The 133,948-nt window shown below is 64.0% G+C and overlaps 9 protein-coding genes and 1 non-coding gene across 15 annotated transcripts in view; 6 read left to right on the top strand and 4 right to left on the bottom strand.

Moving 5' to 3' along the window:
- Nucleotides 1-4,193, top strand: part of LOC114808161 (chromatin target of PRMT1) — a 7,520-nt gene extending 3,327 nt beyond the window's left edge. Inside the window, 5 exon segments of the mRNA XM_029055967.1 lie at nt 455-617; nt 737-889; nt 891-930; nt 1,676-1,813; nt 3,531-4,193. Coding sequence (XP_028911800.1) covers nt 455-617; nt 737-889; nt 891-930; nt 1,676-1,813; nt 3,531-3,733 — 697 coding nt within the window. The 3' untranslated portion in view covers nt 3,734-4,193.
- A 950-nt stretch (nt 4,194-5,143) lies between these two features.
- On the top strand, nt 5,144-7,901 carry SNAPIN (SNAP associated protein). The gene is made up of 4 exons (XM_029055844.1): nt 5,144-5,286; nt 5,412-5,458; nt 7,335-7,453; nt 7,525-7,901. Exons 1-4 carry the CDS (start codon nt 5,144-5,146, stop codon nt 7,624-7,626), a joined length of 411 nt encoding a protein of 136 aa, XP_028911677.1. The 3' UTR covers nt 7,627-7,901.
- On the bottom strand, nt 7,844-14,401 carry ILF2 (interleukin enhancer binding factor 2). Of its 2 annotated transcripts, none has more exons than XM_029055842.2 (14): nt 14,302-14,401; nt 10,886-10,945; nt 10,437-10,485; nt 10,203-10,307; nt 10,032-10,109; nt 9,791-9,893; nt 9,421-9,486; nt 9,178-9,294; nt 8,986-9,064; nt 8,815-8,902; nt 8,660-8,721; nt 8,453-8,567; nt 8,265-8,355; nt 7,844-8,170 (listed from the first exon to the last, which is right to left on the bottom strand). In XM_029055842.2, the coding sequence occupies exons 1-14, from the start codon at nt 14,304-14,306 to the stop codon at nt 8,010-8,012; spliced, it is 1,179 nt and encodes a 392-aa protein (XP_028911675.1). In that variant the 5' UTR covers nt 14,307-14,401; the 3' UTR covers nt 7,844-8,009. The 2 variants fall into 2 exon arrangements, with proteins under 2 accessions (XP_028911675.1, XP_028911676.1); XM_029055843.1 differs by having other exon boundaries at nt 10,437-10,479; nt 14,302-14,400.
- A 284-nt stretch (nt 14,402-14,685) lies between these two features.
- On the top strand, nt 14,686-14,757 carry TRNAM-CAU. The gene has a single exon. It is a non-coding gene; the product is annotated as a tRNA-Met (tRNA).
- Nucleotides 14,758-22,942: 8,185 nt separating this feature from the next.
- Nucleotides 22,943-42,016, top strand: NPR1 (natriuretic peptide receptor 1; the record flags this gene model as incomplete). Its single annotated transcript, XM_029055839.1, has 22 exons — nt 22,943-23,597; nt 25,235-25,443; nt 25,804-25,917; nt 26,410-26,545; nt 26,708-26,799; nt 28,172-28,307; nt 29,014-29,098; nt 30,116-30,236; nt 30,984-31,058; nt 31,464-31,541; nt 31,741-31,845; nt 32,081-32,152; nt 32,816-32,975; nt 33,278-33,433; nt 33,905-34,073; nt 36,376-36,522; nt 37,388-37,511; nt 38,039-38,107; nt 38,882-39,056; nt 40,317-40,415; nt 40,617-40,708; nt 41,315-42,016. Coding segments are annotated over 22 exons (3,132 nt in total), but the record flags the coding sequence as incomplete, so codon positions are not given.
- A 10,556-nt stretch (nt 42,017-52,572) lies between these two features.
- INTS3 (integrator complex subunit 3) lies at nt 52,573-71,160 on the top strand. Of its 2 annotated transcripts, none has more exons than XM_029055270.2 (30): nt 52,573-52,864; nt 58,499-58,582; nt 58,674-58,757; nt 59,614-59,727; nt 59,825-59,909; nt 60,614-60,680; nt 62,015-62,159; nt 62,259-62,388; nt 62,782-62,879; nt 63,000-63,191; nt 63,296-63,383; nt 63,724-63,803; nt 64,128-64,219; nt 64,340-64,446; nt 64,934-65,053; nt 65,176-65,305; nt 66,680-66,734; nt 67,165-67,220; nt 67,481-67,525; nt 67,636-67,755; nt 67,840-67,993; nt 68,191-68,259; nt 68,571-68,646; nt 68,911-69,024; nt 69,111-69,159; nt 69,626-69,793; nt 70,024-70,124; nt 70,283-70,355; nt 70,620-70,776; nt 70,877-71,160. In XM_029055270.2, the coding sequence occupies exons 1-30, from the start codon at nt 52,730-52,732 to the stop codon at nt 70,952-70,954; spliced, it is 3,066 nt and encodes a 1,021-aa protein (XP_028911103.1). In that variant the 5' UTR covers nt 52,573-52,729; the 3' UTR covers nt 70,955-71,160. The 2 variants fall into 2 exon arrangements, with proteins under 2 accessions (XP_028911103.1, XP_028911102.1); XM_029055269.1 differs by having other exon boundaries at nt 52,730-52,864; nt 67,117-67,220.
- A 499-nt stretch (nt 71,161-71,659) lies between these two features.
- On the top strand, nt 71,660-77,693 carry SLC27A3 (solute carrier family 27 member 3). The gene is made up of 10 exons (XM_029055271.2): nt 71,660-72,323; nt 74,224-74,445; nt 74,571-74,729; nt 74,841-74,965; nt 75,637-75,831; nt 75,934-76,024; nt 76,546-76,744; nt 76,834-76,931; nt 77,156-77,286; nt 77,408-77,693. The coding sequence occupies exons 1-10, from the start codon at nt 71,783-71,785 to the stop codon at nt 77,582-77,584; spliced, it is 1,938 nt and encodes a 645-aa protein (XP_028911104.1). The 5' UTR covers nt 71,660-71,782; the 3' UTR covers nt 77,585-77,693.
- An 8,648-nt stretch (nt 77,694-86,341) lies between these two features.
- On the bottom strand, nt 86,342-102,243 carry GATAD2B (GATA zinc finger domain containing 2B). 4 transcript variants are annotated; one of them, XM_029054805.2, is made up of 11 exons: nt 102,142-102,243; nt 92,048-92,380; nt 91,665-91,794; nt 91,433-91,564; nt 91,167-91,298; nt 90,878-91,048; nt 90,223-90,550; nt 89,227-89,429; nt 88,565-88,675; nt 86,708-86,825; nt 86,342-86,593 (listed from the first exon to the last, which is right to left on the bottom strand). In XM_029054805.2, exons 2-11 carry the CDS (start codon nt 92,377-92,379, stop codon nt 86,460-86,462), a joined length of 1,791 nt encoding a protein of 596 aa, XP_028910638.1. In that variant the 5' UTR covers nt 92,380; nt 102,142-102,243; the 3' UTR covers nt 86,342-86,459. The 4 variants fall into 4 exon arrangements, with proteins under 4 accessions (XP_028910638.1, XP_028910637.1, XP_028910640.1 ...); XM_029054804.2 differs by having other exon boundaries at nt 90,223-90,547; XM_029054807.1 differs by lacking the exon at nt 102,142-102,243 and adding an exon at nt 96,494-96,552.
- A 2,556-nt stretch (nt 102,244-104,799) lies between these two features.
- DENND4B (DENN domain containing 4B) lies at nt 104,800-121,452 on the bottom strand. The gene is given in 30 exon segments (XM_039910861.1): nt 104,800-104,955; nt 105,044-105,108; nt 109,223-109,391; nt 109,557-109,668; nt 109,826-109,840; nt 109,937-110,191; nt 110,305-110,437; nt 110,555-110,724; nt 110,976-111,098; nt 111,196-111,355; nt 111,357-111,486; nt 112,769-112,946; nt 113,013-113,198; nt 113,649-113,777; nt 113,877-114,083; nt 114,197-114,320; nt 114,740-114,879; nt 114,977-115,140; nt 115,547-115,762; nt 116,182-116,282; nt 116,435-116,610; nt 116,901-117,045; nt 117,147-117,205; nt 117,306-117,372; nt 118,410-118,654; nt 119,275-119,444; nt 119,534-119,603; nt 120,241-120,493; nt 120,703-121,036; nt 121,375-121,452. Coding segments are annotated over 30 exon segments (4,455 nt in total). The 5' UTR covers nt 121,385-121,452; the 3' UTR covers nt 104,800-104,806.
- A 3,584-nt stretch (nt 121,453-125,036) lies between these two features.
- Nucleotides 125,037-132,550, bottom strand: CRTC2 (CREB regulated transcription coactivator 2). Its single transcript, XM_029055467.2, has 15 exons — nt 132,361-132,550; nt 131,293-131,394; nt 131,004-131,123; nt 130,471-130,535; nt 130,160-130,228; nt 129,881-129,987; nt 129,762-129,791; nt 129,363-129,445; nt 128,981-129,045; nt 128,416-128,669; nt 128,036-128,171; nt 127,702-127,978; nt 127,129-127,302; nt 125,600-125,822; nt 125,037-125,506 (listed from the first exon to the last, which is right to left on the bottom strand). The coding sequence occupies exons 1-15, from the start codon at nt 132,544-132,546 to the stop codon at nt 125,277-125,279; spliced, it is 2,121 nt and encodes a 706-aa protein (XP_028911300.1). The 5' UTR covers nt 132,547-132,550; the 3' UTR covers nt 125,037-125,276.
- Nucleotides 132,551-133,948: the final 1,398 nt, after the last annotated feature.

Raw genomic sequence — 133,948 nt, 5'->3', positions numbered from 1 at the left:
CCGCTAGGCCCCCGGCGACACCCCACTGGCTTTCCTGGGTTTGGGTCGGGGCAGGAAACTCCCTCGAGCTCTTGCCCCTTAGACTGGTCGCTCGGGTCTGGGGGTGGTGGGGGGGGGGGGGGCGGACCCTGTGTTGGGAGACCAGCGAGGTGACCGGACCTTCGCCCCTCTGTGCGCCCCGGGTCGGGCTTTCGGTTTGTCCTCCCGCTCCTCCGGCCCCGTCACCGCTCGCTTGCTCTCCTGCCCCTTGCCTGTCTCTGTCACCTCCCCCCCTTCCCCAGTCTCTGTGTCTCTGTGTCTCGTCCCTGCAGCCTCCCCCCACCCCCATTCCTCCCACCCTGCCGGTAGCGGTCCCCGAAACTCCCGTCGTGGCTCCCGAGTGACCGCTCGGGGCCCCGCCCCGCCGGCGCCTCCGGCTCCGATCTAAACCCCATTTTGTTCGGCCTTGTTGAAGCTTCACTCACATGCTGAAGAACAAGCAGCCGCTGCCCGCGAATGCCCGAGCCTCCGTGCAGCAGCAGCAGCAGCAGCAGCAGCTGGCCAGCGCCCGCAACCGCAGGCTGGCCCAGCAGATGGAACACCGCCCCTCCGTCCAGGCCGCCCTCAAGCTCAAGCAGGTGAGGGTCCTGGGGGAGACACCCCTCCCGCCGGCTGTCGGGTTCCGGGGGCCCGCAGGCCCTCTTTTCCCGCCCCTCTGGCCTTTCCGGTCTTAACCGCCCACCCCCTTTCCTTCCAGAAGAGCCTGAAGCAACGCCTGGGGAAGAGCAACATCCAGGCCCGGCTCGGCCGGCCCGCCTTGGGCGTCCTGGCCCGCGGCGCCTTGGGGGGGCGGGGGCTGCCCCTGGGCCGCGGGGGCCTGCCCCGGGGGGCTCTGGCGCGAGGGGGCCGCCCCCCCCCGGGCCCTGCTGCGAGGAGGAGTGGTCCTGCGAGGTCAGTGCAATGATAATTGGGGCCCTCGTTCGTCCAGTCGTATTTTGAAGCGCTTACTGTGTGCCGAGCGCTGTACTGAGCCCAGGGGAGAGTACAATACGGCAGTAGAGAGCGACACTCCCCGCCCACCACGAGTTCACGGTCTAGAGGCGGGGGAGACGGGCGACAATACAAATAGACATCTACGGGGAGGGGAGGCAAGAGCAAAGGGAGCGAGTCGGGGCGACGCAGAAGGGAGCGGGAGATGAAGAAAGACGATGCTTCGTCTGGGAAGGCCTCGTGGAGGAGCTGGGCCTTCAGTATGGCTTTGGAAGGGGGGAGAGTCATTGGCGGATTTGAGGAGGGAGGGCGTTCCAGGCCAGAGGCAGGACGTGGGCCAGGAGTCCTCGTTAAGTGCTTACTGTATACCAGGCACTTTCCTAAGCGCTGGGGTGGACACAAGCAAATGGAGTTGGACACGATCCCTGTCCCACGTGAGGCTCACAGTCTCAATCCCCATTTACGGCTGAGGGAACGGAGGCCCGGAGAAGTGAAGGAACTCGCCCGGGGTCACACAGCGAACAAATGGCAGAGCTGGGATTAGGACCCACGGCCTTCTGATTCTCAGGCCCGGGCTGTAGCTGCTGCACCCCTGGTGTGTGCCCAGTTCACGTGGGGAGGGTCGCCCTGGTGGTGGGAGGGGGTGCATTTGGGAACATTTGGGACTTGTGCCCGGGTGCTCATCTCTTCTTTCCATCTCTACCAGGTCAGAGCCTGCTGCGAGGCGGGCGCGGCGTGGCCCCCCGCATGGGGCTGAGGAGGGGGGCCATGCGAGGCCGCGGAGGCCCCGGGAGGGGCGGCCTGGGCCGCGGGGCCATGGCCCGGGGCGCCCTGAGCAGCAGAGGTAGGTTCACCGAGCGGGCTCACCGCGGGTCCCCACGGCGGCCAGAGACAGTCTGTTGACGTTTATTGAGCGCTTACAGTGGGCCGAACGCTGCACTGAGCGCTTGGGAGAGGACAGTTCATCAGTCAGCAGACGCTGTCAGAAGCAGCGTGGCGGAGCGGCTAGAACCGAGGCCTGGGACTCCGAAGGTCGCGGCTTCTAATCCCGGCTCCTCCGCATGTCTGCCGAGTGACCTTGGGCGAGTCACTTCACTTCTCTGGACCTCAGTTTCCTCATCTGTAAATTCGTTCCTTCAATAGTATTTATTGAGCGCTTACTGTGTGCAGAGCACTGTACCAAGCGTTTGGAATGGACAAATCGGCAACAGATAGATACAGTCCCTGCCCATTGATGGGCTTAGAGTGTGACCCCCATGGGGGACAGGGACCGTGTCCAACCTCTTTAACCTGTATTTGCCCCAGTGCTCAGAACAGTGCTTGGAACATAGTAAGTGTTTAGCAAGTACCGTAATTATTATTATTATTCCCTGCCTAAAGGGAGCCAGGAGGGACATAGGTTAGCGCTTCGGCAGGAATAGGGTGGTCCTCTGAGTCAGGCGGCTCAGATGTGGACAGAGAGGCCATCGGTGACCACAGGACTGACTCCCCGCCCACTGGCATTTGGAGTCCGTAGTCAGTTGTCCCGGGTGGGTGGGCGGCCGGGGTCAGGAAGAGGCAGGGTGGGCCGTCAGCCATCCGCCACCTCTGTTCTGGGCGTCATCCACGTCGATGCCTTGAATGTCCCCTCCTGGTCTCAGGTCTTCCTCCTTCACACCTTGTTTATGTGTGTTAAGGTATTCGTTAAGCGCTTACTATGTGTCCAACACTGACTTGAGCACTGGGGTGGATACAGGTTAGTTTGGTTGGACACAGTCCCCGTCCCACGTGGGGGTTCGGCTAAGGAGGAGTGGGAACAGGAGAACTGGGGCACAGACAAGTGAAGCGACTCGCCCATGGTCACCCAACAAGGAATTGGGAGCGCCAGGATTAGAACCCAGGCCTTCTGACTCCCAGGCCTGTGTTTTTTCCACTAGGCCACGCTCCTTCTCCTCTTGGCCCCTTGTTGACTCCTCGTAAAGGCTCTCCACCTTAGTCTTTCGCACCCTGCGTCCCTGTATTGATCGATCTCTCTGTGCGCAGAACACTAGACTAAGCACTTGGGAAAGTGCCACATAATAGCATTGGTAGGTGCCATCCCTGCCCCCAGGAAGCTTACATTGTACAGGGGCCTCTTGGGCCATCTCTCCAGCCAGACAGTTGGCCCGGGGAGGGGCTTCCCCAAGGGCTAAGAGGGGCTTCCGCGGGCGGCTGTGTCCGGTCCGCACGGCCCCCTCCTTCCATGGCGACGGGCGGTGCCCCCTTTACCCAGTCCACCCTCTGTGAGCGGCCGGGCTCAGTCGCCGGGGAGCCGGCCGACTGCAGGGAGGGGAGGGGGCAGAAGCCCAGGGTCACGGGTCCGGGGGAGTCGGACGAGAGGAGACGGCAGGGTAGCCAAACCCGGGGAGGGGACGTCGCTTGAGCGGGGGCCGGCGGGGTCGAGGAGGGGGCCGTGGGCGTGAGAGGTCGAGGCCGGCGGTCGCGGAGGGAAAGAGGACGGGAGCGGGGACGACGGACCTTCACGTTAACAGTCTGTCCATCTCTCTCTCTCTGTCCACCCGCGTCCGTCCCGGCCACCACAGGGCGGGGAGTGGCCAGCCGAGGCCGCGGGGGCTTCGGGGGCCGGGGCAGGGGCCGGGGCCGGGGCCGGGGTTCGGCCCGGCCGGCGCTGACCAAGGAGCAGCTGGACAACCAGTTGGACGCTTACATGTCGAAGACGAAGGGTCACCTGGATGCCGAGCTGGACGCGTACATGGCCCAGACAGACCCCGAGACCAATGACTGACCTCCTCCTCTTCCCCCAGCGGCCCACCTCCAGACTGTCACCTGCGGCGGCACTGCCCGCGCCCCTCCCCGAGGAGGGGGGGGACCCCTGGGGACCCCCCCGGCCACGGCGGCGGCGTTCGGTGTGTTCTGTTTTACCTCCGGCTTTTTTCTTTTTTTTTTTCTTTTTTTTTTTTTTTTTTGATACTGTGTTGTTGCGAGAGCTCTGACTTGGTTTTATATTCTATATTATTGCACCACCAGCACTGAGTCTGGGTCCTCAGTGAGGACTAGAACCCTCCCTCTCCCCCCTCCCCCCCTTCATGCCGACCTTAAGGCCAAGGGCGAGGGGTGGGGGCGGGGGGGCCGTCGGCCGGCCGCCCGCCCCTCGTTCGAGCCGTGTGGCGTGAGGCGGGCAGGGCATGATGTATCACTGACTGGTTCGCCGTGACAAAACAAAGCAGACAAGCTGAGCCGCCTTCCCTGCTGACTCTTATTTTGTGGTTGGGTGGAAGGGAGGGGGCGGGTGGGCGCGGGGGTGGGAGAGGTTATCGTGAAATCACCATGAGACCCCCTAAAAGCAATGGTAGGGCGAGCGCTTACCCTGTGTGGAGCACTGTGCTGAGCCTTTATCCCAAGCCCTGACAGAGCATAGTGATAATTACGGACTGGGCCTAGGTACAAGATAAAGGGGTCAGCCACAACCCCTGTCCCATGCGGGGCTTGCGGTCTACATCCCCATCTTCCAGATGAGGGAACTGAGGACCCGCCAAGTGAAGACCCCCCCCCCCCCCAAGGTCCCTCAGCTGAGAAGGGGCAGAGCTGGGATTAGAACCCAGGCCCGGGTCTTTCCTTCAGTATTGATAATGATGGTATCTAAGTGCCTACGATGTGCCAAGCGCTGGGGTAGCATAAGGTAGGTTGTCCCTCGTGGAGTTCACGGCTTTCATCCCCATTTTCCAGATGAGGCGCAGAGAAATAAAGCTAGGGAAGCCTCTCGAGGGAGGAGGATGGAATTGGGGGTCGGGGGAAGGGGCGACAAACTCCCGCCCTTGGGCCACTCCAGGGGGCAGTGAACTGAACCCGTCTGTCCGCTGGGGGGCGGGGTGGGTGCGTCACGTGGCCGCTCGGCGGCGGGTGGCGTCTGGGAACTACATTTCCCAGCATGCCCCAGGGCCGCGGGGGAACTACATTTCCCAGCATGCCCCGGGGGAGGGCAACCTGAGAACTCCAGTCCCCAGCATGCCTCGGGGCACGCGCGGCTCCAATGGGCTGAAGGTTGGGGGCGCCGCCTTCCGGACTACAATTCCCAGCCTGCCGCGCGGCGGAGGCTCTGCGGCCGCGGCAGGAGCGGCTTCCGGCGGCGGCGGCGGCGGCGGCGGCGGCGGGAGGGAAGGAGAGAGAGAGGGAGGAAGGGAGGGGGGCGGTGGGGATGGCCGGGGCGGGTTCGGCGGCGGTGTCGGGGGCCGGCACGCCCGTGGCGGGGCCCGCCGGCCGGGACCTGTTCGCCGAGGGGCTGCTGGAGTTCCTGCGGCCGGCGGTGCAGCAGCTCGACTCGCATGTGCACGCCGTCAGGTGCCGGGGGGCGGGGAGGGGAGGGGAGGGGAGACCCGGCGGGGGGAGGGGAAGGGGGGAGGGGGCCGCACGACCCGCCTAAGGCAACCTCCCTCCCCCTCCCCCCATCCCGCACAAACCCGCAGAGAGAGCCAGGTGGAGCTGCGGGAGCAGATCGACAACCTGGCCACAGGTGAGGCTCTGCTGCGCCTGCGCCGGCCCTGGCCACGCCCCCTCCCCTCCAAAGCAAGAATGTTGGTATTAAGCGCTTATTATGTGCAGAGCACTGTTCTAAGCGCTGGGGGAGATACAAGGTCATCGGGTTGTCCCCCGTGAGGCTCCCAATCTTCATCTCCATTTGACAGATAAGTGAGGCCCAGAGAAGTGAAGTGATTTGCCCACAGTCACACAGCTGACAAGGGGCAGAGCGGGATTCGAACCCAAGACCTCTGACTCCCCAACCCGTCCTCTTTCCACTGAGCCACGCTGTTTCCCCGGCCCCGGCCCCCAACCTTGTCCGCTCTGGGACCTTGGACCGATCACTTGATGATGACAGCATCTGTTAAGAGCTTACTCTGTGCCAAGCACTGTTCTAAGCGCTGGGGTGGATGCCAGGTCATCAGGTTGGTCCCCCGTGGGGCTCACCGTCTTCATCCCCGTTTTGCAGATGAGGTCACTGAGGCCCAGAGAAGTGAAGTGACTGGCCCCAAGTCACACAGCTGACAGGTGGCAGAGGGGGGATTGGAACCCACAACCTCTGTCTCCCAAGCCCGGGCTCTACCCCCGGGGCCCCGCTAATCTCATCCGTTCAAATGGGCGTTGATCCAACCCGATTTGTTTGGATCCACCCCAGCACTTAGTACAGCGCCCTGGCGCATAGTAAGCGCCTAACAAATGCCGTCATAATAATCGTTCCTCTCCCGGCTTCCCTGCGACCACGCTGATCCACGCACTTCTATCCCCTTCGACTGCTTCCTCACCGGCCCGGTCACTTCTGCTCAGTCTTCAGACCCAATCTTGAGGCCGGCTCTCTTGCTGCCAACCGCCTGAAACTCTCCCTCCCCTTCAAACCCCACCTTAAAATTCCCTCTCCTCCAAGAGGCCTTCCCTGAATAATCCCTCATTTCCTTCCCCCACTCCCCCTCCCTTCCGTGGCTCCTATGCACTTGGATCTGGCCCCTTTCAGCGCTTGATAATTGAGGTACTTCTTAAGCATTTACTATGCGCCAAGCACTGTGGAGGGTACAGTTTAATCGGGTTGGACACGGTCCCCGTCCTCCAGGAGGCTCAGTCTTAATCCTCATTTTACCGATACTCAATCCACCCTCGGCCCCACATCGCTTCTGCGGAGCGATCATTTAAGTGCTTAGCCAAGTGCTCCGCACCTAGTGCTCAAATACCGTCTCTGTAGCATAGGGTGTAAGATCCTTGCGGGCAGAGGTAATGTCGAGGGTGAGGCGGTGTGGTCTAGTGGGTAGAGCACAGGCCTAGGGGTCAGAAGGACCCGGGTTCTAATTCCAGCCCCGCCGCTGGTCTGCTGTGTGATTTTCAGCAGAGCACTTCACTTATCTGGGCCTCGGCGACTTTGTCGGTAAAATGGGGAACTGAGATCGGGAGGCTGTGGGACTGAGTCCACCCTGATCATCAAGTATAGTAATAATAATAATGGTGTTTGTTAAGCGCTTACTATGTGCAAAGCACTGTTCTAAGCGCTGGGGGTGGGGGGTAATAATGTTGGTATTTGCTAAGTGCCTACTCTGTGCAGAGCACTCTTCTAAGCGCTGGGGTAGATACAGGGTGATCAGGTTGACCCACGTGGGGCTCCCAGTCTTCACCCCCATTTTACAGATGAGGGAGCTGAGGCGCAGAGAAGTGACTTGCCCCCAGTCAAACAGCTGACAAGTGGCTGAACCCATGACCTCCGACTCCCAAGCCCGGGCTCTTGCCACTGAGCCACGCTGCTTCTCTCAGATAGCTGGTATCTGCCCCGGTGTACAGAGCTGTTAGGATTGCTGGGGGGGGGGGGCGGGACGGTCTCCCCATCCCCCCTCCAAGCGGCCCTTCCCCAGAGCTGTGCCGCATCAACGAGGACCAGAAGGTGGCATTGGATCTGGATCCCTACGTGAAGAAGCTGCTGAACGCGCGGCGGAGGGTGGTCCTGGTCAACAACATTCTGCAGAACGCTCAGGTAGGCCCCGCCCGGCCCCGCTCCCCGCCCGCCCTCCTTCCCTCCCACCCACCCCCGTCTCCCGCCCCCAGGAGCGGCTGCGGCGGCTGAACCACAGCGTGGCCAAGGAGACGGCGCGACGCCGGGCCATGCTGGACGGGGGTTCCTATCCCCCCGGCTCCCCCAGCAAGTGATGCGTCCTTGGACCCGCCCGCGCCCAGGGGACCCAGGAGAAGAACCGGGGCCGGGAGGGCGGCACCCCTTCCCCGCGACGACCGGGGTGGCGGTCTGCGGGCCGCCCGCCCACCCCGGGACGACCCCGGTGACCCCCCCTTCCCAGGTGGGGGAAGAGGGACAGAATGGAGAGATGGTGGAGGGGCCCTACAGGCCACGGGGTCGGGGAGGGAACCGTTTTCAAGGGGTAGAACGTTTAATTGTTTTCTAAAAAATAAACCACAAATACCACAAACACACAGTTCAATACAGCGGCCGGCCCGGTCCCCGGAGCCGGCCGCCTGCCCTTCCTTTCCCTTTTCCCTTCCCCCCCTCCTCCTCGGGACGGAGCGGGTCCGGGCGGTCACTCTTGCGTCTCCATGCTCTCCTCCTCCTCGCCCTGGGGCGGCTCCTCCGTGGTCTCCTCCTCCTCCTCCCCCTCCTTCTTCTCGGGGGGCTTCTCGTACGCCTTCTCGGACGGGGTGACGATCACGCCGTCCCAGGTGGACATCTCGGAGGCCAGGTCTGCCGTGGGGGGAAGGGGGAGGGTCAGTCCGGCGGCCGGTGGGGTCCCCCCTCTCTCCCCGCACCCCCCCAGCCCCGTCCCCCCGCAACTCACAGCTGGCATCGCCTTCCTGGCCCAGAATCTTCCGGAAGCCGCCGTGCGACAGGATGCGGACGAGGGTCTGGGCCGTGTAACACACCATGTCCTGCGGCGAGGGAGGGGTGAGGTTGGAGGCAGCGCCAGGGTGGAAGGGGGGAGAGGCTGCCCCCCCAAATCACCCCCCAGCTCCCCCGTTTCCACACCTGCTGCTCCAGCGTCATGACCGTGTGGACTCTGAAGTTGCCGCTCTCGCAGGGGTCTGTGATGCCCACGGAGCCGGGCAGGAAGAGGCCGGCGGCCAGGATCTGCAGGCAGCGCCTGGGGTGGGACGGAGGGGGACGGGGGTTGGGTTGGGGAGTTGTGAGGGGAGGGGCTCTGGCCCCCGGGGGGAGAGGAGACGCGGTCCATACCTGTAAGCCACATTGAGCGCCAGGGGCTGTCGGGTGGGGTTGTTCATAACGGCATAGTGGCCCTGCGGAAAAGAGGGGCGGGGGGTGTAAGGGTAGGCCGTGGGGGGGGTGGGAGCGGCGGGGTGGGGGCCGCAGGGGAGACCGCAAGCAGTTACCAGCAGGTCCAGGATCCACGGGGTGAGGGGCTCGAAGCCGGGGAACCGGACCCTCAGATCCTTCAGCAGCCGGATGAGGACCTTGACCCTGAGGGGGACAGACCGCTCCAGTCAGGGGGGGCTGCCCCAGATGACCTCCGCCCCCCGCCCCCACCAGCCGCCCCAACTCACGTGGATTGGGAGGCGTTCTCTTCGAACCAGCGGGCGTGCCGGATGGCGGCCAGGGCGCTCTGCAGCACTTTGATGTCCACTGCGGGCCGAGACGGCGGGGCTGGGACGGACGGACACCCCCCGCCCGGGGAGCCCGCCGTCTCTCCCCGCCCGCCCCCGCGCCCCCGCCCCCGTCCCCGCGGCCGCCCTCACGGTGGAGCTCGGGGTCCAGCTTGCGCAGGTTGGGGGGGACGGTCGTGATGAGGATCTTGACGGTGGCGTCGGCGGAGCTGATCTCGAAGCCGGTCTCGTTGGTCAGCATGGTCAGGACTGGGGGAGGACGACAGCAGGGTGTCCGCGGGGGAGGGCGTCCCCTGGGAGCGGGCCGGGGGGCGGGGGAGATGCCGCGTGCGAAAGGAGGGGGACAGACGGGGGACGCGGGGTGCGGGCTCAAACCTTCGGCAGGATCCTGGGCGCGCAGACTCTCCACCACTTTGTTCCCCAGAGCGGCGACGGCTTCCACTGGGGGAGGGCAGATGGAATGTGGATTAGCGCCCCAGAAACCGGGATGTGGCGGGTGGGGGTGGCGGCGGATTCATCTCGTACGCCAGGGCCCCTGGGTGCTCATGTGTCCTGTCTCCCCCCCCATCACCCTGACAGCCCCCTGAAGGTGGGACCCCACCCCCCCAAGGGACCAGCACAGAGAAAGAATGTGTGCGTGAATGTGTTTGGGTCCCTCCCCTTCCCAGCTCTCCCAAGGCAGCCCCTCGCCAGTCGCCGGACACCCGCAGAGGCCCCGGCTGGCCGGCCGGACGGACGGACTCACGGGTTGGCAGAATCTTCAAGATGACCACCAGGTCGGCCACATTGTGCCCCGTGGTCATGGTCCCCTTCTTGTACGAGCCCACCTGGCGCACCTCCTCGATTTGCTACGTTGCAAGGGGGCGGGGAGGGAGAGTGAGTCCGTCGACCCCCCAGACTGGGCCACGGTGGGGGTCGGGGGAAGGGGGGGTGGTTCTGCAAGGGCGAGTATAAGGGGGTGGGGGGAAGGGGGGTAGCTCGCTCACCACTTCAAAGGTGCCGGGAGCCACGATCAGGTTGTCGATGACGTTGTTGATCTTGGTCACCAGCGACAGGATGGAGGCCTGGAAGACGAGGCCGGCCGAGGCTGTGACTCTAGCCGCGCCGGTCCGCCCTCCCGCCTGCCGCCTCCCCGCTGTCCCCGGGTGGATGCCCACCTGCTCGGCCGAGTTGGGGGCGAGATCCTGGTTGCGTTTGAGCAGCGCCTCGCTGAACGGCGTCTCGTCCTGAGCCGGCTTCACCCGTGGGAAGGCCATCTCGCACTGGAACGGGCACGGGCGGCCGCACGGTCACCCGAGTCAGTCCCCTGCCTCTGGCCGGGCCCCCGCCCCCATTTTCTCCCCCACCGCCCGCGGTCTGCCCCGAGAACCCCGGCCGGGAAGGAAACTCACCACATAGAAATCAAACGGGATGTGGGGCACGAAGGGGCGGAACCTAGAGCTCGGGGCAAAGAAGAGGGGGGTCATAGGCTCAGCCGGATCCGTGTGCGAGGGTTCCTTTCCACCTGAGCCAAGCCCCCCCGGGCCGACATCTCCCACGGAGGCCCCCCTTCCCCTCCCCGATATTCCCTGCCTCGCCCCCTCCTCTCCGACCCCTTGGCCCCAGTCCACTTTGGGCTGCGGGGTGGAACAACGATGGACTCTAGGGAACGAGCCCCGTTCTGGGGGACGAGATCTGAGTTCGAGATCCGCTTCTGCTCGCTGGGTCAACTGGGGCTTGATCAACCGATGGCACGGGACCTCCTTCCGCACGCCTCCCCCAACCCACAATCACCGATCCGTCGATGCTGTTAAGCACCGGCCCTCCACCTGCCCCATCCCCATCCAGGGCCATCGCTCACCCTCCTCCAGGGCCCCCTCTGGACCCAAAGCGCCCGCCACGGCCACGTCCTCTGTCTCCCCTGAAAATAAAACCGAAATTCAGTCATTCGATGGTCTTTACTGAGTATCTGCTGTGTGTACATCGCTGTGCTATGCACCTGGAAAAATCCAACACAAATGGGTTGGTAGGCCCGACCCCTGCCCACGGGGAGTTGACATTTTAGTAGAGGCGACACACAATAAAATATTACAGATGGGACAAACAGCATATATGGACGTGTACGTAAGTGCTGTGAAGCTGGGATAAAAATCAAAGTGCTTAGTAGGAACAAATCTAATGCAGAGGTAATCCTGAAGGGAGAGCAAATAAGAGAAATAAGGACTTTGTTACGGAACGTCTTTGAGGGGATATGACAATAATAAAGTGTGTGATATTATTTTAGCGCTATGTGCCAAGCCCTTTACTAAGAGCTGGGGTAAACACAAGGTAAGTGGGTCGGTCACAATTCCTGTCCCACACAGCTCTCGGTCTTAATCCCCATTGTTTGGATGAGGTAACTGAGGCACAGAAAAGTTACGTGGCTTGCCTAAGGTCACACAACAGAGCCGGAATTAGAACCCAGGTCCTCTGACTCTCGGGCTTATGGTCTTTCCACTCGGCCACGCCGCTAAATTTAGAAGGCCTCTTCGCATCTCACAGACCACCACTATTCCCAGTTTCCGAGGCCTTGGGAGGGAGGACTTGGGTGGGGGGTCGGTGGTAATCAAGACGGAGGCAGCGAGTAAGACAGAATTGGGGGAGGACAGTGTGATGACTGGATTGCGATAGGAAATCACAAAGGTAGAAGGGCTGATAAAGTGCCTTAAAGCCAGTCTTGAGGAGTTTCTTTCTGATGTTTCCCCCCTTCTGGACTGTGAGCCCATTGTGGGCAGGGATTGTCTCTATTTGTTGCTGAATTGTACTTCCCAAGCACTTAGTACAGTGCTCTGCACACAATAAGCGCTCAACAAATAGGACTGAATGAATGCGGAGGTGTGTGGGCAACGACTTGAGGTTTTTGGAGGAGCTGTGGTCTCCAACATTTTAGAGAAAAATGACCCGGGCGGCGGAGTGAAACGTGGACTGATGTGGGGAGAGGCCGGGAGGTCGGCGAGGAGGCTGCGGCAGTAACCGAGGCGGGAGAAAAGCGCTGGGACCCTCGTGGGACCCTCGTGGGGGCCGTCTGGATGGAGAGAGGGGGCGAATCCTAGAAACACTCAAAAGGCAGAACCGACGGGATGGGGAGACTGGAAATCCGGGTTGAATGAGATGAGTGGAGGATGGTGCCAAGGTGATGGGCCAGGGAGGCTGGGGGTGGTGTCTACAGAGATGGGATAATCTCGTGGGGGGCAGAGAGGGAGGAATAGACTTTGGGGCGAGGGGAGATGAGGAATTCGCTTTTGGACAGCTTCCTCAATATTCATTCAATCCTATTTATTGAGCACTTTAAGAGAAGCAGCGTGGCTCAGTGGAAAGAGCCCGGACTTGGCAGTCAGAGGTCATGGGTTCTAATCCCACCTCCGCCGCTTGCCAGCTGTGTGACTTGGGGCAAGTCACTTTACTTCTCTGTGCCTCAGTTCCCTCATCTGTAAAAGGGAGATGAAGACTATGAGCCCCATGTGGGACAACCTGATCCCCTTGCATCCTCCCCCAGCACTTACAATAGTGCTTTGCACATAGTAAGCATTTAACAAATACCACTATCATTATTATTCTCTGTGCCTCAGTCCCCTCATCTGTAAAAAGGGGGGGATGAAGACTGTGAGCCCCACATGGGACAACCTGATCCCCTTGCATCCCCCGCAGCACTCAGAACAGTGCTTTGCACACAGTAAGCGCTTAGCAAATACCACTATCATTATTCTCTGCGCCTCAGTCCCCTCATCTGTAAAAAGGGGGATGAAGACTGTAAGCCCCACGTGGGGCAACCTGATCCCCTTGCATCCCCTCCCAGCGCTTAGAATAGTGCTTTGCACATAGTAAGCGCTTAACAAATACCACTATCATTGTTTTCTCTGCGCCTCAGTCACCTCATCTGTAAAAAGGGGGGGATGAAGACTGTGAGCCCCACGTGGGACAACCTGATCCCTTTGCATCCCCTCCCAGCGTTCAGAACAGTGCTTTGCACATAGTAAGCGCTTAACAAATACCACTATCATTGTTATTCTCTGCGCCTCAGTCACCTCATCTGTAAAAGGGGGGGGGATGAAGACTGTGAGCCTCACATGGGACAACCTCATCCCCTCCCAGCGCTTAGAACAGTGCTTTGCAGATGGTAAGCGCTTAAGGACTACCACCATTTATTTTCTGGACGCAGAGCACTGTATTAAGCACTTGGGAGGTAGAATTCAGCAATAATTCCGTGGCTCAGTGGAAAGAGCACGGGCTTTGGAGTCAGAGGTCATGGGTTCAAATCCCGGCTCTGCCACTTGTCAGCTGTGTGACTGTGGGCAAGTCGCTTCACTTCTCTGTGCCTCAGTTTCCTCATCTGTAAAATGGGGATTAAGACTGTGAGCCCCACGTGGGACAACCTGATTCCCCTGTGTCTCCCCCAGCGCTTAGAACAGTGCTCTGCACATGGTAAGCGCTTAACAAATACCAACATTATTATAATCCCTGCGCACAAGGGGCTCCCAATCTTGGCCCCCCATTAGACGGTTTCCCCTTCGGCCCCCCCGATTCTCCCCCCCCAATAGACCCCTGCCCCCCCCAATATTAGGGTGCAAGCTGGTCCCTCCAGTGTCTCTTTCTAGTTGCACGTTCCTCCCCGCAGCGCTTAGCACAACCCGCCTCCTCCCCTGCTCTGCTGTGCGGCCTTGGGCGGGTCCCTCGGCCTCTCTGGGCCTCAGTGACCCCCCTCCGGAAAACGGGGCGTCCCCCCAGGCACCGCAGCGCTTAGCGCATGGTCAGCCCTTCGAGAAAGCCCGTGGTTATCATCACTGCTCACAGGGTGAGCGCTCCACAAGGCGCTCGCTGGGGCCCAAAAGTCCATGTAAGGGGTCGGCACAGCGCTCTGCACAGGGTAGGCGCGGCGGGGGGATGAATGCTATTGAATGAATGAATGCAATCGATTGAATGAATGCAACTGATTGAATGATTGCAACTGAATGAATGCAATCGATTGAATGAATGCAACGGATTGAATGATTGCAACTGAATGAATGCAATTGAATGAATGCAACTGAGTGAATGAATGCAACTGATTGAATGATTGCAGTTGAATGAATGAATGCAATTGAGTGAATGAATGAATGAAGAGGGTCGCCCTGCCCCCTCCCTCCGAAATAAAGAGCGATGTCCGGGCCCTGGTTTGGTGCCAAGCCCTGCTGTAGACGCTGCGGTGAGGAGGAGCGATCGGGCCCTGTCCCCTCCCCCCTCCTCTCCCCCGGGCCTCACCTCATGGCGCCCTCGGAGCCGCACAATGGAAGCCGCCTCAGCCTTCGCCCCGCGAGGCCACGAGCAACGGCCGCCGCCGCCTGACCCACCTCCCAACAAGCCGCGCCGCGATTGGCTGCCTCCCCCGGGGGCGGGGCTTCTCCTCCCGCCACTCGGGCCCCCGCCCCGAGGCCGGGCAGCCAATAGGAAGGCCCGCCCCGCGGGGCTCGGCCAATGAGATCGCGTTCTGGGACGGGGCCGGGGAGGGAGGGAGCGGCGGCTGGGAAGCTGGCTTTTGCCGCCTTCCGGAAGGGGGCGCTGCGGAGATGCGCATGCGTAAAGGGAGACCGAGATCACGTGGCGCGTCGACCTCATAAAGAATCTAAGCGGGAGGAATGTGAGCGGAGCAGAGTGGCGCAGCGGAAGCGTGCTGGGCCCATAACCCAGAGGTCGATGGATCGAAACCATCCTCTGCTACTCGTCATTTTTTCTCAGGCCCCGTTGGATTCTTTTTTATTTTTATTTCTTTTTAGCATCGTTCTTTATTATTCGATTCCTGCCGCCTAGCCAGTTTAGACTGCCAGCCCGTCACTGGGCAGGGATTGTCTCTATCTGCGGCCGAATTGTCCATTCCAAGCGCTTAGTACCGTGCTCTGCGCATAGTGAGCGCTCAATAAATGCTATTGAATGAATCAGCGTGGCTCAGTGGAAAGGGCTTGGGAGTGGGAGGTCATAGGTTCGAATCCCGACTCTGGCCCTTGGCAGCTGTGTGGCGGTGGGCAAGTCACTTCACTTCTCTGGGCCTCAATTCCTTCATCTGGAAAATGGGGATTAAGACTGTGAGCCTCACGTGGGACAACCTCATTACCCTGTATCTACCCCAGCGCTTAGAACAGTGTTCTGCACCTAGCGATCTGTAAAATGGGGATTAAAACTGTGAGCCCCACGTGGGACAACCTGATCACCTGGTATCCTCCAGCGCTTAGAACAGTGCCCTTTGCACAAAGTAAGCGCTTAACAGATACCACCATCATTAACGAATACCAACATTATTATTGTTATTATTAATGAATGCATGATCCCCACACCCCGTACATTATCTCTTGGGTGTCCCTCGACCCAAAACCTCCTCCCCCTCCCTCCACTCCCACAATACTTTAATGTGCAAAAGCTCCTCAAAGAGACATTCAAACGCCCCTAGTTCACTCATTCAGTCGTATTTATTGAGCGCCCACAGTGTGCGAGCACTGTACTAAGCGCTTCTTAACAATATCGCTGTCAGCAGGGGCGCCTTCGATCGGAGAAACAGTATCTACGACCAGAACACCGTACTGAGCGCCCGAGATCTTCTAAGTCGATGAGCTCTTTGTGGGCAGGGGACGTGTCTAATAACAATAATGTTGATATTTGTTAAGCGCTTACAATGTGCCGAGCACTGTTCTAAGCGCTGGGGTAGACACAGGGGAATCAAGTTGTTCCACGTGGGGCTCCCAGTCTTCATCCCCATTTTACAGATGAGGTCACTGAGGCACAGAGAACTGAAGTGACTTGCCCACAGTCCCACAGCTGACAAGGGGCAGAGTCGGGATTCGAACCCATGGCCTCAGACTCCAAAGCCCGGGCTCTTGCCACTGAGCCTCAACTCCATTGCATTATTCATTTAATTCATTCATTCAGTAACATTTATTGAGCCCTCTCTATGTGCAGAGCACTGTACTAAGCGCTTGACAGGGACAATCCCTGCCCAGCGACGGGCTCACGGTCTAAACGGGGGAGACAGGCGGCAAAGCAAAACAGAAGAAAACCAGACAACATCATCAAGATAAATATAATCAAGGAGATATACACCTCATTAACTAAATAAATAGGGTAATAAATAATATATACAAATGAGCACAGTGCTGAGGGGAGGGGGAGCAGAGGGAAAGGGGGGGCTTAGTCTGGGAAAGCCTCCTGGAGGAGGTGAGTTCTCAGGCGGGCTTTGAAGAGGGAAAGAGAGTTAGTTACTCTCTCCCTAGCGCTTAGAACAGTGCTTAGCACACAGTAAGCACTCAATAAACACCCTTGATTTTTTAAAACAATTATTATTTTAAATAATAATATTTGTTAACCGCTTACTATTCAGCTCTCAGTACAGTGCCTGGCACATAGTTAGCACCCAGTTAGCGCTCAATAAATAGCCTTGAGTGATTGATTAGTTGGATGCCTTCCCTGCAACCCAAGTCTCACCGATTGAGACTGTGAGCCCCACACGGGACAGGGACTGTATCCAACCTGATTTACTTGGATCTACCCCAGCGTTTAGTACAGTGCCTGGAACATAGTAAGCACTTCACAAGTACCGCCGTTACGATTATTATCACCTTCATCATTCTTTCATTCAATCGTATTTATTGAGCGCTTACTGTGTGCCGAGCACTCTATTAACCCAGCGCTTAGAACAGTGCTCGGCACATAGTAAGCGCTTAACAAATACCAACATTATTATTATTATTATTAACCGTTTGGGAAGTACAATGCCTCGATAAAGATAGGCAATCCCTGCCCACAACGGGTTTGACATGTACTGAGCATTTATTGTCTGCCAAGTACTGTGCTAAGCGCTTGGGAGAGTGCAATGCAACAGAACTGGTAGACACATTCCCTGCTCACAACGAATTTACAGTCTAGAGATAAACCTATTACCATCCCAGGCGCTCACACTCACCTTCAGTATTTACACGCTTATTAATAATAATAATTATGGTATTTGTTAAGCGCTTACTATGTGCCAAGCACTGGGGTAGATACAAGATAATCAGGTGGTCCCACGTGGGGTCTTAATCCCCATTTTACAGATGAGGTCCCTGAGGCACAGAGAAGTGAAGTGACTTGCCTAAAGTCACACAGCTGATAAGTGGTGGAGATGGGATTAGAACCCATGCCCTCGGCCTCCCAAGCCCGCACTCTTTCCACTAAGCCACGTTACTTTCGTCTCCCGTTAGAATGGAAGCTCCTGGGGAGTAGGGAATGCAACACTTGCTTGTTTCATGTTTCCCAAACACTAAGCACAGTGCATCACCCCTCAGGGAGAGCGCAATAAACACCACCACAGAAGCCAAGGAGATGGTTCCTGACCTCAGAAGGTTCAATAAATATCGCTTGAGTGATCGACCCTCTACACTTGAAGCTCCATGTGGGCAAGGAACGTGTCTACCAATTCTGTCGTGCTGTACTCTCCTAAGCGTTCAGTACAGTGCTCTGTAGACAGTACAATGCTCTGCACATAGTAAACGCTCAATAAATGCTATTGAATGAATGAATGAATGAATGAATGTGATCGATAAATACCACTGATTGATTCCAGTCTAATAAAGGAGACAGATGGACTCACGTGGGACAACCTGATGACCCTGTATCTACCCCAGCTCTTAGAACAGTGCTCTGCACACAGTAAGCGCTGAACAAATACCAATATTATTACTATAGTGGGAGCGGGAGAGTCTAAGGTGCAATCATTGGTAGCAAAAACATGGTAGAGTGAAATAGATGAATAAACAAGTTATAAACCCAGTAATGCAATAACAGTATTGCTATCTATTGCACCCACAGGTTGCAGTTGCACTGTGCTAAGCACTTGGGAAAGGAAAGGGCAGCAGAAGCATAAGAAACGTTCCCTCACCACAGGGAACTTCCATTCTCACTGGGAAGACCGCATACAGATATTTATGAGGAGAGCAAACGGAATAAATAATTGAATGTCCAATTGAATGCTCACGTAATAATTACGGTATTTGTTAAGGGCTTACTATGTGCCAAGCGCTGTTCTAAGCGCTAGCTGGGGATGGGTGTATGTCTGCAACTGCTAATGGTGGGGGGTGGGGGGGCGAGATGTGACTGGGGTGTTGAGAATTAATCATTCATTCATTCAATCATATTTATTGAGCGCTTACTGGGTACACAGCACTGTACTAAGTGCTTAGGAAGTACAATTCAACAATAAAGAGAGACAATCCCTGCCCACAACGGGTTTACAGTCTTGGGGCGGCGGGGGCGGGGGGGGAGAGATAGGCATCAAAACAAGTAAACGGGCATCAATATAAATAAAAAATATTATAGATATATACATATATATAAGCGCTGTGGGGCGGTGGGGGGAAGCAAAGGGAGCGAATCAAGGTGAGGCTGAAGGGAGGGGAGCTGAGGAAAAGGGAACTTAGTCTGGGAATCAGGGAAGGCTTCCTGGAGACGTGATTTGGGGAACGCTTTGAAGGTGGGGAGGGCTGTGGCCTGGAGGATTATGTGAGGGAGAGTTCCAGGCTGGGAGAAGGGTGAGAGCAAGGGTGGGTTGGCCAGTGAGAAGGTGATCTGGGGAGCAACGGAGGAAGAGACTTCTAGACTTCCCCCCTTCTAGACTGTAAGCCCGTTGTGGGAAGGGATTGTCTCTCTTTCTGAGCTGTACTTTCCAAAGGCTTAGTACAATGCTCTGCACACAGTAAGCGCTCAATAAGTACGACTGAATGAAAGAGAACTGCAGGATTTTTCCACACACATGCTCACCTGTGTTCCAAATACAACCTCAGGGAGAACATCGCTGGGCCGAAACCAGAGTATTTTTTTCTGTTCATTCATCCATTCAGTCAGTCATCATTCGATCGCATTTATTGAGCGCTTAGTGTGTACAGAGTACTAAGCGCTTGAGAGAGTACAATACAATAATAAACAGGTAACATTCCCTGCCCACAACAAACTTCTAGTCTAGAGTGGGGGGGGAAGATATTAATATAAATAAATCAATTACAGATATGGACACAGAGTGCGGTGGTGTTGGGAGGGGGGATGAACAAAGGGAGTGAGTCAGGGTGACATAGAAGGGAGTGGGAGAAGAGGAAAGGAGGGTGCAGGCAGGGAAGGCTTCTTGGAGGAGTTGTGCTCTCAGTAAGGGTTTGCGGGGGTGAGGGGGAATAATTACCTGTCGGATTTGAGGAGGGAGTGGGCGAGGGGTCATCGGCAAGATAGAAGAGATCGAGGCACAGTGAGAAGGTTGGCATTAGAGGAGCAAAGTGTGCGGGCTGGGTTGTAGTAGGAGAGTAGAGAGGTGCAGTAGGAGGGGGGCAAGGGGATTGAGGAGGTCCTTGAGGTGTAAAGAATCACATCCTGAGCACTTCTGTAGAAAAATGATCCGAACGGCAGAGTGAAGTATGGACCGGAGCGGGGAGACACAGGAGGCTGGGAGGTTGGCAGAGGAGGCTGAAGTAGTCATCCAGACAGGATGGCAGGAATAACATGGCAGCAGTTTGGATGGAGAGGAAAAGACGGGTTTTAGCAACGTGGTGATGGGGAGACGGATGGGATTCAGTGATGGATTGAATTTGTGGGTTGAATGAGAGAGAGGAGTCAAGAATAATGCCGAGGTTACGGGCTTGTGAGACAGGAAAGGATGGTGGTGCCGTCTACCCTGCCGGGAAAGTCAGGGGGAGGGTGGGAAGGTGGGAAGATAAGGAGCTCTGTTTTGGATACGTTGAGCTTGAAGCGACAGGAGGACATCCAAGTGGAGCTGTCTTGAAGGCGGGAGGAAATGCGGGACGGCAGAGAGGGAGAGATCAGGGTTGGGGTTGAAGAAGTGGGGATCATCTGCACAGAGGTGGGAGCTGAAGCCGGAGGAGTGAATGCGGGCGTCCAAGGGAGTGGGTGTAGATGGAGAAGAGAAGGGGATCCAGAACTGAACCTTGAGGGATCCCCCCTTCACACACACACAGTTAGGGGGTGGGAGGCAGAGGAGACCCCGCGAAGGACACTGAGAATGAGCTGCCAGAGAGATAAGAGAGGAACCAGGAGAGGACAGAGTCAGCGAAGGCAAGGTTGGATAACGTTTCCAGGAACAGGGGTGGTCCACAGTGTCGAAGGCAGCTGAGAGGTCGAGGAGGATCAGGACGGAGTAGAGGCCGTTGGATTTGGCGAGGAGGAGGTCATCGGTGGCCTTTGAGAAGGCGCTTTCTGTGGAGTGAAGGGGACGGAAGCCAGATTGGAGGGGGGTCAAGGAGAGGAATTCGAGGCCGCTCAAGGAGTTTAGAGAGGGGGTGTGCGAAGGGCATAATAAACCATGTCCACTGAGGCGTGCTCCTGTTCTCCTTCCACATACATATGCCCCGAGGCTGTAGTCTAACCCCAATCCTTCCTTTTTCAGGACCTGGCCCAGGTGGGAGAGATTGGAAGGAAACGGGGCATGGGGGGAAAAAGCGAAGAGGAGTGAGGAGTGGGGGGGAGAGGGCTGAAGAAAAAGAGTCGAGTCGTAATTAAGTCTTCCTTTTTTCTACCTCTACAGCCCCTCTTTCCTTCCCCTCCTAACTCCGCGCCCCTTTCCACCCCTCCCACTCCCCTTCCCCGTTCATTCAATCGTATTTACTGAGCGCTTACTGTGTACAGAGCACTTTAATAAAGCCATTAAAAAAGCAGCGTGGAAGCAGCGTGGCTTACTGAAAAAAGTGGAAAGAGCCTGGACTTGGGAGTCAGAAGTCGTGGGTTCTAATGCCGACTCTGCCACTGGTCTTTGGACAAGTCACTTCTCTGTGCCTTAGTTACCTCACCTGTAAAATGGGGATTAGGACTGTGAGCCCCACGTGGGACATTTTGATGACCGTCGTAAGCGCTTAACAAACACCATTATAATTAGTATCATCATTAAACAATACAGCCCCTCTCTCTCCCTCTGCGTGTCCCACCGCGGGTCTACTGCACCCTCAGGCGTTTAGTACAGCGTCTTGTACAGAGTAAGTGCTTGATAAATACCACTGATGGCTGGATGGCGTGGCTTAGTGGAAAAAGCCCGGGCTTGGGAGTCAGATAATAATGTTGGTATTTAAGCGCTTACTATGTGCAGAGCACTGTTCTAAGCGCTGGGGTAGATACAGGGTAATCAGGTTGTCCCACATGAGGCTCACAGTAAATCCCCATTTTCCAGATGAGGGAACTGAGGCCCAGAGAAGTGAAGTGACTCGCCCACAGTCACACAGCTGACAAGTGGTGGAGCCGGGATTAGAACCCATGGCCTCTGACTCCTAAACCCGGGCTCTTTCCACTGAGCCACGCTGCATCTCCAGTCAGTTGGGGATGGGTTGTAGTCCCGGCTGCGCCACTTATCTGCTGTGTGACCTCGGGCGAGTCACTTAATTTCTCTGGGCCTCAGTGGTCTCATCTGTCAAATGGGGATGAGGACCGTGAGCCTCACGTGGGGTAGCTTAATCACCTGGTATGTCCCCCAGCGCTTAGAACAACAAATACCAACGTTATTATTACGGATGAATGGAGCTCACCTCCTCCAAGAGGCCTTCCCGGACCGAGCTTCCCCTTTTCCCTCTGCCCCCTCTCTGCCCCCCCTTCACCTCCCCTCAGCTAAGCCCCCTTCCCCCCCCTTCCCCTCTGCTCCTCCCCCTCTCCCTTCCCCTCCCCTCAGCACCGTGCTCGTCCGCTCATTTGTACATATTTTTATGACCCTATTTATTTTGTTAATGAGACGTACATCCCCTCGATTCTATCTATAGCTATTGTTTGGGTCCGTCTGTCTCCCCCGATTAGACTATAAGCCCGTCAGTGGGCAGGGATTGTCTCTCCCTGTTGCCGAATTGTCCATTCCAAGCGCTCAGTCCGGTGCTCCGCACATAGTAAGCGCTCAATAAATACTATTGAACAGATGGATGGATGGATGGATGGATGGATGGATGGCCGGGTCCACCCCCGGGCAGAAGCCCTTCAACCGCCAGAGGGCGGAGCGTCTCCACCCAAGCCGCTTTAAGGGAACGGGGGGCTTTTGGGGGGGCTTGGGGAGACAGGGTCGGGAGGATGCCCCCCCCCCCCCCCTTCCAGGCGGACGGCTCCCGCCAGGGCTGGGAGGGAGGTCGCGACCCCGGCACGACCCCCCCCCCCCGCCCTGTCTCCGGGGACAACGCGAGGGGGAGCGTGGCGGATGACACCCCCCCCCCCAATTTCGGGAGCCCCCCCCCCCCGCCCCGCCCTGGAGTCGTAGAGCGCTCTTCGCGGTGCGTTCCGTCTTCGCGGCTATTGCGGGGGAGGCGGGGATCCAGCCCCCCTTTTCTGGGGCTGAGCCCCCCTCCCCAACCCACCCAGAGCTCCGTCCACCTCTCGTTGTGGGGGGGAGGGAGGGGGCGGGCTGGGGGGCGGGGAGGAGCTCGCCAGAGGGGTCGGGCGGGAAGGGGTTAAGGAGCCGGTCCTCCCCCCCACCCCCCACCCCCCACCCCCCACCCCTCCCCGGGCTCCTCCCGTTAGGAAAGAGCAGCGGGCCAGTCACCTTCGGTCCGAGCCACGGCCCACGCAGAAACACACTCAGTGGGGCCCACATCCCCTCGGGCCCCCTTCCCACTCCCTCCCTCCCGCGCGCGCCCCGGTCCCCGTCTCCCCTCCCGTGGGGACGGGGAAGGGGGGGGCGATCTCCGACCCTCCCCCGGGGACCCCACCCCCGGGAGCAGGAGGAGGGGGAGGAGGACGAGCCAGCCCCCCCCCGCCCCCCCCGGGCCCCTCCCCGCCGTCTCTGCCCCGCGCCCCGGTGGGTCCCGCTCGGGGTCATGCGCCCGGCCGCCCCCCGGCCCGGCCGAGGACCATGCCCGCCGCCCCGGCCGCCCCCGGCGCCCCCCGGCCCCCGGTGCCGCCGCTGCCGCCGCCGCTGCTGCTGCTGCTGCTGCTGCTGTCGGCCGCCCCGGCCTGCGGCCAGGCCAACCTGACGGTGGCCGTGGTCCTGCCGCTGAGCAACGCGGCCTACCCGTGGGCCTGGCCCCGCGTGGGTCCGGCCGTGGTGCGGGCCCTGTCCGGCCTGGGCCCGCCGGCCCCGCGCCTGGTGCTGGGCAGCAGCGAGGACGCGGGCGGCCGCTGCTCGGACGCCGCCGCCCCGCTGGCCGCCGCCGACCTGCAGATGGCCCACGGGCCGGACCTGTTCGTGGGCCCGGGCTGCGCCTACGCCGCGGCCCCCGTGGGTCGCTTCACGGCCCACTGGCGACGGCCGCTGCTCACCGCCGGCGCGGCGGCCGCGGGCTTCGACGCCAAGGGCGAGTACCGGCTCCTGACCCGCGCCGGGCCCAGCCACGCCCAGCTGGGCGACCTGGCCGCCGGCCTCCACCGGACGCTGGGCTGGGCCCGCCGGGCGCTCGTCGTCTACGAGGACCCGCCCGGGGGCGACGCCGACCGGCCCTGCTACTTCACCGTCGAGGGGCTCTACCTGCGCCTGCTGGCCCGCACCAACCTCTCGGTGGTGGAGCTGGCGCTCAGCCAGGCCCGCGGGACCCCCGACCTCGCCCGCCTGGTGGGCGACATCCGCAGCCAGGCCCGGGGTGAGTCGGCGGGGTCGCCCCCCGGCCGGAGGGCGGGCGGACGGGAGCGGGGGGGGGACGGGGCCGGACGGGGCCGGACGGGAGGGGTCCGGTGAGGAGGGGGCAGAGAGGGGAGGCCGGGAGGGGGTGGGAAGACAGAAGGGTCAGTGGCAGAGAGTGTGTGTGTGTGTGTGTGTGTGTGTGTGTCGGCGGGGGGCGGGGGGGGGGGGTCTGTGCAGGATGGGGCAGAGAAGAGAGGCCGGTGGGCAAGGGGCGGACAGGAGAGGCCGGTGGGGAGGGGGCAGAGAGGAGAGTCCACAGGGGAAGGGGCCGACAGGAGAGGAGTGTCCGGTAGGGAGGGAACGGCCAGGAGAGGAGTCCGGTGGGGAGGGGCCAGAGAGGAGAGTCCCGTGGGGAGGGGGCGGACAGGACAGGAGTCCGGAGGAGAGGAGTCCGGTGGGGAGGGAGCGGACAGGAGAGTCCCGTGGGGGAGGGGGCGGACAGGAGAGTCCCGTGGGGAGGGGGCGGACAGGAGAGTCCCGTGGGGAGGGGGCGGACAGGAGAGTCCCGTGGGGAAGGGGCAGAGAGGGGAGTCCGGCGGGGAGGGGGCGGACAGGAGAGTCCGGTGGGGAGGGGGCGGACAGGAGAGGAGTCCGGAGGAGAGGAGTCCGGTGGGGAGGGGGCGGGCAGGAGAGTCCCGTGGGGAGGGGGCGGACAGGAGAGTCCCGTGGGGAGGGGGCGGACAGGAGAGGAGTCCGGAGGAGAGGAGTCCGGTGCGGAGGGGGCGGACAGGAGAGTCCCGTGGGGAGGGGGCAGAGAGGGGAGGTCGGGAGGGGTGGGAAGCCGCGGGGGGGGGTCGGTGGCAGAGAGTGGCGGGGGCGGGGGTCTGTGCCGGAGGGGGCAGACAGGAGAGTCCGGTGGGGAAGGGGCAGAGACGGGAGGCCAGGGCGGGAGAGGACAGAGAGGGGACAGCGGCTGAGGAGACGGGGACGGGGTGGGAAGACCGGGAGGGGAGACCCGGGGAGGGGGCAGCGAGGGGGGTCTCGGGGAGACGTAGGGAGGGGAATCGGTGGGGTGGGGGCGGAGAGGGGGGGCCGATGCAGAAGGCGACAGAGGGGAGACTGGGGCGGGGAGGACACGAAGGACAGTCTTAGAGGGACGGGGGAGAGAGAAGAGTCCGGTGCGGGAGAGGTGGCCGGTGCGGGAGGGAAGGCACAGAGAGGGGTGTCCATTGCTGCGGGAGGGAATAGGCAGAGAGGGCTGTCTGGTGCGGGAGAGAGGGGGCAGAAGGGGGGGGCCGGTGCGGGAGAGGACAGAGAGAGGAGTCCGGTGCGGGAGGGAAGGGGCAGAGAGGGGAGTCCGGTGCGGGAGAGAGGGAGCAGAGAGGGGTGTCCGGTGCGGGAGACACGAGAGGGAAGTGCAGGAGGGAGGGGGCGGAGAGGAGAGTGCCCGGTGCGGGAGAGGAGAGAGAGGGGAGAGTCGGGGGGGGGGGGCGGGAATCGGTAGAGGAGAGAAGAGAGAAGGTTGGGCCAACGGGAGAAGGGGGTGAAGGAGGGGGAAGGGGGGGAAGGGGGGGAAGGGGAAAGGAGAGGGGGTCGAGGGGGTCGAAGGGAAGGGTCTTTCCCCCCTCCCCCCCGCCGCGCTGACGCCCCCCGCAGTGGTCTACGTGTGCAGCTCACCGTCCACCTTCCGCGCCCTGATGCTGGCGGCCTGGGCGGCCGGAATGACCGGCGGCGACTTCGCTTTCTTCTACCTGGACGTCTTCGGCCACAGTCTGTGGGGTCCCGGGCCGGGGGGACACCTGGACCCCCGGAGGCCTTGGTACCGCGGGGACGGGCTGGACGCCCAGGCCCAAAAAGCTTTCCAGGTGTGTGTGTGTGTGTGTTTGGGGGGGGAGAAGGGGGGGGGTTCCACACCTGGGCAGGGGGAGGGGGAGAGTCCAGGGAACAACCGGGTTGGAATCTACCCCCTCGCTTAGTACAGCGCCTGGCAGGCAGTAAGCGCTTAACACACAGGCAAGAAAAAATTACCACCTTTCTGCTGTGTGACTTTCCACTGGTGAATCTCCCTCTCTGACCCGGGAGATGGGGAACGGTGAGGGGAAGGGGACGGGGTCGGGGGAGGTAGGAGGGGGGCCCCGTTTCCAGCAGCCCCCGATCCTCCGCCCCCCACACCACCCCCAGGGCCCCCTTCTCCTGACCCTCGCCCCCCACTTCCCTCCCACCAGTCCGCCATCATCATCACCTACAAGAAACCGGACAACCCCGAATATTCCAGATTTGTGCAGGAGCTGAAAAGGGCCGCTCAGAAACAGTTCAACCTCTCCCTGGGGGATGGACTGGTGCGAAGGGGATTTGGGTGGGTGGGCAGAGATCGCCCCCTCCCCCCGATCCCCATCCTGACGCCAGGACCTGTGGCCCCCAGACCCACCTCTCCTCCGCCCCACACCACCATCCCCACCCTAACTCCCAGGGTCTGTGACGCCCCCCCCCCAAGACCCTATCCTTCACACCCCTCCCCCTGCCCCCCCAGAGCCCCTGTCCCCTCCCTCCTCCCCCCTCCTCCCTGGCCAGGAAGCAGCACGGTGCGGTGGCTAGAGCCGGCGCCTGGGAGTCAGAGGACCTGGGTTCTAATTCCAGCCTCTGCCACTCGTCTGCTATGTGGCCTTGGACAAGTCACTTCGATTCTCTGTGCCTCAGTTCCCTCATCTGTAAAACCGCGAGCCCCACGTGGGACAGGGACCGGGTCCAACCCCATGTGCTTGGATTGCCCCCCAGTGCTTAGTACGGTGCCCGGCACGTAGTAAGCGCTTAACCGATACCACAATTATTAGGAAAACGTGGTCGCCGCCGGCTTCCATGACGGACTCCTGATCTACGCGCGGGCACTGAACGAGACGCTGGCGTCCGGGGGCTCGTCCAGGGACGGAGAGGAGATTGTCCGACGCATGTGGGGACGGGACTTCTATGGTCAGGCCCCGGGGCAGGGAGTGGGGGGACGGGGGGGGGTGCGGGGGGCGAGGGGGCAGGGAAGTCTCAGGGGAGGGGCAAGGGGCGGTAGGGGTTGGGGGTGGGGCTTAGGGAGACCGGGCCCACCAGGCCCCGCTGACCTCCCTCCCCGCGGCCGGACAGGGGTGACCGGCTATCTGAAAATCGACAGCAATGGTGATCGGGAGAGCGACTTCTCCCTGTGGGACCTGGATCCAGAGAGCGGAGACTTCCAGGTGAGCGTCGGCGACCCGGTGACCGAGAGACACCCTCGCAGAGACAGGGAGACGGAGATCAATAGAGACGCGGAGGAACGGAGAGACGGGGGAAGCACAAATTTACACCCCCACTCGTACACCGTGCTGGGACAGATGGAGGAGGAGACACAGACCCTGCCCACAGCGGGCTGCCAGTTGGGAGAGGGGTGAGAAGGCACACACGCTGTGCTGAGGGCTGGGGGAGGGACAGGAGGAGAGGCCCCTGCCCAGCGGGGGCTGCCAGTCTGGGGCGGACCTCGTAATCCTGGCAGATTGTCAGAGCTGGAGTAACTGGAGCCGGGTGGAGGAGGAATCAACCCGGGAAGGCATCCAGGAGGAGCTGGCATTTAGCCAAGCAGAGTTGAAGCGGGAGGTGGGGGAGAGTGCAGTAATGGAGCAGCAGCAGAGCCTAGTGGAAAGAGGATGATCCTGGGAGCCGGAGGACCTGGGTTCTAATCCCGGCTCTGCCCCGTGTGACCCTGAGCAAGTCATTTCACTTCCTCTGTGCCTCATTTCCCTCATCTGCAAAATGGGGATCCCACACCTGTTCTCCAGCCTACTTAGCCTGTGTGGCCGACCCGGGACCTGATTATCTTGAATCGGCCTGGGTGCTCAGGACAGTGCTCGGCACATAGCGTGGCTCAGTGGAAAGAGCACGGGCTTTGGAGTCAGGGCTCATGAGTTCGAATCCCAGCTCTGCCACTTGTCGGCCGTGTGACTGTGGGCAAGTCACTTAACTTCTCTGTGCCTCAGTTCCCTCATCTGTAAAATGGGGATTAAGACTGTGAGCCCCACATGGGACAACCTGATCCCCCTATGTCTACCCCAGCGCTTAGAACAGTGCTCGGCACATAGTAAGCGCTTAACAAATACCAACATTATTATTAGTAGTAGTAGTAGTAGTAGTAGTAGTAAGCGCTTTACAAATACCATTCGTTTATCTATTGGTTCATTATTGAGTGCTTACTGTGTGCCGGGCGCTGCGCTAGATGATTGGGAGAGTGCAACAGAACGGGAAACAGACACGCTCCCCGCCCACAGGGGACTTACAGTCTAGAGGGGGAGACGGACACGAATAGAAATAAATGACAGATGTGGACCTAAGCGGTGTGGGGCCGGGAGGGGGGATGAATAAAGGGAGCGAGCCAAGGTGATGCCGAAGGGAGTGGGAGAAGAAGAGAGGGGGGCTTAGTCAGGGAAGGCCTCCTGGAGGAGGTGTGCCAAAAATCCCAATTATTAATCACGTGAGGAGAAATATGGAGGGCGTTCCAAGTGGGGAGACTGGTAGGTTGGGGGCCTGGGGGTCACAGCTCCCCTCCGCACCCCGGTCCCCCTTTTCCCCCCTTTCCAGGTGACCCTAGACTTCAACGGGACCACCAAGGAGCTGATCCCTGTGTCCGGACGACAGCTTCACTGGCCGGGGGGAGGCCCGCCCCCGGACGTCCCCCGCTGCGGCTTCAACAACGAGGAGCCCGCCTGCCGCAAAGGTGAACCCCTGCGTCCGCCTGAGGTCATCCGGTCCATCCCCCGTCTCCACACGGAGAGGAAAATCCCCTCCTTCCCTCTGACCCCAACCATGCCACCTCCTGGGGTCCCTCGATCAAATCAATCCATCAACCAGGAGTCTTCACTGAGCACTTATCGTGGGCAGAGCACTGTACTTTTGCCTGGGAGAGTACGGTAGAGTTGGGAGGGAAGCAGCGGGGCTCAGGGGAAAGAGCCCGGGCTGGGGAGTCGGAGGTCATGGGTTCAAATCCCGACTCTGCCACCTGTCAGCTGGGTGACTGTGGGCCAGTCACTTCACTTCTCTGGGGCTCAGTGACCTCATCTGTAAAATGGGGACGAAGACTGTGAGCCTCACGTGGGACGACCCGATGACCCTGTATCTCCCCCAGCGCTTAGAACAGTGCTCTGCACATAGTAAGCACTTAACAGATACCAACATTATTATTATTAGAGATCATCCTTACCCTCAGGGGAGTTCACAGCCTTGCGGGGGAGACAGACGGTCAAAGAGGGGAGAGGTCCCAGCTCCCTCCCCACCTCCTTCTCGACTCTACCCTCTCTCCCTCCTGCTGCAATGGAGTCTCCAGTCTCCAACCGAGCTGTCAAGTGGCTTGGAGCGGGGAGGTGGGGAGAGGAGGACTTGGCTCCTTCCCCTCCGTGACCCCTCCTTTCCTCCCTCCATCCCAGTCTCCTTCTCCCACCTGGAAATCTTGGGTGTGGTTGGATGTTTCTCGCTGCTTAGTATATTTCTCGTCTGCTTCTTCATCTACAGGTGAGCGAGGCGGAGAGGAAGGGGCCGGGGGAAGGAACTGGGGGGGTTCGCAGTGAAGGGAGGAAGCTGGGGGCGGGACGGGGGGTTGGGGGGAAGAGGGGAGTTAGGGAGCTGGGGGGAGCAGGGGGAGAGGTTATAGTGAACCGGGAGCAATGCGGCCTAATGGAAAGAGCCAGAGCCCGGGCCTGGGAGTCAGAGGACCTGGGTTCTAATCCCGGCTTCACCACGTGTCTGCCGGGCGACCTCGGGAAAGTCACTTCACTTCTCCGTGCCTCAGTTCCCTCATCCGCCAAATGGGGATTCAATACCCATTCTCCCTCCTACTTAGGCGCCGAGCCCCACTGTGGAACCAGATGAGTTTGTGTCTATCCCAGCGCTCAGTACAGTGCTGGGCATACGATAAATCCTCAACAAATATTGTTATAGAACAGCGCTTTGCACATAGTAAGCGCTTAACAAAAACCATCATTATTATTATTATTGTTACTACTGTGGTAGTGTGGTCTAGTGGAGAGAACACAGGCCTGGGAGTCAGAAGGTCATGGGTTCTAATCCCAGCTCTGCCACTTGTCTGCTGTGTGACCTTGAGCAAGTCACTTCACTTCTCTGTGTCTCAGTTGCCTCACCTGTAAAATGGGGATTGAGACCGTGAGCCCCACATGGGATAGGGACTGTGTCCAACCCAATTTGCTTGTGTTCCCCCCTCCCCTCGCCGGCGCTTAGTACATTGTTTGGCACATAGTAAGTGCTTAACAAATACCACATCATTATTATTATTATTATTATTATTATTCGGGTGGGGGCTCGGAAATGTTTGTGCTTTTTTCCTCCTGCTCGCCTGGTGTTATACCGTTCAGGCCAGTGCTCTGCACACGGGAAGCGTTCAATAACTATGCCTGAAAGGTGCTTCTTCCTCCCGGTCCCTGGGAGAAGGAGCCGGGGTGGGGAGGGAGATGGGGGAGGAAGGGTCACTGAAGGGGAGGGTCCCTGAGAGCCCCCCCACCCGGCTGCGGGCAGGAAACTGAGGCTGGAGAAGGAGCTGGCGTCCGAGCTGTGGAGAGTCCGCTGGGAAGACGTGCAGGCCAGCGGGCTGGAGCGCTATCTGCGGAGCGCCGGCAGCCGACTTACCCTCAGCGCCGTGAGCTGGGGGCCGGGGGGGGAGGGGGCTCACGCTCGTCCCACTGGTGCCCCCAGACCCTACTGCTCCTCCCACAGCCCCTAGCTCCTTCCCACCACCCCTACGATCTCCAGCTCCTTCCCACGACATCCATCTCCCTCCGAACGACCCCCGATTCTCTCCCACCACCCCCATCGCTCCTCTCCTGACCTCCGCTCCCCCCCCACGACCCCCGTGTCCCCCCCGCAACCCCCACTCCCTCCCCACGATCTCCGGCCCCTTCCCGCAACACCCGTCTCCCTCCCACGACTCCCAGTTCCCTCCCACGACCCCGCTTCCCAGCCCTCCCATTCCCTCCAGCTCTCCTTCCCCCAGCCCCCACATGTCTCTAAGACTCACCCTTCCTCTCCTACCTTGGACACCCATAATCTTCCTCGTCTCCTACCCGTGACCGTGGGCAAGTCACTTCACTTCTCTGGGCCTCAATTCCCTCATCTGTAAAATGGGGATTGAGACCATGAGCCGCACGCGGGACGAAACCTGTGTCCAATTCGATTTGCCTGTATCCGCTCCGGGGCATAGTACAGTGCCTGGCACATAGTAAGCTCTTAGTAAACACCATCATTACCCTTTTCCCCGAATCCCCGGGAGGGGATCTTCATCTCTCCTCACGCGCCCCATCTCTCGCTGCGCCCTCCCCCGCTATTTCCGCTTCTCCCTGCGCCATCTCTCCCGCAACCCTCGCCCGACGATGAACTCTCCGCACAGCGAGGCTCTAACATGGGCTCCCTACTCACGGCGGAGGACCAGGGACAGATGTATGCCAAGACGGCTTATTACAAGGTTGGCATGGGGGAGGGTGGCGCTGGGGCACACGGGGGCAATGGGGACGGGTGGCAGAGGATCGAGATGGAGCTCGGGGGGAGACCTTCCCCCGGGACGGGTGACCCCTTCTGTGAAGCGGCGTGGCCTAGTGGCTGGAGCCCGGGCTTGGGAGTCCGAAGGACCTGGGTTCTAATCCCGGCACCGCCGCTGGTCTTCTGCTGCGTGACCTTGAGCAAGTCACTTCACTTCTCTAGGCCTCAGTGTTCTCATTTGAAAAATAGGGGTGAAGACTTTGAGCCCTATGTGACACAGGGACTGCGTCCAACCCGATTGGCGTGTATCTACCTCAGCCCCCAGAACAGTGCCCGGCACGTAATGAGCACTTAGATATTATTATTATCCTTCCCACCCACCCCAACTCAGGGAAACCTGGTGGCCGTCAAACACCTCCATCACCAACGCATCGAACTCACCCGCAAAGTCCTCTTCGAGCTGAAACACGTAACTGGGGGAGGGGGCCGAGGTGGGGGGTTGGACTTAAGGGGTGGAAATGGAGGCCGGACAGAGGAGGTGGGTCTGGGGGTGGCGGAAAGGGTGTAGACGAGGGGGGAAGGAAAAGATGGGGGAGCAGGGGAGGGGGAGATAGGAAGGGGAGGGTCTCCACCTGGGTCCCGACCCGGACCTCACCCCCTCAACGCAGATGCGGGACGTCCAGAACGAACATCTGACGCGGTTCGTGGGAGCCTGTACCGACCCCCCCAACATCTGCATCCTCACGGAGTACTGTCCCCGCGGCAGCCTGCAGGTTGGGGCGACGGACACGCGGGCCGAGGGGGAGATGGAGGAAGGGGGGAAAAATGGGGAAGGGGGACGGGGGAATGGAGGAAGCGGGGGAGGGCTGCAGGCTGGGGCATTCAGGGAGAAGGGGTCTGGCGAAGAGGGAGGAGGGGCCATGGAGGAAGCGGGGGTCGGGGGATCCGGGAGGAGGGGCATTATAATAATAATAATAACAATCCTCGGCTCTTCCCACCGGCCCTTAGGACATCCTGGAGAATGAGAGCATTACTCTGGACTGGATGTTCCGCTATTCTCTCACCAACGACATTGTCAAGGTGCGGGACGTGGGGGGGTGGGGTTACCCGGTGGGCAGGGAGACACCCCCCTCCCCAAAAGATCCTGCCTCCTGCTCCTCCCCACCCCCCTCAATCGATCGATCAATTGTATTTAATGAGCATCTACTGTGTGCGGAGAGCACTGTACTAAAAGCTTGGGAGGGGACAACATAATAGAGTTGGTAGACATGTTCTCTGCCCACTCAAGACCTCCAGTTCTGTCACCTGGATGTGTGTGAGGGGGTGTTCCCTGACTAAACCCCCCTTTCCTTTTCTCCCACTCCCTTCTGCGATGCCCTGACTTGCTCCCTTTATTCACTCCGCCCCCTCCCAGCCCCACACCACTTATGTCCACATCTCCCATTTACTTATTTCTCTTCATTTCAGTCTCTCCCTCTAGACTGTAAGCTCGCTGTGGGCAGGAGGTGTCTGTTTATTTTTCTATTGTCCTCTCCCAAGCGCTCAAGGCAGTACTCCGCACACAGTAAACACCCAAAAAAATGACTGAATGAACAAATGACTGAATGTGTGTATGGATAGGATGGGAGAGAGGTCATCTCTCTCCTCTGACCCCGCCCCCCCCCAGTTTTGTCCCCAGTGGGGGGATGATGTGTGGGTGGGGAGACCCCTCCCCTCTGACCTGCCCCTGCCCCCCACCCCTAGGGGATGTTGTTCCTACACAACGGCGCCATCTGCTCTCACGGGAACCTCAAGTCGTCCAACTGCGTGGTGGACAGTCGCTTCGTCCTCAAGGTCACCGACTACGGCCTAGAGACTTTCCGCTGGCCGGCCAGGCCGGAGACGGGCCACGCCTTCTATGCCAGTGAGGAAGCCTCCCCCCACCCCTGCCCTCAGAGCCCAGGGAGGGTCCCGAGCCCCCCACTCTCTTCGAAGACCCAGCCATGGTGGGAGGCTGGTGTTTCCCACCAGAACTGCCTGGGTTGATCCTCACTGCTTCTGGGCCCTGTGCCCACCCCCTCCCCCATGTCTCACCCCCCCAGAGAAGCTGTGGACAACCCTCCGGACCCCGTGACCACCCCCTCCCCTAATTTTCACCCCCCAGAGAAGCTGTGGCCAGCCCCCCGGGCCCCATGACCATCCCCTCTCCCATCTCTCGCCCCCCAGAGAAGCTGTGGACAGCCCCGGAGCTCCTACGCATGGCGGCCCCACCCGTTCGCGGCTCTCAGAAAGGGGACATCTACAGCTTCGGGATTATCTTGCAGGAGATCGCCCTGCGCTGCGGCGTCTTCCACCTGCCCGGCCTGGACCTCAGCCCCAAGGGTCAGCCCCCAGCCCCCTGCCCCGGACCCACGACCCCAGGCCTGGACTTTATTCCCCTGCCCCCTTCCCTGGCTCCTAGATCCAAATTTGAGGCCCATGGGTGGATAGAGCCCGAGCCTGGGAGTCAGAAGGACCTGGGTTTTAATCCCGACTCTGACACGCGTCTGCTGGGTGACCTTGGGCGAGTCACTTCAGTTCTCTGGGCTCGGTTCCCTCATCTGCGAAACGGGGATTAAGGCTGTGAGCCCCATGGGAGACGGGGACCCGATTAGCTTCTACCTACCTCGGCGCTTAAAACAGTGCTTGACGCATAGTAAGCACTTAACCGATACTCTAATTATTATTATTAGCCCCCTCTCCAGCTCATCACTGCCCCCGGTTTGGGGCTGGGGCTGCCTGGCAGGAGGGTAAGGTTGGGCGGAGCCCCCCGGGCTGAGCTCCCCCGTCCCCTCCGTCCCGTCCTTCCCCCAGAGATCGTGGAGCGGGTGTCTCGCGGGGAGCAGCCCCCGTTCCGGCCGTGGTTGGGGGCTCAGAGCCCGCCGGAGGATCTGGGGGCGCTGATGCAGCGCTGCTGGGCCGAGGACCCCAACGACCGGCCCGACTTCCACCACATCCGACTCCAGCTGCGCCGGTTCAACAGGTCAGACCCTCCCCGGGCCACGACCCCCTCCCACGGGACACGCCCCCCCCCCCCCCCCCCCCCCACCGAGCCCCTTCCCTCGGCCCCGTCCCATGAGCCCCTCTCTAGCCCCTCCCCCTAATAATGGTGGTATTTGTTAAGCGCTTACTATGTGCAGACCACTGTTCTAAGCGCTGGGGGAGATGCAGTGTAATCAGGTTGTCCCATGTGAGGCTCACAGTTTATCAGCGTGGCTCAGTGGAAAGAGCCCGGACTTGGGAGTCAGAGGTCATGGGTTCCAATCCCGGCTCTGCCACTTGTCAGCTGTGTGACTGTGGGCGAGTCGCTTAACTTCTCCGTGCCTCAGTTCCCTCATCTGTAAAACGGGGATTAACTGTGAGCCTCACGTGGGACAACCTGATGACACCGTATCTCCCCCAGCGCTTAGAACAGTGCTCTGCACGTAGTAAGCGCTTAACAAATACCAACATTATTATTAATCCCCATTTTACAGATGAGGTAACTGAGGCCCGAAGAAGTGACTTGCCCACAGTCCCACAGCTGACAGGTGGCAGAGCTGGGATTCGAACCCATGACCTCTGACTCCCAAGCCCGGGCTCTTTCCACTGAGCCACGCTGCTTCACTAGCCCCTCCCCTTGAACCCCCTCCCCACTCCCTCTGCTTCAACAGATTTATCTCCCCCTCCCCAGATTATGAGCTCGTTGAATGAATGAATGAATGAATGAACAGCCTCACCCCCACCCGTCCCTCTACTTAGACTGTGACCCCCACACGGGCAGGGAACGTATAACCAACTCGGCTATAGCGTACTCTACCAAGCGCTTAGTACAGTGCTCTGCATGCAGTAAGCGCTCAATAGTAGGTCTGATGAGTTAAATAAATAACGTCGATTGATTGATTGATGTGGGACGGGGACGGTGTCCAAACTGACAGACTGATAGCGACCTCAGCGCTTAGAATGATGACGATGGCATTTGTTAAGTGCTCACTATGTGCCGAGCACTGTTCTAAGCACTGGGGGGGGGGATACGAGGTGATCAGGTTGGCTCCGCCACTTGTCATCTGTGTGACTGTGGGCGAGTCACTTCACTTCTCTGGGCCTCAGTTCCCTCATCTGTACAATGGGGATTAACTGTGAGCCTCACGTGGGACCACGTGATGACCCTGGATCTCCCCCAGCGCTTAGAACAGTGCTCTGCACGTAGTAAGCGCTTAACAAATACCAACATTATTATCAGGTTGTCCCACATGGGGCTCACGGTCTTCATCCCCATTTTACAGATGAGGGAAGTGAACAGTGCTTGGCTTCATTCATTCATTCAGTAGTATTTATTGAGCGCTTACTATGTGCACAGCACTGTACTAAGCACCTGGAATGTACAACACACAGCACTTACAGAGCTCTATAGGTGGATAGAGCATGGGTCCGGGAGCCAGAAGTACATGGGTTCTAATCCTGCCTCTGCCACTTGTCTGCTGTGTGGCCTTGGGCGAGTCACTTCACTTCTCTAGGCCTCAGTTTCCTCATCTGCAGAGTGGGAGTTAAGACTGTGAGCCCCACGTGGGACACGGACTGCGTCCGACCTGATTAGGTGGTATCCACCCCAGCGCTTAGAGCGGTGCTTGACACGTAGTAAGCGCTTAAATGCCACCAGCATCAACAATCAATCGTATTTATGGTCCGCTTACTGTGTGCAGAGCACTCTTAATAATAATAATGATAATAATAATATTAATGGCACCTGTTGAGAAGCAGCGTGGCTTAGTGGAAAGAGCACGGGCTTGGGAGCTAGAGGTTGTGGGTTCTGATCCCGCCTCCGCCACCTGTCCGCTGTGTGTCCTTGGGCAAGTCGCTTCACTTCTCTGGGCCTCAGTTACCTCGTCTGTCAAATGGGGATGAAGACTGTGAGCCCCACGGGGGACAACCTGATCACCTTGGATCTACCCCAGCGCTTAGGACAGTGCTTGGCACATAGCAAGCGCTGAACAAATACCAACATTATTATTTTGATTAAGCTCTTTCTATGTGCCAGGCCCTGGGGTAGACTGGAATGTCAGCTCACTGTGGACAGGGAATCGGTCTCTTTACTGTTGCGCTGCACTCTCCCAAGCGCTTAGTACAATGCTCTTCACACAGTAAACGCTCAATAAATACGACTGAATGAACCAACACAAGATAATCGGGTTCCCGGCCCACAGGGAGTTTACAGTCTGGAGTCTAACAAGAAAGGGGATTGGGGAGGGGGGCTGGGGGAGGAAGGGGGCACGCCCCGTGACCCCCGGCCCGATCCGGCCCCTTAGGGAGAACAACGGCAACATACTGGACACCTTGCTGACCCGCATGGAGCAATACGCCAACAACCTGGAGGAGCTGGTGCAGGAGCGCACGCATGCCTACCTGGAAGAGAAGAGGAAGGCAGAAGCTCTTCTCTACCAGATCCTGCCCCAGTGAGACCCCCACCCCTTCCTCCTCCTCTCGGCCTGGCTGGACGCGCCCTCAACTCCACGACAATCCCACCATCTCACCCTACTGAATAGACCCTGGGCTCGGGAGTCAGTAGGACCTGGGTTCCAATTCCGGCTCCGCCACGTCTCCGCCGTGTGACCTTGGGCAAATCACTTGACTTCTCTGGGACTCGGTTTCCTCATCTGTCAAAAGGGGATTAAGACTCTGAGCTCCATCCATTCATTCATTTGATTGGGCGCTTACTATGTGCAGAGCACTGGACTAAGTGCTTGGAATGGACAATTCGGCAACAGAGAGAGAGACTGTCCCTGCCCAATGACGGGCTCGCGGTCTGATCGATGTGGGACAGTCTAAGGATGTGTCCAACCTTATTAGACTGTAACTACCTTAGTGCTTAATACAGTGCTTAACAGGTAGTAAGCACTTAACAGATACTGTTGTTATTATTATTAGTAATACTATTATTATCCGGGGACTCCCGCTCCCCTCCCCAGCCCGCATCCCAGTGCCCCCACCCTAACCTCTTGCCAGCGAGGTGTCCCCCGAGGTTATGGGTTCTAATCCCGGCTTCACCACTTGTCTGCTGTGTGACCTTGGGCAAGTCGCTTCGCTTCATCGAGTAGACAGTAGACACATAGTAAGAGCTTAACAAGTACCCTCGTTATTATTCTCCGTGCCTCAGTTATCTCATCTGGAAAATGTGGGTTGGGACTGTGAACCCCACGTGGGACAGGGCCTGGGCCCAGCTCGATTCGCTTGCATCCACCCAGCGCTTAGGACGGTGTCTGGCACCTACGTACGTACTTAACAAATACCATTATTATTATTATCATTATCATCCCCCAGTTCAGTGGCTGAGCAGCTGAAACGGGGGGAGACGGTCCAAGCCGAGGCCTTCGACAGCGTCACCATCTACTTCAGCGACATTGTGGGTTTCACGGCCCTCTCGGCAGAGAGCACACCTATGCAGGTGAGCCCCGGGGGGCGGGGCGGGGGGTCCTGGCTTCCCTCGCCCCGACCCCCGAACTCCCAGTCTCCTTGGCCCCCTCCCAACCTCAGACCCTCCCCAGCTCCCCCAACTTCCACCCGGGCAGGAGAGCCTCTCTTCCACTGCCCTGGTGCCAGCCGCCCCCCAACCTCCTCAATCCCCCTTCCGGTCCCCCCATCCCTCCATTCCCCCTCCTTTCCTCCATCCCTCTTATCCTCCTCCCCTACATCTTTCCATACCCTCTGTCCCCCACCTCCTGGTCCTTCCCCCCCACCCACCTTTCTCTCTGTCCTTATTTTCCTGCCCATCCCAACCCTCCATCCCATTCTCCCTGTCTGCTTTTTTTGCCCTCCTTCCCATCCTTCCATCATCACCCCCCATCCCTCCATTACTCTATCCCTCCGCTTTTCTGTCTCTCGATTCACCCCTCCATCTCTCCACCCACCCCTCTGTCTCTGTGTCCTCTGCATCTTCTGCTGCTCCAACCTGACCCCTCCCTCCTCGCCCAGGTGGTGACCCTGCTCAATGACCTGTACACCTGCTTTGACGCCATCATCGACAATTTCGACGTGTACAAGGTGGGCCTCTGCATAGACGAATCTCAGGGAGATAGAGAAAGAGACTGAAAGATGGAAAGACAGAGACATACAGAGGCCTGTTCTTGGCTCTCTCCCTCCAATAGATCAATCAATCCTATTTATAGAGCGCTTACTGTGTGCAGAGCACTGTGAGCCTCACATGGGACAACCTGATTACCCTGTATCTCCCCCAGCTCTTAGAACAGCGCTCGGCACATAGTAAGTGCTTAACAAATGCCAACATTATTATTATTATTATTCAAAACGTCGGCAAGGTAATCAGCTTGTCCGTCGTGGGGTTCACAGTCTTAATCCCCATTTTCCAGATGAGGTCACTGAGGCCCAGAGAAGTGGAGTGCCTTGCCCAAAGTCACACAGCTGACAAGTAGCCGGAGCCGGGATTAGAACCCACGACCTGTGACTCCTAAACCCGGGCTCTGGCCACTAAGCCACGCTGCTTCTCTGAGACAGGGAGCGATGCAGAGCATAGGAGATGGGGAGATAGAGGGAATCAGAGATGAGGAGAGAGGGAAAGACAGAGATGGAGAGGTGCAGAGCATCGGAGACAGGGAGGCAGAGAGAGGAAGGCGGGCAGCGATGCAAAGGCACAGAGACGGAGAGAGCCAAGAGGGAGAGACCCCGCGATGCAGAGAGACGGAGCCGGGGAGAGATGCCCAGACCCCGCGGGGAGCCGGGCGGGCCTGGGTCCTCCCGGGACGGAGCCGGACTGGTCCCGAGGCCCCTGACCGCCCTCCCCTGCTCCCCCCTGCCCAGGTGGAGACGATCGGGGACGCCTACATGGTGGTGTCGGGCCTACCGGTGCGAAACGGCCGGCTGCACGCTCGGGAGGTGGCCCGCATGGCCCTGGCCCTGCTGGACGCCGTCCGGTCCTTCCGCATCCGACACCGGCCACAGCTCCAGCTGCGTCTGCGCATCGGCATCCACACCGGTCGGAGACCCTCACCCACCTCCCCGGGGGAGGCGGGGGGGCTGAGAGACCCCCAGAGAGGGAGACCCTCCCCATCAGCAGACCCCCGGGGAGAGGAGACCTTCCCCCTCTGCAGACCCCCGGGGAAGGGAGACCTTCCCCCTCTGCTGACCTCCGTAGAGGGGAGACCCTCACCCTCAGCAAAGCCCCGGGGAGAGGAGATCTTCCCCCTCTGTAGACCCCTCAGAAGGGGAGACCCTCCCCCTCCGCAGACCCCCCAGGGAGGGGAGACACTTCCACTCCGCAGACCCCCGGGGAGAAAAGACTTTCCCCCTCTGCAGACCCCCGGGGAAGGGGGACCCTTCTCCCTCTGCCGACCCCCGGGGAGGGGAGACCCTCCCCTCTGCAGACCCCTGAGAAGGGGAGACCCTCCCCTTCCACAGACCCCTGTGGAGGGGCGACACTTCCACTCCACAGACCCCCAGGGAGGGGAGACCTTCCCCCTCCGCAGACCCCGGGAGAGGAGAGACCTTTCGCTTCTGCAGACCCCCGGGGAAGGGGAGACCTTTCCCTTCTGGAGACCCCCGAGAAGGGGAGACCTTCCTCCTCCACAGACCCCCGAGAAGGGAAGACCCTTCCACACCGCAGACCCCCAGAAAGAAGAGACCTTCCCCTCAGCAGACCCCCAGGGAAGGGAGGCCCTCCCCCTCTGCAGACCCCCAGGGAGGGGAGACCTTCCCCCTCCAAAGACCCCTCTCCCCCCGCCCGACCCCTTCTAGACTGTAAGCTCTCTGTAGGCATGGAATGTGTCTTTTTGTTTTTGTACTGGACTCTCTCCCAAAAGCTCAGTCCAGTGCTCTGAGCTCGGTAAGCGCTCAATAAATACGACTGAATGAATGGAGAGCCTCTCTCCTCCTCTCCCGCAGACCCCCGCGGGGGGGAGAGAGAACCTCCCCGTCCTCAGACCCCCCGGGGTTAGGGGGAAGAGAGCCTTCTCCACCACAGACCCCCAAGTTGGGGAGAGGGCCTCGTCCCCCCCCTGCAGCCCCCCAGGGGAGAGAGCACCTCCTTCTCTGCATTCCCACTCCCAGGCCTGCAGAAATTCCCGGGTTTGGAAGGAGACCCGGGCTGAGAGAGCCTGGTGCCGTCAGCAGCTTCCCACCCCTGCCCCTTCCCAGAGCCGGAAACCCCAGTGGGAGTCAACCCCCATCCCGAGCCCAGACCCGTCGTTCAGCCCCCTACCCCTCCCCTGTGTAATCCTCCTCTCTCCCCGGCCCCCAGGACCCGTCTGTGCCGGGGTCGTGGGGCTGAAGATGCCTCGCTATTGTCTTTTTGGGGACACGGTCAACACTGCCTCGCGGATGGAGTCCAATGGGGAAGGTAAAGAATCCCCCCAGAGCCTGGCACCCCCTCCCCTCCCTCTCTTCCGCCTCTCGCCCCCTTCCTTGGGACAGCCTCCCGACTGGGCCACCCCCTCTTTGGACCCCACCCCCGGAAACCTGTCTCCCCGGGACCCCCCGCCACCGTCTCACCCCATGGTGACAACCCCTGCTCCTTGCCATCCCCCCCCTTGGCTGCCAGCGTTGAAGATTCACATGTCCTCGGACACCAAGGCCGTACTGGAGGACTTCGGCTGCTTCGAGTTGGAATTGCGGGGTGACGTTGAGATGAAGGTACGGGGATCCTGGGAATTCCCCGGAACCTCTCTCCATCTACCCTCTCTCCCCTCCCCTCCCCTCGCTGTCCCCTGCTCACCCCAACCTCACTCTTCACCCACCTACCCAAGTCACGGTCTTCCCAGTTTGGCACCCGATGGGATCTCTCCAAGGGGACTTCTAACAAAATCTACCAATCCTGACTCCCAGTGGGATCTCCCCAATATGGTGCCCGTTGGGACCTTCTTTTGTGATCTCTCCTGTTTGGTCCCCAACGAAATTTCCCAAATATGGCACCCAATGGGACGCCCCCCTCCCCCCCCAATATGGCACTCAAAGGGACTCTCCTCCCCTAATAAGGTCCCCCCCTTGACCTCCCCCCCGGTCTCCAGTGGGATCTTCCAGACATGGCTCCCACTGGACCTCCCTAATTTAGCATCCAACGTGGCCTCTCTCCCCACTACAACGTGATCTTCCCCACCAGGAGGTCCTAATGATCTCTCTCCCGCCAAAGATGGGGATCCCAGAGAGGGGTGGTCGAGCGGGACCGTTGGGTTTGGGGAAGAGACTACCTCTCCTTCACCTTCCCCCTCCCCACTTTACCTCTTCATCTCCCCCACGCAGGGCAAGGGGAAAGTGCGGACCTACTGGCTGCTGGGAGAGAGGGGAGGCAGCACAAGAGGCTGATGTGCTTGTCCCCCCGGCCCCTCCAACACGGATCCCCCTCAGAGTAGGGGGGAAAGGGAGACGAAGAACCCAGCGGGGGGGCAGTCCCCCCAACTCTCTTGACTCGGCCCCTCCGTGGGAGATGGGTGGAGGGGAAGGGGTGCAACTCAGGATTGGGGTGTCCATTATTCGGGTGAGTGGCAGAGGTGGGGACAAGTCACAAAGGTTGAGCAGGGACCCCCTCCCTCAGTCGTCCCCCCCGACCCCTTCACCCCTACTGCCTTATGGCTTGGAGGCTGTGGGTGAGGGGCAAGAGTCAGGGGTGGGGAGACCTGCCCCCCACCCCCACGTCTGGTCCACATCTGCACCTTCCTCTCCCAGGCTCCTGCGGGTCTGGGGGAGCTAAGGAGGTGGGGGGTGGGGACGACGGACGGGATGGGGTGGCGTGTCATTTCCCGCTGTGAGCGGAGAGCGTGTGTGGATTATTAAAAGCTTCCCCCACCCCCCTCCCCAGCCCTCTGTCTCTTCTTGTTGAGGGGGAACGGTCCTCGGGAGGGGGTGGTGGGTCTCTGGACCCTGTCCAGATGGAGAAGGAGGTCTCAAATAATAATAATAATTGCCCCGCACACAGTAAGCGCTTAATAAACACGATCGAATGAATTATGCTATTTGTTAAGTGCTTCCTATCTGCCAGGCACTGTTCTGAGAGCTGGGGTAGATACCAGATAATCGGGTTGGACGCAGTCCCTGTCCCACAGAGGGCTCACAGTCTCAATCCCCATTTTCCAGATGAGGCCCAGAGGAGTGAAGTGACTTGCCCAAGGTCACGGAGCAGACAACTGGCAGAGCCGGGATTAGAACCTCCTGCCTCCCGGGCCCGGGCTCCAGCCACTGGGCCAATCCAGCCGTAGTACACCCCGCCTTCCCCTCCCCACCGAGGAACCCCACGGCCCGCTCTGATGCCGGGGAAGCGGTGGACACGGGATCCCCCTCTCCCCGCCCCCAAATAGTAGCCACTAGGAGTCTGAGCGGGGCGATGACGATTCTGGCTGAGACGGAGGGCCCGACGGTGACCCGAACCCAACCCCGGCCGGGGCCCCCACGCCCGGCCCGGCCCCCGGGAGGAATGCGGAGGAGCAGTTGCTGACCAGGCGTCCCGGCAGCCTCTCCCCAGGCCGGGCAGGAAGGCCGGAGACATTTCCACAGATCATCCATCAAACCGGACCCCGGACGGACACGCAGCCGCCTCCGCCCTGGCCCCCGGGTTCAAGAGGCCGAAAGGACGTCGAAAAAGCCCTCTCGTGGGGGGCTGGAGAAGGCTATAGGCCACCCCCCGCCCCATTTCGGGGGGCTCCCTCCCACCCCAGCCTCAATTCCCCGAGGGGCCAGGCTTCAGTGCGGCCTAGCGGGCCGGTGGTCGTGTTGACCGGAGGGGAAGCCACGACGGCTCCCCGGGGGTCTCCTCCCACGGGATGTGTGACCCCCTACCCCTCCGGATTCACGCTCGGGGGGGGGGGGTGGGGAGGGGGAGTTGGACAAAGGGCAGGAGTGTGCAGCGGGGGCCCGACCGGTCCGAGGGTCGGTCGGGCGACGTCCGAGTTTGGGGGGGCGGGGGGGCGGTACGGGGGGTTCCGGAGCAGGAACCTGGGTCCGGCCAGCGGCTGGTCTGGAGGGAGGGGAGCGGGGAGAGGGGTGGGGGGCAGGGCAAGGGGGGGATGGGGGGCGTGGCGCCCGCCCTACACAATGGGAGGAAATTCTAGCAAATCCGCTCAGGGCAGCCTGGCTCCTCGGCGGGCAAGCTGGAGGGGGGCGGCGGGCCGGGGTCCGGAGGGGCAGGGGGCGGGGAATGGTGAGGGGGAGAGAGGAGGGCAGCGGAGCGCCACAGGAAGGACACTGCTCCCGAAATCAGAGCCATTTCCTTCGGGAAACCTGGGAAAGTCATTACTGGAGGGCAGGGGGCAGAAGCGCTTAGTTCAGTGCTCTACACACAGTCAGCACTCCATAAATACGACTGAATAATAATGACGATTATGCTATCTGTTAAATGCTTACTGAGTGCCGGGCACCGTACTGAGCGCTGGGGTGGATACGAGCAAATCAGGTTGGACCCAGTCCCCGACCCACGTGGGGCTCACAGCCTCAATCCCCATTTTCCGGATGAGGGAACTGAGGCTCCGAGAAGTGACTTGCCCGAGGTCACACAGCAGACAAGTGGCGGAGCCGGGATTAGAATCCATGACCCTCTGACTCCCGGGCCTGGGAGTCTCTATCCACTACCCTTTCGCCCCCTCGAACGGTCCCTCTCCTCCTCCCCAGGATGCAAGATGGGGAGACCGACAGCAAAGACCCCCACCCAAACAAGAGGTGGGGAGGACACCCTCTAGACTTTGAGCTTGTTGTGGGCAGGGATCGTCCCTCTTCAATGCTGTATCGTACTTTCCCAAGCTCTTAGTACAGTGTCCTGCACATAGTCGGCGCTCAGAAAGCACAACTGAGGGAATAATAGAGGGGCCTGGGTCTCAGAGAGGCATCTCCCCCATAAGGAAGTCCCCAGACTGCATATCACCCTCTCCCCTACCCCCCATCGCCCCTCTCCCACCCTCTCTTGCTTTTCCCAAAGGAAATGAGACCATATCCTCAAGCACCGAAAATAAGGAAGGCGGAGATGGTGGAGGTGACGTCCACCCCTGCCCCCCTCGCCTTATTTCGGGCCCGAAGCTGGTTTCATAATAAAGGCGGCGGGGGAGGCGGGCGGGGGGTGGGGAGGGAGATAAGCGAAAGAAAAAAATAATAATTATTATTTCTACCTTTCAGGATGGAGCTTGGGAGATCCAATTAGTGGTTGGTTTGGAGGAGTGGTCCCCTCGAGGTCATTTTTAATTAAATAGCGGCTCTGTAAAAATATAAAAGAATAAATAAATCTTTTTTAAAAAAATTAAAAATAACATCCCCGGAGATTTAATCTCGCCTAGCTGAAAGGCGGAGAAAAGAGTCCATGGGCGGCAGAACTGGCAACAGGATTGAGGAGTATTGAGATCTGACGAGTTTCAGGACTAATTAGGTGAGAAGGGGGTGATCCACTTGGGGGGCGGGGGTGCTAGTTACCCCTCTCTCTCCCTGCCCGCAACCTCCCCTAATTCTAAATGGCTCCTCTAAAAGAGAAGGGCTAGAGGGAGTCTTTAAGATTTCACTTCCTCCCCCCACAATCCCTGCTTAATAATAATAATAAAATGGTATTTGTTAAGCACTTACTATGTGCCAAGCACTGTGGGAGATGCAATGTAATCAGGTTGTCCCAGGAGGGGCTCACATTCTTAATCCCCATTTAACAGATGAGGTGACTGAGGCCCAGAGAAGTGATTTGCCCAAGGTCACACAGCAGACAAGCCGTAGAGCGGGATTAGAATCCATGACCTCTGACTCCCAAGCCCCTGTTCTTGCCACTAGGCCATGATGCTGCTTCTCAATGATGATGAGACTATTTGATAATGATGGCATTATCGTGTTACTTGGACTTGTTAATGGTGTTCCTTCAGCTCTTACTACGTGCCAAGCACTGTACTAAACCCTGTGGTAGATACGAGATAATCCAGTTGGATGCAGTCTCTGCCCCACGTGGGGCTCACGGCCGATGAGGGGGTAGGATTTAATCCTCATTTTACCCATGAGGAAACTGAGGCGTGGACCAGTCAATCGTATTGATTGAGCGCTTACTGCGGGCAGAGCGCTGGACTAAGCGCTTGGGAGAGTGCGATACAACAGGTTCCCTGCCTACAACCAGCTCAGGGTCTAGAGGAAAGATCACAGTGTAGTCACAGAGAAGTTAAGTGACTTACCCAAGGTCACAAAGGAGACAAGTGGCAAAAGCGGAATTAGAACCCAGGTCCTCTGACTCCCAGGCCTGGACTCTTTCCACTGGGCTTTCCCTGACTAAGCCCTCATTTCCTCTTCTCCCACTCCCTTCTGAGTCACCCTTGCACTCTTTTTTATTTTTATGATATTTGTTAAAAATGTTGGTATTTGTTAAGCGCTTACTATGTGCAGAGCACTGTTCTAAGCGTTGGGGTAGACACAGGGGAATCAGGTTGTCCCACCTGGGGCTCACGGTCTTCATCCCCATTTTACAGATGAGGTAACTGAGGCACAGAGAAGCGAAGCGACTTGCCCACAGTCCCACAGCTGACAAGTGGCGGAGCCGGGATTCGAACCCACGACCTCTGACTCCAAAGCCCGTGCTCTTTCCACTGAGCCATGCTGCTTAGGCACCTGCTATGAGCCCGGCACTGTTCTAAGCGCTGGGGTAGGTGCAAGATGATCAGGTTGGACACGATCCCTGTCCCACGCGGGGCTCACGGTCTTCATCCCCATTTTACAGACGAGGGAACCGAGGCACAGAGAAGTGAAGGGACTTGCCCAAGATCATACAGCGGACAGGTGGATTAGAACCCAGGTCCTTCCGACTCCCCAGCCTGTGCTCGGGGGAAATAACCAAATATAAAGATCGATTCAAAGATCAAAGACTGCTGAGGGGGTGTGGGGAAGGGTGAGAATCTAAATGCTTAGGGGAGGGAGTGAAAGCTCCCCTCGCCCCCTCCTACCTCCTTTCTCTCCTTCTCCATCCTAGTCCGCACACTCCGCTCCTCTGCCGCCGCTCACCTCCTCGCCGGGCCTCCTTCTCGCCCGTCCCGGCCGTCGACCCCTGGCCCACGTCCTACTTCTGGCCCCGAACGCCCTCCCTCCTCAAACCCGCCACACAATCACACGTCCCCCTCCCCACAAGCCCTACTGAAGGCTCACCTCCTCCGGGAGGCCCCCCCCAGACAAAAATCACGATACACAGACACGTTCCCCGTCCACAACGAGCTTAGGGTCAAAAAGGGAGGCGGATATTAACATAAATTAAAAAAATTACGTATACATACGTAAGTGCTGTGGGGCTGGAAGAGGGGGTGAATAAAGGGAGCTGGAAAAAAAGGAAAAAAGGACTTAATCAGGGAAGGCCTCTTGGAAGAGATAATAATAATGATGATATTTGTTAAGCGCGTACTACGTGCCAAGCACTGTTCTAAGAGCTGAATGGAGGAGGGGAGGGTAACTGTCTGTCGGATATGAGGAGGGAGGGTGTTCCAGGCCGGGGGCAGGACGTGGGCGACAGCTGGGGTGGGCAAATAGGGTGGGAAATGGGGGAGTAGTCAGGGGAGACTTCCTAGAGATGCAATTTTGGTAGGGCTTTGAAGATGGGCTAAGAGACAGCACGGCCTAGCGTGTAGAGAACGGGCCTAGGAGCCAGAAGGATCTGGGTTCTAATCCCGGTCTGCCACATATCTGCTGTGTGACCTTGGAAAACTCACCTCACTACCCTGGGCCTCAGTGACCTCTTGGGGATGAAGATCAGTGCTAAAAAAAGTGCTTGGCACATAGTAAGCGCTTAACAAATACCATAATGATGATGATGATTATTAGTGCGAGTCCTTTGTGGGACAAGGTCTGGGTGCAACCCGATTAGCTTGTATCTACCCTACCGCTCAGTAGGGTGCCTGGCACATAGTAAGCGCTTAACAAAGACAAAAAAGTGCAAAAAGTGGGGGAAGCTCGTCTGCCGGGAAACCTCCGGTAAGTCACTTGGATTCTCTGGGCCCACTTCCTCATCTGTAAAATGGCGATTAAATACTCCAGTCCGGTGCTCTGCATCACGTGGGCATTCGACGACTGCAATTTCTCCTCGTCCCTCTTCAACTGGGAATCCTGAGTCCGCGGACGAGGGGATCACCTGATCTATGATATTCGTTAAGCGCTCACTCTGTGTCAAGCACTGCTCTAAACGCCGAGGTAGATACAAGCTAATCAGGTTCATTCAATCGTATTTATTGAGCGCTTCTTATTGCGTGTAGAGCACTTGGGCGCGTACAATACAACAATAAACAGGCACGTTCCCGGCCCACAGCAAGCTTACGGTCCAGAGGGGGAATGATTCTGGTTTTTATTAAGTGGTTATTACACGCCAGGCACCGTTGGACACAGTCCCTGTCCGCCCTGGGACTCCAGTCTTAATCCCCATTTTACAGGCAAGGGAACTGAGGCACAGAGAGGTAACGTGCCCGAGGTCATTCAGCGCGGAGTTGGGATGAGAACCCAGGTCCTTCTGACTCCCAGGCCGGGGCTCTGTCCACTGGGTCATGCTGCTTCCCGTTACGGAGCTGGTGGTCATAAGAGAGGATCGGGCTACTCCATCTAGGCCAGGGGAAGAGGGCCGGGGCGGGGCAGGCCTTGAGAAAGACAACCCAGGGGAACTGACGATATAGATTGATTGATTAATTGATTGATTGACGGTCTCTAGACTGAAAGCTCATCGAGGGCAGGGAATGTGTCTACCAATTCCGCGGTATAGTACTCTCCGAAGTTGAGTGCTCTGCACACAGTAAGTTTTCTCTTTTTAATGGTATTTGTAAAGCGCTTACCACGTGCCAGAAACGATACTAATCGCTGGGGTCGATACAAGCTAATCAAGCTGGACACAGTCCCTGTCCACATGGGGCTCACGGGCTCAATCCCCATTTTACAGATGAGGTAACCAAGGCATAGAGAAGTGATCGGCCCAAGGTCGTTTACTCCTATTAATATCTGTCCCCCCCACTCCCCAGCCTGCTCCCCCAGATGGTAAGGTCGTTAGGGGAGAGGAATGCGTTTACTGTTGTACTGTACTCTCCCAAAGGCTTAGCAGAGTGCTCTGCACATAGTAAGCGCTCAGTAAATACGATTGAATGAAGGTGGTAGAGCCAGTTCTCAATCAAGGCTATCGAATGATGGGGCGTGACGCTTTCTCCACCCTCACAGCCTCTCTCCTGGAGTCTGGGAAGAGAAGGGAAAAGGGAAAAGGGGTCTGAGGGTGAGGACCCAGAAGGCGGAGAGAGAGGGCGACCCGCTCCTGCCCTCCCTTTCTCTGGGTAGAAGCAAAGCAGCAGGAAGGATGGAGATTAGACCAGGAAGCCCCTCAGGGCGGCCGGGGGCCTCCGGCTCCTAGTCTCCTTTTCGGGAGACAGCAGGAAATGGGGAGGAGCGATGCCGCAGGAAGGATGGAGGTTAGACCTCAGAACTCCTTAGGACTATGACCATCAGGGTGAGCCGGGGGAGGGCCACGCAGGGATGTCCGGAGGCAGAGGGAGGGATGAGATGAAGCTCAAACGGGAAGAGGCTAGAGGCCCTCTTCAAATGATAGATAATAATTATCGTGGTATGTGTCAAACCTTATGTGCCAAGCCCTGTACTAAGCCCTGGGTGAGATGCAAGATGATCGGGGCCCTATAGAACGTGAGCCCCTGACGGGATTGCCACTGTTCCCGATTAGACTGTAAGCCCGTCAAAGGGCAAGGACTGTCTCCATCTGTTACCCATTTGTACATTCCAAGCGCTTAGTACAGTGCTCTGCACATAGTAAGCGCTCAAAAAATACTATCGAATGAATAATTCCCACCTCTGTAGACTTTCCCAGCCCTCAGTACAGTGCTCCGCACACAGTAAGTGGTCGATAAATATCAAGCGAGAGGGAGCACAGGTATCGATTCATTCGTTTAGTCGTATTTATCGAGCGCTTACTGTGTGCAAAGCACTGTACTGAGCACTTGGGAAAGTACAGTGCAACAACAGACACATTCTTTGCCCATGATGAGCTCACAGCCTAGAGGGGGAGACGGGGAATAGGGGAAATCTCTATTTTACAGACGAGGAAACTGAGGCGTAAAGAAGTTAAGTGAGTTGCCCAAGGTCACCCAGCAGGTAAGCGACAGAGCATGATCGGAATCCAGGCCCCCGACTCCCGGCTCTGCCACTTGTCAGCTGTGTGACTGTGGGCAAGTCACTTAGCTTCTCTGTGCCTCAGTCACCTCATCTGTAAAATGGGGATTAACTGTGAGCCTCACGTGGGACAACCTGATTACCCTGTATCTACCCCAGCGCTTAGAACAGTGCTCTGCACATAGTAAGCGCTTAACAAATACCAACATTATTATTATTAGGCCCATGCTCTAAACACTAGGTAAGTCTCCTTCTCCTGAAATCCCTCCTCCTCCATGAAGTCTTCCCACTTGACGTTTTTTGTCTCTCCCAGGACCCACACATTCCAGCACTCCTACTTCTCGAGGCCCTTCTGGACGTAGCGTTTTACATCCTTTACCTTCCATTCATTCATTCAATCGTATTTATTGAACGCTTACTGTGTGCAGAGCACTGTACTAAGCGCTTGGAGTGTACAATTCGGCAACGGATAAAGACCATCCCTACCTAATAACGGGCTCACAGTCTAAACGGGGGAGACAGGCAGCAAAGCAAAACGGACCAAAGAAAACAAGCAGTCTAGTGCAGACATCATCAAGATAAATAGAATCGTAGAGATACAATTTATTTATTTATTTAATAATAATGTTGGTATTTGTTAAGCGCTTACTATGTGCAGAACACTGTTCTAAGTGCTGGGGGAGATACAGGGTCATCAGGTTGTCCCACGTGAGGCTCACAGTCTTCACCCCCGTTTTACAGATGAGGGAACTGAGGCCCAGAGAAGTGACTTGCCCACAGTCACACAGCTGACAAGTGGCAGGGCCTGAATTCGAACCCATGACCTCAGACCCCTAAGCCTGGGCTCTTGCCACTGAGCCACGCTGCTTCTCTAATACCCCAGATACGTGAGTAGGAAGGGAAAAATGTAAAATGTGGGAGGGTATGGCATCCTCCAATTTATTTATATATATATTCTATATTTATATTATAAATATTTATAATTTATTTATAATTTAGAGATATAATAGGAAGAGTTACCTCTTCCTTTTAGTCATAAACTATTTTACGCCTTAGGTCTTCCCTGCTAGACTGTAAGCTCTTTGTGGGTAGGAATGGTTCACCCCCAAACGCTTTGAACAGTGTTCAGCACACAGTACGAAGGGGCAATGGTTGGAGAGAGAAGCAGCGTGGCTCACTGGAAAGAGCCTGGGCTTGGGAGTCAGAGGTCAGGGGTTCGAACCCAGGCTCTGCCACTTGTCAGCTGTGTGACTTTGGGCTAGTCACTTAACTTCTTGGTGCCTCAGTTACCTCATCTGTAAAATGGGGATTAACTGTGAGCCTCACGTGGGACAACCGGATGACCCTGTATCTCCCCCAGCGCTTAGAACAGTGCTGTGCACATAGGAAGCGCTTAACAAATACCAACATTATTATTATTATTCTCCCCCCTTGACTCTAAGCTCGTTGTGGGCAGGGAACGTATCCGCTAATTCTGTTGTATCGCACCCCCGAGGGAGAGTGCGGCTTAGTGGAAGGAGCACTGACCTGGGAGGCAGAAGGATGTGGGTTCTAATCCTGGCTCCGCCACATGTCCATTGTGTGACTTTGGGCAAGTCACTTATCTTCTCTGGGCCTCAGTTACCTCATCTGTAAAAGGAGGATGAAGAGTGTGAGCCCGATGTGGAAGGGACTGTGTCGAACCTGATTAACCCGTACACCCCATTGCTTAGAACAATGCTAGGCACATAGTCACTACTTCACAAGCACAGTAATTATTATTATTACCCTCCCAAGTGCTTAGCACAGTGCTGTGCACATAGTAAATGCTCAAAAAATACCACTGAAGCGGCAGCGGCATGGCCTAGCGGAAAGAGCACAGGCATGGGAGTCGAAGGACCTGAGTTCTAATCCCTTCTCCGCCACATCCCCGCTCCGTCACTTGTCAGCTGTGTGACTTTGGGCAAGTCACTTCACTTCTCTGGGCCTCGGTGACCTCATCTGTCAAATGGGGATGAAGCCTGTGAGCCCCACGTGGACAACCTCATCACCTCGTATCTCCCCCGGCGCTTAGAACAGTGCTTGGCACATAGTAAGCGCTTAACAAATACCACCATTATTATTTTACAGATGAGGTCACTGAGGCACCGAGAGGTGAAGTGCCTAGCTGCTTCCAAATGGGGATAATAATGTTGGTATTTGTTAAACGCTTACTATGTGCAGAGCACTGTTCTAAGCGCTGGGGGAGATACAGGGGAATCACGTTGCCCCACGTGAGGCTCCCAGTCTTCATCCCCATTTTCCAGATGAGGTCACTGAGGCCCAGAGAAGGGAAGTGACTTGCCCACAGTCACACAGATGACAAGGGGCAGAACAGGGATTTGAACCCATGACCTCTGACTCCCAAGCACACTGCTTCTCTGCGATGAAGGGGATAATAACGTTGGTATTTGTGAAGCGCTTACTATGAACAGAGCACTGTTCTAAGCGCTGGGGGGGGGGGGAAACAGGGTCATCAGGGTGTCCCACGTGAGGCTCACGGTTAATTCCCATTTCCCAGATGAGGTCACTGAGGCCCAGAGAAGTGAAGCGACTGGCCCACGGTCACCCAGCTGCCAAGGGGCAGATCCGGGATTCGAACCCATAACCTCTGACTTCCAAGCCCGGGCTCCTTCCACCGAGCCAGGCTAGACTGCGGGGGCCACCTCGCATCCCCCAGCGCTTGGCACAGAGGAACAGCCGCCATCATTATGAGGAGCAGCGTGGCTCGGTGCAAAGAGCCCGGGCTTGGGAGTCAGAGGTCATGAGTTCGAATCCCGGTTCTGCCACTTGTCAGCTGGGTGACTGTGGGCGAGTCCCTTCACTTCTCTGGGCCTCAGTCACCTCATCTGGAAAATGGGGATTAACCGTGAGCCTCACGTGGGACAACCTGATGACCCTGGATCTACCTCAGCGCTTAGAACAGTGCTCGGCACATAGTAAGCGCTTCACAAATACCCACATTATTATCAGTTCTCAATTTTCACCACCACCGTGGTGGAGGAAGGCGCGCAGGCCCCCGCCGTCTGCGCAGGCGCCCGGCCCCTCCGGCCGGTCGCGCCGAGGCGAGCGGCGATTGGCCGGCGGAGCCGTCCGTCGGGCGGTTCCCGCAGGTCATTGGTCCCCGCTTAGGTCCCGCCCCCCGCCGGGCTCCCCCCGTCCGGCCGGCTCCGGCCCCGCCCCCTCCGGGGCTCTGGGCGCGCTGATTGGTCGAGGGCGAGGGACTTCCGGCGGCGCGCGGCCCCGCCCTCCTCCCCTCAGCAACGGTCGTCGTCGACGGGCGCCCCTCCCCCGTCGCCGCCCCTTCCACCATGGCGGCCCCTGTGTGGTGTGGGAAAGACCCGCTTCCCCCTGCCCCCTTATAGCCCTCCCCCGCCCTCCTCGTTCTGCCCGCTTCCCCCGGGGGTGGGGGCGGGGGGGGGTGTCCGAGGGCGGGAAGCGGCGCCGGCCCCCCTCCCCCACTTCTCCTCAGGACCGGCCCTTGGGGGCCGCGCCTCCCCGTGTGTGTGTGTGTGTGTGGTGTGACCCCGGGGGGGGGGGGGTCTGTGAGGTGAGGCGGGTCCCATGGAGCTGCAGAAGGGGAAGGGGCCTGCGGGCCCCTCAGGAGGAGCAGGAGGAGCGGGGGTCTCGGGCGGCCCCGGCCCGGGGGGGAGGCTGCTGCTGTCCACCAGTTTGGACGCCAAGGATGAGTTAGAGGAGGTAGGTGAGGAGCGGCGGCGGCCCGGGCCTCGGATGGCGGGGAGGGGAGGGGGCTTCCTGCAGCCTGTCGTCATGGAAACGGCGGGGGGGAGGGGACCGGCGGCCCCCCCCCCTCAGGAATACTAAGAAATAATAAGGGGCGGGGGGAGCCAGCGCTGACCGTGTGCCAAGTGCTGAGGGAGCAAGCTGCACCCCCATTTGACGGATGAGGACACTGAGGCCCAAGGAAGGGACTCGCCCCAGGCCTAATCATAATGTTGGTGAAGCGCGGGCGATGTGCAGAGCGCTGCTCTAAGCGCTGGGGGAGACACAGGGGCATCAGGTGGTCCCACGTGGGGCTCGCAGGCTGCACCCCCATTTGACGGATGAGGACACTGAGGCCCAAGGAAGGGACTCGCCCTAATAATAATCATAATGTTGGTATTGGTGAAGAGCTTACTTTGTGCACTGCTCTAAGCGCTGGGGGAGACACCGGGGCATCAGGTGGTCCCACGTGGGGCTCGCAGGCTGCACCCCCATTTGAAGGATGAGGACATTGAGGCCCAGGGAAGGGACTCGCCCCAGTCCTAATCATAATGTTGGTGAAGCGCTGGCGATGGGCAGAGCGCTGTTCCAAGTGCTGGGGGAGATACAGGGGCATCAGGTGGTCCCACGTGGGGCTCACAGGCTTCATCCCCATTTGACAGATGAGGCCACTGAGGCCCAAGGAAGGGACTCACCCCAATAATAATAATATTGGTATTGGTTAAGCACTTACTATGTGCAGAGCACTGTTCTAAGCGCTGGGGGAGATACGGGGTCATCAGGTGGTCCCATGTGAGGCTCCCAGTCTTCATCCCCATTTGACAGATGAGGCCACTGAGGCCCAAGGAAGGGACTCGCCCCAATAATAATAATAATATTGGTATTGGTTAAAGCGCTTACTATGTGCAGAGCACTGTTCTAAGCGCTGGGGTTCGATACAGGGTCATCAGGTGGTCCCCCGTGAGGCTCAAAGTGAATCCCCATTTTACAGATGAGGTCAATGAGGCCCAGTGAAGTGACTGGCCCCAAGTCACACAGCTGACAAGTGGCAGAGTCGGGATTCAAACCCATGACCTCTGACTCCCAAGCCCAGGCTCTTGCCACTGAGCCACGCTGCTCCTCTCAAGTCACCCAGCTGGCAGGCGGCGGAACCAGGATTATTAATAATAATAATAATAATAATGATGTTGGTATTTGGTAAGCGCTTACTAGGTGCAGAGCACTGTTCTAAGCGCTGGGGGAGATGAGAAGCAGCGTGGCTCAGTGGAAAGAGCCCGGGCTTGGGAGTCAGAGGGCATGGGTTCGAATCCCGGCTCCGCCTCCTGCCAGCTGTGTGACTGTGAGCAAGTCACTTCACTTCTCTGGGCCTCAGTGACCTCATCTGTAAAAGGAGGATAAAGACTGAGAGCCTTACGTGGGACAACCTGATGACCTTGTATCTCCCCCAGCGCTTAGAACAGTGCTTGGCACATAGTAAGCGCTTAACAAATACAACATTATTATACAGGGTCATCAGGTTGCCCCCGTGAGGCTCCCAGTCTTCATCCCCATTTGAGAGAAGAGGGAACTGAGGCACCGAGAAGTGAATTGACTGGCCCACAGCCACACAACTGGCAGAGTCAGGATTAGAACCCACGACCTCGGACTCCCCAGCCCGGCCTCTTTCCACCGAGCCACGCCGCTTGGTCAGCGCTTACTATGTGCCAGGCCCTCGCCTGAAGCGCTGGGGTTGATAGAAGCTAATCAGGTGGGCCACAGTCCCCCAACCCCCCTTGGCAGGGGAGGGGACCGAGGCCTGGTGAAGGGGCTTGCCCAAGGTCACGCCGCAGACACGTGGCGGGGGCGGGATTGGAACCCGTGGCCTTCCGACTTCCATCTCGCTTCTGACCACGCTGCTTCCCATGTTTCAGTTCTTCGAGTCACTTGTACCCAGGGTGGGGATTAGAGAAGCAGCGTGGCTCAGTGGAAAGAGCCCGGGCTTGGGACCCAGAGGTCATGGGTTCGAATCCCGGCTCTGCCCCTTGTCAGCTGGGTGACTGGGCAAGTCACTTCCCTTCTCTGGGCCTCAGTGACCTCATCTGGAAAATGGAGCTTAAGACTATGAGCCTCACGTGGGACAACCTGATGACCTTGTATCTCCCCCAGCGCTTAGAACAGTGCTCTGCACATAGTAAGCGCTTAACAAATATCAACATTATTATTAGACACTGAGCCCATCATTGGGCAGGGATTGTCTCAGTCTTTTGCCGAATTGCACATTCCAAGCGCTTAGGACGGCGCTCTGCACCTAGTAAGCGCTCAATAAATACTATTGAATGAGTGAATTCAGGCCGGGGTGGGCGTCTTTTAGGGAGTAGGGGGAGAGGCCAAGGCGGTGGGAGGGTCTCTTAACCAAGCAGGGACAGATTGTTGGTATGAGGCGAGGCGGGTATAGGCATGAAAAGCAGTGCGGCCTAATAGAAAGAGTCGGACCCGAGAGTCAGAGGCCATGGGTTCTACTTAATAATAGTAATAATAATAATAATAATGTTGGTATTTAAGCACTTACTATGTGCAGAGCACTGTTCTAAGCACTGGGGTAGATACAGGGTCGTCAGGTTGTCCCACGTGAGGCTCACGGTCTTCATCCCCACTTGACAGATGAGGTCACTGAGGCCCAGAGAAGTGAAGTGACTGGCCCACAGACAGCTGACAGGTGGCGGAGCCGGGATTCGAACCCATGACCGGTGACTCCCAAGCCCGGGCTCTTCCCACTGAGCCACGCTGCTTTTCTTTGTTAAGCGCTTACTATGTGCGGAGCGCTGTTCTAAGCGCTGGGGGGGGGGGATACAAGGGCACCAGGTTGTCCCACGTGGGGCTCACAGTCTTCATCCCCATTTTACAGATGAGGGAACTGAGGCACAGAGAAGTGAAGTGACTTGCCCAAGGTCACAAGCAGGCAAGCAGCGGAGCTGGGATTGGAACCCATGACCTCTGACTCCCAAGCCCGGGCTCTTTCCACTGAGCCACGCTGCCTCTCTTACTTCCGTTCATGCCCCCCAGTAATAATAATAATAAAATCGGAATAATTGTGGTATTTAAGCGCTTACTATGTGCCAGCCACTGTACTAAGTGCTGGGGTGGACACAAGCCAGTGGGGTTGGGGACGGTCCCGGTCCCATGGAGGGCTCACCGTCTCAAGCCCCATTTTACAGGGGAAGGAAACTGAGGCACAGAGAAGTCAAGCACGCGCCTGCTCTGTGGCATTGGGCGAGTCGCTTCACTTCTCCGGGCCTCAGTTTCCTCCTCTGTAAAATGGGGATTCAATACTGACGATGGTAATTTTGTAGCGCGTACTACGTGTCGAGCACTATTCTAAGCGCTGAAGTAGATAGAAGCTAATTAGGTTGGACGCAGTCCCTGCCCCACGCGGGGCTCGGAGACTTAATCCCCAGAGAAGTGAAGTGACTTGCCCAAGGTCACCCGGCAGACGAGTGGTGGAGCCGGGATTAGAACCCAGGTCCTTGCGACTCCCAGGCCCCATCCACTGGGCCCCGCTGCTTCCCTACGCATCCCCGCCGCCGCACTTAGGCCCAAGAACGGGCTGGGTCCAACTTGATTATCGTGTATCTACCCCAGTGCGTAGTGCAGTGCTTAGCACAGAGTGGCTGCCCGATGCAATTATTATTACTATTATGGGGCTGGGGCTTCCGGAGGGGGCAAGTGCTAGATGTGGTGGGTCGGGGGTAGCGAGTTGACTTAGGGTGGAGACCTTTTACCCCCAGCTTGGAGCTACTGAAGGAAGTCCAGGGTGAGGTGGAGGTGTGTGTGTGTGTTAATAATAATAATAATAATGTTGGTATTTGTTAAGCGCTTACTATGTGCAGAGCACTGTTCTAAGCGCTGGGGGAGATACCGGGTCATCAGATTGTCCCACGTGAGGCTCACAGGCTTATTCCCCATTTTACAGAGGAGGGAACTGAGGCCCAGAGAAGTGAAGTGACTCGCCCACAGTCACAGCTGACAAGGGGCAGAGGTGGGATTCGAACCCATGACTCTGACTCCCAAGCCCATGCTCTTTCCATCGAGCCACGCTGATGGGGGGGGGGGTCCTCCCCCAAGGGGTCCTGATGGGAGCTGGGGGGAAGCAGACCCCCTCCCCACAGCCTCCCGCTGCTCCCCCGCCCCTCCGCCAGGGCTCGGCCACATCCCGCTGGCCTCAGCAAAGAGGCCTTGAAAATGCAACCGGAAGGAGTTAGGTTAGACCTCCGATAAGTGCCTTGGGACTAGTCAGGGGCCTCCAGATCTCCCTGGCAGAGATTCGATCCTCCCCCCACCCCCGACCCGGGTGTCCCCTCTGACCTTTCCCCCACCCATGTGGCCGTCTCAGCAAGAGGAGCTGGGGGGGAGGGGGGCGTGGAGTCGCACTCGGCCAGGGGACCATCAACGAAAGGAAATGGCTATAATCTGCTCCAAAATTACTCCCTCGCCCGCGAGTGACCCCTCGGTGGGGACCGGGGGGGCCCCCCTCATCCCGCACGTCCGAAAGCGCCCGTGCCCTTTGCCGGGAGATTCTCTGGGCTCTCGGGGCAGGGGAGGAAGCGGGGGGACGTGAGGGCCAGAGCTGCGCCGGACCGGGCTGTCTGCCCGCCGCGTCAGGAGGCACGGAGGGACCCCCTCCGGGCTCAGGAAAGGACCCTCCGACACCCCGACTTCCCCTTCTCCATCCCTGACCCCCCGCCAGTGACCCGCCGTGGACCATCCCACATCCTGACTCGCCCCTCTCCCAGGGGCAGCAGAACCCACCCAGTCCCCCCACCCTAACCCAGTCCGAGAATCTGGGACACCCAGTCCGATACCACCCCGTCCGTGCCACGTCCTGAACCCAAGCCACTGGTTGTCTGATTATTAATCGCTCATTGGTAGCATTGAGTGTCTCCTGCAGGCAGGACATTATGCTAAGCACTTAGGAGAGGACGATAGAGTTAGACACGATACCTGGCCTCAGGGAGTTTACATCCGGCGGAGGATTAGAGGGGAGGCCCTGCTGCCCCTCGCCCACCCCCCCGTTACCCTCCCCATCTATATCTCTCCCAAACGAGGGCCCCGGAGGGGTTGGGGAGAGTTACGGTTTGGCCTGCCGGTGATGTGACAGCTCTCCTCCCTGGAGATGCTCGTTTCTGCCTCACAGCCCCGTCCTGGTCTGGAGCACATATGCGTGTCCCCCGTGGGGATGGGTCTCTGTGAGCATCTCTCTCCCGGGGTGGGTCTCTGTGTCTCAGGGTATGTCTCTGTGCCCCGGTGGGTGCCAATCCCCATCTGGGTGGGCAGCATCTGCAGGCAGGGGGTGCAGGTGCCGGCCGCTGGAGAGACCCGGAGTGGGAGGAGAAGGCGGGGGGGGGGGGGGATGGCCGTCGAGGCCTGAGGCTGAGCGGGGGTGGGAGAGTGGATGGGGGCCGGGCGGACGGACGGACAGACGGACCCGAGCCTCACCAGGAAGGGGAAGGCCTCCCGGAGGCGGTGGTCGGGGGAGGAGGGGAGGGCCGGGATTGGCAGAGTGGCCGGGGCCGAGGAGGGGAGGGGGTCCTGTGCCAGCGGCCGCCCCCCTGACCGCGCCCCGTGTCCGGCCAGAGACTGGAACGCTGCATGAGCATCGTCACCTCCATGACCAGCGGCGTCTCGGAGCGCGAGGCCAACGACGCCCTCAATGCTCACGTGAGTAGCCGCCGTCCCTCCCCCCCGCAGCCCCCCGGTCTCTCCCCGTCCTGCACCCGGGGACCTCACGGCCCCCGTCTCCCCGCTCCAGGTTTGCAAAGGGTCCCCGCAGCACGAGGAGGTCTGCCTCGGCCTCTTCACCCTCATCCTCACCGAGCCCCTTCAGGCCCAGAAGGTAAGGAGCCTGCCCGCCCCGTCCACCCGCCCCGCCGGCCTGTCGGGGCGCCAGCCTCAGCGGCAGAGGGGCCGGGGGACCCAGGAGAGGAGGGGGTCCGCACTCGGCCAAAGAGGGACGTGAGACCCGTGACCTCCGCCGAATCCTGGCTGAGCCCCACGGCCCGCCCGGCCTGGGCCCCTGCTTCCCCGGTGGCCCTGGGACGCCCCGAGGGCGTCCTACCCACAGCGGGCCGGGGTGGGCCGCCCCCCTCCCCGCCCCATCCCTTCTCCGTCTCCGGGCGGCGAGGGTCATAGTCGGGAGCGCCCCTCGGAGCGGGGCACTGTAGCGTCGCCATCTGCCGATGGGGTCCCGGCCGGTGGCGGAGGGAGGCGTTTGGGCGTGTTCTGCCCCCTCTCCCGCCCGAGGGGGCGAGGGGCAAGCGTGGACCTATCTGCGGGTGACCCCCTCCCCCTCCCCTTCTTTCCCTCGATTTTTCCTCTGCTTGAGGCCGAACCTTGACCCCACCTGTGGCGGGCGGCAAGGGGCACCGTGGGCATCCCGAGAGGCCTCTGTATCAGCCCAGGGGGGCGACTGGGCAGTGGGGAGAGGTAGGATGGCCCCCTGCCTCTCCCAGGCCGGGTCCTCCCGACCCCACGGTGGAGGATTGGTGGACATGGCGGGGGTCAGACGTGCCTTGGGCCTACTGGTCCTGGCCAGTGGCCACCCCCACGAGGACGTCCCTTAGAGACGGAAAGTGGACAAGTCTCTCCTGCCCACTGGGCTTCCGGGAGTGGGTTGGGGAGCCCCCGCTGCTGCTGGGTCTGGGCCACCCCTCAGAGATTCCCGCCCCCCACCGACCTCCCCCCGGCCCCAGTGCTACCGCGACCTGGCCCTGGTCAGCCGCGACGGTATGAACATCGTCCTCAACAAGATCAACCAGGTCCTCATGGAGAAGTACCTGAAGCTGCAGGACCCCTGCCGCACCCAGGTGACCGGGCGGGAGGCCCGCAGTGGGGTGGGGGCTGGCACCGGCGGGGGCGGGCGGGCGGACCACCGGCCCCTGACCCCCTCCGGCCCCCCCGCAGCTGGTGTGGCTGGTACGGGAGTTGGTCAAGAGTGGGGTGCTGGGAGCCGACGGCGTCTGCATGACCTTCATGAAGCAGATCGCAGGTGAGGGGCCGGGGGACTTCGGGGACCCGTGACCTCCCCCCCCGCCCCCCGCTTCCCTTTTCCCTCCTCTCGCCGGCTTGACGTCGGCCCTCTGGGGAGGGAGGGCGGGGGAGGCACGTCGCCGAACCTCCGTCCAGAAACTGACATTTGGCTTTTATGGCTCTGTGGGGGTGGCGGATGGGGCGGAGCCCGAGGACACGGGGGTCCAAGGCCCCGGGTGGTTCCGGATGGAGATGGGCCCATCCTCAGATGTGGTGGCGGGGGTGCGCGTGTGCATATGTGTAAACTGTACAAGGGCCCTGGGGGTTCAGGGGGTACGGGGGGAGGGGTGGGTGTGCGCACGCGCGCGCGAGTGTAAAACTTTCCAGTGCCGAGGGTCAGTAGCGAGGGGTACGTGCAGAGAGGATATGGGATCCAGGGAGACCGCGAGGGGCCCGGGTGGTGTTCGGGGCAGGGTGTGTTTGTTTGACACCATCTAGGGAACGGGGTGTTCGGGGTGACCCCATGTGACTGCAGCTCTGTGCGCGTGAGATTGTTTTCTTGGGCCTCGAGACAGGGTCTGGTTATTTCTGTCCCATCTCCCGGCACCAGAGCCCCCATCCCCCCCCCCCCCCCATCGCCGGGGATCGGGGTCTGTCCGGGCACCCCCAGCCCCGCTCACCTCCCCGCTCCTTCTCGTCCTCGTGTGTGTATACGTACGTCAGGCGGAGACGTTACGGCGAAAAACATCTGGTTGGCAGAAAGCGTCCTCGAGATCCTGACGGAACAGAGGTGCCGGGATCGGGGGTGGGGAGTGGGGGGAGAGGGGGCGTGGCTGAGGGAGGGGGTCACGGACTCGCCCACGCAGGCCGGACACCAAAGAAAGCCTCCCGCGGCCGATAAGGATTTATTTTCGTCTCCAAGGCTCCTTGGAATGTTTGTCTTGGGGGGTTTGGCGGCCCTGAGCCGGTCTCGGCGGACGGGCCCGGGCTGACAGGTGCCTGGGTGCTCCCACGCTGGCCGAATCGGGGGGGTGGGGGCTGTGAACAGAGAGGACCCCCCCCCACCCCCCCATCTCCTGTCCCCGTGGAGAGGGGGACGGGTGGTGAGGGTCCTCTGAGTGGCCGAGGGCACTGTCCGGATTGTCCTGTCCGGAGAACACCCCCTTCCGTCACCCCGGCCCGGGCGCCAGCCCCAACAGCCTCCATCCCAGCTCTGCCCGGCCTGCCACCCGGTGCCAACCAGCCTGTTCTGCCACGGGGTTTAGATTGGGCGGCCCCCGCCACCCCAGAGACGTGTCCCACGACCACCCTCCGCCTGTCACCACCAGTTAGACCAAAGGGCGCTGGGGGACGGGGTTTGGTGTGCTCTGTTTATTAGTTCTTTTGTACCCTTCCAAGCGCTTAGTACAGTACCCAACACACAGTAAGCGCTCAGTAAATACTATTGAATGATTCCTCGAGGCCAGGCAGTCCTCCCCCCACCCCCCGTGACCCAAAGCTCCATGTGGTCGGGCACGGCCCCCGCCAGATTCACCCGAAAGAACCTTTTCTACACTCTCTGCACGCCTGCTGAGGGTCGTGGGCAAAGGTGGGTGGATGGTCAGACCTTTCCCCCACTGGCCCTTACTCTCAGGGAGAGAGAAAAATTTGGGGTCCGGTTGTGGGGGTCGCTCTCTTCTCAGGATGTCAGAGTCATTAAACTGCCGTGCGTCGGCCCTGGGTCGGGCTTGGGGGGGGGGGGTCCCCTCGGTCAGGAGCAGAGTGGTGGAGATAAGGGGGTCCTGGATGAAGCCCCCTCCAAACGATGGTATTTACTGAGCACTTACTATGTGCGGAGCCCACGCTAGATGCTCGGGAGAGGACAGTTGATCGACCAGTGGTATATATCGAGTAGTCACTATGTGCCGAGCACTGTACCAAGCGCTTGGGAGAGCGCGGTGCAAGCGAATCAGCAGCCCCGTTCCGTGCCCGCCACGAGCTTCCAGTCCAGAGGGGGAGACGGATGTCGGAATGAATTGGAGAGAGGAGACGTGGATGTGTCCAAAAGCGCCAGGGGGGCTGAGGGTGGGGTAGGTGGGGAAGGAGGGCATGGTGACACGACCTTCCCCTCCCTCCATCCCCCAGGGAGTGGGTCCTGAAGAACAGCCTCCTGGTGGCCATGACGGTTTACACGTACCTGCGACTCATCGTGGACCACCACGGGACCCCCCAGCTGCAGGCCCTGCGCCAGAGAGAGGTCGACTTCTGCGTCTCGTTGCTGCGGGAGCGGGTGAGTGGGGCGGCGGGGGAGGGGGTGCCCGCTTCCGTCCCCGGCGACCCTCCCCCCCCCCCGCCCCAGTTAGTTATGGTGTCCCCCCGTCCGGCCCAGTTCATGGACTGCGTCATGATCGGCCGAGACCTGGTCCGGCTGCTGCAGAACGTCGCCCGCATCCCGGAGTTCGAGCTGCTCTGGAGAGAGATCGTCCACCAGCCGCAGGCCTTGAGCCCCCAGTTCACAGGTCGGGGGACCGGGGTTGGGCGGGGAGGACCGTCCACCAGCCGCAGACCCCCAGTTCGCAGGCCGGGGGACTGGCGGAGGGCGTCTACCAGCAGTAGGCCCTGGGACCCCTAGTTTACCGGGGGGGACCCGGGTCGGGAGGGGGGTTGTCCGCCAGCCGCGGACCCCGAGACCCCGCCCAGTTCGCAGGATGGGAGCTGGAGGGGTTCGGGTTGGGGTGGGTTGTCCACTAGGAGCCGGCCCTGAGTTGACAGGCAGGGGATTCCAGGGATGGGAGAGTGGGGGTCGTCCGCCGGCCTTGAGCCCCCAGGTGGCAATTAGGGGAGGGAGGCCCAGAGGGGCAGGTGGGCCCACAGGGTTGACCGTGGGGGTCCGCCGCCATTCGCCCCCGTAGGCGTCCTGCAGCTGCTGCTCTCCCGCACGTCCCGCAAGTTCCTGGCCTGCCGCCTCACCCCGGACATGGAGACCAAGCTGCTCTTCATGACCTCCCGGGTGAGGGGGCTCTCGGGGGGCTTACCGGGGGGGCGGGCGGGGGCGGCACGGCGCTTCCCCCGGAGGGGGGACCGACGGAGGGAGAAGGGGCCTCCCCGAACGGCCGGCCCCATCCCCCAGGTGCGGTTCGGCCAGCAGAAACGCTACCAGGACTGGTTCCAGCGGCAGTACCTGGCCACGCCCGACAGCCAGTCCCTGCGCTGCGACCTGATCCGCTACATCTGCGGGGTCGTGCACCCCTCCAACGAGGTGCTCAGCTCCGACGTCCTGCCCCGCTGGGCCATCATCGGCTGGCTGCTCACCACCTGCACGGTGCGAGGCCGGGGGGCCGGGGGGCGGCGGGGGCAGGGGAGGCTGGGGGAGGGGCGGGCGACCGGCCCCGCTGAAACGGCCTCCCTGCCCCCCCCGCCCCCCAGTCCAACGTGGCTGCATCCAACGCCAAGCTGGCCCTGTTCTACGACTGGCTGTTCTTCAGTCCCGACAAGGACAGCATCATGAACATCGGTATGGGCCGTTGTGGGGGGCGGGGCGGGGAGGGAGGGCGGAGGCCGGGCGGAGGCCCGGCTTCCTGTGAGGGAGACAGAGCCCCAGAGATCAGACTCCGGTGGGGCCATAAATCTGTCCCTGCTTATCTCGAAACAATTCTGCCCCCTTATCTGCCGCCCTTATCTGCCCCCACCCCTGCCTTGACTCTGTGGGGAACAGTGCTTTGATGAAGTTTGGGACCGGGTGTGTGAGAAAGTGAGAAAGCGAGAGGGAGGGGAGGGGGGCAGGAGACGTGGGGAGGCCTCCCCAAACCCTCCTCTCTCCCACCACCCCGTTGCCCCCCGACATACACCCACAGAGCCGGCCATCCTGGTAATGCACCACTCCATGAAACCCCACCCGGCCATCACGGCCACCCTGCTGGACTTCATGTGCCGGGTGAGCCTTTACCCGCTTCCCCCGTCCCTTCCCCCGTCCTTCATCCCCACCCCTCCCCCCCCCGACCGGTCGACCCCTCTTTTGGCCGGCGCCCACCCCTCCCTCGCTGAGTGACCCTCTCCCCCGGCCTTTCCCACAGTCCCGAGACCAGAAAATTGTCTTCCCCAGCCTCCACTGTGCCTCAGCACATGCACCTCTGCTGCCAGGGGGCTCGCTCTTCCCCGCAGCACAATCCCCAAAGGAGACCCCTGTCCGTGACCCCGCCCTGACCAATGGAGGGTGTCGGGGGGTCACACGTTCTCTCTCTACCCCCACGCCCCCCAGATCATCCCCAACTTCTACCCGCCGCTGGAGAGCCATGTCCGCCAGGGGGTCTTCTGCTCCCTCAACCACATCGTGGAGAAGCGGGTGTTGGCGTGAGTAGGGGCCGGTGGGCGGGGAGGCCCGAGGGAAGGGAGGGGGGAGCCGGTGGTGGGGGAGGAGAGGGGCTTACGCTCCCTTCTCCCCCCCGCCCGGTGCCCCCGGCCACCCCGCAGCCACCTGGCCCCGCTGTTCGATAACCCCAAGCTGGACAAGGAGCTGCGGTCGATGCTGCGGGAGAAGTTCCCCGAGTTCTGCAGTTCGCCATCTCCCCCTGTGGAAGGTGCGGGCCTCCCCCCGTCCCACACGCTCTGGGAAACACGCCCCACCTCCCCCGACACCCCTGTGACCGTGGGACCCCCCTCCACCACCCCTGAGACTGACAACTCCCTCCAACCACTCCATCTAACACCGCCGAGAACTTGGGTCCCCCTCCCACACCCCCAAGACTTGGGAAAACTCCCTTTAATCACTTCTTCCGGCACCCCTGAGACCTTAGGATCCCATCTGAGACTGCGGGACTCTTCCCTGACCCTCCGAGACGCTCCCCCCCCCCCCCCCAGCTCCTAGCTTCCCCTGGGCACCCCCTACCCCGCTCCGCCTACAGCACTGCAGGGAAATCTGCACCCAGGACGTACTCCCCGTCCCCCTCCCGTGGTCCTCTTCACTCGCCCCGTTGGCGGGAGGGTGTGATTAGGAGACAGGAAGGAAAAGGGGGTGTCTGACTGTTTCTCTTCCGCGTGCATATCCACCCCCCCCCCCATCTCCAGTCAAAATCGAGGAGCCAGTTTCCATGGAGATGGAGAACCACATGTCGGATAAGGAGGACAGTTGCTATGACAACGCCGAAGCGGCTTTCAGTGATGATGAGGAGGATCTGAGCAATAAACGTGAGGGCTCCCGCCAGCGTCCCCCCCGTCCTCCGGTCCCCATCCGCCCCGGTCTTGACACCCCCGGTCCCGGGGACGGCCCGGCTCTGCCAGCTGTGATGCCCCTCGATGCTGTGCCACAGGGAAGAAGCGGGAATTCCGTTTCCACCCGGTCAAGGAGGCGGTGGTGGAAGAGCCGGTCGACATCACCCCATTCCTGGACCAGCTGGACGAGTCTCTGAAAGACAAGGTCCTCTTGCTGCAGAAAGGGAGGTGGGTATCGCCCCGGTCTCCCCAGAACACCCCCCCATCCCCGGTCACCCCAATCTTCCAGGATCCTCCCAGTCATCTTAATCCCCATACTCACCCCACTTCTCCCCCCACACCGCTTCATCCCAATCGATCAGTGAATGGCGCTTATCGAGTGCTTACTGTGTGCAGAGCACTGAACCAAGCACTTGGGAGAGTTGACTACAGTAGAGTCGGTAGAACCAACCCCTGCCCTCGAGCTTAGAGCCTAGAGGGGAAGACAGATTTTAAAGTGATAATAATAATTATGGCATTTAAGCGCTTCCTATGTGCCAGGCACTGTTCTAAGCGCTGGAGAAGTTGAGGGCACCGCTGGGTCATCAGTTATAGATCAGGGGAATCGATGGATCGTATTTATTGCGCGCTTACTGGGTGCAGATCATTACGCTTAGGAGAGTACAGTGTAACGGAGTTGGTAGACATGTTCCCTGCCCACAGGGAGTTTACGAGCGGGAGACAGACCCGTATACAGAAATTATGGGTGTGAACATAAGTGCCGTGGGGCTGAGGGCAGGGTGACTAAAGGGCAAGGGCGACGCAGAAGGGAGTGGGAGAAGAGGAAATGAGGGCTTAGTTGGGAAAGGCCTCGTGGAAATGGAATAATAATGGTACTTGTTAAGCGCTTACTATGTGCCAAGCACTGTTCTAAGGGCTGGGGTAGATACAAGTAAATCGGGTTGGATACAGTCTCCGCCCCACATGGGGCTCACGCTCTTAATCCCCAAGAGGGAACTGAGGCCTAGAGAAGTGAAGCGACTCGCCCAAGGTCACCCAGCAGACATGTGGCGGAGCTGAGATTAGAACCCGGCTCCCTTTGACTCCCAAGCCTGAGTTCTATCCACTAAGCGACACGGGGTAGAAGGATGTGTACTTGGGGGTTCCGGGGCTGAGGGTGGGGTGAATATCAAGCGCATACAGGGGAGAGATCCGAGTGCACAGGCGACGCAGGAGGGAGACGGGTGGAGAAATGAGTTCCGTCGGGGGCGGGGGGTCCTCTTGGAGGAGATGGGATTTTAAGGAGGGTTTTGAGGGGGTCAGAGGTCATCTGAGGACATGGACAAGCGGTGTCCCCCGGTTGCCCCATCCTCCGGCATCCCTCCAATTCATTCACTTAATTGTACGATTGAGCCCTTTGTGGGTGCAGAGCACTGTACTAAGCGCTTGGGAGAGGACAGTGGAACAGTAAACAGACACATTCCCTGCTCGTATCATCCCCTCCAGGTGCCTCCTCCAATCCCCCAGACCCTCCTCGCCGCTCCCCCAGTCCCTCAGGTCCCCCCACCTCCGCCCGGCGACCCAGTTCCTTCCCACACTCCCTCCCTCCCTTCTCATCCGCAGTGACACCGAGGCCCAGTGTGAGGCCATGCAGGAGATCGTGGATCAGGTGCTGGAGGTGAGAAGCTTCCGCCGCCCCGGGGAGGGAGCAGAGGGGTGGCGGGGGGAGGACGGGGGATGAGGAGGATGCGGGGATGCAAAGGGTGTATGGCACCGCCCACCGACGGATCACGGCCCCACCAGCCCCCATCCTCCGCGGGGCTGCCACGCTCAGAGGGAGTGAGATCCCATTCTCCAGAGGGGGAGACTGAGGCCCAGAGAGGTTCAGCGCCTCGCCCGAGGTCCCACGGCAGGCCGGGGCGGTCGGGATTAGAGCCGGGATCTGTCCGCCTGCGCGCCCACCCCCCGCTCTCCCCCTCCTGCCCCATTCTTGCCCTCCCGCCCACAGGCCGGGGGACGTGGGGGGCAGGCGGGGGGCTGTGACACATCTCTCCTGCCAGGACGACTTTGACTCTGAGCAGCTGTCCGTGCTGGCCTCCTGCCTGCAGGAGCTGTTCAAAGCCCACTTCCGGGGGGAGGTGCTTCCTGAGGAAGTCACGGAAGAGTAAGGGTTCCCTGCCTGCCCGGCCCCCCCCCTCCCGCCAGCCCGTGCCCTCCTTCCCGGCCCCCTCTCCCCCTTCCCCTCCCCGCCACCCGGTCCCTCCCGCTCGGTCTTTCCCTCAGTAGCACTCCCTGTCCCTGCTCCTCCCCCAGACAGTGATCTCCATCCCTGCCCTTTCCACCTCCCCGCAATCTCGCCCGAGTGCCCCCTCCCCAGCCCCCGTCCCGGGACCCCGGAGGAACTCCCTGATCTCCCCTCCCCAGGTCCCTGGAGGAGTCTGTGGGGAAACCGCTGTACCTAATATTTAGGTGAGTGTGCCGCCCCCCGGGGGGTGGCTGGGGGCCGGGGGGGGGGGAGGGGGGAGGCGGCGGCGGCCGGGGCCGACGTCCCACCAATCCCCGCCGTCCCCGCTCCCCAGGAACCTGTGCCAGATGCAGGAAGACAACAGCAGCTTCTCCCTGCTTCTTGACCTGCTGTCGGAACTCTACCAGAAACAACCCAAGATCGGCTATCACCTGTTGTACTACCTGCGGGCCAGGTCAGGGGACCCCCCCCGGGGTGGCGGCCCGGTCCCGGGGCGGGGGCCCTGCGGTGGGGAAGCTGAGGCGCCCGCTCTCCACAGCAAGGCGGCGGTGGGGAAGATGAGTCTGTACGAGTCCTTCGCCCAGGCCACGCAGCTGGGAGACCTGCACACCTGCCTCATGATGGACATGAAGGCCTGCCAGGAGGATGACGTGCGGCTCCTGTGTCACCTCACGCCCTCCATCTACACTGAGGTGCGTCTGCCCGCCCGCCCCCGCCCTCTCCCCGTCCTCCGTCTCCGCTCCCCTTCCGCCTCCGCGCGGTTCCCCCCTCGCCCCTCCGATGAGATGTGCGCCCTTCTCCACCTGTCATCTCCCCTCCCTCCATTTACACTGAGCGTGGATCCCTCGGAGCCCCTCTCCCCCTCTGACCTCCCCCGCTCCCCCCGCAGTTCCCGGATGAGACCCTGCGGAGCGGGGAGCTGCTGAACATGATCGTGGCCGTCATCGACTCGGCTCAGGTAAGCCCGTCCCCCCCGGAGTCGGGGTCGAGAGGGGTAGGAGAGCTCTGTGGTGTCGGGGTGGGGGGGGGGGGGCCGCCTCTCCGCCCGGGCCCCTCCCTCATTCCCCACCCCCGCCCTCCAGGCGAGGGACGGTGTGCGTGGAGGAAGGGAGGGTCTCTAAAGACGCTGACGTTACTGTCTGGCCCCGGGTCCCGGGCCCGGGCGCCAAGGGTGGGGGGTCCTCGGGGAGGTGAGGGGTGACGTCAGTGGCCTGCCTGGGTCTCGGTGAGGGGCTGACGTCAGCTCTCCGCCCGTCCGCCCGCCCCCAGCTGCAGGAGCTGGTGTGCCACGTGATGATGGGAAACCTGGTCATGTTCCGCAAGGATTCCGTCCTCAACATCCTCAGTGCGTGTGCGCGCCCGTCGCCGCCCCGAGGGAGGGAGGGAGGCAGTCCTGCCGGGGCACCCCTCCCCACCCTACGCGTCCCTCAGGGCTCTCCACAGTCCCCCGTCCCCTGCCGAGGGGTGTCGGTGGGATGACCGGAGTTCCGGCCCTCCCCCCCCGTGCTCACTCAGGCGCCCCCGACCCTCCCACCCGGCCCTTCTCCCCCTCCCCGCCCTCCGCACACGTTCCTACCCCCGCCCCCCTCGCCCTCTCCCTCCCCCACAGTTCAGAGTCTGGACTGGGAGACGTTTGAGCAGTACTGTGCCTGGCAGCTCTTCTTGGCCCACAACATCCCACTGGAAACCATCATCCCCATCCTCCAGCACCTCAAATATAAGGGTGAGGGCAGGGAGGGGGCCGGACGGTGGGAGGGGAGGGAAGGGGGGGGGTGCCCTTCCTAACGACCCCCGTCCCCGTCCCCGCAGAGCACCCCGAGGCGCTGTCCTGTCTGCTGCTGCAGCTGCGCAGGGAGAAGTACGTCTGCCCCCTCCCCCGGGAGGAGGCCTTGGACGCGAGAGATGGGCCCATCCCGGGAGGAAAGAGCCGGAGGGCCGGCCCACGGCGGGGGAGGGGTCCTCGGCCAGGGTCCCCACGGGGGTGGGTCTTGGCGCGTGCACACGTGCACACTCGTCGCCCGGCCGAGCAGGGGAAGGGTCGGGGGCGGCCGGGCCGGGGGTCCCCCCTCCCTGCCCGGTCAGGAGGGCGGCGGCTGCAGCCGGTCCCGGCTTCCTTCCTGCCCCCGGCTCCCCCCCGCCCTCCTCCCGGTCCTCCGGGCCGGGCCCGCGAGGGGAGGGGGAGGACGCGGCCGAGGGCGTAGGGGCGCGCGCCCCCGTGGGGACCGTCCCCTGCGCCCCGAGGGCTCGGGAGGTGGGGGCCGGGGCCGGGGGGGGGGAGCGGAGACGGGGCCGGAAGGGGGTCCTGAGGGTCCGCCCGCCGGCAGGCCCAGCGAAGAGATGGTGAAGATGGTGCTGAGCCGGCCCTGCCACCCCGACGACCAGTTCACCACGAGCATCCTCCGCCACTGGTGCCTCAAGCACGACGACCTGCTGGCCGAGCACATCAAGTCGCTGCTCATCAAGAACAACAGCCTTCCGCGCAAGCGCCAGAGGTGGGCGGGGCCGGGGGGCGGGGCCCGGCGCCGGCCCCGCCCCCCTCCGGCGCGCGCGCCCCCTCTCGCGGCCCGCCACGCGCCGGCCCGGCCTCGCCCGGGCCTGAGCCGCCCTCCCGCGGCCGCCCGCGGTACTGCGCCGGCCCGAGCGCCCTCCTCCCCGGGCGGGGTCGTGGGGGCGACACCGTGACCCCCCCCCCCCTTTCCCTTCTCCTCTCCCTCCTTCCCAGCCTGAGGAGCTCCAGCAGCAAACTGGCCCAGCTCACCCTGGAGCAGATCCTGGAACATCTGGACAGCCTGCGGCTCAGCCTGACCAACACCAAGCAGAACTGTAGGCGCCCCGTCCGCCCACCCCCAACCTCCCCGCCGCCGGCCCGGCCGGCGCTCGTCCCCTCCCTCCCTCCCCCCACCCCGACGGGAGGGAAGGGGGGGGGGGAACGACCCCGGCCGACGGTAACGGCCCCGACTTCTCCCCGTCCTCCTCTACAGTTTTCAACCAGACCCCGATCCTGCAGGCTCTGCAACATGTGCAGGCGAGCTGCGACGAGGCCCACAAGATGAAGTAAGAATCAGCCTTCCCCCCTCCTTGCACCTCCACCCAACCCCTGGGGCGATCAGTAGGGGCCAGTCACTCCCACCTCCCCCCCCCCCCAACAAACTCATACTCTTTATAGATATTAGTGTCCGTCCCTTCCTCTCGACTGTCAGCCCTTTGTGGGCAGGGACCGCGTCCGTTCTCTTGTCCTCCCCCCGGCCCTTAGCGCGGGGCTCCGGCCGCGGTGAGGGCTCAGAGGATCGGCCCGACCGAGCGCCCTGACGCCCCCAGGTTCAGCGACCTGTTTTCGCTGGCGGAGGAGTACGAGGACTCGTCCACCAAACCGCCCAAGACCCGGCGCAAGGCGGCCCTGGCCAGTCCTCGCAGCCGCAAGAGCGCGGCGCAGCCCCCCAACGCCGAGGAGGAGTCGGCCTCCAGCAGCGCCTCGGTGAGGACCGACCCCCTCCTCCCCCCCCCACCCCCCCGGGCCTGACCCCCCCCCACCCCAAACCCCCGGCCTGACCCCTCCGCGCCCCCCTCCCCCCCAGGAGGAGGAGGACACGAAGCCAAAGCCCACGAAGCGGAAACGGAAGGGGTCGTCGGCGGTGGGGTCCGACAGCGACTGAGCAGCGGGACGACCCCCACCCTCAAGTTACCCTCCACCGGGGCCCCCCCGCTCCGCCCCCCAGCGGCCTCGAACTGTGCCCCGGAGGGGGAGGGGCGCCAGCCCACCCTTGCCCTTTGCCCCCCCGGCTTCCCTGGACCTCCCCCCCTTTCCCCCCATTACTTTTGAACGAAGCCGCCGGGGGCGGAAAGGGGGGGCGGGGGCCGGCCGGGGTGGGGGGGGAAGGGGAAAGGGGTCGGGGGTCGGGCCGGGAGCCGGGTCTCCTCCGCCCTCGCCCCCCCCCCCCCGCCCCCACGCGTTTTCCGCCACCACAGACATTAGAGTTTTTAAAGATGTTTTTAAAGCGACAAATAAAAGAAACCCGTGCCCGGTTTTTATACAAACAACAGAAGGCGGCGCGGTTCGTCCGCCCTCTCCCCCCACCTCTCCTGGGGGAGGGGCCCGGCCCCCCCCACCCCTCCCCCGTGCCGGGACGGACGGAGGGGGGGGGGGAGGCCTGGCGACCCCCCCCCCCCCCCGGCGCCCCGCCCTCACCTTTGCCCTAGTTGCATCCCTCCCGCCCACCGGGCCGCCAGCTGCACATGTTGGCCGCTGCTCGGAAGGGCGGGGCGCCGGCACGGACGGGGGGTCGGGGGTCCCGGGCGGAGCAGGGGGGCGGGAAGGGGTCGCTCCGGGGGCGGAGCCGGTTCGCGTGGGGGAGGGGGGGGTGGGGTCGAGGAGTGCCCGCGCAGGCGCGCTCCCGAGCGAGGGGGGCAGAGCCGGAGCCGCAGGAGGGAGAGGAGCGGGCGAGGGCGCGCTCGGCGGGACGCTCGGGGGGGGGGGGGGCGCCATGGACCCCCCGCCGATGGGGGCGGTGGGGGTCGTGCTGGTGCTGGGGGTGGTGCTGGTGACGGTGTTCGGGGGGCGTCTGCGCTGGCTGCCCGCCGACCTGGCCTTCGCCGTGCGGTCCCTGCGCTGCAAGCGGGCCCTGCGGGCGGCGGCGGCCCGGGCGGGGGCGGGGAGCGGGGCGGGAGGCTGCAGCCTGGGCTGGCGTCTAGCGCAGCTGTCCCGGGAGCAGCCGGACCGCGCCTTCCTGCTGCACGGCGGCCGGCGCTACAGCTACGCGCAGGCGGAGCGCAGCACCAACCGCGCCGCGCGCGCCTTCCTCCGCCGCCACGCGGAGGGCGAGGCCGGGGAGGCCCGGGAGGAGGCCGGGGAGGCCGGCGCCGTGGTGGCCCTGCTGCTGCCGTCCGGGCCCGAGTTCGTGTGGCTGTGGCTGGGGCTGGCCAAGGCCGGGCTCCGGGCCGCCTTCCTGCCCGCCGCCCTGCGCAGGGCCCCGCTGCTGCACTGCCTCCGGACCTGCCGCGCAGGCGCGCTCGTCGTGGCGCCAGGTCAGCCCCGCCCGGGCCCGGGGGGAAGGGGGAGGGGGCGGGGCCCCGACTTCGGGAAGGGTTCGGAGGGGGCGTGGCTAGCGCGCCGACTTCGGAAGGGCGCGCGGCCGGGTTCGGAAAGGGGCGGGGCCGACGCGCCGACTTCGGAAGGGCGCGCGGCCGGGTTCGGAAAGGGGCGGGGCCGACGCGCCGACTTCGGAAGGGCGCGCGGCCGGGTTCGGAAAGGGGCGGGGCCGGCGCCCCGACTTCGGAAGGGCGCGCGGCCGGGTTCGGAAAGGGGCGGGGCCGACGCGCCGAGTTCGGGCAGGCGCGTGGTCGTCGAATTCGGCAAGGGGGCGGGGCCACCCCCCTCCCCCCCCCCCCCCCCCCCCCCCCCGGGCATTTACCTTCGGCCCGTCACTCAATCGCATTCGTTAGTATTAATAACGTTGGTGTTTGTTGAGCGCTTACTGTGTGCAGAGCACTGTTCTAAGCGCTGGGGGAGATACAGGGGCATCAGGTTGTCCCACGTGAGGCTCACAATCTTAATCCCCATTTTACAGATGAGGTATGATCTGCTTAATAAGAATCACGCTGCTCTGTAATAATAATAATGATGAGGATGACACTCCTTAAGCGCTTACCATGTGTCCGGCACGGTTCTAAGCGCCGGGGCGGATACAAGTTAATCGGGTTGGACCCGGTCCCTGTCGACACCGCGTGGGGCTGGCCGTCTTCATCCCCGTTTTTCAGATGAGGGAACTGAGGCCCAGAGGATAATAATGATAATAATGTTGGTATTTGTGAAGCGCTAACCCTGCGCTAAGCGCTGGGGGAGATACAGGGTCATCAGGTTGTCCCGCGTGAGGCTCACAGTTAATCCCCATTTTACAGATGAGGGCTCTGAGGCACGGAGAAGTGAAGCGACTTGCCCACAGTCACCCAGCTGACAAGTGGCAGAGTCAGAATTCGAACCCCTGCCCTCTGACTCCCTAGCCCACGCTCTCTCCACCGAGCCACGCTGCTCCCGAGAAGCGAACCGACCTGTCCGAGGTCATTCAGCAGACAAATGGCCGATCCAGGATTGGAACCCAGGTCCCTCTGCCTTCCAGGCCTGCGCGCTAGCCACTGGGCCATGCTGTTTCCAAGAGCGCTTACTGTGTGCACAGCACTGGGGAGAGTACACTGTAACAATCTAAAAGACCTATCCCTATCTGTCATTTAATTATTTCGATTCACGTCCGTCTCCCCCTCCAGACCGTAAGTTCGCTGTGGGCAGGGAACGTGTCCGCTCTGTGGTTGTATCGTGGTTTCCCAAGTGCTCGGTGATAATAACGATGTTGGTATTTGTTAGGCGCTTACTATGTGCCGAGCACTGCTCTAAGCGCTGGGGGAGATACAGGGAGAGAGAGAAGCAGCGTGGCTCAGTGGAAAGAGCACGGGCTTGGGAGTCAGAGGTCATGAGTTCGAATCCCGGCTCCGCCACTTGTCGGCTGTGTGACTGTGGGCAAGTCACTTCACTTCTCTGTGCCTCAGTTCCCTCATCTGTAAAATGGGGATGAAGACTGTGAGCCCCACGCGGGACAACCTGATTCCCTTGTGTCTACCCCAGCGCTTAGAACAGTGCTCGGCACATAGTAAGCGCTTAACAAATACCAACATTATTATACAGGGTAATCAGGTCGTCCCACGTGAGGCTCACAGTTAATCCCCATTTTACAGCTGAGGGAGCTGAGGCCCAGAGAAGTGTCTCGCCCACAGTCGCCCAGCTGACAAGTGGCAGAGCCGGGATTCGAACCCATGAACTCTGACTCCCAAGCCCGGGCTCTTTCCACTGAGCCACGCTGCTTCTCAGTATAACGCTCTGCGCTCAGTAAGTACTCAATAAATACGACTGATCGACTGACTGTGCCCAACCTAGAGTTCCTGGAGAGCCTGGAGCCGGACCTGCCCGCCCTCCGGTCCCTGGGGCTGCGGCTGTGGTCGGCGGGCCCCGGCCCCGCCTCCTCCCCGCTGCCCGCCGGCTTCAACGACCTGCTGGCGCAGATGGAGGAGGAGGGGGAGGCCCCGCTGCCCGGGCACCTGTCGGCCCCCGCGGACATGCTGGACGCCAGCCTCTACATCTTCACCTCGGGCACCACCGGTGAGGGGGCCCTCCGGGAGGGGCGGGAGGTCAACGCGGCCGGGCCCCTGACCCCGCGCGCCCCTGCCCCGCTCGGGGCGGGACGCGGGGCTCAGGGTCTCCCCCGCCTCCGCCCTCCGCCCCAGGGCTCCCCAAAGCCGCCCGCGTCAGCCACCTCAAGGTGCTGCAGTGCCAGGGCTTCTATCGGCTGTGCGGGGCCACGCGGGACGACGTCATCTACCTGGCCCTCCCCCTCTACCACATGTCGGGCTCCCTGCTGGGCATCGTGGGCTGCCTGGGCATCGGTCAGTGCCGCCGCGGACCTCGGGCCGGGGGAGGCGGGTCAGGCGGGGGGCGGGGGCCCGCGAAGCCCACGAGGGTCTGACGGCAGTGCCCGCCCCATCCTCCGCCCCCAGGGGCCACGGTGGTGCTGAAAACCAAATTCTCGGCCAGCCAGTTCTGGGACGACTGTCGTGCCCACGGGGTCACCGTGTTCCAGTACATCGGCGAGCTCTGCCGCTACATCGTCAACCAGCCGCCGGTCAGCGACCGGGGGGGGGGGGGGGGGGGATGGCGGGACGGTCAGCGGGGGTCCCCGGGCAGAGTGGGTCCAGTCATCCGGGGTGCAGCGTGGCCAAAGGGCTAGCGCCCAAGCCTGGGAGTCAGAAGGACCTGGCTTCTAATTCTGGCTCGGCCAATTTGCTGCTGCGCGACCTCGGGCAAGTCAGTTCGCTTCTCTGGGCTTCAGTTGCCTCATCTGTAAAATGGGGATTAAGAGGCTGAGCCCCATGTGAGACAAGGACTGTGTCTAACCTGATTATCTTGTATCTACCCCGGCACTTAAGTCAGTGCCCGGCACAGAGTAAGTGCTTAACAAATGACCCAAGTACCAGTATTATTATTAGAGGGTGGAGTGGGGCTGGTCGGCGGGGATGCTTGGGGAAAGGAGAGGATGGGAAGGGGCTGGTCAGCAGGAGTGCCCGGGGAGAGGGTGGCACAGGGTTGGTTGGAGGGGGTGCCTGGGGAGAGGGCGGGGTGGGGCTGGTCAGCGGGGGTGCCCGGGAAGAGGGTGGCACAGGACTGGTCAGCGGGGATGCCCGGGAAGAGGGTGGCACAGGACTGGTCAGCGGGGGTTCCCGGAGCGAGGGTGGCACCCGGGGAGGGAGGGCACAGCCCTGCCCTTCTGACCCCAACCCTTCCTCTTGGGACCAGAGTCCCAGCGACCGGGCCCACAAGGTGCGCCTGGCGGTGGGCAGCGGTTTGCGGCCGGACGTGTGGGAGCGTTTCCTGCGGCGGTTTGGGCCGCTGCGGGTGCTGGAGACCTACGGGTTGACCGAGGGCAACGTGGCGCTCTTCAACTACACCGGCCGCCCGGGCGCCGTCGGCCGCGACTGCTGGCTTTACAAGGTGGGCGCGGGAGGGGCCCTGGGTCGGGCGGGGGGGGGGGGGGGGGCGCCACGCCTCTGGGTGACCCCCTTCTCCCCGTCTCCTTCCTCCCCTCCCCACCAGCGGTTCTCCCCTTTCTCGCTGATTCGCTACGACGCGGCGGCTGGTCAGCCCCTCAGAGATGCCCGGGGGCTCTGTGTGCCCATGGCTGATGGTGAGTTGGGGTGGGGAAGGGAACCGGTGGGGCGGGTCAGGGAGGAGCAGCCTCGGCCGGGGGCGGCCGGGCGTCCTGGTCACTCACGGTCGTATTTACTGAGCGCTTACCGTGTGCAGGGCACTGTACTGAGCACTTGGGAGAGGTCGCTGGAACAATAAACAGACACATTCCCTGCCCACAGAGCGCTTCTAGTCTAGCCGGGGAGACAGGCATTAAGAGCAATAAGTAAAATGACGAATGTGGACGTAAGTGGTGTGGGGCTGGGAGGGGGTGATGAATTGAAGGGAGCAAGTCGGGGCGACGGCAGAAGTGGGTGGGAAAAGCATTTAACAAATACTACAAGTCTTCTTCTTCCTCTCTGTGCCTCAGTGACCTCATCGGTAAAATGGGGATGGAGACTGTGAGCCCCCATGCGGGACAGGGACCGTGTCCAACCCGATCTGCTCCGATCCACAGCGCTTAGTACGGTGCCCGGCACCTAGTAAGTGCTTAACCGATACCGTGGTCACTGTTATTAGGGGAGCCGGGGCTGCTGGTGTCCCCGGTGAGCCCGACCTCCCCGTTCCTGGGGTACACCGGGGGCCCCGAGCTGGCGCGGGGGCGGCTGCTGTCGGACGTCCAGCGCCCGGGCGACCTCTTCTTCAACACCGGCGACCTGCTCTGCCGCGACGCTCACGGCTTCCTCACCTTCCACGACCGCACCGGGGACACCTTCCGGTACCCGCTCCCCCCGCCCCCGCCCCTCGACCCCCTCGGTCCCCCGGCGCCCCGATCTCTCACTTTCCTCCTTCGCCCCTCTGCGGCAGCTGGAAGGGCGAGAACGTGGCGACCACAGAGGTGGCTCTGACGCTGGGAGCCTTGGAATTCCTGCAGGACGTGGGCGTCTACGGGGTCACCGTGCCAGGTAGTCGGGGCGGAGGAAGGAGGGCGCCCTGGGCCAGGCATCGGGGGCGGGGGGACGGTCACGGAGCCCTAAGGTGGGAGCTGACCTCACCGGGTAACGGAAGGCCACCGGGTCAGGCATCTGAGTGCGGGGGTCACTCTGCCAGGTAGCGGAAGGGCACTGGGCCCTGGCAGTTCTCAACCTTTGCCCCGCCGGCCCCGCCGGGTCTACTTGCCCTTTCCCAGGGCACGAGGGGCGGGCGGGCATGGCCGCCCTCGTCCCGCACCCAGACCGCAGCCTGGACCTCGCCCGCCTGCACGCCCACGTCACCGAGATGCTGCCGCCCTACGCCCGCCCCCGCTTCCTGCGCCTCCAGGTAAACCCGGGGACGACTCTGCCCCGTCTCGGCCCTCCGGTCCCTGCCCTCGCCCCCGCCCCTCCGTCCCCCCGCCGCGTTGGCACGTGCCAACTCGGGCCCCCTCCCCGCCCGCCCCCAGGCGGCCCTCCCCACCACAGAGACTTTCAAGCAGCAGAAAACCCGCCTGGCGGGAGAGGGCTTCGACCCGGGCGCCGTGTCGGACCCGCTGTTCGTCCTGGACCAGGAGGCCGGCGCCTACGTGGCCCTGACCCCGGCCCGCCACCGGGCCCTGCTGGACGGACGCTTCCGCCTCTGACCCTGGGCCGCCAGGCCCCGGCGGGGCGGGGAGGAGGATGGGGGCGGGCGGGGGGTGGGACGCGGCGGCTTTGTAATAAACCGAGGCCGGATCCCTGGTCCCTCCTGTCCGTGCGTCTCTAGGGTTTCCGTGCCGCTGGATGGTAGAAATCGGCAGGTGGCCGCAGGCGCCGGGGAGACGTCTGAGATCGTGGAGTCTACCGGGGTGGGGGCCGAGGAGGCAGTTTCACGGGAGAGGGCAAATAGTGATAATTATGGTATTTTTAAGCGCTTGCCGGGCACTCTACTCAGCGCCGGGGGTGGAGACAAGGAAATGGGGTTGGACGCAGTCCCCGTCCCACGTAGGACTCAGAGTCTCGATCCCCATTTTCCAGAGGAGGTAACTGAGGCCCGGAGAAGTGAACTGACTTGCCCAAGGTCACACAGCAGACAGGCGGCAGGGTCCGGGTTAGAGCCCATGACCTTCTGACCTCCAGGCCCGGGCTCTACCCGCTACACCAAGACAGAAAACACTGACACAGTGAAAGACATCTCCCACTCTATGGGTGGGGTAGGGGTCCCGCAGGACTCCCAGGAGGAGGTGGCTTTGAAGGACAGGGAGGAACACATGATTTTTTTTTGTTTTTTATAGCATTTGCTAAGCACTTGGTATGTGCCAGGCACTTGTACTAAGTGCTGGGAGAGATAGAGGATCATCAGGTCGAATACAGTCCGGGTCCCCTTGGGGCTCACAGTTTTAATCCCCATTTTACAGATGAGGTCATTGAGGCCCAGAGATGCGAAGTGACCACTCACTCATCCTACTCCCAGGCCCGCACTTCTTTCCACGAGGCCGCGCTGCTTCTCCCCCTCTGGTCTCTCTCCCCCTCGGTTGCTCCTGGTCCTCTCTGCATCTCTGTCTTGTCTCTTTCCATCTCTGGACGCAGGGTCTGGGGGACGGCGGGGGGGGCGGGAAGCTCTTATCCTCTCCCGCCTGGATGACCGTCCCCGCCTGCTGGCTGACCTCCCGGCCTCCAGTCTCTCCTCGCTCCAGTCCATATTTCACCCTGCTGCCCGGATCGCTTTTCTACGAAAACGGTCAGGACCGGTCACCCGGCTCCTCGAGAACCTCCAGGGGCGGCCCGTCCACCTCGGCATCAAACAGACACTCCTCGCCGTCCTTCGGCTGTAAAGCCGTCCATCAGCTCGCTCCCTCCTCTCACCTCGCTACTCTCCTACTCCTAACCCACACACTTCGCTCCTCTAATGCCAACCTACTCACCGTCCCTCCATCTCGTCCATCTCACCGCCAGCTTCTGACAGGCCACGGCTTTCTCCAATTTCAAAGCCTTGTTGAAGGCCCATCTCCTCCAAGGGGCCTTCCGTGACTGAACCCTCCTTTTCTCTTCTCCCGATCGCTTCCGAGTTGCCCTGATTCACTGCCCCCTTTTCACCCGTCCCTCAGCCCCACAACAGTCATGTCCATACCCATAATTTATTTCTGGTAATGTCTGTCTCCCCCTCATTGTGGGCAGGTAATGTGTCGACCAACTCTCTTATATTGGTTTTTGATGGTATTTATCAATCACTTACTATGTGCTGTGCAGGCACAGAGAGATAGATTCAAGACAGTCGCATCGGGCACAGTCCATGTTCATTCATTCAATCATTTACCGAGCGCTTACCGTGTGCAAAGTACTAAGCACTTGGGAGAGTACAGTGTAACAGTAGCGGACACATTCCCTGCCCACAGCGAGTTTACACTCCGGGGGAGACAGATATTAATATAAAAAAGTATTTATGCGCCACATGGAGCTCATGCTCTTAAATGCCATTTTACCGACGAGGTACCTGAAGCACGGAGAAGTGACTCGCCTCAGGTCACACAGCAGACAAGCGGTGCGGCCAAACTCCAACCCAGGTCCTTTCGATTCCCAGGCCCCTGCTGCATCCACTAGACTACTCCGCTTCTCTATCTGCCCAGTATAACAATATTGTTATACCGTCCTCTCCCAAGCGCTCAGTCCAGTGCACTGCACACAGTAAGCACTCAATCGACTGAGGAGGGAGAGGGTGACAGACCACCTGGACAGGCCCAGCCCCGTTCCGGCGGGCGGGAAGGCGAGAGAATCCATCCTGGGGCTACATGAAGCCCGGAGTGGGCAGGGATTGTCTCTATTTCTGAACTATGCTTTCCAAGCGCTTAGTCGAGTGCTCTGCACCCAGTAGGCGCTCAATAAATACGACTGAACGAGTGAATACTTGAAGGCCGATTTTCCCCCTTGGGGGCGGGATTCACGTGCCTGCGTGGCTTTTGACCGCGCTCGCCCTCTGGCGGCGAAGGGTCGGTTGATCGTAACTACGCATGCGCCCGGGGCCGATGGAAGGGAACATTCCGCCGGCAGCCAATAGGAGCGCGGGACGACCCGGGGCCCCGCCCCCCGCCCCTCAGCCTACTCACTCAGTCGTCAGTCCATCAGTCAATCAATCAGTCAGTCAGTCTCTCTACCACTACTAATGATGGTATTTGTTAAGCCCTTACTATGTGCCAAGCCCTGTTCTAAGCGCTGGGGGAGACACAAAAAAAACCAAAAATGTTGGTATTTGTTAAGCGCTTACTATGTGCCGAGCACTGTTCTAAGCGCTGGGGTAGACATAGGGGAATCAGGTTGTCCCACGTGGGGCTCACAGTCTTAATCCCCATTTTACAGATGAGGGAACTGAGGCACAGAGAAGTTAAGTGACTTGCCCACAGTCACACAGCCGACAAGTGGCAGAGCCGGGATTCGAACTCATGAGCCCTGACTCCAAAGCCCGTGCTCTTTCCACTGAGCCACACAAGGTCATCGGGTGGGGCTCCCAGTCTTCATCCCCATTTGACAGATGAGGTCACTGAGGCCCAGAGAATAATAATAATGTTGGTATCTGTGAAGCGCTTACTAGGTGCACAGCACTGTTCTAAGCGCTGGGGCAGACACAGGATCACCAGGTTGTCCCACGTGAGGCTCGCAGTTAGTCCCCATTTGACAGATGAGGGAACTGAGGCACCGAGAAGTGAAGTGACTTGCCCACGGTCCCACAGCTGACAAGTGGCAGTGCCGGGATTAGAACCCACGACCTCTGACTCCCAAGGCCGGGCTCTTGCAGCTGAGCCACGCTACTTCTCAAGCTACTAAGCGCTCGGGAGCCTACGATGGAACAATAAACAGACCCATCCCCTGCCCACAACCAGCCTACCGAGGCACGGAAACTAGTTAGACTGCGCTTGGCACATAGTAAGCGCTCAACAAATATTATCGTTATTATTAGCAGTACGGGGAGCCCCATGTGGGACAGGGATTGTGTCCTACCTGATTAACCTGGATCTACTGCAGTGCTTAAAAAAGTGCATGGCACACGGTAAGTGCTTAAAAGATAGGATAAAATTAAAAGAAAGGTAAGTGACTCGCCCAAGGTCACCGTATCCCCTATGTCTTTGAATCTGCCCCCTTTAAACCCTTGATTATAATAATAATGTTGGTATTTGTTAAGCGCTTACTATGTGCAGAGCACCGTTCTAAGCGCTGGGGGAGATACAGGGTCATCAGGTTGTCCCATATGAGGCTCCCAGTTAATCCCCATTTTACAGATGAGGTCACTGAGGCCCAGAGAAGTGAAGTGACTTGCCCACAGTCACCCAGCTGACAAGTGGCAGAGCCGACATTCGAACCCATGACCTCTGACTCCCAAGCCCGGGCTCTTTCCACTGAGCCACGCTACTTCCCACCCTGCGCCCCACAGCACTTGTGTACCAATCCCCACCTGTGAGCTCGTTGTGGGCAGGGACTGTCACCGTTTACTGTTGGATTGTTCCTTCCCAAGCGCTTAGTACAGCGCTCTGCACACAATAAGCGCTCGATGCGCGCGATCGAATGAATGAATGACGACCGGCTCCTGGTGACTAGGAAACATGTCTAACAACTCTACTGTATTGATAATAGGATCGAATGAATGAATATTGTCAGTACTCCACACTGTCATTATTTCCAAGTGCTCAGTACAGCGCTCTGCACCAAGTAGGCGCACAATACATACCGCCGATGGATTAATCGAAGTGTTGGAATCGGGATTAGAAACCAGGCCGCCCCCGACTCGCAGTCCTCCGTTCTTTCCACCGGAGCGTGCCGCTCGGTGAAGTGACTTACCCAAGGTCCCACGGCAGACGAAGGGCGGGGGCGGAATTAGAACCCAGGTCCTTCGGACTCCCGGGCCCGGCGCTCTCCACTAGGCCACGAGGTGGGGGGCGTCGGGTGGGGGGACCTCGGGGCCCGGCCCCAATAATAATAATAATGTTGGTATCTGTTAAGCGCTTACTATGTGCAGAGCACTGTTCTAAGCGCTGGGGGAGATACAGGGGAATGAGGTCGTCCCACGTGAGGCTCCCAGTCTTCATCCCCATTTGACAGATGAGGGAACTGAGGCCCAGAGAAGTGAAGTGACTTGCCCACAGTCACGCAGCTGACAAGTGGCAGAACCGGGCAGAGCCCAAGTTACTGTGCAAGACCCCTAAAGCCCCTTTCCAGGCCGCCCCTCATTTGTGAGTTGGGTTGTGAAGCGCGCTGTCGCTCAGTGGCGAGAGCCCGGGCTTGGGAGTCAGAGGTCGTGGGTTCTAATCCCGCCTCTCCGCGGCTTCTCAGCTGTGTGACTTTATGCAAGTCACTTCACTGGGCCTCGGTTCCCTCATCTGTCAAATGGGGATGAAGCCTGATCACCTTGTATTTTCCCCGGCGCTTAGAACGGTGCTTGGCACATAGTAAGCGCATAACAAATATTATTATTGTTGTTGGGGAAGCTTGGCGGATTGGGGGTGGGGCAGACGGCGCCGGTGGGGGGTGGTCCGGGACCCCAGGCCCTCGGACCCCCACGCCCAAGCCAACTCACTTACCTTCCCTGGGCCTCGGTTCCCTCCTCTGGAAAACGGGGGTGAAGACTGCGAGCCCCACGTGGGCCGGGGCTTGGCGCTTAGTACAGTGTCCGGCACGGAGTAAGCGCTTAACCAGTACCACCATGAGGATGATGAGGATGGTGAACGCCGAGCGCCGCTTGGGTCTGGCGTGGGGGCGGTGGGGCTGCGGAGGAGAAGGCCCCGGGGGGGGGTCGAGGAAGAGGCGGGGGGGGGGGGGCTTGAGGGGAAGGGGCAGGGCGAAGCCCCCTCCCCACTTTCCCCTGCAGGAAGCGGAAGGCGGGGGGAGGCCCGGGGGCCGAGAGGTGAAAGGTCAGAGGGGGAGGGGGCGGGGCTCGGCCCTCCCCCACCCCACCAGCTCACCGCGGAGGGGGGGCGTCGGCCCGACGACCCCCTCCCCATCCCCCACAAGACCCCCCCCAGGGGCGACGCCCAATTTACCACGACGCTTCGCTTTACCTTGTATCTCCCCCAGCGCTTGGCCCATAGTAAGCGCTTCACAAATACCAACCTTTATTTCTTTTTATCTTCAAGGGCCCCGCCGACCCAATCAAGGGGGAGCCCCCTCCTCGCCTATCGCAATGGGCTCCACTTCCAAACCCCCATCACACCGAGGAAGCCGCCCTGGGCGCTTCGTAATAACCACCATGGTATTTGTTAAGCGTTAAGCTAAGCGCTGGGGCAGATGCAAGGCAATCAGGTGGCCCCACGTGGGGCTCACGGTCTTACTCTCCATTTTACAGAGGAGGGAACCGAGGCCCAGAGAAGCAGAGCAGACAGTGGCCGAGTCGGGATTAGAACCCACCTCCTCTGACTCCCCAGCCCGGGCTCTTGCCACCAAGCCCCGCTGCTTGGGACCCTCCCCCTCAAAAAAAAGCAGGGGCAGTAGGCCCCCTCCAACCGCTCCCCCCTCACGTCGGGGATAATAATAATAATAATAACGATGGCATTTGTTAAGCGCTTACTAGGTGCCAAGCACTGTTCTAAGAGCCGGGGGTAGACAAGGTCATCAGGGGGGTCCCTCACGAGGCTCCCGGTCTTCAGATGAGGTCACTGAGACACAGAGAAGTCAAGCGACACCCAGCCGACGAGTGGCGGAGGCGGGATTAGAACCCATGACCTCTGACTCCCAAGCCCGTGCTCTTTCCACCGAGGCACGCTGCTTACCAGAATAACGATAATAGTAATGATGACGAGGGGACTTTGTTAAGCGCTTACTAGAAATGGAGGCCCGCGCCCGACGGCAGGGGGCTGCACTCGATGACCTCCGGCCTCGCGTCCCGCCCCCGTCCCCTCCCCCGCCCCCCCCGGCCCTCCCCCAGCCAGCCGCGACAGGCGGGAGTAGAAAGCATTCATCTCTTTATTAAACATAGCTTGCAAGTGATAAATATTACAAAGGTTTTGTTTTTTGTTTTTTCATCCTTTTTCCAAAAATTAGCTTATCGTGCTCGCTGCCCCGCTCCGTCCCTCCCCCACCAGGCCGGAGATCGGGGCGCCCCCACCCCCTCCCCCTCCCCCCGGGGTTCCGCCCCCCCCCGCCCCTCTTATTCCGCTGGACCTCGGCTCCCACCCCCCTTCCCCCCCCACCTCAAACACCACGCAGAAAAGGGGTTTTTTTTTTGTTCTTTTTTGTTTTGTTTTTTTTAAGAAAAGTGGAAAGGGAGGATTTGGGGCGCCCCCCCCCCCGCCCCCCGCCCGAACAACCGCGCGCGTTGGGGGAGGGGCCCCCCTCCCCTCCTCCTCCCCCTCTCCCCCAGGGTCCCCGAAAGTGGGGAGGCGGGGTTGGGGCCTGGAAGACGGGAGGGGCATGGTGAGGAAGAAGGTGCCACCGCACGTGTTGTTGTATATCGGTATATTGTGTGTACATGCTGACGGACCAGTCGGGCCGGAGAGGAGGCGAGAACAGTGCAAATACAGTTACAGACCATAATACTCGGTTTCGGAGACCCTCCCCCTCCCCCCCACCTCCTGGGGGTGGCTGCTGGTGGCCTGGGGGGGGCGGGAGGGGGGGGTCCGGGGGGAAGGGGGGCAAGGCACAGTTTGGGGGGGGCGAGGAGGGCCAGGTGGCATCTGCACGGGGGGAGGGGGGAGGGGGGAGGGGAGGGTCTTCCCCAGCCCCCCCCCCAGCCCCTTTCCACGGATCATACACAGAACTGACACGGTACAGAATGACGTCACACGGCATCACAATATCCATGGCGGGGGGGGAGGGGGGGAGAACGCCCCCCCCCCATTTTTTTGTTTGGTTTTTTTTCTTTTCTTCTTCCCCTTTTTTTTCTACACAATGTACAGTTCCCGGTTTTTTTTGTTTTTTTTTTTTTCTTTTTTTCCTTAAATGGGTCAAGAAATAGCTTATATACATGAACAACTTCCCGTTATAACATGTCGGCAGCAAATATTATAACCCTAATGGGGATGTCGGGGGGGGGGGGGGGAGGGAAATAAATCCAACACGAAAGTAAAATATCAAGAAGCGTCTTTACAAAGCGGCTCTATAGCTGTCTCCTTAAAAAAAAAAAAAATTAAACAAAAATAAACAAACCCCGCCCCCCCCCCCCCGAAGTCAGGGCTGGGGTGGGTGGGGGTGGGGCGGGCTCTCTGGGCCTTGAAAAACTGGAGGGGGAGGGGGGAGGTGCGGGAAGAGCCGGAGCGGCGGCGGCGGGCGGAGCGGCGGGAGGAGCGGGAGGAGCGGGAAGAGCGGGGCGGCCCTCTCCCGCCCCCGCGCGGCGGCGGCCGGTATTGCACATTGCGCCCGCTCCTCTCGCCGCCGAGTGCGCCTGCGCGCCTCCGGACACCACCAAGAACCGGACCGGACTCCACCCCGCCGGACCGGACCGCGTGAGTGTGTGTCGTGGGGGCGGGGGGGGGGGGGGGGGGGAGGACGGAGGACTAAGGACCCCAGTCGCGATTGAAATGAACAAGGGCTAAAAGGTTCCCGAGAGAGAGAGCTCGGAGAGGGGAGGGGAAAGGGGGCAAGAGGCATAAGAATATATATTTATATATATATAATATATATATGGATACAGAGAGAGAATTTTTAAAATGATTCCGGCCCCCACCCGCCCCCCGGGAGATGACAGGCCCATCCCCAACCTCGCTTTCCCGCCCCCCACCCCCCCCCGCCACACGCCTCTCTGTGAGGGACCGAAGGCCCCCCTCCTCCGTAAGTGCTCATTGAATTGGGGAGGGGTCCTGGGGGGTCGGGGGAGGGGGGTCCCCCTGGGGTATCCCAGCCTTCCCGTGGGCTGTGCAGTCTCTACAAAGTGCCTTTACAGTCTTCGGACGGGGAAGGCGGGGGGGGGGGGGGGGGCGACGCCGGCCCCCGGCCAAACCCGGGACCCTCCCCGCCACCGCCTCGATGGCGGTCCCGGGGCGGGCGGGGGGGCACCCCCTTGGGCCCGGGACCCCTCACCTCCCACCCCGCAACCTTTCTCCGGCCGGCCGGCCCCTCCCCGGCCCCCCCGGGCCCCCCGCCCCCGGAGGACAAACGCAGCCACGCGAGGGCCCGGGGTCGGTTCGAGTCGACGTCGTTTAAAGAACGGAAAAGGGGACAGTGAGATTGAGAGCGAGAGACTGAGAGAGAGAGAGAGAGAGAGACGGCGGCTGGGGGGCCGAGAGGGGGGCCGGCGCGGGAAGGCCCCGGTCTCTGGCCGGGAGGAAAACGGAACGGTGCCCGCCCGGGGGGGTGGGGGGAGAGCGTTGGGGGCGATCGCTGGCGTGGGGGGACGCGAGGCGGAGCCCCCGCCTCCCGCCCCCACCGAGACCCTCGCTCAGGCCCCCGCCCCTCCCGCAGAGCCGGGACCCGGGGAGGGGGCCGAGAGGGTGGGGGGGGGCGGAGGGGGGGCGGCGGGGGTTTCTATCATCCGGTCATTTTTCCGTGCGGGGCGGGCACCGGGACCGGGACCGCATGCGGCGGGGAGGGGTCCGGGGAGGGTCCGGGGGTCCGGGGCTGGGGTTATTTCTGTCCGCTGATGGACTGCGATATAGAGCGGGGCGGGATCATGTCCAGCAGGTATTCCCGCTGCCGGTCCGCCAGGCTGGGGGTTTTGTGGCCTCCGATGCCCGTGTTCAGGTAGGCGATGTTGACACCTAGGCACGGGGGCGGGCGGGTGTCAGCGCGGCGCGGCCCGCCCCCGCCTCGCCCCGGCGGCTCCCCCGGCCCCCGGCCCCTCCTCCCCGGGCCCGCGGCCGCCCCCCGCCTACCTGGCATGCCGAGGAGGCCGCCCGCCACCGACAGCTGAGGCGCCTGTGCGAAGTTGGACAGCATGGAGCGGGCGGAGGTGGGGAGCCCGCGCTGCAGAGAGCTCTGGGGCTGGGGGGCCTGCGAGCGGGAGCACCGTCAGAATAATCGTAATCGCTGGGGTATCTGCCAAGCGCTCGCTAGGCGCCGAGCACCGCTCTAAGCGCCGGGGCGGATACGAGGTAAGTGGGTTGCCCCACTCGGGGCTCACGGTCTTGATCCCTATTTTACAGGCGAGGTCCCCCAGGCCCGGAGAAGGGAAGTGGCTTGTCCGAGGTCACGGGGCAGACGAGTGGCGGGGCCGGAATTAGAACCCAGGTCCTCTGACTCCCGGACCCGGGCTCTTTCCACTAAGCCACACCGCTCCCGGGGGGTCGCCTGGGGCGCCGAGGTGGGCCGAGGGGCACGGCTGGTGCTGGGGGAAGGTGACACACCCCTCTGAAACGCGCCCTTCCCCCCACCCCAACTTATTTATCTGTATTAACGTCCGTCTCCCCCCTTCCTCTAGACTATAAACTCCTGGCGGGCAGGGAACGTGTCTATTGTCGTACTGCGCTGACCCAAGCGGTTAACACAGTGCTCCGCACACAGGCGGCGCTCCCTAAATACGTGGCCTAGAGGAGCAGCGTGGCCCAGTGGAAAGAGCCCGGGCTTGGGAGTCAGAGGTCATGGGTTCGAATCCCAGCTCCGCCGCTTGCCAGCTGGGTGACTGTGGGCAAGTCACTTCACTGGGCCTCAGTGACCTCATCTGTCAAATGGGGACTAAAACCGTGAGCCCCACGTGGGACAACCTGATCACCTTGTATCCCCCCGGCGCTTAGAACAGCGCTTCCCACATAGTAAGCGCTTAACGAATACCACCATTGTTATTAGACCACGGGCCTGGGAGTCACGAGGTCGTGGGTTCTAATCCCGCCTCTGCCAGTTGTCTTGTGTTGTGACCGTGGGCAAGTCACTTCACTGGGCCTCGGTTCCCTCACCTGGAAAATGGGGATTGAGACCACGAGTCCCACGTGGGACAGGGACCGGGTCCGACCCGATTTGCTTGGATCCACCCAGCACTCAGTAAGGTGCCCGGCACACAGTAAGCGCTGACAAACGCCAGAATTATTATCATTAAATACAATCGACTGAACGCGTGAATGCTCCCCCGCCGATCCAGCCCCTTCGCCCGTCGGCCTCCTCGCCTTCCTCCCTGCCTCCCGTCTCTTCCCATTCCATTCCGGACTTGGCTCTTTGGCCCGGATCGTTTTTCCAAAAGAGGTTCAGCCCGTCTCCCCCCCCTCCTCGAGAACGTCCGGGGGTCGCCCATCCACCCCCGCGTCCCGCGGCCGCTCCTCGCCCTCGGCCCCTCGGCCCTCCGTCGCCTCGCCCCCTCCGACCTCGCCCGGCTGATGGCCCCCAACCCAGCCCGCGCGCCGCGTCCGCCTCATCGCCGCCACCCCTTTTCCTCGCCGCCGACCCCCTGTCCGCACGCTCCCCCTGGCCTGTTGCGCTGTACCCTTCCCAGCGCTCAGCCCGGTGCTCCGCCCACGGTGAGCGCTCGGCAAATACGACCAGAAATGAATGGAACTCCCTCCCCCTTCACGTCTGACGGACCGCCGCTCTCCCCAACTTCAAAACCCTCCCGATGGCTGAATCCAGTGCTCCGCGCAGGGGAAGGGTGCAATAAAAACGAGTGACTGACTTCTAAAAGCACACCTCCTCCAAGAGGCCTTCCCCGACTGAGCCTTCATTTCCCTTACCCCCTCTCGGGTGAGCGACCCACGCGCCGGGATCCGTCCCCCGCCCTTCCGCCCCCGGGCCCGCCGGCCGCTGACCTGGCGGAGCGTGTGGTGTCTCATGATGGTCTCCTGTTTACTGACGCTGGACACGGCCGGGGCGGTGGTGGGGGACAGGGCCCCCTGCTGCTGTAACCGCTGTTCGATCTCCTGCGGGGGCGGGGACGGGACCGTCGGTTCGGACGCCGCCTCCCTCCCCTCCGCCGCCGCCCCCGGTTGGGGGGGGGGGGGGGGGGGACCCGCTTCCAGTGGGGCGGGGTAGAAGCCGGCCTCCGGCTCCTTCCTCCTCCTCTTCTTCCTTCAATTCCTCCTCCTCCTCCTCCTTCCGCTCCACCTCATCCTCCTCTTCTCACTCCAGCTCCTCCTCCCGCTCCACTTCCTTGTCCTCCTCCTGCCGTTCCACTTCCTCCCTACTCCTCCTCTCTTCTGATCCTCCTCCACCTCATCCTCCTCCTCCTCCTCCCACTCCACTTCCTCGTCCTCCTCCTCCTGCCTCCTGATCCTCCTCCACCTCCTCCTCCTACTTCTCCTCCTCCCACTCCACTTCCTCCTCCTCCTCCTGTCATTCCACCTCCTCCCTACTCCTCCTCCCTCCCGATCCTCCTCCCCTTCCCTCTCCTCCTCCACCTCCTCCTCCCTCCTCCCCCTCCCCCACCTCCTCCTCCCGCTCCACTTCCTCGTCGGGCCGCGGCGGCCCCCACCTGCTCCTGCTGCAGGGCCTTGACGAAGGCGTTCTTGAGCCGGTTGGTGTGCTCCGCCTTGAGGGCCTTCTTCTGGTTGGAAGTCATGCACTGCTCGCACAGGATCTTCCCCGTCTTCTCCTGCTTCCAGTGCGGGGTGAAGTCCGTGCGGCACTGGGCGCACACGAACGGCTCCACGCGCAGGAACGAGGCGCACCCTTTCCCTGCGGCGAGGGGGGGGGGGGGCGCGCGCCCGTCAGGGCAGGGGCGGGGGCGGGGAGGGGAGGATGGAGACGCTCCCCCGTCCCTCTCCCACCTCCTCCCCGGCCCGGCGAGAACAAGAACCAGAGGCGACGCAGCGAGAGGGACCGGGGGTTAGAGCGCTCCGCCGCAGGTCGGGGAGATGGAGGTGGGGGACGAACCCGGTGGCAGGGGAGAGTTAAGAGACAGAGGAAGAGGTCACGGCCGGGGGGGGGGGAGGGGGGGGACCGGACGGGCGTGGAGACTCCTCTAAACGGTAAACTCGTTACGGGCGGGGATACTGTTCTACCGGACTCCCCCAAGTGCCCTGCACACGGTAAGCGACCCAATAAATACAATCGACTGCCCAGAGGAGCGGGCTCAATCAAACAACTCCTTCCTTCTCCAACCGCACGCGGCACCCCCAAAGGAATCCGGACACTTCTTCTGGTGGGGGGGATGCGCTTAGGGACGGAGAATCTTCCCCGGCACCCTGCCCGGCCAAACGGAGTCTTCCTCCAGGCTCAGCCTAGACCGTCAGGTCTCTGTGGGCGGGGGACGCCTCTACGTCACCCGTCCCACTGCACTCTCCCCAGCTCTCGGTACAGTGCTCCGCACCCAATAAATACGACGGTGAGCGAAAGGGAGGAGCCGGGAGGGCGGGCGGCGTCACCCGCCGCCTTGCGGGCTCCAGGCCGCTCGCCGGGGAACGGCCGGGCGGAGGCTCCGCCGCCTCCGGCGGGCCCCGCGCCGCCCCGGCGGCCCCGCGGACGCTACCTTGACTGTCGATGACGCTCTGCACCACCTCCTCCAGGCCCACCATGTAGATGAACTCGCTGTTGGCGGCGCTGGGCAGGAAGTGGAGCAGCGGGGCGGGCGGCTTCGGGGGCGGGATCTCCAGCAGCGTCTTCTCCAGCTGCTTGCGCAGGGCCAGCTTGGCCGCGGCCTGCGAGTTGGCGGCGTCGGCCAGGGCGCTGGGGCTGGGCAGCGGCGACGACCCGCGGGCCCCGGGCCCCGGCTGCATGTGGGACGCCAGGTTCATGTAGATGGCCGAGGAGGCCGCCGCCGCCGCCGTGCGCTGGCACGGGGCCGACGAGCTCGACTGCTGGCCGGGGCGGGGTGGCCGGCGGGGAGGGGAAGAGACGGAGAGTCGGCGGGGTGGGAGAGGGGGGACCGGCCCGGCCCCCCGGCCCCCCCGGGCCCCCTCCCGCCGGTCCATCCATCTGCGCCGCGTGCCGGGCGCTCGGGGAGAGGTCGGCGTCGCCGATGACCCGCCCCCCTCCCCCTCAGCCCCGTCCTCGCGGGTCGGCAGCTGAAAGGCGGGCGGGAGGCTCGTGTCTGGCCTTCGGGACGCCCCCCGGGCTCGGCCCCCCCCCCGGCCTTCCCCGCACCCCCCGTCCCGGCCCTCCCCGGCCCGGGGTCCCGCCCTCACCGGCTGGTAGTTGATGGGGGGGTTCATGTTGGGGGTGGCGGTGCGGACGAGGCCCGGCTTCGGGGGGCCGCGCTGGCCCTGCAGCTGGGTGGGGTTGGGAGCGATGACCCGCTGTGACATCAGCATGTGGGGGAGGGTCGCGTTGGTGGCCGAGCGGATGACGCTGTGACCCTGGGGGGAGGAGGGGGCCGGAGGCCCGGCGGTCAGAGCCGGAGGGGTCGGGGCCCGGGGGTCCGGCCGGCCGCCGCCCTCCGGCCCGCGCCCCGAGACCGCCCCCGTCCCCCCTCACCGGCAGCGTCCTCAGGTTCTGGGGCTCCGCCCCCTGGGCCCCGGGCCGGGCCGGCAGCTTGGACAGGCCCTGCTGACCGCCGTGGGCGGGAGACGGCGGGACGATGGAAGCCGCGTTCTGCACCACGGGAGTCTGCGAGGGCGGGGAGGAGGAGGAGGAGGAGGAAGAGGGTGGGCTCGGCTCTCCCGATCCATCAGCCGAGCGTTTACTACGCTCGGGGCGCTGTCCCCGGCCCCGACAGACACCTTCCCTGCCCGGCCCCTCACCTTCTGGACCACGTTCTCCTTCTGCAGCTGGCTCTGCCTCAGTTTCTTCAGCAGCACCAGGCGGGCCTCCTCCAGCCGGAGCTCGTCCCGCAACTGCTTGATGAGCTGCTGCCGCTCCTCCGTGCCCTTGCCCTGGGCGACCCGGACAGCGGGGCGTCAGGCCCGCCCGCCCCCGCCCCGCCGCGGCACCCCCTTCGCCCCCCCCCGCTCTCCGCCCCCCGGCCCCCTCCACCTTAAACATCTCCAGGTTGGCCGCCTTGAGCCTCTCCTCCATGCGGGAGCCGGAGCGCGGGCTGGACGCCTCGTTGTCGGACAGGACGATGACGTCGGGGGACGGGGTGAGCCGCCCCCGGTCCGGCTCGCTGCGGGGGGGGGGGGCGGGATGGTGACCGCGCGCGGGGGGCCGGGGCCGGTCGGTCCGCCGGCCCCGCCCGCCTCCGCCCTCCCGCCGGACCCGTGGGGGTGTGGACACCCCGCGGGGGTCCCGTCTCCACGTCCCGCCCCACTGGGGCGGCCCCCTCCCCCGCCCCCCGAGGACGGACACCGCGTCCCCCCCTCCCGCCTCCGGTCCCGCCCGAATCGAGGGTGCGCGGGCCGGGGGAGCCGGGGGGGTACCTGCGGCGGGCGCTCATGTCCACGGGCTCGTCGTTGATGTTCTCCTTGCCGGGCCGCCCGCCCGTCCGCCCGTCCCCGCCGTGGGGCCTCAGGCTCCCGTTGAGCTTCTCCTCGAAGGCCTTGGCGCCGTCCTGCTTGGAGGGCAGCTCGTGGGGCACCTCGATGCCCGCCAGGTCCTTGCGCTTGAGCAGCGCCAGCATCTTGAGCCGCTCCATGGCCTCGTGGCCCTCCACCTTCAGCCGCTTGGCCAGGGCGTCGTCCCGCTCGTCGGCCGGCTCCAGCCCGCGCTTCAGCAGGTTCAGGCGCAGCCCGTCCTCCGCCATCCTGTCCATCCTGCGGGGTGGCGGCCACCGTCAGGGCGGGGAGGGTCCGGGGTGGGGGGGAGGGAAACGACACGCCATCCTCCGCCCGTCTCGTCCACCCCGCGGGCCACGCGCGCGGCCTCTGGAGCTGGTCCTACAGGGTTGCACGGGGTGGCGTGGGGTGGGATGGGCGATGCCATCCTCCACCATCCCGCCCAGCCCGAGAGCCACCCACGCCCTCAGAGCGGGTCCCGGGGGGCGGGGCGGGAGAGAGAGGAGACGACGACGGGATGGTGCGTGTGTCGGGGGAAGAGGGCCGGGGACGACCTCCGGCCGGTCCAGCCCCCCGCCTCGGACCAAGCCACCGCCCCAAGGAGGGCAGGCTGGGTTTCAGGTGGGCTGCGGGGACCCCCGGACTCTCGGGCCGGCCGCCAGCCCGATGGGGAGAGCTCCTGGTGGACAAAGAGGGGTCTGTTACGTGGTCCTCTCCCAGGCGCTCGGCGCAGTGCTTTGCACACAGTAAGCGCTCAGCGGACACGACTGAACGAACGGGAGGAGGGGGAGGAGGCGGAGCAGGGCGGGGGACGGGAGTCGGAAGGGCCGACGGAGGAGGGCGGCCGCCCCACCGGGACCTCACCGGGGGCCGGGCGCCAGCCGTCCGCCCCGGCGCCCCGCCCCGCCCCGCCCGCGGAACCGCGCTAGAACCCGTTGCCGCGGCAGCCTCCGTGTCCTCGGAGAGCTCCACGCCCCCGCCCCCGACCGGCCTCGATCGATCAAACGATCGATCCGTCGATCCTACAGGAAGCCCCGCCGGCGAGGAGACTTGAATTCCCCCGCCCCCTCCGACGCCACCCCGTCGCTCTCCTACTTCAGCCCGGCCGGCCCGCTCCGCTCCCGACGCCGACCCTCTCGCCTACCTCGCCGCCGACCCCCGGCCCACGTCTTGCCCGTGGCCCGGAAAGCCCTCCCCCCTCAAAGCCCGCAGACGATGACTCTCCCCGCCCTCGGAGCCTCCTCCGAGAGGCCCTCCCTGACTAAGCCCCGCTTCCCTCTCCTCCCACTCCCTTCTGCGTCGCCCTGACTTGCTCCCGTAAACCATCCCCCGCAACCCCACGGCACTCGAGGACGTAGCTGCGCGTGATCCGTTCGCCCAGATTAACGTCCGTCTCCCCCTCTATCCTGGAAGCTCGTCGCGGGCAGGGAACGTGTCCGCTTACTGTCACGCTGGCCTCTCCCAAGCGCTCGGCACGGTGCCCCGCACACAGTAAGCGCTCGAGAAACGCAGTTGACGGAGGAAGCGGAGATGATCCCCGGCCTCGGGGCGCTTCCAGACCGGTAGAGGACTAGGACGCCGACGGGTGAAAAGACCCTCACGGGACCGCACCGGGCTTCGCCGGCCGAGGAAGGCCTCCCGGAGGAGGAGGGGATCCAGGAAGGCGGGCGCCGGTTCCGGGGCGGCCGGCCGCTCGGACTCTCCCTGGGGCCCGGGCCGACCGGCTCCCGGCGGGGGTCAGAGCCTGACCCCCGTGCCCGCCCGCTGCGGCCGCCCCCTCCCGCCCGGACCCCCGACGTCCCGCCCTCCGCTCCGGAGGCGTCCGAGCCTCCGGGCCCCCACCTCCTCCGGGAGGGCTCCCCCGCCCCGCCGCCCGGCCGGTCCGCCGATCGGTCAGCCCGACCTCGCCCCGGGGGTCGGCGGGGGTCCCCGGCCGCCCACGCCACCGAGCCGATAAGGTGGAGTCCCGCCCCCTGCCAGTCCCCACATGCGCGCGCACGCTCTGCTGGGGTCGGGTCGGGGCTCCCCCTTACCCGGCCCCTCCCGGGGGAGCCGTGAGGACCCGGGGGTCGGTGAGGGGAGGGGGCCGCAGCAGAAAGACCGGCCCCACCGATGGGCCAGGGTCCCAGGAACGGGGTCCCCCGGCTCCACCCCCCCCCCCCCCCCCGCCTCCTTCCCCACCCCCCTCCGGCTAATCCCGGCCAGATGGTCCCCGCCTGCCCGCCCCGGGGCCCGGGCCGGGGCCCACTCCCTCTGGGCTCCCCTCCCCTTCCAGCCGGCCTGCCTCTCTCGCCACTTCCCCGCTGGCCTCGCGGGCGGCCCCCGCCCCCGCGGGCGCCGCAGAGACGCCCCCCAAGGCGGCTGGGTGCATCCCCGACCCCCTCGGCTCGAGGGCCGAGGGTGGCCAGTGAGATGGGAATTGGGAATTCCCCCAGCCCCGGCCGCTGCCTACCCCCAGGGGACGGCCCTCCCTCAGGGCCGGGCCCCCACCCCGGGCTCAGGCCTTCCCCGGGGGACACCCCAAATCCAGGGGCTGGGGGAAGGGCCCGGGCCACGGACCGCGCGCTCCTACCCGTACACGGACCCCCCCCCCCCGCTCGGGCAGCACGGACCCCGGCCCCGCCGGGCGATCGCGCGTGTCGCGGTGAGGACGGTGGGATCGCCGGGCGCGACGCCACGCTTCGGAACGAGCGCCCGGCCGCCCGACACGGGCCCGGGGCCACCCCGGTCCCCGACCCGGCCGGGGACCCTTTCCTCCTCGGGTCCGGCCGCGCTCCCTCCCGCCGCGGCCCGACCCCGTCGTGGCGGATCCGCCCGCTCCCCGCCCCCCGCGAGGAGACGATCCGGCCCGGGCACGGGACGGCGACCGGACCCTCGGTCCCGTGCGCCCGCCCGCCCGCGCCCCGGAAGCCCACCTGGGAGGCAGACGGAGGGGCGGACCGACCCCCCCGGCCGGGGCGGGGCGGGCGTGGGGCCGTCTCGTCCTGGCGGCCGGGCCGGAGCGGGGACGGGGGCGCCGGGAGGGGGCCGTGGGTGGGAAGGGGCGGCCCGGGTCGACCCCCGGGCCCGAGCCTCCGCGCCGAGCAAGGCGAGGGGGCGGGGTGACGCAGGCGCCCGGCTCTCCCGGCGTCCGTGATTTCTCTCCTAGACTGCAGGGGCCTTCTTTGTGCTCCTCGCACACGCACGCACGCACACACACAGACGCGCACACACAGACACACACACACACACACGCACACGCGCACACACACGCGCGGCCCCGCGGCCCCTGGCTCGGGGCCAGCCCCCCGCCCGCCGGCCTACTCCATTCACACGGAGGGGCCGGGGCTCGGTCGGAAGAGGCTGGGGGAGGAGGAGGAGGAGGAGGGACGGACGGACGGACGGAAAAAGCAAGAATCCATCAGTGCTACAGACAAAAGAAATTAAAAAAAAAAAAACCCCCCCACACACGTGCGCACGCGCACACACGCAACACGCACTCTCTCCCCTTCCCTCCTGGCTCGGGGAGGGAGAAGGGGCCGGGGGACCCGGCGGGTCGGATCAACGCCCCCCCGGCCGCCCCTCCAAACCCCCCGCCCCCGGGCCCCCCGGGGGCCGGGGCCCGGTCCTCCCGAGGAAGCCCGGGCCTCGGCCGTGAGGGGAGGCGGCGGCGCCGAGGGGCGAAGGGAGGGCAGGGGGAGCGAGGCCGCGACGGCCCGCCGCGGGGGGCTCTGCCTTCCCGCCCCCTCCGTCCCCCTCCCCTCCGCCGGCCTCCCGGGCTCGGGGTGGTCTCCGGGGCCGGGGCGCCCCCCCCGCCCGTCACACTCCGCACTGTTTTCTGAAACAAAAGGCAGGGGGGTGGGGGGAAGGATGCTTTCCTTTTACCCATGGTGCCTCGCGGGGGCGGGGGGGGGGGGATAAAAAGGGAGAGCGAAGGAGGCAGGGAGGGCGGGAGAGGGGTGGGGGGAGACGAGAGGGAAGAGAACCAGTCGCAGCCGGTTTATAACCTCGGGACACGGAATTATCTCTTAATTTTTTTTAAGTCGTTTGCGGTCTAAAAGTCGGTCGGCCGGCCCCCTCCCCGGACCCCCGGCTCCCTCCCCTCGGCCCGGCCGCCCGGCCGCCGCCCGCGCCCGCCCGCTCCCTCCCGGGCCGGAGCCGGACCGGGCCGCCCTTCGACGGCCGTCCCGCCCGCCGTCGCCCGTCCCGCCGAGGCCCCGGGCCCACCCCCGGCCCAGAGGGCGGAAGGGGAAGACGGGGAGAGCGGGGGAGTGGAAGGGGTGCCCGGGGACGGGGACCGGGGATGGCGGTCACGTGGCGGGACGGGGGCGGGGGGTCTCGGACCCCCTCCCCCCCAGGCGTTTCCAGCGGGGGCCGCCCGACGCCGCTCACCCGCCCCGGGAAGCGTCCGGATGGACGCGTGCCAAGCGCCCGACGGTCCGCTCCAGGGGCGGCGGGGGCCCGTCGCGGCGCCGAGCCCCCGGCCGGCCCGGGGCGCGGCGGAGGGCGAGGTCGGGCCGGCCGGGGGACGGCAGCGCCCGCATCGCCCGGTCGCCCCTCGGGCCGGCGTGGGCCGGCTGCGAGGGGCCACGCCCCGGGCCCGCCCACCCCCGTCCCCGTCCCCGGGGCTCGGCGTGGCAGCGCTCGTCCGTCCAGAGGCGGCGGGGCGGGGGCGGGGGGTTGGACGTGGGCCGCGGAGCCCGGCGACCGCCGGGCCGGGGCCCGGTCCGGACGGGCTCCCGAGACCCCCGCCCTCCCGACCCCGGTGGTCCTCCTCCTCCTCCTCCAGCCTCGCAGCTAAGGGCCGGCCCCACCGACCCGCCGGCCCCCGACGGGTCCGAGATGCCCGAGCACCATCCCGATCCAGCCCCGGCGCCGCCCGCCGCTCCCGCCCAGAGACGGAGGCCGGACGGGGGGGGAGGGTCCCGTCCGCCCGGCCCCCTCCGGGGCCGGATCCGACGGCCGGTCCGACCCGGCCCCGCTTCCCGGGGGCTCCGACCCGAGGGGAGCCGGACGAGGCGGGGAAGGTGGGGAGCGGGGGACGACGGGGGGTCCGGATGCCGGCCGAGGGTGCGGCCGGACCCCCGGGGCCTGGCCTCCCTCGTTCCCGGGCGGGCCCGCCCCCACCGATATCCCCGTCTCCCCCTCTAGACCGGAAGCTCGACGAGGGCAGGGAAAGCGTCTCGTTCTGTCGCGCCGTCTTCTCCCGAGCGCTCGGCCCGGCGGTCTGCACACGGTAAACGCTCGATACGCACGACGGATCGACAGACCGACGATCCGCCTCCTAGGCGGCGTGGGCTGGGGCGGGCCGCTGCCCTCACTGGGCCTCGGTTTCTCCCTCCTTAAAACGGGGGCGAGGACGGCGGCGCGCCGAGCGGGGAGCCCCTGGAGGGCGGGGGTCGGGGACCGGGGACCGGGGCCCCGGGCCGGCCTGGACGCGCCGTCCCCACCGGAGAACTGGGGGGTGACCCCCCGCTGCGCCGGCCTGCAACCCGGCGCTCGCCCCGCCCGCCCGGCCCTGCTAGGGGCCCATCTCCTCCGGGAGGCCTTCCCCCCTCACCTCTCACCTGCCCACCCTTCTGCGGCACTCGGGGACTCGGGGTGCCTGCCCCCTGAACCCTCCCCTCGCCCCCCCCGACTCCCCATCCTGACACCGCCGCTCTCCCTGGGCACCGTTCGGCTTAACGCCCATCATCCCCCGCCCCGACAGACTCCGGCTCTCCTCCCGCTTCAAAGGCTCGCTTAAGGCCCGTCTCCTCCGGGAGGCCTTCCCTGACTGCGCCCTCCTTTCCTCTCCTGCGTCCCCCCCCCGACCGGCTCCCTTTATTCACCTCCCGTCCCAGCCCCACGCCGCTTACGTCCGCATCTCTCATTTATCGATTCCTTTTCACGTCTGACTCCCCCTCCGGACCGTCAGCCCGTCGTGGGCGGGGAACGTGCCTGGTGTAGGGTGACGCTGTCCTCTCCCAAGCGTTTAGCACCGTGCTCCGCGCGCGCTAAGGGCTCTATAAATACAACTCACTGACTGCTCGCCGGTCGGGGGTAGGGACGGGGCCTCCCGCCGTCGTCGTTCTCTCCCAAGAGCTCAGCGCAGCGCTCTGCACCGAAAACAAGGCCCCTGGCCCCCACCGCCAACTGAGGGATTGTTAGATACCCTCCCAGTCACGCAGACCGGCGCGTAGCACAGCACAGTCCAGGAACCCGGTGCGGCACGTCACGCTGGAGGTGCCCAGCACAACGCTCACCCGTGGGGAGCACCCAGCGCAGCGCCCTATGTGCAGGAGGAGCCTAGTACGGGGCTCCACCCCGGACCCGGGGGACCTGGGATGACAAGAACGATGGTATCTGTTCAGCGCTTACCACGTACCAAGTACCGCACCGAGCACTGAGGCAGACGCGAGATGGTCGGGTCAGACGCAGTCCCTGTCCCGCAGAGGGTCCCCGGCCCGCGTCCCCGTTTTACACAAGAGATGGCTGAGGCCCGGAGAAGTTAAGCGGCCTGCCCGACGGCAGCCCCGTCACTTGCGCGCTGCGTGACCTCGGGCCAGTCGCTGAGCTTCTCGGGGCCTCAGTTTCCCCGCCTGTAGAACAGGGAGATTCGAACCCCTGGCTCCCCGTTAGACAGCGGGCCCCGTGGGGGACGGAGACCGGCTCCCGCCTGCTTCAGAGTGGCTCAGTGGAAAGAGCCCGGGCTGGGGAGTCAGAGGTCATGGGTTCGAATCCCGGCTCTGCCACTTGTCAGCTGGGTGACCGTGGGCAAGTCACTTCACTTCTCTGGGCCTCAGTGACCTCATCTGTAAAATGGGGATTGAGACCGTGAGCCCCACGTGGGACGACCTGATTCCCCTGTGTCTACCCCAGCGCTTAGAACGGTGCTCGGCACAGGGTAAGCGCTTAACAAATACCAACATTATTATTATTCTCTTCCATCGACCTCGGAGCTTAACGAGTAGCACGGCGGTCCTCGGCACCGTTCCGATCGGGCCGGCTTCTAGGGGCAGCCGGGCCGCAGCCGCCGGCTACGCTTCTCCCGGTTCGCCTCCTCTGGCCCTCGGCAGGGGGACGGAGACTCACTCTGCCCACAACCCCGGAAAACCCACCGTCATCGGGCTGAGGCCGAGGGGAAGGATGGGGAGGGTCCCAGATGGGGGGGGGGGGGGGAGACAGAGGAGGGGACGCGGTCCAAGCCCAAGGAGGCCACCCCGGCCGGTTCCGGCAGAGCCGCGGCCCCCCAAGGCCCCGCCTGTCCACCTATTCGCCGGCCCGCCCGCCGCCAGGCCCTGAAAAAGAGAATAGCGTCTGCGACGGCTCCCGATGAAAACAGCTACGGGATCTGTTTAGCGCTCACTATGTGTCAAGCACCGTTGTGAGCCCTGGGATAGATACAAGGCCATCGGGTTGTCCCGCGCGGGGCTCTCGGTCGTAGTCCCCGTTTTACAGATGAGGCGACCGAGGCCCAGAAAGGCGAAGCGACTCGCCCAAGGTCACGCGGCTGACGAGCGGCGGAGCCGGGATGAGCCGACTCCAGTCCAGGGGGTGCGACAAAGCCTCCGCCGCTCTCGGGGGGCCGGGAGGGAATTGGGGGCGGGGGGGGACACCCCCCAAATCGGGACAGGCGAGGCCAGGGGCCGGGGGGCCCGCGGCGGACAGGGTGACGCGTCCATCCTCGCCGCCCACCTGCCGCCCGGAGAGAGGCGGCCGGGAAAGGCTAAAGGAAGCGGCGGCCGTTCGGCCCGGGCTGGGGAAGGACGGGGAGGGCTCCGAGATCCGCCCCGGGCTCGAGCTCGGCCCCTCGCTCCCCTCCTCTCCCCGTTTCGGAGCCCAGGGTCCACGGGGGACGGAGACCCTCCGGCCCGGGGCTCCGCGTCGGGCGGGCAGCCCCCCCGCTCCGGCAGGACGTCCCGCCCAGGGGAGGAGGGCCTCGCCAGAGCCCCTGCCTCCGCCCCGTCTCCGCCCCCCGCTCGGGGCCCCGGCCCGACTCGGGCCCGTCGGGACGGCAGCGGGCGGGCGAGGGGGAGGGCGCCGGCAGGGCCCGGGGTGGGACGGTCCGGCGGGTCTCCTCCCGGCCCGACGCCACGGCGCTCCATCCCGCTGCCCCCGCGAGGGGCCCAGGCCCACGGGAAGGGATGCCGCCGGGCACCCCCTGGAATGACGGCAGTGATGTGAATAACGGTCGCGGCGCTCGCCAGCCGCTCGACCGACGGGTCCGCTCCCGGATCGCTCGCCAACCGTCCGGCGCCGTAGTGGGCGCCGAGACCCGGGCTCGGTCCCTCCCCGCGGGGACCTCACGGCCCAAGGGGGAGAGAGAACAGACGTTCCTGCGGACACGAGGAAAGGGAGGCCCGGCGAACGGAGCGGCCCGAGGTCCCGCGGCGAGGTGCCGGGGCGGGGTTCGGGACCCGGCTCTCCCGCCTCCCAGGCCCGGGCTCCTCCCCCGGCGCGAGACGTCGGAATACCCTCGGCCACGAGCCTCGGGCCGGGGATCCGGTCGGGTCGCCCGGGGCCGGGGATGCCCCCCGGACCGCCCTACGGCCCCCGCGGCCTCCGGCTCCTGGGCCGGGGAACGAGCCGCCCCTCCCCCCCCCCCCGCGCCCACGCGCACGGCCGGGGCGAGGGAGAGGCCGGGCGGCGGACCCCGAGGCGGCGGCCCTCGGAGCCCGCCGGGCGGCCAGCGGGCCCGGGCCGGACGAGGCGGGGACGGGACGTCTCCGGGGACGCCGGACCGGAGTCCGGTCGAGCGGGCCGCGCCCCGGCGGTCCGGCCGGACGACGCGGGTCCCTTCTCGGTAGGCCCGTCCTCCCTCCAGCCGGGGGGGCCGGACCCCCGGGCGGGGACCGTCCCGCCGCTCCCCCGCGGCTGGGGACCCGGTGGCCGAGCGTCGCCCGGCGACGGGGCAGCGGGACGGTCACCGAGAGGAGGGGCGGGGGGGGCGGGGGGGGGCGGGCTGCCGACCCTTCCCCCGGCCAACTTCGGGTGGCGTCGCTCGATAGGCCGGAGGTGGGGCCCCTTTCTGCTGCGGGATGGGATTTCTTGGCGATGGGGACGGAGGAAGAAGAGGAGGAGGAGGAGGAGGAGGAGGAGGGAGGCCGAGTCCTGGGCCGCCTTTGCTCTGTCCCGGCATGCTCCGGGGCGGCGGCGGAGGGAGGAGGAGGAGGAGGAGGAGGAGGAAGGGGGCACCGGGGTGGGGGAGGGGAGGGCCCTTCCCGGACTCCCCCGGGCCTCCGTTGGGCCCACGAGCCTCGCCTCCGGTTCCAGCCGGGGCGGCGGGGGGAGGCTCGGGCCGGGCCGGTCCTTCCCCTCCCCCCCGGAGCCGACGGGCCACGCAGGGACCCGGGAGGAGGGGGGGGGGGGCTTCGACCTCCCCGACTTGGGCTCGGCCGCCCCCTCCCCCCGGGCCAAGATGGACCCCGCGCCGAGGGGCCGCGCTGGGGGGGGGGGGGGGGGGTGGGGTGGGGGCGGCCCAAGCCGCGCGGAACAGGAAGTGGCGGCGCGCGCGTGCCCCCCCCCCCCCCCCGCCCGGCGCGCGCCCGCCCCGGTGTCACGGCCATCGGGCTGTCAGCCCCGACGCCGCCATCGTCCTCAGCGTGTGCGTGTCCCCCTCCCCCGCCCCGCGGCCAGACATCGACGGGCCCCAGCCGCCCGGCGAGCCGTGGGAAGAGGGAGGGAGGGGAAGGACCGGCTGCCGCCCGGGGGGGGGTCTCCGGGGCCCCCGGGACTTTGGCGGGGGTCTCTTGGGGGGGGGGCTTTTTTCCCCCCACCGAGGCGCGCGGGCAGGAGAAAAGGAAGCCCCCCCCCACGCGGGGCGCCGCCGGGACGGGCAGGTCGGGGGAGGGGGGCGCGCGCCCGCGGGCGCGCGCCCCCGGCAGGCAGATGAGGCCACCGCGCGTGCGCGGGGGGAGGGGGCGAGGCGGGGGAGGCCCGAGAACGCGCCTGCGCGGCGACCGGCGCCCGCTCCCCCCTCCCTCTCTCTCTCTCCCGGCCCCCCCCCCCCCCCCCCCCCCGCGGCGGCCCGGAGCGGGGGGAGGCCGCGGTTCCCTCACCTGGAGGCGACGGCGGCGAGCCGGGTCCCGTCTCCTCAGGCGGCGGCGGCGGCTGCGGGCCCCGGGAGGGGAAGGCCGGGGGAGGAGGAGGGGCGGCCGGACCGGGGGCTGCGGCGCAAACGGTATCGGCGGCGGCGGGACGGCGGGCGCACCGGCGGCGGCGGCGGCGGCGAGTGCACCGGCGACGGCGGCGACGGCGGCGGCCCCACACAAACAAGGACGCTGATTGGGCAGCTGCCAAGCGGGCCGGCCCCGCCCCCTCCCCCCACGCCACGACGCCCATTGGGCCCCGCGGGCCGGCGGGCCCGCCCCCCTGCCCCCGGCTCCGCCAATGGCGGCCGCGCTCGGCGGGGGGCGCCCCGCCCCCCGGGGCCCCATTGGCCGGCGCGGCGGCCGACGGACGGGGCCGCGGGCCAATGGGGAGGGCCGGGGGGGGGGCGCTCGCGCTCACATCCGGGCCTCCCGCGGCCCATTAAGCGTCGGGGGACGGAAAATCGGAGCGGGCCGCCGCTTCGCCTTCGAGGCTTTTTGTCCCCCGGGCGGCCGCCGTCCCTCGGCCCCGCCCCTCCCCCCCACCCCGCCTCGCGCTTCTCCTCTACTAAGCGCCGGCCTGGGGCCCCGACCCCATTTTACGGACGAGGAAACTGAGGCCCGGGGAAGCGCCCCCTGCCCCCACTCGCCCCTATTCAGTCAACCCTTGGGGGTGCAAAGCACTGTGCTAAACCTGACGTCCCCCCCCAGCTCGTGTGGGCAAGGACGGTGTCTGCTTCTTCAAAAAAAAGAAAAATGTTGGTATTTATTAAGCGCCTACTATGCGCCGAGCACTGTTCTAAGCGCCGGGGGAGATCTAGGGTCAGCAGGTGGTCCCACGTGAGGCTCCCGGTTAATCCCCATTGTACAGATGAGGGAACTGAGGCCCAGAGAAGTGAAGCGACTCGCCCACGGTCACCCAGCCGACAAGTGGCAGAGCCTAACGATGGTATTTGGTAGGCGCTGACTGGGTGCCAAGCACTGTGCTAAGCGCTGGGGGAGATGCAAAGTCACCAGGTGGTCAGAGTCTTCATCCCCCTTTGACAGATGAGGGAACTGAGGCCCTGGGAAGCGACTCGCCCAAAGTCGCACGGGCAACAAGGAGGGAGGTGGGATTCGAACCCACGACCTCCGACTCCCAAGCCCTTGCTCTTTCCGCCAAGCCACGCTGCTTCTCTAAAATGTATCCAGTAAGCACTTACTGTGTGCCAAGCACTGGGGTAGATATAAGGGGATGAGGTGGTCCGTCGTCGTCGTCGTCCCCGCCCCCCCCGCCCCGCCGTGGGGCTCACAGTCTTCATCCCCATTTTCCAGAGGGGAGAACTGAGGCCCAGAGCAGTGAAGTGACTCACCCAAAGTCGCACAGCTGACAAGTGGCGGAGCCGGGATCAGAACCCACGACCTCCGACTCCCGAGCCCTTGCTCTTTTCGCTAAGCCACGCTGCTTCTCCAAAACGACGTATTTGTTAAGCGCCTACTAGGTGCCGAGCACCGTTCTAAGCGCTGGGGGAGATACAAGGCCATCAGGCCGTCCCACAGGAGGCTCACGGTCTTCTTCCCCATTTTACAGATGAGGGAACTGAGGCCCAGAGAGGGAAGTGACTTGCCCGAAGTCACACAGCTGATAAACGGCGGAGCTGGGATCAGGACCTTCTGAATCCCAGGCCTCTGCTCCGTCCACTCCCGACCCCAGCGCTTAGTACAGAGTCTGGCCCGTGGTAAGCGCTTAACAAATACCACGGTTATTATCATCAAGACCCCGTGGTGAGGCGCTCCCCCCCCCCCCACACCACCAAGCAGGGCAGGGATTTGCATCATTGGAAATTCGCACTCACCCCACCCCTTCCCCAGGCCTCAGTCTCCCCCACACGGGCAGGGAACACGTCGGCCGACTGTCGTATCGGACTCTCCCAAGCGCTTCGCAAATACCGACGCCATCCGTCACGATAAACGTGGTATTTCTTAAGCCCGGACGACGGGCCAAGCGCCGTTCGGAGTACCGGAGTCGATAACGAGGTCCCCGTCCCATCTGGGGTCCGCGGTCTCGATCCCCATTTTCCAGATGAGGGAACCGAGGCCCGGAGAAGCGGGGCGACTTGTCCACGGTCCCGCGGCGGACGAGCGGGGGGCCGGGGCCCCCGGCCCGGAGAGGAGCGCGGGCAGCTGCCGCAGAAAGGCCCTTTGTCCGGGGGGGACACAAGCGGGCGATTGTCCGGCAGCGCCGGACGCTCCGGACCACCCCCGGGGGGGGGGGGGGGGGGGGGCCCGGGCCGGGCGGGGGGCACCGACGGGCCGGGGAGGCGGGCCGAGAAAAGTGAAGCAGCAGCTTTTATTTACACCCAACGCAAACCGCACGAGGTCCGTTCTTATTGCACAGATGGGGGGGCGGGGGGGCGCCCGGGGGGACGAGCCGCCCCCGGGGCCCCTCGCCTCCCGCCCACCCGCAGAGCGGGCCCAGGCGACCACGGGAGGGGACGGGCGGCGACGACCGGACTCAATAACTTAAAATGAGAAACACAAATGGGGTGGGGGGAGTTGGGGGTCACAGCTCCGTCAGGGGGCGGGGGCGCGGGCGGGGAGGGGGGGGTCCGGAGGGTAGAGGTCAGTGCCCCCCCCGGCCCCCCCCCCCCAGACACTAGCACTCCAGCGAGCTCCCGCCGAAGCACTTGCGGCAGTCGATGGCTTTCACGCTGGGCATCTGCGCCCGCTGCCGCTGCAGCTCCTCCTTGCCCAGGCTGCCGGCCAGCTTGCTGAACGCCGACTTGTACTTCTTGTCGAAGCCGGCTGGGGGGCGCGGGGGGCGGGGAGAGGACGAGTGAGAGCCCACCCAGGGACCCCCCCCTCCCGCCCCTCGCCGGCCCCCGCCACTCACCTATATCCACGTGGTCCTTGCCCAGGGCCACCAGGGTGAGAAACAGGATTTCCCTGTAAATACTCCTGGGGGTGGGAGGGGACGAGGGGGCCGTTAGCAGGGAAGGAGAGATGGGGCGGCCGGGGGGGCGGCTGGGGAGGGGTTTTAATAACCTTGGTATTTGTTAAGCGCTTACTACGCGCACAGCACTGTTCTAAGCGCTGGGGGAGATCCAGGGTCATCAGGTTGGCCCACGGGAGGCTCCCGGTTAATCCCCATTTTCCAGATGAGGGAACTGAGGCCCAGAGAAGTGAAGCGACTGGCCCAGAGTCACACAGCCGACAAGTGGCAGAGTCGCTACGGGGGAGACGAGTGCCTCCTCTCTACCCCAGAGCCTGGGGTACGATGCTTGGCCCAGAGTAAGCGCTTAACAAATCCCATGAGACGAAAAAGGGCGGGTGCGGCGAGGGAGGGAGAGATAGGGTCATTTCTACACGGTGAGCCCCTCCTGGGCAGGGATTTTCTCTATTTCTCGCCCAACTGTACGTTCCCAGCGCTTAGGACAGTGCTCCGCACATAGTAAGCGCTCAATAGATACAACTGAATAAGCTCCCGCTGGGGAGGGATTTTGACTTCTCGACTGCGGATCTTCCAGGCGTGGAGTTACAGAACCCCACCCGCTGTAGGTGCTCAAAAGACGCTACTGATCGACGGACTGAGATTGAAAGGAAGAAGCAGTGCGGCCCGGTGGCCGGAGCCCGGGCGTCCGAGGGACCTGGGTTCGAATTCCGGCTCCGCCCCCCCCGCCTGCTGTGTGACCCGGGGCGGGTCGCTTCACTTCCCTGGGCCTCAGTGACCTCCTCGGTAAAACGGGGATGGAGACTGTGAGCCCCAAGCGGGACCAGGGACTGTGGTCCTGCTTGGATCCACTCCAGCGCTTAGTACAGTGTCCGGCACGTAGTGAGCGCCTAGCAAATACCCTAATTAATCGATCCATCAATTAATCGTGTTTACCGAGTGCTTACTGTGTGCTGAGCGCTTGGCAGAGTAGGATATGGCTCGGAGGACTGCAGACCGTAAGCTCGTCGTCTGCTAATCCTGTTGTATTGTGCTCTCCCAAGTGCTTAGTACAGTGCTTTGCGCATAGTAAGCGCCCAATCAAGGCGATCGATTGTAAACTCGCTATGGGCAGGGAGGGGCCCTAATTCTCTTTTATTGTACTCTCCCCGAGTACTTAGGACAGTGCTCTGCACATAGTTAAGTGCTCAATAAATACCGTGATTGATTGATAAGACCCATTCCCCCGCCTACAGGGAAAAGCCCTTGGCCTGGGAGGCAAGAGGTCTTGGTTAATAATGTTGGTATTTGTTAAGCGCTTACTATGTGCCGAGCACTGTTCTAAGCGCTGGGGTAGACACAGGGGAATCAGGTTGTCCCACCTGGGGCTCACAGTCTTAATCCCCATTTTACAGATGAGGTAACTGAGGCACCGAGAAGTTAAGTGACTTGCTCAAAGTCACACAGCTGACAAGTGGTAGAGCCGGGGTTCGAACCCGTGACCTCTGACTCCAAAGCCCGTGCTCTTTCCAGTGAGCCACGCTGCTTCTCATCCTAGGTTCTAATCCTGGCTCTGCCATTTGCCTGCTCTAAAAACAATAATGATAATGTTGGTATTTGTTAAGCGCTGACTATGTGCGGAGCACTGTTCTAAGCGCTGGGGGAGATACAGGGTCATCGGGTTGTCCCACGTGAGGCTCCCGGTCTTCATCCCCATTTTAGAGATGAGGTAACCGAGGCCCAGAGAAGTGAAGCGACTCGCCCACAGTCAGCCAGCTGACAAGTGGCAGAGCCGGGATTCGAACCCACGACCTCTGACTCCCAAGCCCGGGCTCCTTCCACTGAGCCACGCTGCTTGGCCTTGGGCAAGTCCCTCCTCTGGGCCTCTGTTTCCTCGTCTGTAAAACGGGAATCCGTCACCTGTTCTCCCTCCAACCTGGACTCCGAGCCCCAGGCGGGACGGGGACTGTGCCCGACCTGAGTATCTTACGTCTACCACGGTGCCCGGCCCATACTGAGCGCTTAATTGTTAATAATAATAATGTTGGTATTTGTTAAGCGCTGACTATGTGCCGAGCACTGTTCTAAGCGCTGGGGGAGATACAGGGTCATCGGGTTGTCCCACGTGAGGCTCCCGGTCTTCATCCCCATTTTAGAGATGAGGTAACCGAGGCCCAGAGAAGTGAAGCGACTCGCCCACAGTCAGCCAGCTGACAAGTGGCAGAGCCGGGATTCGAACCCACGACCTCTGACTCCCAAGCCCGGGCTCCTTCCACTGAGCCACGCTGCTTGGCCTTGGGCAAGTCCCTCCTCTGGGCCTCTGTTTCCTCGTCTGTAAAACGGGAATCCGTCACCTGTTCTCCCTCCAACCTGGACTCCGAGCCCCAGGCGGGACGGGGACTGTGCCCGACCTGAGTATCTTACGTCTACCACGGTGCCCGGCCCATACTGAGCGCTTAATTGTTAATAATAATAATGGTGGTATTTGTTAAGCGCTTACTATGTGCCGAGCACTGTTCTAAGCGCTGGGGTAGACACAAGGGAATCAGGTTGTCCCGCGTGGGGCTCACAGTCTTAATCCCCATTTTACAGATGAGGTAACTGAGGCACCGAGAAGTTAAGTGACTTGCCCAAAGTCACACAGCTGACAAGTGGCCGAGCCGGGATTTGAACCCATGACCTCTGACTCCAAAGCCCATGCTCTTTCCACTGAGCCACGCTGCTTCTCATTGTTGTCCTCAAGGAGTCCGTGGGGGGAGTCCAGAGCCCCGTGCCTAGACCCCGGGCCTTGGGGTCGGAAGGACCTGGTTTCTAATCCCGGCTCCGCCACTTGTGTGACCTTGGACAAGTCACTTCATCTCTCTGAGCCTCAGTTTCCTCCCCTGTAAAATGGGGATGAAGACTGCGAGCCCCACGGGGGACAGGGACGCCGTCCAACCCGATGACCTCGTATCCTAGCTGGACACAGAGTCGGTGCTTAAGAAATACCATCGTCGTTTCCATCCCCTCTAGACCACAGGCTCGTTGCGGGCAGGGAATGTACCTGTTTATTGTCGTGCTGTCCTCTCCCCAAGCGCTGAGCACAGTGCTCGTATTTACTGAGTGCTTACTTTGTGCAGAGCACTGTACTAGGCGCTTGGAAAGTACCAGTCGGCAACAGAGATAATCCCTACCCAACAAGGGGCTCACGGTCTAGAATAATGATCATTTGGTATTTGTTAAGCGCTTACTATGTGCAGAGCACCGTTCTAAGCGCTGGGGTAGATACAGGGTCAACAGGTTGTCCCACGTGAGGCTCACGGTCTTCATCCCCATTTTACAGATGAGGGAACCGAGGCCCAGAGAAGTGAAGTGACTCGCCCACAGTCACACAGCTGACAAGTGGCAGAGCTGGGATTTGAACCCATGACCTCTGACTCCCAAGCCCGGGCTCTTTCCACTGAGCCACGCTGCTTCCTAGAAGGGGGAGAATTATTACGGTATCTCTTAAAGTCCTTCCTATGTGCCAGGCACTGTTCTAAGCGCTGGGGTAGACACAAGGTCATCGGGTGGTCCCCGTGGGGCTCCCAGTCTTCATCCCCCTTTGACAGATGAGGTCACTGAGGCCCAGAGAAGTGAAGCGACTTGCCCCAGGTCACCCAGCAGACCAGTGGCGGGGGCGGGACTAGGACCCACGTCCTCTGACTCCCAAGCCCGGGCTCCTTCCACTGAGCCACGCCGCTTCACCTGTAAAGTGAAGTGATCTGGCCGAGGTCACGAGGCAGACAAGTTGGCGGAGCCGGGATTAGAACCCAGGACCTTCCGACGGATGAATGAATGTTATCATTAACATTACAACCCCCCCCGATCAGACCGTGCGCCCGTCAAACGGCAGGGACCGTCTCTATCTGTGGCCGACTTGTTCGTGCCAAGCGCTCAGTACAGCGCTCTGCACCTAGTAAGCGCTCAATAAATACTGTTGAATGAATGTTGTCATTATTAAGCACCAACTCCACGCAAAACGCCGGGAAGAGGTGCTTCAGAAGCGTGGGGGGGCTCCGGGGCTGAGGGGTTCAGGGTCAAAGGGGGGGTGGGGGGGGCTCAGCGGGAGGCGGATGTCGGGGGAGGGAAGAGGGGGTGGGGGCCGAGGGGGGGAGGGGGTACCTCTGTAGACGCAGAGTCTGTGACGAGAGACCCCTCAGCGTCTCCATGAGGAGCCCGATGGCCTTGTGCAGCTCCCCGAGCCCCACGTGGAACAAGATGCCCTCCAGAAGCTCCAGGCTCAGCGCGGGCGGCACCGGGCCCGTCCACGCCACCCGCTGCGGGACCTGGCCTGGGCGGGGGACGCGGGGGCGGGGGGTCACGGTGGGGCGGGGAGGGGGGCGCCCCGAGAGGGAGACCCCCGTCTCCCGGAGTCCGGACGGGCCCCGGGACGGGGGTCGGGGAAGGGGGGGGGGGGGGCGCCCCCTCGCCCCCCCACGCCCCCCCCCGCACTCACTGTGCATCCTCCAGACCACGTAGAGGGGCGGGCAGCCGGAGGGGTCGGGGGTCAGCACGTCCCACAGCAGCCGGATCTGAGCGGGGGCGGGGGGCGGCCGGGAGGGCGGGGCCTGGGGGGAGGCGCATCGGTCGGGGGCGCCGACGGGGGCGGCCGGGCCGCGGGTGGACGGGAGGAAGCGGGAGCGGGCGGAGCACGGGCAGGCCGGGAGAGCGCGGGGGGTGGCGCGGGCAGACCGGGAGAGGCAGAGGGGAGTGCGGGACGGGGACGGGGCGGGGGGAGATCTGGGGCGCACGGGCGGACCGGGAGGGGACGGGGGGCACGGGCAGACCGCGAGGGGGGAGAGGGCGCTGCGGGCCGGGGGGGCGGCGCGGGCGGACCTGGGCGGCAGCGTCCCCGTCACAGGCGGGGGCCGGGGCCAGAGCGGGCAGCAGGCCGGGCAGCGTGCTGGGCAGCGCGAGGCGCTGGAAGAACCAGAGCAGGTTCCAGAAGAGGACGGGGTGGGCGGCCACCAGGTCGGGCCGGGCCAGGACCTCGCTGCCCTCGTGCTCCACCAGCGACTCCAGCTCCTTCCGCAGGACCAGGGGGCTGAGGTAGGCCCAGGCCCCGCCCCCGGCTTCCCGTCGGGGGGCGGGCTGGCACACGGAGAGGGGGCGGCGCCCGTCAGGCGAGGCCCGCGCCCTCGCCCGCCTCCCGGCCCGGTCCGTGCCCCCCCCCCCCCCCCGGCCCCGCGCACCGCGCCCCTCACCGCCGGGGGCCAGGCCCCGTTGTGGACGTCGGGGCCGTCCAAGGCCAGGCAGAGGCGGCGGTCGCTCAAGACGGGGCCGGGGCCGCCCGGCACGGGGGCGTCGCGGCCGGGCGCGGCGGCGGCGGGCGGCCCGCTGAGGGCGGACGGGGCGGGGTCAGGCCGGCCGCGCGCCCGCCGGCCTCCCCCCGGCCCCCCCCCCCGCCCCCTCCGACCCTCCCGCTCCCCCCGCCCCCGGGGCGGCGGGCGCCACCTGGGCCGGGCGTCGAGGATCCGCACGCTCAGCAGGGGCGCGAAGGGGTGGGCGCAGAACGGGCAGGTGGTGTTGAGGTTGGAGTCGTCCGGGGCCCAGCCGGCCATGATGTCCTCGTCGAACACCAGCGAGTCACAGGCCGGGCACAGGGAGCAGCTGGACAACAGGACCTGCGGCGGGGGGCGGCCGGGGCCGTCGGGTCCGGCCGGGACGCCCCCGCCCCCCCCCCCCCGCCGTGCGCTCCGTCGCTCCCTCCTCTCCGCTGAGCGCTCACCGAGCGCGGACCACCGTACTGAGCGCTCGGGGGAGGGCGGAAGCCCGACGGACGGACGCCTTCCCCGCCCGCGACGAAGTGACCGATCTGGGGGTCCCCGCGGGGGGCCCGGGACGGCCCGGGGAAGGGGCGTGAGGGAAGGGTCACCTCGAGGGGGGGCGGCTGGCAGGCCGGGGGGGCGTCGCCGAGTCGCTCGACCGAGGGCTGGAGCCCCAGGCTGCCGCCCGAGGTGTCCGACAGATCCCACTCGCTGTCCAGGGAGGCCGAGCTCTGGGGGGGGGGGGGGGCGGGGGGCGCCCCGTCAGCCTCCGGCCTCCCCGGCCCCCCCTCCCGGGCCCCCCCCCCCGCCCCCCAGGCCCCCCGATACCTCGGAGGCGGTGGAGCCGGGTCGCTCCCGGGGCCGGGCGGCGCCCCCGTCGGGGGGCGGGCGCAGGGGGCTGCGGCGGGAGGGGGTCAGCAGCCGCTGCAGCCGGTCCCCCAGCCCCCGCCGCGGGGTCCCCCCCGGCCCGCTCCCGCCCCGACCGGGGCGACGGGGTCCGCCGGGCGGCCGCCGCGGGCCGGGGGCCCGGCTCCTCGCCGGCCGCCAGGCTCACGTCCGAGAGGCTGCCGTTGGGCCACGGCGACCCGTGCGGCTCCAGGGCGCCCATGGCCTCGATCACTGCCGGGAGGGGAGGGGAGAAAAGGCTTGAGGACCCCCGTCGGCCGCGGCCCCTTCCCCCGTCCCCGCCGCGCTCACCTCCGCCCTCTTCCCCCCTCGCACCCCCACCCGGGGCTGCCGGTCCCCCCGGCCTCTTTGGTTTGGGGTTTTTTTTGTGGCATTTAAGCGCTTACTACGGGCCAGGCCACTGTACTAAACGCGGGGGAGGTTGGACACGTGGGGCTCACGGTCTTCATCCCCATTTCCCGTAGGAGGGAACCGAGGGCCAGAGAAGTGAAGCGACCTGTCCAAGGTCCCACGGCGGACAGGTGGCGGAGCCGGGATTAGAACCCAGGCCCTCCTGGCTCCCGGGCCCGGGCTCTAGCCACTAGGCCACGCTGCTTCCGCATGCCAGCGCCTACGTGGATGTCCGTGCTTGCGCTCGTTACAGAGGGGGAACCTGTCTGCAAATTTTCTTCTAGTGTCCTCTCCCGAGCGCTTAGTACAGAGTTCTGCCCACAGAAAGCGCCCAATAAATGATCGGTCGGATGGAATGGTTACATTTACTGAACACCCACTGGCCTTTATCCACTGAACTATCTAGTGCTCTAGACCGTCAGCTCACTGTGGGCGGGGAACGAGTCTGTGCGTTGCTTTACTGTCCTCTCCCAAGCGTTCAGCACAGTGCTCCGCACACAGGAAGCGCTCAATAAATACGATCGACTGATTAAGCGCTTGGGAAAGCACAAAAGCCCGATCCCTGCCCAGAGAGAGAGCTTCCGATCTAACGGATGAGGCAGAAGAAGCTGTATCTACAAATGGTGGGATTCGCTTGGGTCCCTGGGAGGGGAAAAAGTCGTAATAATAATAATCGTGGTACTGTTACGCGCTTACTATGTGCTGAGCACTATTCTAAGCACCGGGGTAACGGTACTTGTTATTATTCATAATAACGGTACTTGTTAAGCGCTTACAATGTCCTGAGCATTGTTTTAAGCGCTAGGTAATAATAGTTAATGATGACGATCATTATGGTATTCGTTAAGCGCTTACTACGAGCCAAGCGCCGGGGGAGATACCAGGTCATCGGGTTGGACACAGTCCCCGTCCCCGATGGGGCTCACGGGCCTCATCCCCATCTTCCGGAGGAGGAAACTGAGGCCCAGGGAAGCGAAGTGACTCGTCCGAGGTCACCCAGCAGACACGCGGCGGAGCCGGGATCCGAACCCACGTCCTCCGACTCCCAAGCCCGGGCTCTGGCCGCTGGGCCGACGGGGATGGGGGAGGGGGTGGAGCCACTCACTCTGCGCCACCCCGGCCTCGATGCTGGGTTCGTCCAGGCGGGCGCTGCCCAGGCTGCTGCTCTTCACCAGGCGCCCGGGGGAGCGGGCCAGGTCCCGGAGGCTGCGCCCGGCCCACGTGGTCTGCCGCTGCAGGGGGCGGATGGGCGGGGGCCGCTCCGGGGGGTCGTCCCGCGGGCGCTCTGCCGGGCGGGGGGGACGGACGGTGGGCCCGGCGCCCCCCTCGGTCCCCCGTCCCGCCCGGGCGCCCCGCCCGCCCTCCCTCCGCCCCCGCTCACCTGGCCGGGGCCGGCCCGCCGCCCGCTGCGCCCGCCGCTGCCGCTCCCGGAGGCCGTGGCGGAACTGGGCGGTCCCCAGGACCACGTGCCGGAGCTTGGCCCAGCGCAGCCGTCCGCCCGCGGTGCCCGCCGGCCACCGGCTCTCCAGCACCGCCTGAGGGGGGGGGGGGGGGGCGAGGGCCCGGGGAGTCGGGACAGAGGCTCTGGACCCCCGGATGCTCCTCGAGGTGGCATCTGTTAAGCGCTTACTACGTGCCCGGCACCGGGGCAGATGCGGGATCGGAGGGTTGGACGCGGTCCCCGGCCCGCGTGGGGCTCCCGCTCTCAATCCCCATTTCCCAGATGAGGTCCCCGAGGCCCGGAGAAGCGAAGGGCCCACGCGGCGGACAGGTGGCGGAGCCGGAATCGGAACCCACGACCTTCCGACTCCCGGGCCCGGGCTCCACCCACCGGGCCGTGCCGCTCCTCCCCGAAGGAGGACGACGGACCGAAGGGTCCCCGCCTCTACCGTCCTCTCCCGAGCCCCCCGGTGCCAAGCTCTGCGCCCGGGGGGCCGCCGGGCACCCCCTCCCCGGCCGCGCCCGCCCCCGCCCCAGGGGCGCACCTTGTTGTAGTAGCCGTAGGTGACGGTGTTGGGCACGATGCCCGCTCGCCGCATGTCCAAGAGCACGCGGACGGAGAGCACCGGTTGTCCGTAGTGGGAGCACAGCTGCATGAGCACGCGGTAGCACACCTGGCCCGAGGCGGGGAGGGGCCCGGTGAGGGACCCCGGCTCCCTCGCCCGGCCGCCCCCGCCCCGCGCCCCCGCCCCGCCGCCCCCGCCGGCCCGCACCTCATCGGGCAGGACGACCTTGCGCCGCTCCATCTGGCGCAGCACCCGGTAGGCGGCGTGGAGGGCCTGGACCTTGGAGGGGGCGGTCCGCACGTAGGCCGGCAGGCACAGGAACCACAGCCCGTAGCAGTGGCCCAGCAGGCAGCGCGCCCACAGCTCGGGCACCGCCGCCAACCGCTGAGCCACCTGCTGGGCCACCTTCATCTCCTGCCGGGCGGGACGGGCGCCGTGACCGCGGGGCCGGGGGCCCCTGGGGGCCCCGGGGGGCGGCAGGGCGAGGTTGGGGGGTGGGGGGGGGTCCGCCGGCCCCGCCCGCTCACCTGCTTGGACCTCCGGGGGGCGGGGCTGCTGGGGGTGCTCCGCGGGGGCCCGGCGGCGGAGGGGGCGGGCACCTCCTCGGGGGGCTCGAACAGCTCGGCCCGGAGCTCGGGGAACCCGTCATAACTGGCGGGGGAACGTTTCGGGGGGCTGACGTCCGCCCGGGGGCAGGGTCCGGCCCCCCCGCCGCAGCTCCCCACACGGGGACGGCGTCCGGGCTCCCCCGTCCCACGCGAAGGCGGAGTCCGGGCCCCTCCCCCGCCTCCGGGGACGGTGTCCAGGTCCCCCCCATTCCCATCCAGAGGCGGTGTCCGGTCCCCCCTCCCACCCGGGATCGTCGTCCGGGTCCCCCCCATCCCGCCCGGGAACCGTGTCCGGGCTCCCCCCGTCCCACCCCGGGGGGAGTCCAGCCGCCGGCCCCACACGCCCCAAAGTGGCGTCCGGGCCCCCCTCCGGCCCCGGCTTCGGGAAGAGACGGAGGAGGAAGGAAGCAGGTGGGTGGGGAGCTGGGGGACGGGTAAGGGAGGGCGCCGAGGGGGTCTCACCAGTACACGGGGGGCGGCTCGGCGCCCTCGGGGGCGGGGGGCTCCTCGGGGGGGGTGATGAAGACGGTGAGCTCGCTGCCGGTCGGTTCCTCCAGGTCCAGCAGGGGCGCCGGCTCCGGCCTCTCCTGCTCCGGGTGCACCTGCGGGGACGGGGCGGGGGGCGCCGGCCCGGTGACTGGGGAGTCTCGGGGGGGCGGGCGGGGGCGAGGGCGGCGGGGACGGGGCCGAGGGCGGCACCTTGTCCACGCAGGAGTCGAAGAATTCGAGGGCGGCGGTGGCGTGCGCGGGCCCGGGCCGGGCGGTCCCGAAGGAGCACTCCTCGATGAACTGCGAGAACATCTGCGTCCGCAGCAGCTGCCCGTACAGCTTGTGGCTCGAACGCTCCCGCGACTTCAGGAATTCTGGGGGACCGACGGGCCCGTCAGCCCGGCCGGGAGGGGGGCGGTCGGCCACGGGGGAGGGGGGGCGGTCGGCCACGGGGAGGTCGGCTTCGGCGACGGGGTCGGTCACGGGAAGGCGGTCGGCCCCGGGGAGGAGGGGCGGCCACGGGGAGGCCGGTCACGGCGAGAGGGTCGGTCACGGGAAGGAGGTCGACCCGCGAGGAGGACGACGGCCTCGGGGAGAAGGTCAGTCACGGAGAGCGGGTCGGTCGCGGGGAGGGCGTCGGCCTGGGCGGGAGGGTCACCCCGGGGGGGGCGGGGGTCAGCTCGGGACCTCGAGGGGATCATCGGGGACGGGGGCGGGGGGGGGGGGGGTCACCGGCCCGCTCGCACCCGCTCCGCCCCAGGTCGGCCCCCGGGCCCGCACCCTGCAGGGAGAAGAGGTTGGCGACGTCGCGGGCCCGCTCGGAGGGGGCCTGGGTGAGGGGCCGCAGGTAGGCGCGGTAGCCCTTGAGCAGGCAGGCCATGAAGCGCAGGAAGGCGGCCTGGACCTCGCGCTCCAGCCGCGCCCGGTGGCCGCACACGGCCTCGTAGTCGGTCAGCACGAACTCCAGCGACATCTCCTCTTCCGGACCCGTGTACGCTGCCCGCGGGGGGATGGCGGGGCGTCACCCGTCACCGACAGGGCCTCCCTCTCCCCCCCCCGACCCTGCCCCGGGGGGCGGGGGGAGGCCTCTCCCGGGGAGCCGGGCTCCCGACTTGACTGTTTCAAAGCCCCCGCGTCCCTCCACGGTGGCCGTTTCAGACCCCCCCCCCCAATCCCCTCCCGGTGCGGTCTCAAGCCCCTCCTCGCCCTCCCACTTTCAAGCCTCCGCCGTGGAGTGGGTTATTTTTTTTTTCAACCCCCCCCCCTTTTCCCCTTCCACTGCAGTTTCGAGTCCCTCCGGCAGAGCAGTTTCAAGACCCCCCTACACACACAGCCGTTTCTAGCACCCCCCCCCCCACCACCATCACTACCGCTGCGGTTTCAAGGCCCCCCCACCCGAGGGCCTCTCCCCTCACTCTGGTCCAGCTGCTGGTAGAGGGCGGTCAGCGTGGCCAGCAGGACTCTGTAGGGCCGGCGGGGCAGAGAGCGGGGAGACGGAAGTTTCTTCTCCTCCGTCCTGCGGGGGTCGGGGGGGGGGGGGGGGGGGGGGGAACACACGTGTCGGGTGGTGGGGTCTCCTCCCGGCACCCGTGCCCGGCCGCCCCCAGCGCTCCCCTGCCGCCCCCCCGGGTGCCGGTGCCCCCCGCCCGGGCGTCTGTGCCCCCTCACTGGAAGAGCGTGTTGGTGTCCAGGTCGACGCAGATGACGTCGGTGGGGGGGTCGTGCAGGTCGAAGTAGCTGGAGTGGACGCCCACGATGAAGGGGACGGGGGCGTTCAGCACGTCCGCGAGCACCAGCGGGCACAGCGGGATGTACGGACACTGCCAGTGCAGCGGGAAGATCATCTGGCCGGGGGGGGGGGGGGGGGCGGCGGGCAGTGGGGGCGGGGAGGGAGGGCGTCCCGGGGTCGGGCGCGACCGGCGGCTCACGGGACCGGCGGCGATACTAATAATCGCCGTGGCATCCGCGGAGCGCTCACGACGCGCCAGGCCGATCCCCGTTCTCCGGAGGAGGCGGTCGCTGAGGCCCGGGGAAGCGAAGTGACTCGCCCCGGGTCACACGGCGGAGAGGCGGCGGGGCCGGGATCCGCACCCGGGACCTTCCGACCCCGAAGCCCGGGCCGGGGGGCGCTCACCGAGACGAGGGCCTCGCAGACGCTGGTCAGCAGGTCCGGCCGCAGGGAGTGGACGAGGAGCTTGTGCTCGGTCAGCACGGCCAGCAGCAGGGTGACCGCCAGGTCCGGGCCCAGGCTCTGCAGCAGCCGCAGGAAGCTGGCGCCGCTGCGGGGAGGGCGGGGGGCGTCCGGCTCGGGTCGGAGGAGGGGAGGAGACCCCCTCCCCGCCCCCCGCGCCGTCCGGCCCGCCCCCCGGCCCGGCCGTACCTGAGGGGCAGCGGGGAGGAGACGGGCTGGCAGAGGAGGAGGCTGTCGTAGGGAGACATCTGGGCATCGGGGAGACGGCGGGGGGGGGGGGTCACATCCGGTGACCCCCGCCCCCTTGGCGTGCCCCCCTCCCCCGGCCCCCCGGATTCACCCCCTCACCTGTACAAGGATGCGGGGTCTCTGGGGAGAGGGAAAGGGGACGTTGTGAATGAAGTGAGATATGTGCCTGGGGACAAGGGGGGAGGGGGTCAGGGGTCGCAGCCGGCCCGCCTCCCCCCCCCACCCCTTCCCTCGCACCCAACACCCCCCCGCCCCATAATAATAGTAACGGTACTCTCCCAGGCACTTAGTACAGCATTCCGCACGCGGTACGTGCTCAATAAATACGACGAATAATAATTACCGCGGTACTTGTGACGCGCTTACGACGGAGCCAGCACTGTTCTAAGCGCTGAGGCGGAGGCGAGGTAATGGAGTTGGGACACGGTCCCCGTCCCCCCCCGGGGTTCACGGTCTGAATCCCCGTTTCGCGGATGAGGGAACGGGGGCACCGAGAAGCGACTCGCTCAAGATCACGCACCGGACACGTGGCGGAGCCGGGATTAGAACCCACGTCCCCTGACCCCCCAGGGCCGGGCTCTTTCCATTAATAATGATAATATCGATTATATCTGTTATTATTAATAATCATCATGGCACCCGTTAAGCGCTTACTACGGGCCAAGCACTGTCCTAAGCCCTGGGGGAGACACAAGTTTATCGGGTCGTCCCGAGTGGGACTCGCGATCTTCAGCCCCCTTTTACAGATGAGGGGACCGAGGCCCACAGAAGTGAAGTGACTCGCCCGAAGTCACACGGCCGACGGGCGGCGGAGCCGGGATTAGAACCCACGACCTCCGACTCCCGAGCCCGGGCTCTTTCCACCGAGCCACGCCGCTTCTCCGTTAGGCGCTTACCGCGTGGCCAGGCGCCGTCCTAAGCGCTGCGGTGGATCCAAACCGATCGAGTCGGACCCGGTCCCTGTCCCCCGTGGGGCTCACAGTCTCCATCCCCATTTTCCAGGTGAGGGAACTGAGGCCCGGAGAAGTGAGGCGACCTCGTCCGCGGTCGCCCGGCGGACGAGAGGCGGAGGGGGGATTAGAACCCAGGACCTTCTGGCCTTCTAGCCACTCGGCCGGGCCGCGACCTCACCGGGCCCCGCTGCTCCTCGCGCCCCACCACGGGGTCCCGCCCGGCCGCCCGGGGGGGGGGGGGGGCACTCACGCCTCCAGGGGCAGGCGGTGGGGGCCGGACACGGAGTAGCGGTAGAGGAAGGTGAGGAAGACGCGGAAGGCCGGGAAGGCCGGCCAGCGGGACAGGACGGCCACGGCCCGGCGGGCCCGCACGGCCCGGCCCCCCAGCGCCCGGCCCCGCTCCACGGCGCTCAGCAGGCCCAGCGCCCGGCTCTGGCGCTCCGACAGGCGGGACCGCGGGTACTCCTCGTAGAACTGCAGCGCCGCCCCGTACACCTGCACCGGCCACACCGGGGGCGGAGGTCACAGACCGCGGAGGAGGGAGGGGCCGGCCCCGACAGCCGCGGGCTCGCCCACCTGGACCCGGCACGCCGGGGCCCGGGGGGTAGCGGGGGGAGACGCCTTGGCGCCCCGGGGTCAGGGGTCACGCGGGGAGGGGGAGGGAGGGGCCGCCCGACCGCAGGGCCGCACGCCCGGACCGGGCACGGCGGGGGTCCCGGAGGGGTAGAGGGAGGGGCCGCCTCCCACCCCTGCCTAACGCCTGCGCGGTTGACCCGGGGGTCGGGGGCCACGGAGGGTCCCAGGAGGGGAGAGGGCGCCTCAGCTAGGGCTGTGGCTCCTCACACCCGCGCCAGAGACGCGGGCTCAGAGGTCACGGGGGGGGGGTCACCGAGAGGGAGAGGGGACGCGGCATCGCGCACCCCCGCCGGAGACACGGGGACGGGGGGGTCCCGGGGGAGGTCACCCCTCACAGAAGCCTAAACAGTGGGACGGGGGCTGCGAGGGGGTCGCGGAGGTGGTGGGGGTCACAGAGGCACGGGAGGGGTCACAGAGGGGCGCCCCCGATGCCCGCCCAAGACCCTCCCGCCCCCCCCCCCCCCCCGGCGCCCACAGACCTTGTCCCCGGTGGCGCTGGTCAGCACGAAGGTGGAGAAGACGGGGACGGGGTACTTGGTGTGGGAGGGCCAGCACTCGATGGTGGCGCCCGTGGGCAGGCAGAAGGTGGGCACCGACTCGGGCAGCGGGAAAGCCTCGTTGTCCTCCGGCGGGTAGCGCCCCAGCAGCCCTGCGCGGACAGACGCCCGTGGGCCGGGGGCACCGAGGCGGGGGTCGGGCACGGGGAGGACGCGCGGCGGAAGGGTCGGGTGCCCCTACCTGCCTCGTAGACCAGAGTGTGGGCTTTGGCGACGCCGACCTTGTAGCACAGGTAGACGGCCGGGCCCCACTGGCCGGGCGGAGACGGGCGGAGAGACGGAGAGAGGCGGGGTCAGGGTGAGTCTGGGGACGCAGCGATGACCCCGGTACCCGATAAGCACTTACTAGCCCGTTCTGAACAGCGGGGTGGATGCAAATTAATCAGGTGGGACCCATTCCCTGTCCCCCACGGGGCTCGCGGTCGTCATCTCCATTTCCCAGGTGAGGTGACGGAGGCCGAGGGAAGCGAAGCGACTCGCCCGAGGTCACTCAGCAGGGATTAGAATCCCGGTCCTCCCGACTCCCGGGCCCTTCCCGCGAGAAGCACCGAGGCACAGAAGCGGCACGGCGGAACGGGCAGAGCTCGGGCCCGGGAGTCGGAAGGTCACGGGTTCTGATCCCCACCCCGCCGGTCTGCTGCGGGACCTTGGGGAGGTCTCTTCTCGGGGCCCCAGTTCCCTCCTCTGTAAACTGGGGATTAAGATGGCGAGCTCCACGTGGGACAAGGATCGGGTCCAATCCGATTCGCTTGTCTCTCCCGGCGCTTAGAACGGTGCCTGGCGCGCAGCGGGCGTGCAACAGATATCGCTATTATTGTTATTCATAAAGCCACGGCCCTTCTCATCGGGGTTCGGGCCGCCCTCCCCGGGGGCGGGCCGGCGGCTCACCAGGCTGGGGCGCAGGCCGCGGGGCACGCGGCGGTAGGTATGCGGGGTGCCCTCGCCGCGGCCGGGCAGCACCAGGCACAGGTCGGTGATGCCCAGGGTGTGCAGGCCCGCCCCGCCGGCAGCCCGCCGGTAGGTGAGGTAGGTGCGAGGGTGGCCGGGGCCCGGCGGGGCCAGGTTGGCCGAATGGCTGTAGGGCGTCGTGTCCAGCACCTGGAAGCCGGGCTTGGGCCGCTCCTTGCCCTCATACAGCACCCTGAGGGGGGGCACGGCGGTCAGCGCGTCGAGGGCACGGGGTCGCGAGCGCGGAGGGGGTCTGGGAAGCGCAGCGGGCGGAGGTCTGGGAAGCGCAGCGGGCGGGGGTCAGGGAGCACAGGATGTCGGGGGGCGGGGATCGGGACGGGGGGAACCCACGGACGCCGGTCCCCCCGCCCCCCGGCCCGGGGGGCGACGGCGGAGACCCACCCCAGCTCCACCAGGGGCGCCTTGTCGCGGCCGCGGCGGTAGCAGATGGCGGGGGGCGGCCCGGCCAGGAGGCCGGACCCCTGCTCCAGGGGGTGGCCGCCGGCCGAGGCCCGGACCCAGGTGAAGCCCTGGGGCACCTCCTCCCCCAGGGCCCGGGCCACCACCGCCACGTCGGTGATGGGGTCGGCCGGGCGCGGGGCGAGGGCCGGGCCCCCGGCCGCCTCCTCGTCCTCGCCCGGCCCCGCGGCCCCGGCGGCCAGGCCGGCCACCACGAAGTAATCCACCAGCCGGGGGGGGCGGTCCTCCGCCATGGCCCCCCCGGCGCTCACCGCATCTGGGGAGAGAGAGAGAAGAGGAGGCCGGTGACGGGCACGGGCCCGGGGTGGGGGGAGGGAGGGCGGAAGGAGCCCCGGCGACGACGACGCGGGCGCCGCGGGGCGCCGGGAAGGCGGGAAGGACGCCGCCTCGACGCCGAGGTCCGCCCGAGGAGGCCCGGGTGCCGTCAGGCCGTCGCGGTGACGCCGAGCCAGGTGGCGCCGAGGCCTCCCCGCCACGGCGTCCCCCGGTGGGTGGGGAGGTGGCCGGTCGCCCCCCTTCCTTCCGTCCCTCCCGGGGGGCGGCTCCGGGCCCGGCCGGCCTCGACGCCCGCCCGCCCGCCCGCCGGCCTCTCACCTGCCTCCATGTCCCGGCCCCTCGGGGCGGGAGGGGGTTCCGGGGAGCCGAGCGGGGGGCTCCGCCCGCGATGTGGGGGGGGGGGAGTGTAGCGCGGGGGGGGGGGGCGGGGCGGTGTGGCCAGGGGAAGGGAGGGGACTTCCTGGAACCGAGGGGACGCGGAGGGGAAGCTGCAACTCCGGGGGCGGGGGGGAGGGAGGCGGGGGGGGGGCTCCTCCCTCGGCGCGGGCCCCCCCATCCCGGGCCCGGTCAGGAAGGGGGACCCCGTAGGCCCCCCCCCTCCGGCCCGGCGCCCCCGTGGTCGCCCCCCACCCCCGGTGGCACGTGGTGGGGGGAGGGGGCCCGGAGCAGCGGACGGCCCCGCCCCCGGCCGTGCCCCCCATGGGGGGGAGGGGCCCCGACCGCCCCGCCCCCCGGCGCTTTCGCTTCCCCCGGGACAGCGGATCCGAAACCAGCTGGGACCCCCCCCGCCTGCGGGGGGGGGGGAACCCCCAACCTCGACACCTACCTGCCCCCCCCCCCCCCCCGCTATACGGCTCAACCTCCCCCCCGGTCTGGTCCTGGGGGGAGGGGCGGGCCGGGGCCCCCTCCCCTGCCCCCTAAAAGCGGGGAGAGGGGGAGGGGGAGGCCCTGGCTACACCGCTCCCCTCCCCCCCCACGAGGGGGCGTCCTCCCGCGCCCCGCCCCTCCCCCCCGGCGTGTCCCCGCTTACTGCGCGCCCCGGACACTCCGCGCGCGCGCGCGCGCGCCCCTCCCCCCCGCAGGCCCCGCCCCCCGCCCGACGCCCCGCCCCCGGCCCGGCCCCTCGCGCGCCCCCTGGCGGACGGGAGGACCCAGCGCGCCCCCTCGCCCTCTCCTCAGCCCCCCCCCCCCAGTGTCAGTCACCCATTCATTCATCCATTCATTCACTAGTATTTACTGAGCGCTTACTATGTGCAGACCACTGGACTAAGCGCTCGGAATGGACACTCCAACCCTAATAATAACCATAATCATAACAGTGACGGCGCTGGTGAAGCCAAGCACCGGTCGAAGCGCTGGGGGGGGGGGTACAAGGTCATCAGGGGGTCCCACGGGGGTCTCCTTGTCTTTGCCCCCATTTGACAGGGCAGGGAACTGAGGCCCGGAGAGTAATAATTATTATTATTACGATGTTTGTGAAGCGCTGACTAGGTGCCAAGCACCGGTCGAAGCGCTGGGGGAGATACAAGGCCATCAGGGGGTCCCACGTGGGGCTCCCTGTCTTCGCCCCCATTTGCACGAGAGGGAACTGAGGCCCGGAGAATTATTATTACGATGTTTGTGAAACGCTAATAATAATAATGGTGGTATTTGTTAAGCGCTTACTATGTGCAGAGCACCGTTCTAAGCACTGGGGGAGATACAGGGTCATCAGGTTGTCCCACGTGAGGCTCACAGTCTTCATCCCCATTTGACAGAGGAGGGAACTGAGGCCCAGAGAAGTGAAGTGACTCGCCCACAGTCACCCAGCTGACAAGTGGCAGGGCTAGGATTCGAATTCATGACCTCTGACTCCCAAGCCCGTGCTCACTAGGTGCCAAGCACTGTTCAAAGCACTGGGGGGATACAAGGCCATCAGGTGGTCCCACATGGGGCTCCCAGTCTTCACCCCCATTTGACAGGGGAGGGAACTAAGGCCTAGGGAATTATTATTATTATTATTACGGTGTTTGTGAAGCGCTTACTAGTTGCCAAGCACTGTTCGAAGCACTGGCAGGGGATACAAGGCCATCAGGCAGTCCCACGTGGGGCTCCCTGTCTTCACTCCCATTTGACAGGGGAGGGAACTGAGGCCTGGAGAATAATAATAATAATAACGATGGTATTGGTGAAGCGCTTACTAGGTCCCAAGCACTGTTTGAAGCGCTGGGGGGAATACAAGGTCACCAGGTTATCCCACATGGGGCTCCCAGTCTTTGTCCCCATTTGACAGGGGAGGGAACTGAGGCCCAGAGAATAATAATAATAATGATGATGATGATGATGGTGTTTGTTAAGCACTTACTAGGTGCCAAGCTGTGTCCTAAGCGCTAGTCTAAGCACTGTGGGGGAAATACACGGCAATCAGGAGGTCCCATGCGGGGCTCCCAGTCTTCATCCCCATTTGACAGAGGAGGGAACTGAGGCCCAGAGAATAATAATAATAATAATAATGTTGGCATTTGTTAAGTGCTTACTATGTGCCAAGCACTGTTCTAAGTGCTGGGAGGAGGAATACAAGGTAATCAGGTGGTCCCCCGTGGGGCTCCCAGGCTTCACCCCCATTTTACAGATGAGGTCACTGAGGCCCAGAGAAGTGAAGTGACTTGCCCAAAGTCACATAGCTGACCAGCGGCGGATCCGGAATTAGAACCCACAACCTCTGACTCCCAAGCCCCGGCTCTCACCACTGAGCCACGTTGCTTCTCGTATGACATATGTCATACGCTGCTTGTCGTATGACAACTCAGCAACCAAGAGAGACGATCCCTGCCCACGAGGGGCTCACAGTCCAGAAATGGGCAGGGGCTGAGCGCTTACTATGTGCAGAACACTGGACTAAGCGGGTGGGAAGTACAGTTCAGTAATAAGGAGAGACGACGATCCCTGCCCACACCAAGCTTACAGTCTACGGGGGGGGGACGGGGGAGACAGACATCGATAGCCTCAATATCATCCGTCCATTCAATCGTATCTATTGAGCGCTTACCGTGTGCCGAGCACTGGACTAAGCGCTTGGGAGAGGACGATACAACAGCAAATGGACACGTTCCCTGCCCACAGTGAGCTCTAGAGGGGGAGGCAGGCGTGCGTAGAAATCAATATCTGACAGATGTGGAGATAAGCGCTGAGGGGAGGATGAAGAACGGGAGCGAGTCAGGGCGACGCCGAAGGGAGTGGGAGAAGAGGAAATGGGGGGGGGGGGGGGATTAATCAGGGAAGGCCTCCCGGAGGGGATGGGCCTTCGAAGAGGGGGACGCAGGAAGAGAACGGTCGTGTGGCAGAATGGAGGAGGGAAGGGGTTCCGGGCCAGGGGCAGGACGCGCGACAGGGGTCGGCAGCCCCAACCGGGCCGGGCGCGTGGCGGGGGGAAGGGGAGAGGAAAAAGGGGAGCCCCTCCGCCCCAGCCCCCACCCCACCAGAGCAGCCCGCACAGCCCCGCTCCCCGCCGGGCCTTCCCACTTCCTCTTTCTGGGGGGCGGCGGATGTTTTTGATAAAAAGTCGAGGGGTGGGGGGGTGGGCTCAGGGCCTCGGAGTCCAGCCTAGGGCTACCGCTCCCCCTCTCACCGCACCCCTCTTTGAGCCGGACCCTCCGAGGCGAGCCGGGGGGCGGGGGGCGGTAGCCCCCACCCTCGGCACTCACCGGCCCCCGGGACCCCCCCCCGGCCTCTGGCCTCCATAGGGGTCACCCCTCAGGGGAGGGGCAGAGAGCGGGGAGCGTGTCTATCGTTCGACTGTCCGCTCCCAAGTGCCCGGTGGAATGCTCCGCACGCAGGAAGCGCTCAAAAAACGGCACCGACTGAACGAATCCAGTCCGGAAACCCCCGGCTCTCCCAGCTCCGGCCCGGCCCACCGCCTCCAACTCACGCCCCCTTCCCCCCGGCCAACCCGGGGCCTGTCGTCCCCCCACCCCCAACCTCACACACGAGGCCGTCTCCCGTCGTTTTTATTTTTTATTAACGTATAGTTACAAAAAGTCTCATCGCGGGTTCTGGCTCTCTCCCCTGCGGCGCGGCGGGCGGACGACGACGGTTGGGGGCGGGGGGGTCAGAGGGGCCGGGCGGCCTCCCCCGGCCCCCGGCCCCCGCCCTCCGGACGGACGGCGCCGGGTCCCCGGGTGCTCCCTTCCCCCGTCCCGGGCCGCCCCCCGAGTCTGGATCCCCGGGGATCCGGGCCCCGGTCACTGCAGCCGGTCGGAGCGGAAGGAGTCCTCCACGGCGGGGTCGGTGAGGAGGGCGTAGGGGTCGGACAGCATGGTCAGCCCGTCCAGGCTCAGGGGCTCGACGCGCAGCTCTTCCTCCTCCTCCTCCTCTTCCAGCGCCAGGCCCAGCCCCCCGGCGGCCACCTCGAAGCCGGGCACGCCCGCCAGGGCGGCGGCGATCTCCCGGGAGAAGCCGGGCAGGGAGTCCCCTGGGGGAGGTGACCGGGGGCAGGGGGTGAGAAGGCGAGGCCGGGGGGGCCGCGGGCCGCCCCCGCCCCCGGCCCCGCGGCCCCCCCACCCACCTGCGAGCATGACGTCGGGGCCGGGGCCGAGGCCCAGGCAGGCACAGTGTGTCAGGTTCTGCTGGAGGTGGGGAGCGGGATCCTGGGGGCAGTCGCCCCCCGCCCCGAGCCCCTGGCCCGCCGCCACGGCCGGGTAGCCCAGCTCCTCCGGGAAGCCCAGGGGGCCCAGCCCCAGCCCGCCGCCGTCACCCCCCGCCGCCGCCTCCATGATGAACTGGTCCAGCTGTGGGCGAGGGGAGCGCACGGTTAGCGAGTGATGGCGGGGGGCCTCTAGGCTCTAACCTCACTGTGGACAGGGAAGGGCCCTGCCTTTTGTTGATGATGATAATAATAATAATGACGACGGGATTGGTAAGGCACTTGATAATAACAACGGTGGTATTTGTTAAGCGCTCACTATGTGCAAAGCGCTGGGGGGGGGATACCAGGTGATCGGGTTGTCCCCCGTGGGGCTCCCAGTCTTCATCCCCATTTTAGAGATGTCACTGAGGCCCAGAGAAGTGACTTGCCCAAAGTCGCACAGCTGGCAAGCGGCGGGGCCGGGATTCGAACCCGTGACCTCCGACTCCCAAAGCCCGGGCTCTTTCCACTTACTATGTGCCAGGCACCGCACTGAGCGCTGGGTGGAGACAAGTAGATGGGGTTGGACACAGTCCCTGTCCCACGTGGGGCTCACGGTCTCCAGCCCCGTTTGCCAGGTGGGGGAACTGAGGCCCAGAGAAGCGAGGTGACCTGCCCGGGGTCCCACGGCAGACAAGTGGAGGGAGCGCGGATTAGAAGCAGCGTGGCTCGGTGGAAAGAGCCTGGGCTTCGGCGTCAGAGGTTATGAGTTCGACTCCCGGCTCTGCCACTTGTCAGCTGTGTGACTGTGGGCAAGCCACTTCACTTCTCTGGGCCTCAGTGACCTCATCTGTCAAATGGGGATTAAGACTGTGAGCCTCGCGGGGACAACCTGATCACCCTGTATCTACCCCAACGCTTAGAACAGTGCTCTGCACATAGTAAGCGCTTAACAAATACTAACATTATTCGAACCCTCTGGACTGGGAGCCCGCCGTGGGCAGGGATCGTCTCTCTTTATTGCCGTCTTTTCCTTTCCGAGCATCTAGTACGGTGCTCTGCGCACAGTAAGCGCTCGATAAACACGGGTAAAGGAAGGAACCCGTGAACTCCCGACTCCCAGGAGCTCCGTCCCCTACGCCCCGCCGCTTCTCGACTGTACTTTCCCAAGCGCTCGGTCCGGCGCTCCGCGCCCGGTAAGCGCTCAGTAAATAACGACTGAACGAATGAAGGAGTGACCCGAGCGGGGAGGCCCAGAGACAAAGCCACGGGGGGGGGGGGGGACGGGGACCCAAGCGGGGAGACGGAGCCACGGGGGGGAGAGTCGCGGCGACGCGATGGAGCGGAGAGAGCGGCGGGGGAGGCGGAGACGCGGCCGAGGGGAGGGGGTCGGCGGGAGCGGTCCCCGGCCCGTCCCGCCCCCCGGCCCGGCGCCCTCCCGGCTCCCCGGGGGGCGTCGGCACACTCACGCTGCCCAGGCTGAAGTGTCCGGCGGGCGGGGGGTGCGGCGGGCGCCCGGCCGGGGGTCCGGGGCAGTACCCGGGGGCGGGGGGCCGGGGGGCGGGCAGGAGCAGGCCGGGCGGACGGTACGGGGGCCGCTGCCGGTCAGCGGGCAGGCCGCTGCCGGGGTCCGGGCCGACGCCCTGCGGGGGGGGGGCACAGAGGCGGGTCGGCCCCGGACCCACCGGGGAGGCGAGAGAGGACGGCGCCCCCTCCCCGGGCAAAGCGCCGTCCCGCGGGGAGACGGGGCCGACGGCGACCCGGGCGGCGGAGGACGGGGCCTCGGGGAGCCGGAGAGGGGAGGATCGTGTCGACGTCCGCCTCCCCCCTCCCAGCCCGTCCCTCTCCGACGCCGCGCCGCACCCTCCCGAGCGCTCAGTCCGGTGCTCCGCCCGCGGTCAGCGCTCAATAAACCCGCCTGAATGAATGAAGGACCGGTGCGGGGGGTGGGCACACGCACCGGGGCGATGGAAGACGGGGGAGGGGGAGACACGGTGGCGGGCGGAGACACGGGGGAGGGAGGGGGCGGCGGGCAGGCGTACCTGGGCGATGGAAGACAGGGGAGGTGGTGACATGTCCGGTGAGAACAGTTTGGGATGCGTCGATGAGGAGGAGGAGGAGGAGGTGGTGGTGGTGGAGGAGGAGGAGGAGGAGGAGGAGGAGGAAGAGGAGGAGGAGGAGGAGGAGGTTGGAGGCGGCGGCGGCCTCCAGGCCTCGGGGCCGTTGGGGGCCAGGCTCAGGGGGCTGAGGGGGGCGTGGGGGTGGTGGTAGTGGCGGGCGAGGGCGGAGGCGGAGGGGGGGCAGGACAGGGCCGGGGCGCTGAGGGAGGAGGGCCCGAGGGCGGCGGGAGGGGCCGGGGCCGGGGCCGGGGCGGGCGGGCCGGGGCGCACCAGCGAGGGGTGGCTGTGGGCGCCCTGGAGGGGGGCGGGGGGGCTGCACAGGGCGGCCTGCAGGTTGGGGTTGCTGAGGGAGCACTGCAGGTTGGGGTTGCTCAGGGGGGAGGAGGGCGGTCCTGTGGGCAGAGAGAGACGCTGGCGTTACTCCGGGGGGACGGGGCGGGGGACGGGGGTCACATGGGATGGGTGGAGACGAGATGGCCAAGGGGCTGGGGGGCTCCCGTTCCCAACCCGTCCCCCGAGGGCAGAGGGCCGCTCGGGCCCGCTCGGACCGCCGCCCCCCGCCCCCCCGCCTCCGGCAGGGAACGGGGGGGGGGGGGGGGGTTTCGGGGCCGGGGCGGGGGGCCCGGCGAGCCCCACCTGGGAGGTCGCAGGCGGCGGCGGCGGAGGCCCCCAGGCCCCCTCCGCTGAGGCCCAGGTGGTTCATGGTCCGCGCCAGGTTTCCGGTGCTGCCGCCCACGCCCGGGCCGGGCAGGGTGGCGTCCTCGGGGTCCAGCGGCGCGGGCAGGGGCGAGGGGAAGTGCAGGGTGGTCAGGTCGGGCAGCGAGCCCCCCGTGTTCAAGGCCGGCGGGAGCAGGGGGGCGGCGGGGGGCGGGGCGGGGGGCGGGAAGATGCTGGAGGCGGGGAGGAGGGGGCAGAGACGAGACCCCGGGCGGGGGTGAGGGTTCGGCGGACCCTCCCCGGCTCTCGCCCGGGCGGGGACCCTCTCCGGGCCTCAGTTTCCCCCTCTGAAGAACGGACTCCTGGCCCGCGGCCGCCCCCCCCCCGCCCCCCAAGCCGGGAACCCCCGGGGGTTAGGGGCGGGGTCCGGACTGACTCTCTCGGTCTTGCTTAGGGTCCCCGCTGCCCCGGTCCGCCCTCCTGCCGGCCCCCCGCCCCCACCGCCCCCAGACCCTCCCCCCACGCCCCCGGCTCCCCCGCTCACTTGATCCCTGGCACTTCGCAGGAGCGGGGTCGGGTGGAGGGAGAGGAGGAGGAGGAAGAGGAGAGCTGGAAGGAGCAAGAGCAAAGGGGAGGGTCCGGATGGGCCCGGTCGCCACAGTTGCGGGGCCGGACGGGCCCGGGGGCCGTGGCGGGGGTGGGCAACGGGCTGGACGGGCCCAGTGGCTGTGGCGGCAGCGGATGGGCGCAGTGGCCACGTTGGGTGACCGAGGCCAAGCGGCCACGGCTGGGGTAGGGGGCACCGGGCCGGACGGGCCCCGTGAGCGCAGTGGGGTCTTGCGGCGGAGGGGGATAGAGCGGGTCCGGGGCAGGCCGAGAGAGGGGGACGCCCCATCGATGCGGGGTGCGGGGGGGCGCACACCCACCTTCTTGCCGTCCCAGGGGCTCAGCCACTGTCTGTCGTGGAGCAGGGGCTCCTCGGCGGGCGGGGGCACGTGGAAGAGAAACACTGGGGACACCCCGGGCCGGGCCGGGTCGGTGACCGGCGGTCACCCCGGCCGGCGGGCGAGGAGCACCGGGGCGCTCGACACCTCCCGACTCGGCTGTCGTGGCGGCCTCTTCGCCGACCTCCCCGCCCCCCCGGCCTCGCCCCCGCTTTGCTGCCCGGGCCCTTTCTGGAAAGAACGGCGGCGCCCGCCCGCTCCCCCACCTCGAGCCCTCAGGCGCCGACGCCCCCGCCCCGCCCCAGGCTAGCACTAAGGCGCCCCCGGGGCTCCCCTGCTCCCCCCCACACCCCGGCCCGGCTTCCTCTCCCGGGCGCTCACCCGTGCCGTCGGCTTGGCCGTCGGGGGGACCTGCGGGGGCGGGGAAGGGACCGAGAGTCACGCACGAGTCCGTGCCCGCCTGTCTCCCTCCACCCCCACCCCCGTGTCCCGGCGCTCACCGGTCGTCCGAGCGGGCAGGGGTCCGGGGGGCAGCACGGGGCCCGGGTACCTGTCCTGGCATCCGGGGTTCATGACGCTCGTGTGCAGGGCCGAATCTGAGCTCGTCCTGACCGGTGGGATGGGGGGGCAAGCGGGGTCAGCGGGGGGGGGGGGGGCACCGGTGCCCCCGGACCCCAGGGCGGCGGGGGGGGGGGGGGGGCACCGGCACGGCCGGGGGGGGGGGGGGCAGCGGGAGGGGGGCCGGGAGGGGCCGGGATGGGGGGGAGGGTAGGGATCACCTGTTGAGCGAGGACGGCAGGAGATGGAGCTGCCCCTGGTCCGTGGACAGTTTCCCCCAGGGCATGGTCCTGGGCGAGGGGGGGAGGGGGACGGGCGGGGTGAGGCTGGCCGGGCGCCCCGCCCCTATCCCGGGGACCCGGGGGGGACCCCCGCCCGGCCCGGGGCCGCCCCCCGCCCCGCTTCCGCCGCCCGCCCCCAGCGGGATGGGGCGGGATGAGGAGAGGACCCCCCAGTCCCCTCCCCGGCCGGAGGGGATCCGAGGTGCCGCCCGGCCCCACCCCCCCCACAAGCACCCCCTCCCCGCACAAACCTTCTCCAGCTGGGCAGCTCGGGAGGCGGGGACAGGTAGGCCGAGCCGTAGGGAGAACTGTCCATGTGACGGCCGCGGGGTCAAGGAAGACTGTGGGGATGGGGGCCGGGGGAGAGGAGGCGCGGGGGGCACGGGGAGTCCCGGCCCCTCTCCCGGATACGGGGAGGGAGAAGCTGGGCCCCGGCGGGGGCGAGGGAGGCACGGGGAGACCCTATTTCAAGTCATCGACACCCGCGACACCGAGAACCCCTCGCGGGCGGGGCTGGGCGCCCGCTCTGTGCCGGGGACTGTAGCGGGCACCCACCACGTGCCGGGAACCGTGCCGGGCACCCGCCGGGGGCCGTCCCGGACGCCCACCGTGCGCCGGGGACCGGAGCGCCGCTGCCCAAGTGAGCGGGGGCTCCGCCAGGCGCAGGGAGGGGGTGGGGGGCGTCGGCGGCCGGAGGGTAGAAGGCAGGACGGGATAAAGGTCCGAGGGTCGGCGGCGGGACCCGCCCGCCCCCCGCCCGCCCCCCGTAGCCGGGCAAGGATATGTGGCGGCCGTGGCGTCGCAGCGGCGACATGACCCGCCCTCGCGGGTCGCGCTGGACCCGGCCCACCGGACCGTGGTGACGCGGGGCCCGGGGGGACTCTAGAGGAAACTGCAGGGGGTTCTGCGGAGGGGGGCACGGGGCAGGAAAGAGAAAGAGGAGAGATGAGAGGGGGCCGCATAGAAGAGGAGAAGGGGGCGGGCGCTAAGTCACCCGCCCGCTCGCCTCGGCGCGGACCCCCGCCTGCCCGTCTCAGCCCAGACCTCCCCCATCCCGGACCCCCGACCCTCACCTGGAACTCCGCCAGCGCGCCGCTGATCTGGTTGACGTTGGGCAGCGACCCTCCGTAGTAAGGCCCCCGGCCCTGGGCCAGTCTCAGCTTCTGGGCCTGCAGCTGGCCCCGGGGCAAGGGGCCGGTGGAGAGCAAAGGTCAGCGGCGGGGAGGCCGGAGGCCCGGGGGTGGGGGGGGACCCCCCCCGTCGCCCCCCACCCCCCGCCCCGCCAACCCCCTTTCCCCAGCCAGGTGCGTCGGCGCCTCATTAGCCGGGCGAGGGGCGATGCCAGCATCCGTGCAGGTGCCAGTCCGGACGGCGGGGAGGGGGGGGGGTCCTGCCTCCCCCAAACCCGCAGGCCGTTCCCTGCTCGGCCCCGGGACTTCTCGGGGGGCACTACCCGCTCCCAGGCGGCTCAGTCGAGTAAACTCGGGCTCGGGAGTCCGAGGTCCTGGGTTCTAATCCCCGCTCCGCCCCCCCCGCCCCCGCCCCCGTCAGCCGTGGGACTCTGGGCGACTCATATTACCCTATTTATTTTGTTAACGAGGTGCACGTCCCCTTGCTTCTATTTATCCTGATCGCCTTATCTCGTTTCTGTCCGTCTGGGTCTCTCCCCATTAGACCGTGAGCCCGTCATCGGGCAGGGAGGGTCTCTATCTGTTGCCCAATTGTCCCTCCATTCATTCATTCCACAGTACTCATTGAGCGCTTACTATGTGCAGAGCACCGGACTAAGCGCTTGGAACGAGACCAGTCCTTGCCTTCCGAGCGCTCGGTCCCGCGCTGGGCACACCGTAAGCGCCCGATAAATACTACTGAATGAACTTCTCCGGGCCTCCGTGAGCTCCTCCGGAAAATGGGGATGAGGACTGTGACCTACGTGGGCCCACCTGATGACCCTGTGTCTCCCCCAGCGCCCTGCACGGAGTGAGCGCTTCACAAGCACCGACATTACGATGACGACGATTATCCAGTGCCCCGCGGGCGGTCCCCGCCACCCCCGTGGGGTCCGGAGAGACCCCGGCCCTCCGGCCGAGCCCCCAACAAGCGGGGTCCGTCCGGTCGGTGTCCGGTGTCCGGTCCCTCACCCGGGCGGAGCCAAGGTCCATCATCACCTCCTCGAAGGCCGCGGTCTCCTCGGCCTGCCGCTGCCGCTGCAGCGCGATCTTCTCGCTGAACTTGCGCGGGTTGGCGGCGGCGGCGGCGGCGGGGACGGAGCCGGGGCCCGACCCCGACCCGTCGGTCCCCGGCCCGCTGGGCCCCGGCGCCGCCATCTCGGGCCGCCCCCCCCGCCCACCCCGCCTCCCGCTTCCTCTCCGCTCCCGCGGCGCCCCCGCTCGGCGGCGGAGGGCGCGGCAGCCGCGGGGGCCGCCGGGAGTTGTAGTCGCGCCCCCCTCCCGGCGTGCCGTTCGCGTCCCCGCCCCCCGCGCCGCGCCCGAGGGGAAGCGGACTACAACTCCCGGCGGCCCCCGCGGCGGGCGGGAGGGAGGGAGGGGGGGCCCCGGTCAGGAGCGGCCGCGGGGCAGGCTGGGACTTGTAGTTCCGAAAGAGGAAGCGGGCGGGAAGCCGTCGGCCCACCCCGTACCGCTGTCATCATTATCATAGTAATGTTGAGCGCTGACTCTGTGCCGAGCACTGTTCTAAGCGCTGGGGGAGACACAGGGCAATCAGGTGGTCCCACGTGGGGCTCCCAGTCTTCATCCCCATTTTCCAGATGAGGTCACTGAGGCACCGAGAAGTGAAGTCATAACAATAATAATAATGTTGGTATTGGTGAAGCGCTTCCTCTGTGCCGAGCACCGTTCTAAGCGCTGGGAGAGAGACAGGGTCATCAGGTGGTCCCACGTGAGGCTCACAGTTAATCCCCATTTTACAGATGAGGGAACTGAGGCACAGAGAAGTGACTCGCCCACAGTCACCCAGCTGACAAGGGGCCGAGTCGGGATTCGAACCCATGACCTCTGAATGACGAAGGGATGTGTTGTTAATAATAATAATAATGATGATGATGATGTTGGTATTCGTTAAGCCCTTACTATATGCACAGCACTGTTCTAAGCGCTGGGGTAATCAGGTTGTCCCACGTGAGGCTCACAGTTAATCCCCATTTTATAGATGAGGTCACTGAGGCACAGAGAAGTTAATAATAATAATAATGTTGGGATTTGTTCAGCGCTTACTGTGTGCAGAGCACTGCTCTAAGCGCTGGGAGAGATACAGGGTCATCGGGTTGTCCCACGTGAGGCTCACAGTATTAATCCCCCATTTTACAGAGGAGGTCACTGAGGCACAGAAAAGTTAATAATAATAATAATGTTGGGATTTGTTCAGCGCTTACTGTGTGCAGAGCACTGTTCTAAGCGCCGGGGGAGATACAGGGTCATCAGGTTGTCTTACATGAGGCTCACAGTCTTCATCCCCATTTTACAGATGAGGTCACTGAGGCACAGAGCAGTGAAGTGACTCGCCCACAGTCACACAGCTGACAGAGCCGGGAGTCAAACCCATCACCTCTGACTCCGAAGCCCGGGCTCTTTCCACTGGGCCACGTTGCCAGGCACTGCGCCGAGCGCTAGGGTGGACACAAGCCAATCGGGCTGGACGCAGTCCTCCGTCCCGCGTGGGGCTCCCCGTCTCCATCCCCGTTTGACAGAGGAGGCAACTGAGGCCCAGAGA

The sequence above is a fragment of the Ornithorhynchus anatinus genome, chromosome X5, assembly GCF_004115215.2.
Source record: "Ornithorhynchus anatinus isolate Pmale09 chromosome X5, mOrnAna1.pri.v4, whole genome shotgun sequence".
In the NCBI taxonomy this organism is placed as follows: domain Eukaryota; kingdom Metazoa; phylum Chordata; class Mammalia; order Monotremata; family Ornithorhynchidae; genus Ornithorhynchus; species Ornithorhynchus anatinus.
Note: the sequence above shows the minus strand (reverse complement) of the source record. Positions and strands in the feature narration are given on the sequence as shown.

What these genes read in the sequence shown, in the direction of transcription:
- SNAPIN (XM_029055844.1), top strand. Translation starts at nt 5,144, where the DNA reads ATGGCCGGGGCGGGTTCGGCGGCGGTGTCGGGGGCCGGCACGCCCGTG. An exon ending in GATCGACAACCTGGCCACAG is followed by an intron (nt 5,459 to 7,334) that starts GTGAGGCTCTGC and finishes GCCCTTCCCCAG; the next exon opens with AGCTGTGCCGCATCAACGAG. An exon ending in ACATTCTGCAGAACGCTCAG is followed by an intron (nt 7,454 to 7,524) that starts GTAGGCCCCGCC and finishes TCCCGCCCCCAG; the next exon opens with GAGCGGCTGCGGCGGCTGAA.
- ILF2 (XM_029055842.2), bottom strand. An exon ending in AGAGGGGGCCCTGGAGGAGG is followed by an intron (nt 10,486 to 10,885) that starts GTGAGCGATGGC and finishes CTTTGCCCCGAG; the next exon opens with CTCTAGGTTCCGCCCCTTCG. An exon ending in CCCCCAACTCGGCCGAGCAG is followed by an intron (nt 10,110 to 10,202) that starts GTGGGCATCCAC and finishes CTCGTCTTCCAG; the next exon opens with GCCTCCATCCTGTCGCTGGT.
- INTS3 (XM_029055269.1), top strand. Translation starts at nt 52,730, where the DNA reads ATGGAGCTGCAGAAGGGGAAGGGGCCTGCGGGCCCCTCAGGAGGAGCA. An exon ending in GGAGGATCTGAGCAATAAAC is followed by an intron (nt 65,054 to 65,175) that starts GTGAGGGCTCCC and finishes GCTGTGCCACAG; the next exon opens with GGAAGAAGCGGGAATTCCGT. An exon ending in CCTGAGGAAGTCACGGAAGA is followed by an intron (nt 67,221 to 67,480) that starts GTAAGGGTTCCC and finishes TCCCCTCCCCAG; the next exon opens with GTCCCTGGAGGAGTCTGTGG.
- SLC27A3 (XM_029055271.2), top strand. Translation starts at nt 71,783, where the DNA reads ATGGACCCCCCGCCGATGGGGGCGGTGGGGGTCGTGCTGGTGCTGGGG. An exon ending in GCGACTGCTGGCTTTACAAG is followed by an intron (nt 75,832 to 75,933) that starts GTGGGCGCGGGA and finishes CCTCCCCACCAG; the next exon opens with CGGTTCTCCCCTTTCTCGCT. An exon ending in CGCACCGGGGACACCTTCCG is followed by an intron (nt 76,745 to 76,833) that starts GTACCCGCTCCC and finishes CCTCTGCGGCAG; the next exon opens with CTGGAAGGGCGAGAACGTGG.
- GATAD2B (XM_029054805.2), bottom strand. Translation starts at nt 92,379, where the DNA reads ATGGACAGGATGGCGGAGGACGGGCTGCGCCTGAACCTGCTGAAGCGC. An exon ending in GACATGAGCGCCCGCCGCAG is followed by an intron (nt 91,795 to 92,047) that starts GTACCCCCCCGG and finishes CCCCCCCCGCAG; the next exon opens with CGAGCCGGACCGGGGGCGGC. An exon ending in AGGAGAACGTGGTCCAGAAG is followed by an intron (nt 91,299 to 91,432) that starts GTGAGGGGCCGG and finishes CCGCCCTCGCAG; the next exon opens with ACTCCCGTGGTGCAGAACGC.
- CRTC2 (XM_029055467.2), bottom strand. Translation starts at nt 132,546, where the DNA reads ATGGCGGCGCCGGGGCCCAGCGGGCCGGGGACCGACGGGTCGGGGTCG. An exon ending in CCCTGTCTTCCATCGCCCAG is followed by an intron (nt 127,303 to 127,701) that starts GTACGCCTGCCC and finishes CCCCCCCCGCAG; the next exon opens with GGCGTCGGCCCGGACCCCGG. An exon ending in CCCCGACGTCATGCTCGCAG is followed by an intron (nt 125,507 to 125,599) that starts GTGGGTGGGGGG and finishes CACCTCCCCCAG; the next exon opens with GGGACTCCCTGCCCGGCTTC.